The sequence below is a fragment of the Myripristis murdjan genome, chromosome 8 (genome assembly GCF_902150065.1).
Source record: "Myripristis murdjan chromosome 8, fMyrMur1.1, whole genome shotgun sequence".
Lineage (NCBI taxonomy): Eukaryota > Metazoa > Chordata > Actinopteri > Holocentriformes > Holocentridae > Myripristis > Myripristis murdjan.
The window spans coordinates 16,536,076-16,676,641 of NC_043987.1; the positions used below are offsets into that span (position 1 = coordinate 16,536,076).

Consider the following 140,566-nt stretch of genomic DNA (forward strand, 5'->3'; position numbering starts at 1 on the left):
GCCCACCTACCTTTCCCAAATCCATGTGAATCTGTCATAACTGCTCAACTGATGGACATGCATGACCCCTGTGTCCCCTGAGGGCCAGTGCTGGGTCCCATGAGGCTTGGTGATAAGATGCCCTAGAGGTGTGGGAGGATGAAGTACACAGAGACTCAGGTTGCAGCAGACTGGCCTGGGACCGGCTGAGGGAGGCTTTGATTGATCCTGAAAACAGAGAGGCCTGTGGGAGAAATGTAATTGAAGCTAGAACAGATGTTTAACACCCTTGGAAGAATGTGGTTACCATGCAGGTAGGCTGCCTTTAAGTACCACACAAGACCAGCCACAGTGACACTGGAGGAAGGAGATATTATAAATCATGTCACTTTAATGAACCTTATTGATAGGGATTGGGTAAAGTAACAAGATTTGCAGAATCCTCTTAATGGATCACACTGGTAAGAAAAAAAAAAAAAAATGAACAGAAATGAGATGGCTAGGACAGATTATGTTTTAAGCGTGAATGCCTAGAAAGCAAATTTCCATTAAAAAAAAAAAAAAAAAAAAAAGCTGTGAAAGAGCAACATGTGAAATGAAACCAGAAAAGTCCTGAGGGAGCAATAGGGCTTGCTGATAAATTACAATAACCTATCAAAGATCCTGTTCATACTGTCATATACAGAGCACACAGAGGCCATGGTGCATGAGTACAACCTGATCAAAACTTCTAAAAGAAATCCATCTCTACTAAGCCACAAGGATAAGTTTCAGACTTAAGAGGAACACAAGTTAGCCGGTGCCAAAACCTCCACTGTCCTCTAAATCCCTTCACTAATTTGTCAACTTGAACTCATCTGGGATTTTACAAACCGTATTTCATTGGGACGCTTAAGCCTCTGAAGCTTGTGCCAAAATACATTCAGCATGTAGTGATGGATGTAAGTGTAAGTAACGTCCTTTAGGTTGAAGCAGCTTTGAAGAGAAGCACACAAGCTTAAAATATATCACTATCATTCTTCTTGTATGTACACGGTGCAAATGCAAATGATGCTGCTCCTTGTAGTTTTGCGTACACATTCAAGCATGAATCTATTGCTTTTGGCTAATACATGAGCTGGAAAAATAGCTACACAGGGTGACAATCCACTTTCAATTCCATTGTTACAGTGAACAAATTACAACAGTATTCATTTTCTTTGCTGGCTGAGTTCATGAGGTTAATCGATATAATCACACAGTGATCCTGTTTCTGGCAGTGTGCACAAAAGGAGTATAAGCCTCAGGTCAACATAGTAAATATGTTGAAGTCTCTCAGTGACTGTGTGCTGCAGCACTGCCATCTGCTGATCCAAAGAGTAAGAGGCAAGAGGAGGAGATGCACCTTTCCTCTGACCTCTCCTGGACATGTACTTCTTACTTCATCCTGCTTTTTCTGCAGTCTCCATGCTGCAGTGTTTTTTAATGTGAATAATATCGGCTTTCTGACCAAATGAACACTCTGGTAACTGCTTCTTCTGCGTTAAATGTCTGACGCATGTCTCTCTTCTAGTCTTGTCTGTCTACTTTGAAAGTCATGGTGATCACGTCCTCTATCCCGGCCTCCAGTTCATCATGCTCCTGCACAGCCGAGACACCTTTCGGGGTCCCGGTCAGGATGAGGTCGCCCTCCTCCAGGGTGATGATCTCGCTGATGTAGCTGATGAGAAAAGGAATGGAGAAGATCATCTGGGAGGTGGAGCCGCTCTGCCGCAGCTGGTCGTTCACCTTCAGCCACAGCTTGACGTTTCCCGGGTCGGGGATGTGCTCTTTGGGAATGAACTCACTGATGGGGCAAGAGGTGTTGAAAGCTTTGGCCAGGGTCCACGGCAGACCCTTGGACTTGCACTCGTCCTGCACATCCCGAGCTGTCATGTCCAGGCACAGAGCGTAGCCCGCGACGTGCTCCATGGCAGCTGTCTGCGGGATGGCCGTGCCCCCCTTCCCAATCACCACCCCCAGCTCGACCTCATGGTGCAGGTTACTGCTGTACAGGGGCACCAGAATAGGAGAGCCCTCTCGCACATATGCAGAAGGTGGCTTCAAGAAGAGCACAGGCTCTGACGGAACTGCGTTCTTCAGCTCTTTTGCGTGGTCTGCGTAGTTTCGTCCCACACAGATTATCTTCCGCCCCCACTCCCAAAACCGAGACACGTTTCGCGTGGACATTGCAGAGATAATATGAAGGTTTCAGCCGCTTTGAGGCAGTCTGCACCTGGTAAAAGTTAAACAACCTTTGACCGGTGACCGCCGCTCACTTCCCTTACGCTAGGTGGCAAAACTACGGCACGCCACGAGGGACATGAACACCAACCTATCCCTGCGACGCTGGTAGTCATAACAGCTTGATTGACGTAATTGCATATGTACACCATGATGTAAACAGAAATGCGCATTAGGAGACATTAAGACATGAATGAGCTTATTTAACGACAACAGTACACCAATTATCTGTTCGCTTTAACTACCCGGTTATACGCTCCACTCCCCCACACCTGATTGGTGGAAAACACAAGGTTAAAGTTGAGAAATAGGCGGAACTGAAGGGAAAACTCAACTTTTCTGGTTTAAGCTAATGTAATAACCACGCAGCTACAGTGTTGTTATGTTATTGCGGTCTCTAATAGGGAGTGCCTGCACCCTAGGTGTATTTGGAGCAGCAGCCGCCTACAAGTCTGGTACGTCACATGCCTCCATTTTTTGCACGCATTAAATCTACATACGACGCATTTTGCCATGCAAGATTCGCCTTCTGCGTGTTATAACTAGCTCAAGATTGCTAATAGAGTTAGCTTGAGCCCTTTCTGTCGCACTTGGCTTTCTAAGTAAAGCTGTTCACTAGGCGCAGCTGGCTGAGCAAGCCTCCGTGCGCTCTTGCATCATCCTCATAATTCCGATTTTGTTGTAGCTTAAATGATTTACAATACGGTGCTGGTAGTTTTTGTTAGTTCAAAAAATACCCATTAAAGCATTGCAAAATTCATGACCTGTCATTCTCAAAAACTAAGATGATCACAGACTAACTTTTTTTTTTTTTTTTTTTTTTTTTAAATCTTATGTTGCTGGCATTAATTCGTCTCAGTGACAGTGTAATTTAATGAGCTTTCAGGAAATGGCACCTGTTGTGTTATTTGCATGAGTTGTTTTTTTCTATGTAGCACCTGTGAAAGTCCATGCCCAAGTAGCCGCTTTTCTTCACACCCCAATAAGGAAATCCGCCTTGGTGGAACAAGCAAATATGAAGATAGAGCTTCTCCCAGCACTCAGCGACAACTACATGTACCTACTGATTGATGAAGACACAAAAGAAGCAGCGATTGTTGACCCTGTTGAGCCAGTAAAGGTGTGTTGAACTGTCTCGCCCGCTGTGAGGAGTTTGTCTGTTGTAAACCTGTGGACCTGAAGTGCCCTTTGAGGCTGTAAACAGTGATTTGGGGCTCTAACTAAACGTGAACTTACACTTGATAAGCTTTTCTCAGTGTTACTGTTTGGTATCTGTGCTTCAGGTTAGACCTTTTTGTGATCAGGCAGTTTTGCTCCTAACAGGTTGTAGAGGCCATCAGAAAACATGGTGTAAGACTCACAACAGTCCTGACCACTCATCATCATTGGTAGGCCAAATGTTTGCTTATCCCCTTATTCTACCAATATGTAGAATTTCATGTTGCAGTCCTCTGTGTCATAATCCACAGTGAGCTTTCATATGGATGTCCAGTTCAAAAGAAAGGTGCAAGAACCCACAAATAGTGATTAGAGAGGACATCAGACTTTGCGGTCATAAATCTACAAGACAGGCAGGCAGCATCTTTCCACAGCCACTTCATCTAAATGGTACACGGCTACGTGTGTGAGTGCAGATTTGGTATTTGGGTTATTAGGTGCACACCTCCCCATCATAGATATTTTGCTTAATTAGGTCCTCAACACCCTGACATCATTTTCAACACCAAATACAGCTAAGGTCACTCACGCTTCCCTGTACCAAACCTGCGCTTAGGTTTATTAGTCCAGTAATTTTAGGCCAAAATTGGGGTCAACCTAGGACAAATTGCAAGAGAAGCAAACTCAACTGATTTTGTATCCTCAGTTTGTCCTGAGTGAGGGAAAAAAAAGTCCCAAGAAATCCCATTGGTGGAAAGTTTTGAAAATCACCTATTTATGACCACACATTACCAAAAAACATTGTTTTTAACACACAGGGGAAAGGGTTCAAAATTTATTTTCAGATATCACTATAAAAATTCACAAGATGATTACACACACAAAGACAAGAAAAAAAGTCAATTACAAGTTCTTTGAATTATTCTGTTTACGCATGCATATCACACATTATCTGATTTGATATGCGCTAATAAGGAATATAAGGAATAAATGCCAGAAGAGACATTTAAACAATGAATTAAAAGGTTGCTATATATATAGTAACCTTGAATTAAAAGGTTACTATGTAACAGTGAATTAAAAGGTTACTATATATATATATAGTAACCTTTTAATTCACTGTTTAAATATCTGTTCTGGCATTTATTCCTTATATTCCTTATTAGCGCATATCAAATCAGATGTGTGATATGCATGTGTAAACAGAATAATTCAAAGAACTTGTAATTGACTTTTTTTCTTGTCTTTGTGTGTGTAATCAACTTATGAATTTTTATAGTGATATCTGAAAGTAAAATTTTGAACCCTTTCCCGTGTGTGTTAAAAACAGTGTTTTTTGGTAATATGTGGTCATAAATAGGTGATTTTCAAAACTTTCCACCAATTGGATTTCCTGGGACTTTTTTTCCCTCACTCAGGACAAACTGAGGATACAAAATCAGTTGAGTTTGCTTCTCTTGCAATTTGTCCTAGGTTTTTTCATAAAATGACTGGACTATATCCCTACTTCTCAACATTCATTGACTCATCAGTCATTTTATAACTGGCTGGCCTGGATTGGTGTGCACAGCAGCACAGAAGCCAAATTATATCATTTATTATAATAACGGAAAGCTTCAAATGGCCAGTCAACCTGTAAGAGCTGTTCAGCAAAACTGATGCAATGTATGACCCTGGTCTGACTTATAAAATAGATATTGATATTTAATAGGGATGGGCCCCCCAATACCATATGATTCATGATAATTGGGTGTTGATTCAATATGATTTATGGTTCTGCAATCATTGTGATTCTGTAAGTGTTGCGGTTTGATTTTGTGATATTTTGTAATTTTGCATTACTTTTTTTTCAAACAGTGGACTGTGGAAAACAGTTTAATCATATTTCCAAAGACATTTATCATGAGAGAGCATGAGAACATTTTCTGCAGGCGTTAGAGATCCAGAAGCAAATGTTTGTTTGAATAGGTCACACCACCGTATGTTGCATTCTAATGGGTGTTTTTTCACCTTGAATGAAACACAAATATTCTAAAATAAGGACAGAATATTGATTCAGGGTCAGCATTGAAACACAAAAATCATCAAACAAAAAAAGTGTGATTTGTAACTGTATCATCTTTTTACCCCCCATTCCTAATATTGCATGTGAGGTAGTCATAAGAGCTGTTTGGACCCCAGCTGATGAGCCAGGGCAGCCATGCCTCCAGCAAACAATATATCAGCCAGCATACTATAAACAATCAACAGCTAACATTTCAGTGCTATCATTTCAGTGTACCAATAAATATTTTAGTACTGTGCAAGGGCAAGTACTGTGTCCGGTAACATTCACACATGCTAAGAAAGCAGTATACTGCTCCATACTCTGCTCCACGCTGTCTCACTGTGCATTCAAGTGCCTGATCATGAGGCACCACAGAGGTGTTACAATACACCAACCACTCTGTCTGCAGGGATCACGCTGGTGGAAATGAGAAGATGGTCAGACTAATTCCTGGGCTGAAGGTCTATGGAGGCGATGACAGAGTTGATGCCCTTACAAAGAAAGTCTCTCACTCCAGCACTTTCAAAGTAAGACCATCAATCCACATAATCTACACTCCAGATGAGATTTGAGCGGCCTTAGACATCGCTCGGTGTCTCTGTATGTTATTACAGAGACAGATGTTCACTCACTGGTGTTTTTCTCTCCTAGATTGGCACTCTCAATGTTAAATGCCTCTTTACTCCATGTCACACAACTGGTCACATCTGCTACTATGTGACAAAAGAAAGCAGCACTGACCCACCAGCTGTTTTCACAGGTATCAGTAGTGTTTCAGCTAAGCTATACTTTTAATAACTGGTAATGTCAGAGAAAATCTAGGCTCTGACAAACACTTTTATTTCTCAATTAGTGTGATTGTAACCCCCTTAACTAATCAGCAGATTGTCGTAGCTCACCTCCGTTCCCCTTCGGACTTGTATTTATTATCCATTTATTTTTTTAAACGCAGGGGACACGCTGTTTGTGGCTGGCTGTGGTAAATTCTTTGAAGGTACAGCAGAGCAGATGTACAAAGCCTTGATAGAAATTCTGGGACGGCTGCCTCCTGAAACAGTAAATATCTTGATATAGTGTGTTAATCTCTCAATCTGTGATGCCAGTGTAACCATTATAAGAATACAGGAATCATTGTCAGAGTAATTGACAGAGGGTTTCAGATAATAACTAACTGCAGGTGACAGCTGAATCTAGATAAGAGAATGCTTTCTTATAGATAATATTGTAAACCTTTTAACTACAGTGGACTGATGTTGAGTTAAAATAGGATTTCAAAGCTTATCTAAAGTCTTCAGCAAACTCTTGTAACAAAATAAAATGGTCATATTGAAATGTAATACTTTAATGAAGCATGTCTCTAAGGACTAACAACAGTATGTTTGTGTTTCAGCGTGTTTACTGTGGTCATGAGTACACTGTCAGCAATCTGAAATTTGCACGTCATGTGGAACCAGACAATGAGGTTATTCTGAAGAAGCTCGCATGGGCTAAGGTATCTGACCCACTATGCATGTCCCAAGCTCGTGATACTGTCTTTATCAAATATGTGCTGCTCACTTATGATTTTTTTCTGTATTGCTGCAGGAGAAATACAACGATGGAGAGCCTACCATCCCCTCCACAGTGGCGGATGAGTTCACATTTAACCCTTTCATGAGAGTAAAGTACGCGCAACTTGATGAATCTTGCTCTCACGCAGAAACACAAATGCTATGCATGTTGCAGCGAATTTCGATTTTCAAAACTAATTCCCAATCATTTGTTTGTTGTTTACTGCAGGGAGAAGTCGGTACAAGACCATGTAAAACAGACAGAGCCTGTTGAAACCATGAGAAGTCTTCGGAAAGAAAAAGATGGCTTCAAGGTGCCCAAAGATTGATGCCCAATGCCCTCATGCTACCACAGCTTACTGTCACAGCACTACAAGCCGTCCGTGGAAACAAAATAACTTTGGTCCATTTTAAGAGCTTAAACTTGAAACACCATATTCACTCTGTCATTACAGGGTCATGTTTTCTTCTCTCTGTGTCCAGACCTAACATGATAATAAGTTTATTTCATCCAAACAAAATCATCATCGTTTTAGCTATAGTAAGCAGTGTTGACCTAATAGAATGTATAAATGTATATGTGCACAGTCAGTGAATGCTTTTAATTTAAAAAAAAAAAAAGCTCTTTAATTTGTAAATGCACAGTTTAAGCATGGACAGCATTAAGAGTCAGTACAGTAATAATTTGCTGTAATATATTGATGTGCAAATGCTGTTTCACTGTGTTGAAATGTGTGAAGCCAGAGCTGAAAACTTTAAAGATCCAGTGCAATGACTTTAACTCAGGAAAAATTGTATTTTGATTTCTAAGTCAATGAATATATTTGTTTTGGGTTTTTCATCCAGTTTTTGATGCTTAGATGGTAGAGTTTATAGCTCTGAGGAGAGCCTAACCATCCCTTTAATTGTGCCACTTAATGGATACCTTTTTTTTTTTTCCTTTGGGGAACAACCATCCAGTGTTGGAGCATAAACACCCAGCATGAAGATTTGATTTCTGGTTATTGCTTGACAGACAAGGGGCCTAAATAGCTATGCATAATGTTGCCCGGTTAGAGCACTCACTAAACTCTGGTTGAATCTGGCAGATCATTCATGCCACGACATAGATTGGATTTCACAATATTTAATTCTGTTGACAGCCCATATAAAGAGGTTTTCAAAGGCCAGTCATATGTATGTAGTGCTGACAGTTTCACTAGATCCTCTATTAAAATGTATCCTGAAACAGAAATGCAGCTCCCTTTGCACTGGAGCTTTAACAAGGTAGGGAGATGCGTGAGCCACAGTGTAACGTGAAATTTCTGTAAATTAATGAGGTGATCCCTTTGTCACTTATTTATCATAATACAAAAACGCTTTCTTATGAAATTGTTTAATGTCTTTGATAATTGTTTCGAATCAGTTTTGTCAGCTTTCATAAAGGCCTAACTTAATTTTGCAGGAACGGTCTTGTCTTTTCATTTATCCAGTTCACCAATCATTACCTGCCCTGGTAAAAAGTTAATCGATCCTTTCTCCTCTGTATGTTAATTTCCAACTTTACATGGAGTCTTGCATGACGCTGTTTACAGTAAAGCAATAAAACACGTTCGGTGTATAAAACGATGACAGACATGAGTTTTATTACATTATTTATTTTCGATCGCACATGTAACTTTTATTTTCCAGTGTTTGATTCGCTTGTTTGATGTTTCCGGCTCGATTAAAATGCCTCAGATTTGACATTTGCTGGTTGACGATGTCGCGATAGCCTGCCTCACCAGTCCGAAAGCAGCCGAAATGTTGAATAAACATTTTCAGTGAGTTGAAGCGGTGCGAGAAAAAAAAAGACCAATCTGCAATCAGCTACATCAAGGTAAATGGTTTTAAATCTTAAATCGTGCAGACAGTTTCCGTATGCGTCAAAGTTGCAGCTTCATCAGATTACTGCAGCGTTATGGTGCTTTGGGCGGCAGTGTGACGGTACAACACGGTGGCATACTTTCATTAGCATACTTTCCACTAGCTCAGTCCGCCGATGCACACTTGACAGCGGTCGCGGATGCCAAGCTGGCTTGTGAAACATTTAATAGGCCTTGACCAACGCGAATCTTGAATAATAGAAGCTCTTCTTCCTGAGCAGCGTCGCCCACAGCAGTGCGCATGCGCGACTGGTGCCATGAAGGTAAAGGTGATCTCCATCCTGGAGGACAACTACATGTACCTTGTGATTGACGAGCAGAGTAAAGAGGCCATCGCCGTGGACCCTGCTGTGCCCCACCGGGTGAGAGAGGGATTTCCTCTAAAAAATGCAGCTAAATCCAATGTCCACCCATGTCCACTGTTTTGGTTGTGAATAATATGAATTTGAGGCTATACACTCCATATATTGGCATAATGACAAATGGTGAATGTGATGTGTTTTCTTTGACAGCTGTTAGAAATAGTGAAGAGAGAGGGCTTGTCACTTAAGGCAGTTCTTACCACACATCATCACTGGTAAGAGTTTGTTTTCTGAAAGATGTGATAGTTCAGATTCAGTGTTTTCTATATGAGCCCATGGTGATGCAATAAGCTCGTGCTCCCTCCTCAGGGATCATGCTCGAGGGAACGAGGCTCTGCTGAAGGAGGTTCCAGGGCTGAGGGTGTACGGGGGAGACGATCGCATCGGAGGGCTGACTGACAAAGTCTCCAATGCTCAGGAACTCAAGGTGCCTACACAGAGCTGATGTAACAGGAGCGTGCCGGCTTTTCTCGGCCACTGTCCCGATAATGATGTTCACATATGAAGTGCACCAAAAATTTCAGTTTGCTCTTTCTCTCGGCCATATCGTCTCTTGATATTGTGTTTTCTCCATTTGCAGTTTAACTCCATCAATGTGAGGTGCCTATTTACTCCCTGCCATACCTCTGGTCACATGTGCTACTTTGTTTGGGAGGATGAGTGCACTGACGCCCCTGCTGTGTTCACAGGTCTTTGTCTGATAACATAAAGAGCTGGTGAACCAGTTCAAATCACTGATAAATTCAACATTTTCCAGACAATTTATGTTTGCACGGTACAATAATTTGAACAAGTGCGCTGTCACTTCAAGCGACACCAATTGTGTGTCCCGAGGCAAATATGCTAAGTAACTCCATTTTGAGTGGCTAGAGATATGAATCCACATTAGGCTGCACACACACTGCTCATCGTTTCTGTGTTGTGTGGGACCACAGGGACCAACCACTGCCATCTCTGACATCCCATTGTCCTCTGTTGTGGCTGATAGGGGACACACTGTTTGTCGGTGGCTGCGGGCGATTCTTTGAGGGCACGGCCGAACAGATGTACCACAACCTGACCCAGGTGCTGGGCTCTCTACCTCAAGACACGGTCAGTGGAGAAATGGGCATTTGGTCATGGTAATGAGTGCACTAGAGGGTTAACAACAGCTAACATGACCTCAGATGGGAGCTGTTGTAATACTGACTCAGAGAATTGAGTAAACACCGAAACAATGAGGGGTTTGAGGACTGTGTGTTTCTCCCTCAGATCAGAGAAATACTCTTTAAGGCTCAGAATAACCAGGCACTTTGACTCTGCTACTGTGCATATGCATGTAACTCAGTGGTCTGTTGACTGTGTCATTTAACCATTTAACTAATATTAATGTTTCATTCATTTGTAGAAGGTGTTCTGTGGACACGAGTACACCATTAAGAACCTGAAGTTTGCCATGTTAGTGGAGCCAGAGAATGAGAAGGTGAAGGAGATGCTGAGCTGGGCCAGGGTGAGCGACATATATTAAAGTCTGAATTCAAGAAACTCGACAGAAGATATTGCATTTTGATGTTTTGCTTGACCGTCTGGTATCTCACATTCGCAGGCCAGAGACGATGATGACAAACCTACAGTGCCGTCTACATTAATGGAGGAGTTTGAGTACAATCCTTTCCTCAGGCTCTCGTAAGTTTGTGTATGCAGATAGTAGTGTATTCAGTGAGTTGTTAATATGATGGTATTGAAGGTTGAGGGCCATATTAGGTAGAAAATTGCCACCAGTCACTGAGGTCATGGCTGTTGAGTTTGTATTTTTTAGGTACTAATTGTTTTGCAGTCAGCGCACTTAACATTTGAAACAGTTTGTCTTAAGTAATAAGTTGAATTAACTCTGTATCTTCTGTTAATAGCTGAAAACTCACTTTTGCCATCTTACATTCAGTGTATTTGTTTTATGTTAGAATTTTGTTGTTTCATTTTTCATTAAAATTAGGTGGACACCATTCTGTCCACATTTGTTTCTCCGCTTCTTGTTACTTTCTTAATGTATGTCATGCATTTGTCAGTTTGTGTTTACATAAATGTGAAGTGCTTTGTACTATGAAAGAAAGATGAAATAGAAATTGTTTATTATTACTCTGTTTGACAATTTGGCAGGCAGCCTCCCAGCATTTAGAGGTTCTATTGTCCTAAAAAAAAAAAAAAAAAAAGACATAGAAAGTTAGTCCCATGCCTTGCCCTTGTTAAACTTTCTCCTTTTTTCACCTCTCCACCCTTTGCTGCAGGGAGGAAGGAGTGCAGAAGTTCACAGGGAAGACAGACCCCATAGAGGTGCTGAGAGTCCTACGGAGAGAGAAGGACAAGTTTAAGAAGCCCAAGGAGAGAGTTCCTCCCCACGCCATGTTGGCTCTGGAGTGGGGGCTGCTCAGACCCTGAGGTCCAGCCAGGTCTGGAGCTCTTAACATGGGACGTACTGGGCTACCAGTTGTTGCCAGTGAGGCCTGCAGTTTGGGTAACAGCAAGTTGTCTTTGTTGGAGTGGTGCAGTGAGACACCATGCAAGACTGGAAAGTGCAGAAACCAGCCATCTTGGATGATGCTGTATATGATACACCTGTTCAACCATGTTGCAGAGCAGATCTCATTCATTTGCAATGGGATGTAGCACAAAGCAAATCCATTTTTAACCTGGTTGCAAGCAACTAATTATATTTAAGTTGCTTTATATTATCCTAAAGGTATTTAATTTATACTGATTTGGTCCTGGGTGTGTTATTTTAGAATTTCTAAAACCATGGCTTGCACAAAAACACCAGTCAGTGTAAAGTTGCTTCCATTAACTACTTTAAAAAAATTATTTAATTTAAGGGCCAGTCTCCCAGCTCATTCTGCACAAGGCAAGGCCTGCTAGTGCCGATGGGACTTAATGTCTAATGTGTCTTACAAATTATTTATCACAGTAAATAATTGGTATAATTTTTTTCTGGCCTATCTGATTTGTACTTTCCTTGATATGCACTTATGCACTCATAATGGATGTTTGTTCCCTGCTGGGTATTGCATTTTACCTAATTTATCTGAGTCACTTTAACTAAATTCAGATTTTGTATGTATTTCCAATTGCTTACTGTCACGGTGAAACGCTGCTAAATTGGTGTACAATCGTGTATAATTTAAATAACTGATCTGCTACATAGACCACACACAGTGTGAAGGTACAGGACTGTCTGAGAAGTTGCATTTGTACACTAACCACAGGGATAGGGAAAAAAAAAGTGTTGATCACAAAAATATGAATGTAAATTGCCAAGTTTTCATCCCCAAGTTTACATCCCACAGTTTGCTCTAGCTTATAACTGTACACAGAAGTGAAAATTAATCAATAAAACATATCAGTCCGAGTCTGTATGTTATGACATATTCTTCAGATAGGCTGAAATTTTGCCACTGACAAAATGGCTTCAGTTAATTGTTTTTATTATTCAGAATAAATATAATCAATAGATTAAGGCAGGAATGATCACATATATTACTTTGTGTGAAGTACTAGTGTACATTTCCATTTGAAATGTTGTGAAAATAGATCTCACATCAGTGCATTAATCATTTGCTGTGGTATTTATAACTTGAAAGCACAATTTGCAGTACATGAAGAAAAATACTTATCAAAACATAATATGGTTTGACTTGTGCGCATCATTTATAGCCTGTGACATAAATGACAGGCTCTGGTAGTTCCTGGTATCTGCGTGCCACTTGGCCAACAGCATTCAGGACAAGGAAGGAAGACAAAAGGGGTGCCAACAGACATCACAACTTCCTGTCAGTGACTTTGCTCACACAACCACCATCCACTCTCAGAAGGACAGGCAGAGAGAGTCGTTCATTCTTTTGGACGGTTCTGAAGCCACGGTCAACAATAAGGAGATGTTAATACTCTTTTATCTCTTCAAGTTTTGAAAATGCACCCTCTCAGCTGAACTTGAGTTTTGGCTACAACAGGCGACACAATGCTCCTCTTCCTTCACCACTTCATAACGAGTCCATTAGTCATCTTCTCCACAGTGTGGTACTGGGTGTGCAGCAGCTCTCTGGCTCTCTCCTCCCCCACACTGCTGAGCCAGGACTGGTAGAGCTCGGCCACACGCGTCTCCTCCTCTGGCACTACAGTCTGCTCTGCCTTGTAGAGCTGCTCAACCTTCTGCAGCAGTTCCTTGTGGTTCTGACCAGGTAAGGGCTTCAACTGTCCTCCTCCGTTCAGACAGCCTGAAGTGGTGACAGAAGGTGGGGGAAACACTCTGTAAACGGCCCTGAAAAATAGCTCCCGACAGCTTCTGTGTGGATATATAAACTTCACCAATGTTTGACTGAAATGTGAATTTGCCTGTGATGGTGTCAACTGTGCAACACGTGCACATTTAGTACAACATTTTACGTACATTTTGGGAATCATGCAGGGGTACTAAAGATTTCACAACACAATCAAAATCACTTGATATTCAAATTTAAATTTTTGGTTGAAACATCTAGCTTGTGATTCTTATAATTGTGCTTCTGCAGCCAACAAAGTTGTCACCATTCATAAACCACAGAACTGATCATTTTCTGTGTAAAGAAAACTTTTCCTGGGGAGAGACCATTTCACTAAGCCCAATGTCAAGTCATCAAAATACAATGCTGCTGCTGCTTTTAGGTAGAAGTAATGTGGATGATTTAAGAAAGTTACATTTGTCTTGTATGAATGGATTTCAATGGCTGGATAAAAAGGTAGGAATAATGTTAAGAGTTCTAAAATATGACTGCTTGCTTTTGGAAAAAAAGATTAGCAGAAAAGTGAAGTATAAACATTTTGTGCATGCAAAGTCACTGTTATGGTCCTTTCAAATTCCCCCAGCAGAGATTAAGCAGCACATATTCAAATTTTCCCACATGTAAAGACAACCATTTGCATGTTTCTCCTCACCTGAGGGACAGGCCATGACTTCTACAAAATGGTAAGGCGATTTGCCCCTCTTGAGCTTCTGCACGAGGTTCTGGATGTTGCGGAAGCCGTAAGTGAAAGCAAAGCGCAGCAGGACAACTCCATCTTTCTCTAGCATCACCTCCTGGAAGTCATTGTTCCTGTGGAGGGTGGAGGTGAGGTGAGAAAACAGAGGGCCTTCAGTGGAACAGCTCTCAAGTTTGTTTATAAAGCCTCTAAAGCAGCACCAGTGATTCTAGGATCCCTGGTCACATGACCTAACAGCCACGGCCAAGTCTCTCTGACCTGAAGGCTTCAAGAAGGAAAGCTGTTCTAATATCATTTAACCTTTTAAGATTTTCTTCATGAGCACTGGACCTGTTCTCCATTTGTTCTGAATTCAAGCTTGACTGAGATCTAGGAAGCACATAACTCTGTGCCACAAATCACCACAGAGCATTCTGAAGCAGCACAAGTTTTATTTTTTAGTCAAATCAGGATTTGTTTTCCTCTTTGTGAGCCGTGCAGCTGAACCAGACTCACCTGAGGGTCTTGTAGATGAGGTTCTTCACCTCTTCTCCAAACAGCTGCTTGGCAGCGGAGGTGAAGACATGGTGGAGGTAGCCGCCTGAGCCGCTGCCAGAGTGACTCAGGAAGTCGTCACCACACACACTGCTGAACCTGCATGTAGAGTGACACATCAGCATTTCTGCTGGGATTTTATGATGTGGTAGAGCTTGGAGCACTTTTAAGTCAAGGGACCTATTGTGTCCATGTTGGTTAAATCCCTGTTTTTCAGATTTCATGTTTCCTCTTGAAACAGTTATTTTCTTGCTCTGATGTCACATCACTGCTGAGTAAATGCAGAGGAAACATGCACACACATAAATGTAAAGGCCTATTTGATTTGTTTTTTGCATCTCTACTAATACCTCATGACAAGGCTGTTTATCTTTTCTCAGAATAACACAAACTGGTTGTTGATACACTTTCCTGTTTTATTAGAGATTCATGAAAAAATGGACAACACTTACATTGGATCTAAAGGTGCAGGCTCCACATCACTAAGAGACACATTTTCCTCCTCCAGCATTTTCTGAACCTCGGCTGTAATGACAGAGACACTGAAGTACAGATAACAAGAGCGTGGGGATGCCTGACAGCTCGTGTGTGCAGAGAGAGAGAGAGAGAGAGAGAGAGAGAGCGCATACCTGAGGTGATGACACAGTCGACCTCTCGGGTTTCTGCTGCGTTCAGGTAGAAGTCTGACCTGGAGGCTTCAAGCTTCTTGTCAAAGCAGGGCATCACTGCCACATGGTAGACCTGCTGAGGACTCAACCCCTGATGGCAAACACAAGACATCATCATCATCATCATCATCATCATCATCATCATCATCATCATCATCATCATCTTCCTCCCATCCTTAACACACACACACACACACACACACACACACACACACACACACACACACACACACAAATACATATTCTGTTGTGTTCTACCTGTTGCTCAGCAAAATATCCTTTAACCAGGGAGCCCATCATCTGCTGTGGAGAACGAGTGGTGCTGATGTATGGAAGAATGAACTCCCCATGAGTCTTTTCTGCATAGCAGATCCACCCTGAACAAGCATACAAAACATACATACTGTACACAGTGAGAAAGGTTTCCTCTTAATACAAGAATATCAAGAAAAGTAGATGTCACTTCAACAAGTGACACTTCTTCTTATATTAAAACTTTTATATAAAACAAACATCTAGGACAGCTAAGGCAGCTGCTAAGCAGCATTACAGTCACAATATTTTGTCAGAAAACCCATTCCCCAAGGAAAACAAACACATATAAATAACACATAAAAAACATATAAGCTCTACGATAGTTTCAGTATAGTACCTGGACAGGCAGATGTCAACATGGGCAGGGCCTTGCTGTCCTGCTCCTTATTCTGGAAACGCTCTATAAACTCCCTCTGGCTCTCCAGCAGGCTGAAGGTCCGACTAAAGCTGGTGTCAAACACGTAGTGAACCCCTGCAACACCGGCATCCTGTTAACACCCCGTTCTCTCCTCACAGTGAGTTCAACAAACTGACTTTCTGTCGGGGTCTTATTTCTTAAGATCAACCATCTTGAACAACAACCTGTCTCTTCATTTATCGCATCGCTGTGGAATGTGTGATTTACATGGGACTGAAAACAAGTTTCATTTCCACTCACCAAGGCCTTTGAAGAAGGAAGTAAGCCTCCTGCCCGTCTCACTGCTGCTGAGGTCATAGTGTGCTGCCAGAGAGGCTCTGGACTGAGGCGACACTGATACCACCACTATCTTCTGCTCTGCTGCATCGTCCTGCAGGGGGACAGCACACACACACACACACACACACACACACACACACACACACACACACACACACACACACACACACACACACACACACACACACAAAATATTTTTCATCACAGCCCAGAGATTTGCTAACCAGCAGTATAACACATAAACACATGCACACACACATATAGGTCCATCCGTATGGTGTTTCTACCTTGTTGCTGTGCAGCACCTTGAAGAGCTCCTCGTGGCTCTGCTGTGTGATGAGGACGCTCTCAGCTGAGGTGATACAGCCGCTGCAGGCCAGACAGTCATTCAGTGTGATCTTTGCTTTCTCCAGCTTCTGCTTCCCACCATCCTGCAAACACAAGTCACCACGTAGGTGGGTTATTTACAGAGGTGAGGAGAACGGTGGGACAATAATTTGTCACTCACACTTGGATTACCACTTCAAATGCAAGTGCTGAATTACATTTTGATTAAATTAAAACTCCACACCCACCTTGTTGACTTGGAAATAACTGCCATCATCTTCTATCTGAATTTTGGCCACAGATTTACCTCCTTTCTTCTCTACTTTGACCGGTTTAACACATTGCTGCAAAACAGGACAGAACATACAGCTGTGAAACAAACTGCAAAACGCTTCTGCTCAAATGCACCATCAACACCAGTGCTGAGGATCTGCAGCTTCATCCAGTACAAGGAGATCTGGGTCAGCAAGGATGGAAATCAGACAGGTCTCAGTTATTAAAAGACAACATTCAATTACTGTCTTTCTTTGTAGCAGGTCTGTCTGTACTGAAGAGACCAGCTAATAGTCCAAGTACAGCTGTTCCAGCCGTTCCACCTGCTTGGTGACTTACTCTCAGGTACCCAAGAGAGAGAATATTCACTGAGTCTCTGACAAGTTAGCTGAAAAGCACATTGGTGGTTTCATATTGTAGAGAGGCCAATTCAGCAGTCCTGACAGAGAACGGCTGCGAAGTCAGATCAATATAAATGAGCTGATCAGTGTGAACCAATACAGCCAAAGCAAACAGCAAAGTGATCAGGCCAATACAGCTGACTGTAAACAACACAATAATAATGAAGTCTGAGGAGATGGAAAAGCACCAGGATGAATACATGAGCTGACCTGGTCCACATCAAAGCAATAAAACCACAAAATCTGGGTTTAGGGCTGTATTTGCTTCTTATACCTGCATGTTATTGACATTCAAGTAGAAGCTGTGGCTCATTCATCATGAAGTCGTACATTACACTTGTGTTACATCACATCTCACATTGCCATCTAACTAGCACACTATCGACTGTAGCCTGCTGTCTGAGTAACGTTACTCTTTAATGTAAAACAGTGAACTCAGAGCCTACTCTTTATATGTAGTAACATTCATTTTATTGAGTTTTCTGGCCGCTAACATCATTTTGCGTGACGTTACAACACAGTTAACATTAGCTAAGCAGCAAGCTAACTATACACTTTACACATCGACTGTATTTACGTGTGGATAGAGAGTCCGTGACATTACTTTGGATAAGACGTGAATTTATATCCAAAATAATAAACTCCTCTACCTGAGAAGGCGTAATAAAGTCATCGAGGTCTGTCAGCTGCAACACACCGCTGAACTGCGAAGCCATGTTTACTGCAGCCGCAAAGCTGACCTTTGTGTCGTGAAACCGTGGACGTTACGTATGCCTATTTTTTTTCTTTCGTATTTATCTGTAAGTAACTGATAATAATTTAATATTAACAAAATCGTATTAAAACGTTTTTTATTTAATATGTTATAATCACATTATTTTTCTAGCGGCCCTCTTGTTTTATTTGTAAAATTAAATTATTTTATTGCAGCAGTTGCTGTGATGTTGCTTCACAATAAAGTAAAAAAAAAAAAAAAATCTTCAGAGAAACCTCACAGCATTTTTGATGTTCACTTTCATGATGCAGTTTTAAAATAGCTCATTTTATATGTTAGTTTGTTATTTCAGATAAATGGGAATTTATTGTCGCTTATTTTTGCCAATATTAATTATTTTTCCTTACTGTACTTGTCCTACACATCCTGTGTGTATATCTTGTGGCATGTGGTGTTTTATGTATTTGTATATGTATCTGTATATATGTATGTAGCTTGTATTTCTACAAAATGACAGTGTGAGTCTTGTGCAGATAAAATCAAGGAGGGTCTTCAGCTGTCAGGAGGGAAATGAGCTCATTAACAGACAGGAATTAACATTTCCCCTACTCTGCATCATGCAACACTTCAGTCCAGTTAAGTTTTTTTTTATTATTATTATTATTATTTCTTATTTTTTTTTATTTTAGTGCCATTGAGATTAATAATTTATTTTTCAAGGAAGTCCTGGCAGCAGCAGTAGCACAGAAAGTTTCAGACAAAAAAATGGAGGACACAGTCCAAAATAAACATGATATATCTGTATGTAATCAATAAATCAATAAACTGGATGATGGTGCTTGTAAACTCCAAAGGGAGCCAGTTCATCCAGGTGAAAAACCTCTTGGATTTAGTTTCAAGCACCGGGAGCAGCATTTTAAAAAGCCTTTCTTCCCAAGTTCAGTGCAAACTCAAGGAACAGAAAGAAAAGAAAAGAAAAGAAAAACTCTGGGGAAAGCAAAGCTTTGGCAGCATGAATAAAAGACAGCCAGTGATTTTGTCTACAATGAATGAATGATTTATTGTTGTGTCTTTGGGATAATTCAGACAAATTGTAATGCTACAAATTGTAGTATAGCATTAACAGGAGAGAGAGAGAGAGAGAGAGAGAGAGAGAGAGAGAGAGAGAGAGAGAGAGAGAGAGAGAGAGTAGACTACAAATGTGCAGACAGAATATTATATATTATTGCATTATATTATATTAGGCCTATTTTGCTGTTGATTTATAATGGGCAAGTCAGAAAATGCTTAAGAAATTGCTGGCATGTCCATGTCACACGTCAATATAGGATCACTCATATGGACTGCTTAATTTTTTTTTTTTTAATCAAATTTTAAGGAAAAATATCTCAGATTATAATATAATCATATAACATTTACATATGGGGCACTGGTAAAAACTATGTGCACATCCCTTCCTAAAACAATGTAGGCTATGTACTAAAATATATTTTGGACACGAACATATTATTTTAATGTCATCTTAAGGTAAATAAAATACACCATGTTTTTTTTGTTTTTTTTTTAATCATCACATTTTGAATAAACATGTCTCAGATCAGATTACAGTATAATAGCGTAACATGAATCTACGGGGTGTAGATCGGTAAAATGTAAAATATAAGGGAGGTTAACTAGATATTATATTTGCTAGGTGTGTATTTGTTATTATCCCTGCCTCACACACACACACACACACACACACACACACACACACACACACACACACACACACACACACACACACACACACACACACGCCGTCTCGCTCCTCTCACACGCCCTTTTGTTGTTATGACTACGAGGTCGTAAATCCGCCATATTTCCCCAGTAGCAGCGTTGCGACAGAGACGGAGAGCTCAAACGACATGAATGTGGAGAATAATCATACGGCAGAGACGGAGAGTGAGCAAACGGAGCACGGCAACGACACCATCACCATCCAGACCACTCTCGGAGATGAAGGTCTCACCACTGTCTCGTAAAAACAGCTTTGAGTGTTTAATGTCACTGTGTTAGGGCCTAGCTAACTCCAGCGTCAAGTGTTGCTAGCGGCTAGCTCGCACTGTTGGTTAGCCTCTTCACCGTGCTAGCGCTAACTTACTGCAGCTAGTCGGTCACAGCCAGTGCTAAGGTAGGCTTGTTGTAACCTGAACAGCTTAGCGTTTGCCAGCTGGGTGTTTGTTGAGTAGAAAAACAGAGACGACCACTGTAGTCACATTGCGCTGAGGGGAGCTGTCTCTGAAACGCTGTTTGTAGATGAAGATGTGCACAAGTGCGGCCGCTGCCAGACCGAGTTCTCCACGCTGGAGGCTTTCATCCAACACAAGCTGCACCACAGCTGCAAGAGACCTCCCGAGGCACCGCCTGCGACCACCCGAGACACCAGCCTAGAGGTACGCCTTGGTGATGAAGGATTAGTCCAGTCATTTTATGAAAAAACCTAGGACAAATTGCAAAAGAAGCAAACTCAACTGATTTTGTATCCTCAGTTTGTCCTGAGTGAGGGAAAAAAAGTCCCAGGAAATCCCATTGGTGGAAAGTTTTGAAAATCACCTATTTATGACCACAAATTACCAACAAACACTGTTTTTAACACATAGGGGAAAGGGGTTCAAAATTTTACTTTCAGATATCACTATAAAAATTCACAAGTTGATTACACACACAAAGACAAGCACTAATTGGAATATAAGGAATAAATGCCAGAAGAGACATTTAAACAGTGAATTAAAAGGTTACTATATATATATAGTAACCTTGAATTAAAAGGTTACTACATAACAGTGAATTAAAAGGTTACTGTATATATAGTAGCCTTTTAATTCACTGTTTAAATATCTGTTCTGGCATTTATTCCTGATATTCCTTATTAGCGCATATCAAATCAGATAATGTGTGATATGCATGTGTAAACAGAATAATTCAAAGAACTTGTAATTGACTTTTTTTCTTGTCTTTGTGTGTGTAATCAACTTGTGAATTTTTATAGTGATATCTGAAAGTAAAATTTTGAACCCTTTCCCCTGTGTGTTAAAAACAGTGTTTTTTGGTGATATATGGTCATAAATAGGTGATTTTCAAAACTTTCCACCAATGGGATTTCTTGGGACTTTTTTTCCCTCACTCAGGACAAACTGAGGATACAAAATCTGTTGAGTTTCCTTCTCTTGCAATTTGTCCTAGGTTGACCCCAATTTTGGCCTCAAATTACTGGACTAGATAATTTGGGTATACATGCAGCAATAGTGCCGGTAGCGATGAGGATAAACACATTATGTGATTTGGCAAGTGTGTGTTTTGACAGGTTGCTGCAGCCGGTGCCAACTCCACCTCAGCGGTGAAGGTGGTCGAGGGCTCCTCCTCAGATGAACAAGCCAAAAGCAACACAAAGGGTGGGTCTGCATCGTTGCAACACGTGAAGGCAGTGCTCTCCATGGAGGAGGATTGAGTTGATTTGTCATGTCATCCTCTGATTTGTCCACAGATGAGACAAAGGGCCTGCTGGGTCGAGGTCGCAGGAGGAGAGTGGCTTCCCCGAAGGCTGTTGACCAGCCAGGTGGGACCGTGGAGCGCAGCGCAGACAGTGCGGACAGTGCAGACGGCTCCAAGCCGGTCTACAAAGTCAACCAAGAGGGGCGATACATTTGCCAGCTTTGTGAGAAGACATTCAAAACTGTGAGTCGTACTTACCGTTCATCTTCCATGATTAATACATACAGAGGCCTCAAAAGAAAAACCAACATAGCGTCTGAGGAAAGTGTCAGGCCACCACAAGCTGCCAGAACGTCGTCAGTGCAGCTTGGCATAGACCAGTGCTTTTCATGTAGTGGAGTCTGGCCCCCCAAGTTGTCTGTCACTAAGCCCTGGACCGCAGTGGTGTGATTAAAACATAATATTAAAATAATCATTTGTACATGCTTTTGTCTTGTAGCGATGACAAGTGAATTAAGCCTTGAAACCTGAGCAGATTCACTTGATTTCTTTTAAAAAACATGGGGGGAAACAAGGTGATTAGCAAATTTACCAAAAAATGACTTGAACATTCATTAATTAAATAAATGAAAAACTAACTAAATCAAGAATTACCAAAAAATTGGCACCAAAAAACTGAAACACTGAAAACTCAAACACTGAAAACTAGTAAAACAAAACAAAACAAATGAATTACAATAAAACTAAATAGCCTATGTAATTATTAAAATTATATATTTAATGGTCAGATCAGTGGGACCCATGACTCACTTTGTAAACCACTGGTACCGATTCTGCAGGTCTCTGTAACTGGATACATGTTCAGAAATGACATGACTTACGATGACATGAGTTTGGTTTTAATGAAGTGTGTATTTATGCTTCATTTTGCCAGTGTTTTCTCCATACCACTACTTCTTTGTCTTTGCATTCATCAGAGCAACATATTGAGAACTCATATGAACACTCACAGTGAGCAGAAGAACTTCACGTGCGATCTGTGTGGGACCACCTTCCGTACCAAAGGCTCCCTGATTCGTCACAACCGGCGTCACACAGGTACAGAGGGTGAATTCAGAGGCGTACAAGACCTGTTCTCACTTCAGGTGGTTTTCTTTCGTCTTAATAATGACGACCTGATGATCTACTTTTCCTGTTCTCTTACAGACGAGCGTCCGTATCGCTGCAATTTATGTGGTCAGTCCTTCCGAGAGTCAGGCGCCCTCACCAGGCACCTCAAATCTCTCACACCCTGCACAGAAAAGATCCGCTTCATTCAGTACAAGGAGATACTGGTCAGCAAGGATGGAATCCAGAAAGGTAAAGGTTATTATAAGAGAGCTAGGCCCGTCCATTAGACTTAGCTGTTAAAGTCAACCAACACTATGTGACCTATTGTCAGGTATATTCTAGGCACACAAGGAAGTAATGATTCCTCTAGTCTTTGACAAGGCTGTGTGATTTGTTCAGGAGTTGAAGAAGGTAATGCTCCATTGGCTGACCAGCAAGAGGTGATGGTTGTGGAGCAGCAGCCAGAGGAGCAGGAGGTGGTGGAGGCTCAGACTGCAGTTGTCAGTGTGGTGGAGGCTGGGTCCCAAGAGGTCATCCACCAGGTCCACTTCACCATGGAGGTGGATGGAGCACCACAAGAGCAAGTGAGTCATTAGTAATGATAATGACTGTGAGGTGATTTCATAGCTCGTTCCTACCTTGTATATCTTTTGTTGTACCAACTGGTGTACCTGTTCCTCTCATTGTGGCCAGGTGTTGGTGGAGCAGTGCGAGGCCGAGGCCCTTGCAGCAGCTGCAGCCGTAGGCGACAACCTCATCTGTCAAGCCATCATCAACTCGGGCATTGCCCTAGAGACAGGGGAAACGGGAGCAGAGGAGACTGCAGAGGCAACTGAAGATATATGCAAAGTCGTCATCGGCGGTGCTGAGGTCGAAGACCAGGTGACTGAAATCCAAGTCAAGGAGGAGTGTGTGAAGATGGAGACAGAGGTGAGAGCGAAAGGACCTGGGACTGAGCAGCATAATGACTGTATTGTATCGTAATTGCATTTTATTCAAAGACATGAATTGCAGTACGTTGAGAGGTGTAAACTGAGATTTCTGATACAACTTTATCAGCGTCAGTTCTTAAACATCCTGAAACACAAACATTATTTTACACCCTGGACTAGAGGGTAACTGAGGTGCTCAGCAGCAGAACATCAGCATCTAAGAGGACAAAACTAGACATTTTCTCAAATGTAGGCACACTCTTCTTTCAGTGCCACTTTCTGGTACCAGAAGGATGTCGCAGCAAAACAAGAGTCTCTTCATAACCTGTTGAGAACTGAACATACTCTGCTTTAAGGATTGCTGCACTTCACAGTTCCTTACAAGTAACAGACCCAGGAAGAAGAGAGGGTGAAGTATTTGGCTAAAGACTTGAATATTACACATTCTGTATTTTTTGAAATGTATGAAAACAAAAACCTGGAACTGTCAAGTCACCGTTAAGGCGAATGTTGGGTCTCAAAACATTGGAACCAGGCTCTCAATGGGACTGAGTCTGCGTTCTCAACTTAAATCTATTGTTGCAGATTAGGATTCATTTTCAAGTAATCTGTTCCTCTTGCCTTCTCCTTCAGGAGACCTGTGATGGAGGAGATGATCAGACATCTTCAAAGCTGCACAAGTGTCCACACTGTCACCGCTCCTTCAAGGGACTGAACTACTTGCGCTTTCATGTCAAAGGCCACTTGGGTGAGTCTGTATCTATTAATGTTATATTCCTCTACATTAGTCCAGCCATTGATAAAAATGTTGGAATAATAGGACGTGGAATCAAGGAATACAGATGAATGGATTAACCACTTTCAGCATAAACCTGGCTAGGTGGCCAACTTTATGGATGCATTCCTGGGCCACAGACATAACATTCCTTTCTCTCCTATGTTCTTTCCTCTTTGTGCAGGCTACAAGCCCTTCAGGTGCACACTGTGCCAAAAGGAGTTTCTGACTGGCTACCTGCTGAAGAAGCACATGGAGGTTCATGTCAGCGAGAGACGGTATAAGTGCGGTGAGTGTGGCAAGTTGTACAAGACCATCGGGCATGTACGTGAGCACATGAGGGCACACTCGGACGAAAGGCCGTACCACTGTACCAGATGCAACAAGGGATACAAGACCAAGGTGACTGAGTGCAGATTCTTAGTGTCTTAACAGGCTTGCTCTAATTTGGTTTTGATGAAATTTGACTATAATGTTGTATTTATTTTACATTCAGGTGTTTGTCCTCACCATCTTTCACTTTTCACTTCAGTGTCACACCAGCATCAACTCTGACATACTTTTTCTACATATTCAGAACGCCTTGCAGGTGCATCAGCGAACGCACGGCGAGGAGAAACCCTATGTGTGTCAGTTCTGCCTGAGAGGCTTCAGGGAGAAAGGTTCTCTGGTGCGCCACATCCGCCACCACACTGGAGAGAAGCCTTTTAAGTGCCCAAAGTGCGGACGTGGCTTTGCTGAGCACGGGACCCTAAATCGTCATTTGCGCGCTAAAGGTCAGAGTAATGGACGGATTCAAACTGAATAATTGTCAAGTTACAGTTAGTCCCAGTGTTAAGCTGTAAGACATTTTTTAGTGGTCATAGTATAGTGGGGACAGTAGAGGTTATACATCTTGTGAGGACATGCTCAGAGAAAAGCTAACGTAAAATTTGCTCTTTAACTTTCAGTATTGGGTGTAGTGATGAAACCAGCCTTAATAACCCATACTGGATTGTGTCCACAGGTGGCTGCCATAAGGAAGGCTCTAGTGAGCAGCAGGAGGTGGTAACAGAGGAGCAGGAGTCAGCGGACAACCTGACCAGGACGGCCATCATCTCAGAAGACCCGCATGCTGTCCTGGTGGAGTTCTCCTCCGTGGTGGCAGACACACAGGAGTACATTATCGGGGTGAGAGGCACTGGGGACCAGGGAAAGGGGAAAGGGTCTTTTTAATAGTATTGCTTCATAACTTCAAGATGGATTAAGTAAGATTTCACCTGTTCCATATCACCAAATGACCATAATATAATTCACCAGATGCTCAGATTCCTGGTGCTCACAATTCACTGGCCATGCTGAACTTTCTGTTTTATGCAGCGGTGGTTCTTTGAGTAATATTTGTCGCATGTCTGCCAGTGTTTTATTCTAAGCTGCGTTTCAAATTGAGGGTTCAGTGATAAAGATGTTTTAATCATAACACAATTATTATTTAACATTAACATTTGTACAGTGCATTACGTTTTAGATAATAGTAAGATTAATTGCAATGTTTATTTTAATTTAATTTAATTTAATACAATCCTAAAGATTTGCTTGAGTTTGCATGCAGCACCAAAAAGCAGAAATAGTACTGAAATAGTACTAATGCTGACTTCAACAATATTTTTCTGTTTTGCAGTATTATGTGTACAAGTGATAGTGACAGGCAAGGTTGTCAGTAGGTCAGCAGCAGTAATTTCTTTGTAACAATGTTTTTGGAGGCAGTGACAGCCAAAAGGTTAGAACCTCTGCTGAGGAAAGTTGTGACAAAGTTTTTGGACCCTTGGGAAATACCTGCGTTCCAGCATTACATGCCCCTAAAACGTGGCCTGATCTTCAGCAAGGTCATCATAATAAACACAGCCTGAATAAACCATCAAAACAAAAACAGGTAGTTCTTGAAGAAATTAAATTATTCATCAGTCTAGGTATAAAAACGGGTGGAATCTTTATTAGCAATCAGCTTGAGTCACACATTTCTTACAGCTGCTGATCAGACCTACACACACTGCATTCTTCTTTGTGTAACAGTTTTGGTTCATTTAGATTTTTAAGCTGCATCACTTCAGCATTCTTAAGTCCAAACTCACCAGTTTATAAAGCTCTCTCATAGATTTCCTTAGGACATAGTTGTCATTGTGCTATGTGGTGCTGGATTCATTGGATATGAGAATTTGCCATATTTGGACTCTCTTTTTCCATCATGCACATGTTTAATTTCCAGATTTTAATTAAGGATTCAGTGTAGACCTGTTTAAACATTGTTGGTGTAAAATGCTGCCAGTTTTGTTACTCACTTGTTCTGCTTTTCTCCTGTCCTCCAGACTCCAGCAGAGGAGGCAGTGCAGGGAGAAGAGGTTACACTCATCCAAGACAGCCAGAATCAGGTCAGTACAGGCACACACACACACACACACACACACACACACACACACACACAAATTAGAGCATCAATGTACTGTAGCTGCAGTATGAGAGCCTCACTCTTGTATCTTTAGTGCTACTGCTGTCAAAATATGCAGTTCTATAAGATGTAACCTGAATTACCCTTTGCTGTATTCGTGTTGGAAACCTCACATCAGGTTACCCTAGTTGTCCAGCCCTTAACTATAAACCTCTCCCTCCCAGATGGGAAACCACATCATGAAAGTGGTACAGCAGATTGTCAGCCAATCGCGTGGAGGCAGTGGCACGGGCGGCCACCAGATCATCGTGCGCAATATGGCGGTGGACGAGGAGGGCGCGTCCATCTCTGACTGCGGTGACACCATCACCATCGCCACGCCTGAGAGCCTGACAGAGCAGGTGGCAATGACGCTGGCCTCTGCTATCAGTGATGGCACGCTGATGGCCACAGCGGGCACCGTGGAGACGGCAGACGGAACAGTTACTATGGTTACTGCCACGGAGGAGGAAATGGAGCAGGGTATAGAGGTGGTGCAGCAGCAAGAGGAATATATCATCACCTCTCCTGAAGAGGTGGAGGTTCAGACTGTCATTGTATGAAGTTACTGCATGGGACTGTAGGGATGCAGTGGTACTGTATGAATTGATCACAGGATGTAACGCCAAAGTATTTTTAAGGTTTATAGTTACAAAGAACAACCTACAAAGAGAATATTTTTGTGTGAAACACACAGAACAGGTTTGTATAAGGACTAGTTCTGCTATCTGTGTTTGATTTATTGATTTAAAGCACTGCATTCAGTGTGCTAGCTAACAACCTTTTGGAATGATACATCAGGTTTTAGGTGCATACGGCTTAAAAAAATAGATTGTACATATTGTACATTTGTTAGGTCTTCGTTTTGAAGAACTGGACAGTTGTACATTTCTTTGAAGCAGTACAAAGTCAAGACATATTGTTTACATCACATATAGAGGCTTTTACAGCTCAAGCCTTAACCTCTTAACCATTTGTCTTAGCCCTTGTGTGTTGTAGTCATCTCCTCTTTATTATTGTCAAGACTGTGAATTTTCTTTTTTTTGTTAATCACAACTGTACTACCTACAATGGCCTCATTACATTGCAGTTTTCAGTTCTGCTAACCTGTGTCAAGATCAACCAGAATTACTTTTTGAAACATTTTACTGTTTCTGTTTTTAAAAAGAGGAAAAAAAAAACGAGTGTGAAATGTGATGTTCTTTAAACGACTGACCGATCGAAACTGTGCATGCTCTCCTGCCCATCCGGAGCAATTGAGGCACACAGTTGGCCTACAGATTTCACAGGGTACAGTGATGCTGGTTGAGCAGGTCAGTAAGATGCTTCTCCCAGCATGACAAATACACCAACACCAGTGCAGAGACATAGTAATGTGGTCTGTTTCCTAGAGTTTGCATCAAATAAATGCTATTTTCTAGTACAACTGGCTTCCTTTCCTCGTATTTGATGGCTTTCTGTTTAAGCAAGAGCGCTCTTTAGTCTCTGTGTATTAGTATTTTGGACTGTCCTTGATTGATGAAACTTGATTGTATTTGCTGGGGGCAATTCTTTGCAGACTTGTTTGAGGATTACAGATGTGGGGATTGATTCATCAGCATGGCACATTCAGGTCAAAACATGCTTTGCTTCTTTTTATTAACCTAACTTTCTCTCCAAATAGGAGAAAACAGGAGTATATATGTAACAAACCTGAGAGTGTCAGAAGAAGATATGGTTGTCATCTCCACAAGCTTGTTTGATAGGAAAGCAAATTATCTTTTCGCAAGATGATATTTGCTCCCTTTTCTCCATTACATTCTGAGTTCCTGAGTCTACAGCAGTATGACCAACATGACCGTGTCTTTTTCATGTGTGATGCTCGCTACAGTGTTTGGGAGTACTCAACTATGAGCAAGAAGGAAATACATGTGTCGGGGGAGGGAGTCTGAGATTAGATGGGTTGATTTTACCCTGGATAACTGGGGCATTACCTCATGCACTTTAATTAGTGTACCAATAACGTGTTTATATCCAAAGCAAGGCTGATTTCAGGTACTCAGTATTGAAATTAAAGTGATAATCCTTGACCCAAAAGACAAAAGCTCTCTGCTACCTTTGAACAAAAGTAGTTATTACAGCTCCTGAGAATCCCTCTAATCAGAGCAAATTCAATCCCTTCCCCACTATACAAAACACTGACTGACCAGTTTGTATCTGAGGGCAAACCATTTAATTTTGCTATTGTCCCTAGAAGCCCCCTTATGAGTTCTTCACAAGAGGTAAACACATAACATGAGTAATAGCCTAGTTTTGGGTGTAGTTATTAGATTATGCAGCAATGTTTCTCTGCTTCCACTTTATCTGCTTGGTCACATCTGTCATTTCACAAATTATATTTTTTGTCTTTTGTCGTAGTATTTGAAGAGAGAGTGAATGCAGTGCATCGTCTCACCATGGGAATGCCATTTCATTTGGAAGTGCACAGACCTGCCAGGTAAAAAAACAGCGCTCAGTGCCACATATCCCTCTGACCCCCTGTTGCATGGTGTTGCATTTCTCCATAGGTAAACAAAGTTGCAATGAAACATGATTGCCTCAGTTCTGACACCTCATGAGGTTTGTTGTGTTCCTGTTGTTGCAAACCAAACTTACTGCCTCACATTTTTTCCTATTGGAACAACTGAATTGTTTTAAGACCTTTCTTCGTTCTTCATGAAACGACGTGGTAATGAATAAACATGTCTATGTTCACCCAGTGATTTCACAGGAAGAGGAGAGATCACTTGCTTATATTGACTGAAATGCTGTGGAACCAAGTGATGCTGTCAGCTTGGTCAGTACTTGCATTCACATGCTATACTCATACAGGCAGTTTGGCTTTGCTGACGTACTGCTGTATTTTGAGCATGTAACCTTGAGCATATCTTTAGGCTGTATCTTTCTAACTGGTGCTCCAGTGCCGAGGTTAACACAGACACTATAATCAGAGAAGTGTCCCTGGCTGGTACACCACACAGTTTCTGGGTCACTCCTCAGCCCGCTGAGAGGGCCCCATCCACATGAGCAACAGAGGGAGACAGAGAGAGAGGGTGGGAGAGAGAGAGAGGGAAAGGTATTTATAGAAAAATGGGGCTTCGCAGTACCTTTTCTCGCAAAAGAATCATTTCAGGACCAAGTGAGCGTGTCCCAGTTTTCTGATCAGCACTCAGTGATAGGGCTGGGGCTGAGGCTGAGGCTGGACCACCTCACCCAGGATGGGGAGCCTGGCTTTCAGATGCTCTCCCCTCTCCTCCGGCCTCCCACTCCTCTGCTCCAGCCTGCTGGTTCTTTGATTCAAAACAGGGGGAGGCATCGGCCTACATAAACTACAGATGTGACCTCTTAGGCAGACCTGGCTTCTCTAGCTCAGTAGGAGCTTCTGAAGGTGGTCCGCTGAGGGCAGGAAGGTGAGGAGCAGCAAGAGAGTGTCAGAGGGCACTCTTTGGCTGCATCCACCCCCCGGTCCGGGGGTGTAGGGAGGCTGGCTGGAACGTGCCCTGCTGCAAGCCGGGCAAGGATGAGGCGTTTCTTGAGCAGGAAGGGCCGCTTCTCTCTACGCCAGAGCAAATCTGGGACCCGGAGTGCCGCCAAAGATTTCTGTAAGTCTCTCTCTTCCTTTTAATCCTACTTTTTTACATGATGCTCTTCAACTATTTCATCTGCTGGAGTTAAGAGAAGGAGAAGAGCTAAAAGGAGCTAAAGCTCTGAGTGTGTATCTGGGGCACAGGCTTTGCAAGTATCTCTGTGTGTGTGTGTGTGTGTATGCGTAGAGAGAGAATAGGACAAAGAAAAGTGTTAACAATCTAGTATTGTCTGAGCACTGCATGTGTCCTGGTGGGCAGACAAGACTATGATCCATGCTCTCCCAGTCTAATTTATATCAGTGATCATTTATGTTTTGATGTTTCCTGAATACTCGACTCAGTAGGCTGACACCAATTTCTGTGACTCTTTGAGTCTTTGGAATTGTTTTATCTTTTATTCACTCAGCCACATTTCACCCTGCATATTTAGCCCTATGCTGAAGTTAGATCTCTTGCTGATTTACCTTTTTTTTGCACTGAAGCAGATCTGACATTTGTCTCTTACATTTCTTTGCAAAGTCCTATACCAGATTTTCTCATTTTTCATGTGCTTATTTTTGTCACTCTTCTCACTTTGTCTCTAATTTAGTCTCTCTCCCTCTATCTGTCTTGCTCTCTCTTTGTCTCTCTATCCCTCTTTGAATGATCAATGACAAATAAGAAAAAAGGACAGTGTGACAAGGTGGCGGGTCGATGGATGACTTCATATGATTGTGCCTGTTCCTGCTCTTGCAGGATGTGTCTCTTTAAATTAGTGTACTCTGTTGGAGTATATGCCCTAATTCCAACTTTAACCTTCTGCTGTTGAGACTCGATGTGATATGTGGCCTCTAAACTTTCCACTGAACACATATCACCACAGAGCTGTGCTGTTATATGATAACGGTCTATTAAAAAGGAGGCTGGATATGGGCTGTGGAGCCTGCTAGGCTTGAGGCAAATGTGTTTTAGCAAATCATTCACTGTTTAGGTATTTAGTTGGTGTCCATATCCAGAGAAACCTGGAAATTTTAACAGGGTTATTATTTTTTTTAGCTGAGGAGGAAGGTGGACACTAAGAGAAAATGCATGTATGCAATGAGGGGACGGGGTACGGAGCTCGATTTTTGGTTTATGATGTAAGATAGAGCATGAGTTTGCAGGTCTTGTTAAGGAATATTATTAGCAGATAACACCATAAAATGTCATCCACTTGTCGATGAAATGAAATCTGCCTACTGGGACACAGCAACTCTCTGCAGCAGGAGAATGAGGCCAGTGACCAGGGGAAGGCCGGCAGTTCAACATGTGGGCTAGATACCAACGGTCAGAAATAACCTCCTTCACTCCATTTCCTGACTTCACCATCATGTTTTTCACGAGAAATCAAATTTGTCAGTGTAATGATGGTCTTTGATGTGTAGTGTGAGTTCTGTCTCTGTCTATTTGTGGTTGCATTAAGGTGGCTGTGTGTGTGTGTGTGTGTGTGTGTGTGTGTGTGTGTGTGTGTGTGTGTGTGTGTGTGTTACTGCTGCTATAGCCAGGCTGTTTCATCATCAAGGTGCCCTATTTAAACCAATGGACCATTTGACCTCCATATTGCTGCTTGAAAACTGCTAGAAGAGGCTTACAAACTAAGTAACATATCACCATACTAAAAGCTATCGGGACATTCATCCCATAAACTATACATAGTTTATGTATCGTTATGTGTTAGTATATTATTACACGGTTATAGAGAAACTTATTCAAATGTAAACATCATATACTGACCTGGCTACGCTTTTGCCCTGTATTATCCTTGGTACAGTTCTTTTTTTATTAATTATTTATTTATTTGTTCACGCATTCATTTATTTATTTAAATAGTTTAGATTAATAGGACAATGCACATTAATAAACATTTCTGTTAACCTGCTGGTGTAGCCATCTTGGCTGATGTTCAGCGGCAGTCCCTGGGCTGCTTCCAAAGCTTCAAAGGACACATAAAATATGTAATTGTGCTTTCCAGTTTACATACTGTTGCTATTATTGTTGTTGTTTTTAATCGGAATTGCTCTGTTTGATTTGAATTTCGTCGTCTTGTGCGTCCTCCAGACCTCGGCCTTCCAGCCACCAACCAGAACTGGCCAGAGGAGTTTGGCTTCCGGCTGGGCGGCACTGGTCCCAGCTACATCCTGTCTGTGGTGGAGGGCAGCAGTGCCTACCTGGCAGGCCTGCAGCCCGGGGACCAGGTCGTGGACATCGAGGGTCAGGATGTTACCAACCTCAGCACACCGGCCCTGATCGCTCTGGCTCAGACCCTCAAGACGGTGCCACCCAGCATTGGAGTCGTGTCACGTATCGAACAGGTCAGATTAAACCCAGTAAACTAATAACTCTGGACCTTTCTATAATTTTATATTTCAGTGTCAGCTAAACTTCAGCCCATTCAAAACCTTGTCCTTTGCTCCTCCTCAGATTGACATCTCTCCTGGCCCAGATGGCCGTTTTGGCTTCACCATTGTGGGAGACAGCCCCCTGATGGTGGAGGACTGCGTGCCCAATGCTACAGCGGGACGCAGCGGCCTCAAAGCTGGAGACTACGTCATGGAGGTCAATGGCATCCCTGTCAAGCACCACGAGACAGCAGCAGCCATGATCAAAGCGGCTCAGGGGCGGCCACTGCGTTTGGGCGTACTCAGTATGGCGCGGCGGCCCAAGCGGCTGAGCAGCAGCATGAGGGTGCTGTCACAGAGCGGGGACAGCGTCAGGGAGAGTCGCGCACATAAAGCCATGGAATTCAATAAGAAGGTGTGTGCGCTGGGCTGTACTTCAAAATGTGAATGTATCCGTTTGCAGTATCTTTCTATGCCGTATGTGATTGTGTGTCTCATTATGTTTGTGTCTGTGCATGCATGTGTCCGTCAGGTGGAGGAGGTGCTCGGGGAGGAGCCGGATGTGAAGGAAAAACTATTCGAGGTGCTGAAGCAGTATGCTGCTGAGAGGAATGTGGATAACCTGGCTGAAGCTCTCCCTGAAATCCTGATCACAGAGGATCATCAACAGCTGATCGACAATGTCAGGTAGCCAGTCATTTGAGGAGATATGTAATCACCGGCAGACACGCTCATGTACATACAAACATGCATACAGACAAATAGGAAGACAGGCAGACAGACAGGAGGTGGGGCAGAAAGTCAGACCACAGTGCACAGCTGACCACATGACATGTTCTTGAGGTATGTAAAACGTCTGTGTGTCCTCCCTCTGCCACTATAAACCGGAGTGTGAATTGAATAACTCTTGCCAAATTCAATGGAATCCAGTAAACCTTCAGTAATTTATAAGCTCTATCTCACCACTTTTAAACTCGCTCTTCTACATCAGAGGAGACTCCGTATGTGACAAACTACCATATTGTTACAAAGTTTGGCCATCGTGTTGGCTTTACATCTGGTGACAGCATCTGTCCCTCTCAGTGATGTAATCAGGACAGTGCATTAATATTTCAGCAAGTGGTGGTGTTTCCAGTCCAAACTCTAGGGGTGTGTGTATGTGTGTGTGTGTGTGTATGTGTGCATGTGTGTGTGTGAGACAGTGTGAGTGTTACTGACGCAGATGAATTTTGAGTTACATTAATGTCCTCTCATGCAGTACTTTTTAATGGTGGTAGCCTAATTAGACATACGGATGTCTTCAAAAATGCATAACTTTTTTTTTTTTGAAATACTGAGAATCCAAGCACAGAAATCCATACTGTCTCCATGACTGCTCATGCCCCCTTTATAGATCAATCAGTTTTATTCAGCAGATAAATTGATATTCAGCAAGAGTTACTGAAACACCCATGCAGTTGAGGTCCTGACTTTGCTGTACATCTCCAACCGCTTTCTTTTTTTTTTTTTTTTTTTTTTTTTGAGAATGCTTGTACACTAGTGCTCTTGTATCAATAGGGCATTGTGCGTTTTGGACAATTCAGCTGTAGGGTTCACTATGTTGCATAGACGTACACAACAGTTGAGCCACAGTGGAGCAACTTGAGCACCTTAATTGCCCCATGAAATCAATTTTTCACAACCCCCCCTTTCAGCGTTTCTCTATGAAAGGTGGGGGAGGTGTGCGTGAAGAGCAGATGTGGATAACTTTGATCAGATGTCAAGTGCTGACTCCTGCCCTTTTGAAGTACTTGGGTGAATAGATGTCACTTTGCATATTCTATTTCTCCGCTCTCAGGTACACAAAGGCATGGTCAGAGATCCAGCAGAGAATATTGCATTTCTTCATTCTCAGCATTGACTGGAAAAACAATACCGAATACACAGCCCTTCTGCACAATCTTGCATTTTTTTTTTTGTCAATGTCCCGTTTATTTTTTCCTCTTGCTTCATTTTTCTTTGAGTTTCTCTCTCTCTCTCTTTCTCCTCCTCTCTTCCTTCCTATCTGTTCTGATACTCTCTTTGTCACACACTCCTGTTTTATGTGTATCTCATCACTGAATCCTCTGTTTTCCCTCCTCTTTATTCGGCTCTAAGCTGATACAGCCAGTTTGCTGCTGCCGGTTGAGAGATGCACATGCACGAGCACACAAAACCACGTAGATGCTTTCACTGCATACACTGCAGCTGCACACAGCAGTCACTCTCTTTCTTTCTTTCACAATCACAATCACAACCACAATCACACACTCAGGCACACACATGCACTCACTTGCACATACACACACATGCAGTCCTTGCTTTGAAGTTCTATGCAGGAAGCAATTATGAGTTGCTGCTTAAGGTGAGTACTGCCTCTACGCAAAACTGTTTGGTGTGGACACTGCTTGTGTTGTACTAATTTTTCACATTTTTTAATAGTTATGGTGTCTAAACTGATCATCAGGTTTGATGTTAATTTGTTTCCTGGTTTCTCTGTCCTGTAGTCATCTACAGCTGGTCATTAAGAAAACACTGTAGTAGCATTTTTGTAGTAGCAATTTCGTAACAAGCAATTAGCTCTCACTATTTAAAATGACTCATTTTCAGTGAGTAATGTGTTCTCCCTTCAGCTAAAAACAAGGCTGTTGTCCAACCAACTCACCTCCCTGCAGCACAGCTGTCTTTTACACAGTTATGGTGTCACGTCGCCTCCTTAGAAAGCCGCCTGTAAAAAATGTATTATAATGTTTGCTTTGAACAATGCGGGCCATTAATTATGCATGATTCATGTCCATTGGAGAGTAAGAACAGTTTTAGATGTTTTCCTCACCTTTAGGGGCTGAAAAGGGCATAGCAGCAGAGAAAATCTAATAATTATCCCAGTGAGAGTCTGAATATGCCTTTGGATAAATCGAAGTTCATATACTATGCCATTGTTGTTACCCACAATTCCATTGTGGCATGTTTAATTCAAATATGCTGTGACTTTGTTGGGCTACAACAGATAAAGTTTTCCTTCTTTTCTCTGTAACCCTGCCTGCTGTGTGACTCTATTATTATCATTATCTGTGCTGCCTGTGCTGTGATATCTGGCAACAATGTGTTTATTTATCCTAATTAAATTGTACAAATGTCACAGGTCACTGTTTGGTGTAAGTAATCGAGAAAGGGCAAAGAAAACCTTCCACATTTTGAATAGCTCTGGAAGTGACATGTTTTCAGCAGAATGCAATGGTGATTTTCCCCAAGCGTGACTATTGGTGTAGCTCTGCTCCCATGTATCCACGAGCCGTGTCTCAGGGTGGTGCTGTTGTAAGTGGCTGTTGCTGATGAGTTGTCTGGGACATCGGAGAATACATTTTTGCAATGTGGAAATAGCCTCTCCTCTTTGGGAAATGTGTTGCTGACTACATTTATAACAGGGTTGCCTGGAGGCTGCTTTCTTAGCTTTCAAAGTTGGGAAATGTTAAGATAAAGAATTTGAGCTTGTCTGAATGTGACAGATATTTGTTGTCCTTTTGGCTGATTTGCTGGCTGAACCTCATTAACTCAAGCGAGTGCCAATCATGCAATTGTAATGAAGATTGCCCCTGTAGCTCTGGTAACAGTGACCTGTGCTAATGGGATGAATTTCACTAACAGCTGTGCCTCCAGCCTCACAAATGAAATACCTGTCAGTGACTGACAAATGAATAAACCTCAGGCCAGAGAGTATTGTATCAGAGATCTGAATCGGTGTGCTCCGTCATGGGACTCGTGCCGGTGCTTTGTCATCATGGATTCATATGATATTTGTGGTGTGGAGAATCGATGTGTCTGCCACTGGAGTTCTCTCTCCCTCTCTCGCTCTGCCTGTCTGCCTCCTCCCCTATTTTTTCCTCCCAATCTGTCAGTCTCTCCCCTTTTACCTCAATCACTGTCACTTCCTGTGACAGTCGCCTTGTCAACACTCCCTCAAACACATACATGCACACGCACAAAGTCTTTATCCACCTTTCTCCTGACACACACCCATCATTAGAGCTAATGTGTGACAGTGTGTGAGATGTTTTTGACAGTAAATGAAGTTTTTTTTCCCCCCTCCTCTTCGGGCCATGTAAAACTTGACCAGCTCACTCCTGCTCTCCTTAGTCTGCCTCTGTCCCCTCACAGATTTGCCTAGCCCTCCCACTGGACATGTTCTATTTTTAAGCAGCCTACTTCTTTTAATAAATTCTCTCTTAGGTTTCTGACACACTTGCCAGCATTGCATCTTAAACGACTCAAAAACCCATGGGTTAGTTAGCGCTGGAACATTTGGAAGTTACGCAAGAGATTGTGTATCTGGGGTGTCATTAGAGGCAATCTTGGAACACCTAATCCACTATTAGCTCTTTTGTTAATTTGGCACTGTAATGTTATGGTAATTTATTGTAATTATACAGAGTGTAGGCCTGTATCTGTACATAGGCTTGAAAGCTATGAATTAATTAGAGTGCTATACACTCACCCCAGGAATTTAGATCTGAGGTGTCTTTTTCTGCAGTTTTTGAGTACCAAAATAGCTCTGCCTTACACAAATAAATTATGTTTCTTAATAAATAAACTAGTCAAGTTATTGTTTGCCTGGAGAATTTCAGATGGATATGAGAGCTTGAGTGTGATGAAGATGAAGGTTTTACACAGGCATGGTTTTGTTAGTTCTATTGTTCACATTATTAGTTCCCGCACACACACAGTCACTGTGCTGACCTGCCTATGCAATTCCACTGGGGCTCTCCTCTCCTCTCCACTTCTCTCCTCTCTCCCTCCTTACCTACTCCTCTGTTCATCTCATTTTTTCCTTCCTCCTCTACCGAGGGAGGAGAAGATTTGTCACTCACTATCTCTTACTATCGAATGGTGGATGACTGAGTGACAAGGATTATCCTCCAGCTGAAGCCCTGATGACAACCCTTTGGTGACCTTCTCCTGGCTTTTCTGACAGCAGGGCAAGAATGGGCTGAAGGATGGGAGCAAGAGAAGAGTGTTGCCAAAAAGATGGAGATGGAGATGGAGATGGAGATGCACAGCAGGATGCTTTGGAGGTGTGGAGGGATGTGAGCCACAGCCGCTCTTTTATTTTCCTCCCTTCCTCTCTCTCACTCCCCCTCTCTCTTCTTCTTCTGGCTGCTTTCCGAGCCTGCAGCAAGCTGTTTTGAGATCCAGGACACTTCCCTATTTCTTGTCTTTCTCTTCTATTCCTTATGTCCGGGAGAGTTGTTTGTTCAGACTAGATGAGGACTCAGCGAGGTAGAGGGGAGGCATTTGCATTGCTGAACTGAGCTCAGGCACTTCCTCAAAGCCCCGAAGAGCCATGGGAAGGGATAGGAGCCTTTCCAGACACTTTCGGTATGGCACTTTTCCTTTGATCTCAGTGGCGTTCACGATGCTTTGTATTGTTTGTGCTGAGCTGTAGCTGAAGTTGATGTGTAAAATATTGCTGTGCATCTGTTTTTCTGCATTTTTTTTCTATTGAGGTTTGTGTTGATGTTTTTGTAATTTCTCAGTGTATAAAAAAGGAAACTTTGATTTTGACTATCTGTTTTGTCACTGCCAGAAATTCTTCACACTTTGATTCCAACTCAGTGTTAAAGCTGAACCCTGTATGTGAAACCAACTAGATTCTAACAAAACTTAGAGTTTGACTTCTACTATCTACTGATAATAAAGTTTCTTTCTGATATTAGTCTCTAAGGCCTACTAACTCATTTAAAAACGTCCATTCTGCACTTTACCATCCATGCCTTTTGCTATGCTTTCTTTGTTATGGCACATGTTAGCAAATCCATATTTATTTTAGCTGTCAATTTGGCTGATCAGAAGTGGGTCTGATAATAATTGTTCTCGCAATTAGTTTCCCAGCTGATTGCCGTTGTCATTCATCCCTCTGTGTGTTCTGTCCTTGATCCACCCCTCCTTCAGACCTAATTATAGGTTCCTCTCGTCCTCCTTTTTAATTGAGGGCATTCCAAGGCCTACATCCAACTTCATTGGTGGAAGCTTTGAAGTTTCTGTACACTTGCTCTGGTTGAGGAACATGTTGTGATGAGCAGATTTTTTTTTAAATTTCACGGAGATTGATGCAAGGATGGCATGGTGATGTTGAGATGGTGGAGGTGTCGGAGTTGATGAAGGAGAGGAAAAATGATCGAAACAGAGCTAGGCCCCATGATTGTCCTATCCTGCGTTTGTGTGATGAATGGCCCTGTTCTTTTTAATTTTTCCTCCTCCTCTGCTTGTCCAAGGGAACGCAGTGATGTATGGGTTCTCTATGAGAAAGAAGTTCTGTGGCCTACATAGCCTTTTAACACAGATTACCCAGCTATCTTCCCCAAAGGTACATGACCCTGGCCTAGAAAGAGTTCTATTTCTCAGGTCTCTCTCTCTCTCCTTCCTTGTCTCTGTGGCTCTGCCTTCTTTCTCTGTGTAGATCTTTGTTCCTGCCACTTGCTCTGGTTTCTTTCTCCCTCTCAGTTAACAGACTGTACTTTTGTTTATGCCTCTATGTCACTGGACTCATCTTAGCCCTCCTGTTGCTATACAAAGCTTACCCTCAGGATGGCAGTACAGAGCAGTAAGATCCCTTGGTCTAGCACATTTCTGCCCCCAGGGAAAGTGTTGTCTGTGTGAATGCACTATGCAGTTAATCATTGTCACCCGCATACTCCCCTTGGTTTTAATTTAGACTGAGGTCGCCATAGTAACTGCATAAAATGGGTTCTGCGCACGAGGTTGCCATTTCAAAGATTGCAAGTAATGACAATTTGATAGGACTGCGCTGATGAACTTCCCAGTATTCTTATACCAACAAGTGTGAACACCAGTTCCAGTCACAATCAGCATCTCCATCCCTCCAGTTTAGATTGCACACTGTCCAGTACAGCCTGTTGTGGTGTGTGTGACTGTAACGTTGTAGTTATGTAGTAGCTTATGACGCAGGCAGTGCTTCCCCTGATCGGAAAGCCCATGAGAAACATCAAGAGATAATGTGGTGGTCCCATCTTCCCCCTCGCCAGTGAATCAGCAATTAGCCCAGAAATCCCATTAGGATCAGTCATTAAGATTAGTATTTAGTGTGTGTGTGTGTGTGTGTGTGTGTGTGTGTGTGTGTGTGTGTGTGTGTGTGTGTGTGTGTGCGTGTGTGTGTCAGACGGCCCCAGTGTTGGTGTGTGCCATGAGGGATTATGAGAGGGAGACACCGTATTGACACCACACTGTACAATGAAACAATTAAACTCTCACTTTCTAATTAACCCTCTTAATCATCACCAAGATTTAAGTGTGTTACAATATACTTAGACACCATATTGTGGTTTCTGCGATTGCAAAGGAAAAATTTACTGATATATATATATATATGTATATATATCTATATCTATATATCTCTATATATATATGTATATATATATGTATATGTATATATATATATATGTATATGTATATATATATATATATGTATATACATATATATATGTATATATATATATGTATATGTATATATATATATATGATTATACTGCAGCTGGGCATAACAATGAGGAATCAATAATAGTTTCACACCAAAGAAGCAAATCACCGTCCACTCCACTGATCTCTAAAACTGAGAGAGAAAGAAATGCCTTTACAAAAATATGCAATAAAAGGCAAATTAAATTTAATTTCATTACTGATGTGGTGGCATATTTTGAATTTAGCACCATATACTGACTTAAATCATTAGCTGAACATAATGATAGATACTTTAAGGTACCAAAAATTGAGATGTGACTAGTTTCAGTTATAGTCATCACCTCTGAGTTTAGGTCTGATTTAGAAAAGGAATATTATACAGGAGCTCAACAATACTTATTGACATTTAATCATACGACAATGTTACACAGGTTCCTGTTATTCCTATAAACACATTGGCTTTGGAAGCTTTCTCAGTCTTCAAGTAACTAAATCAGTGAGAGAAGATTTGTGATTATCTGTAATTGTTTTGTGTCTGTGTGGTTGTGTGCTTGCATATGCTTGTAAGCTTTAAATGGGCCAAATAATCCATATTTATATCACAATACTCTAAGTGGAAACCTCTCACAGGAGAAATATCTCTGAGTTTTCTTAAACGTTACCTTTACTTCAAGTCCAAAGACTGCTGTTTTTTCCATACACTCAAACGAACTATACAGAGCCATCTAACAGTGTTCTCAAATGTACCTGCAAAGGGACTGTGAGATCTTTGAAAACAGAACTGCGCCATGGTGTTTTATTCCCAGTGGGTGGCATTTGAGTAAGGAGATGTATACCTGGACTGTGCTTGAGTGACAGTGGAGCTGCCCAGGAGACAGCTTCATGTGGCACACGGGATTCAGACAAAGAGAGATGAAGAGAGAACTGAGGGTTTATCTAGAGGATGGAGGCTCCATCCTTTTGTAGGAGAAGTGGGAGATGCACAAGAGAGGACAAGGAAGAACGAGATTGAAGGAGTATGTGCGTAAAAGTGACTCGCTTGTGTGTATGCGTGCATGTCTGTGAGAAGCGGAGCCAGAAACAGAGCCAGAGAGAAATGAGAAGAAAGTGCCCTATATATTTAAAGGGAACGTCCACCCTAAACCACTTTTAAAAATAGCTAGGCGATGTAACTTCCTTTTATATTGACCCATTTTGTTGTTTAGAGGTGTGTTTCTCTTATTTCCACAGATAATTAAGGTTGGCATCACTATCTTATGTGCACTGGAGGCTTAGAGGAGAGAAAAAAAATCCAGCTTTGTAAAGCAGCAGTGGTAAATGTGAGGTTATTGCATCAGTCTTTAAGAGTAAAAGAACAAGGGATTCTTCCTCTAATTTTGCATTATTGTTAAAAAACAAAGAAAAGAAAAAAGAAACAACTATACACAGAGAAATACATTGTGGAAGAGGACAATTTCTTCAATAGACTATAATGTAAGGCAGCTTGTGTCTCTGTGAGTCTGACTTTTTGGTAGCATTAGTGTTTTCTCCCCACTCTCACTTTGTGTTGCCCAGAAAAACTGAAATTGCCATCGCTATTACTCTCTCCACCTACACGTGTGCATCACAGAGAATTCTGGGAAACAGTTTGAGGGAAAGAATGTTCTCTCTAAAAGTGAATTAAACTTTATAGTACTCACAGAATATTTTCTGGAATTAACTGAACATCACAAATTGATATCTACCTGTCTTATAGTATCCATGGGTGGATTTTTCCTTTAAGAGGGAACCAGCAAAAATCCAGTGGCTGACTAAGAGGGAAGGGGAGGGTGTGGGAGTTGATTATGGGAGAGAAAAATGCGAAGAGTAAGGGGGAGTGAGGCATTTTCTCCCAGAGGTACCAATAGGAATGTGCTCGCTTGTCGCGCATTAGTTGTGAGCTGTCACTTATACCGAGCACTTTCACCTGCAGCTGTGACAGGCACGTGAAAAAAAAACAAAGCTTTACTCATTTCACACCCTCTCTCACTCTCTCTCCTTCACACACACACTGTGTACACAAACAAACGTTGGACTAATCTCTACCTGCCGTGGTCCTCCCATGGGATGCAATGCATTGGACTATTTTTGAACCAGTTATGTGGATCTTGCCTCTGAAACAATACATAATCAGAACAAGAGTCCTTCATTTTTCATCAGCGTACTTTGGACGATGCTTTGAGAGACCTATTCTAAAGGATATTGGATTTATGTGGAATTTGTGCTGAAATACTTTTCCTTCTGCTTAGATGCATTTTCTTCTATCCTGGTCTGAGTGTAGATTTTGACTTGATGTTAAGTTTGACAAGATTATCTTTTGTGGACAGTTTTGATGTCAAACCTCATTGCTGCTAGTAAAATATCAGTGGCCTCTTCACTGACAGCTCACAGCAGGAACTGTGCCCTGCCATTAAAAACCACCTCTATTTTCCCCTCCAGAGCTGTTCTGTTCTGCTTGAGCTTGTGTCTGCTTCCGTTATGTTTGTCAGGATCTTCATTCCCAAGAAGCATCGGGAGCGCTTTGACGAGGTGGTCTCCCAGAGCCTGATGAGCCGGCTCAAGGGGCGGAGCTTCAGTGACCCTAGCCGTAACCGCCTTCGCCGCAGCCGGAGTGAGGATCACCCCGAACGCCTCCTGGTCTCAACCCGTGCCAGCTCAGTGCCACGCACCCACGCAGAGGAAAGCATGGTCCCTCCTGCCCGTGGCATGCGCAAAACCACCTCACTCATAGCTGGGCACTCCAGCGGCTCCACAACCAACTGCAGGTCAGTATTTAAAGGTCAATATTCTGACTATAACTAGTGACAACAGTCAAAATTTGATTGGTTATGATGCAGCAGAGATTTTGATGGGACAGTATTTGAGTATCTTGCTTTGTTTGTGTCCTCCTCAGTTGCTGTGTGTTTTGGCCTATCATCCCCTGTAGTCATGCATATTTAGCTTTAGTTTTCCTCAGCTGCACAGTGTGTCTCATTTCTAGTCTTCAAAGAAATCTCCTCTTTAAATAACAATTTCTCTCTCCTTCACTCTGATCAATTATATAACCACGCTTGCAAAAGCACAACCATTGTGACAGTCAATATAAGCATGGTATTTATGTGAATTACAATGTGTAGGAGTTCAGTGAAAAATAGAGCCGTCAGGGGCAAAGCCAGTATGAGCGTAAACCGATTCCACCCAGTCATGCCCGCTTTCCTGCTCTTTTTTCTGCTGCAGTTGTGAATAAATTCCTACCCTTGCAACGTTGTTTCTTATTGTGTCTTTTTGAATTGATGAGAGTTGTTTGGCCTTTGATCTCAATCTTTGCTTTCTGCCTGGATGGTAACATCCTGAATACCTTTATATGGCGTAAAACTGTTCAAAAAGAATGAAAACATAATCAAAAGATATTCTTTCAACATTATTTGGAACTGCAGTGACTAAAGTGGCCCAAAGAACTGATGTCTTTTTCATGGTTCCAGCTTACTTTGGTAAATAATGAGGATAGTATACGGCTCCCTGGGGATACACTGTCCATATTTAAGTAGGATTATTCATGCAGGCTGTGAATTTAAAGTAGCCTGCTGAATTGGGAAGTATGTAGGTGGTCCACAAATTGGGCTCCTGTTGTTTCTGGATGGGCAAAAGAACATATTAACTGAGTTGCATTATTTGTCTCTTTAAACCTTGTGGCCAACTTTTTGAACAGAGCACAGACACAACATAGTGTGCCGTGAACTACACTAATTACTTGAGATGTAAAATGGATCCAGCCATTAGAATACCTGCTATATATGGAACCACTCCTACTTCCAATGGCCTCTGCTAATTCCTCAATACAGCCATTAATCACAAGCCCTGTTTCTGTCCTTAGGACGGTGAGAGTGTGCAAAGGCAACATGAGTTTTGGCTTCACTCTGAGAGGCCATGCACCAGTGTGGATCGACTCTGTAATCCCTGGTAAGTTAAAAATACATGCGCATGTAAATCCAGGCGTGCATTTGTGTATGTGCCAATGTGTGAGCGTTTGTGCTATAGTTGTATGTGATTATGATTCAGTGTGATTTTGGGATGATATGATGGGAAAGAGGGATTTGCAGTGCTGTTCAGAAAGGGGTATCTGTAGTGCAGCACAGAGGAGAGTATCAAATCAATATTGGATTTCACTTTTCTTTGCTATGTTGTTAATGATAACTGTTTCTGTAATCACTGTTATAAAAGCTTATTCTCAAAGTTTTCAGAAAGGATACGCAATATATAGTGACAGATGATTAAAGACAGCTTGTAATCAGTCCAAATGTGAGCAGCACATTCTATTTCTGGTGTTGTTAATAATAAACCTGGAAAAATCTCTTGCTGTGCCATCTCACCGGGCTCTCTGTCTGTCTCCATCTCTCTGCCTTTCTGCATCCACCTCTTCTTTATCAGGCTGCACCTTCTCACCCTCCACTCTCATCTCTTTTCTGTCACAATGACATCTTAAATAGAATTAATGAAAACATTGCACTGTCTTCTCATTAAATTTACTGTTAATTACAACCATCATGATCAATGTTAGGCATTAACAGCTGTGTTATGAAGTGGTAAATCTGGTCTAGATCTTAAATAAATGTTTTTTTTTTTCATAGTTATTTTTCTGTTAAATCTTGGTTATCTCTCATTTTTATCATTAGTGTTTATATTGTTGTCAGTGTTTTTTTTTTTTTTTTTTTTTTTTTTTTGATTTCTGGAAATTGCTTGTCACACTGTCTGAGCTGATTTGTTTTGAAGGCAGCACTTCCCTTTTTTGAGTCTCTCGAATGTGGTTGGTCAAAAGCAGCATAATAACACATAATTTTATATCATAGCAAAGGGGCACTTAGCCAAGGTGGCCAAAAAGGCAGTGGCTCATGCCCTTGTCCCCCCTGCATATCCCCATGAATCAGAACATGATTAAGTGCCTGATCTGAATTTAATCAGGATACAGACAAATTTTTCTTTTTCTCTCAGCATCTGTCTATCTCTCTCTTTTCTTCCCCTGCCCTGTTTTTGCTCTCATTCTGCAGGAAGCCCAGCAGACAAAGCAGGTCTAAAGCCAGGGGACCGCATCCTTTTTCTCAATGGACTTGACATGAGGTTGAGCTCAATAGTTCTCTCCCTTAACAACTTTAAACCTCAGAACTCAGAGAACTTTTTTCTTTGAATGCAGTCATGGAGTTATAAAGTCAAACCCATTCAGTAAAATTATGAAGTGTTTAAAAATATCTTGTTATTTGTGCAAGTAAACATAAATATGGTAATGCAGCTCTTCAGCTGACCTTGTTTTGTTTTTTGGAGAGTGAAAACAGTTGTTTAGGCGGGGGGTTGGGGAAGCGGGTCAGAAATCTCATATCAGCCTTTTTGAATAGAAAACAACAGTTACCTGAAAATAGCTCCGCTTACATTCCCTAGAGAATGGGGGAAAAATGTTTGCACTCTATTATACAGTATGTAATGTCTTCTGCAGAGCACACAGAGTATATTGTAGTTGTTTGTATAATTTTGCATAAATTAAGGGAAGTAATGACATTGTTTTTGGAAAACAGATGAAAATGAGCCTAGGAAGAGGTAGCCCCCTTCTAAAAATATCAGTTTAGCTAAATCCAGTAATTATCATATGCAACAATACAGTGTGTGTATGTTCTCCATGCATACATGCATGTGTGCGTGTATGTGTGAATGTATCCATGTCTTTGTCTGTAGGACCTGCTCCCATGAGAAGGTGGTGTCCATGCTCCAGGGCAGCGGTGCCATGCCCACCCTGGTAGTGGAGGACGGCCCGCCAACATTCACTCTGGCAGAGCAGGACCTGGCAGGGGGCAGCATTCCCACAGAACGTGCCCGCTCCCCCGTGCTCAGCTCCCTGCAGTGGGTGGCAGAAATTCTGCCCCCTAGTATCAGGGTCCAGGGCCGCACCTTCGGACAGCAGCTGGAACACCTGCTGACCATCCAGGAGAGGTACACCATCTGTAAGGCCCTGGAGAACTTCTTCCAACACAGGTAAGAAATGGGAAGAGCAGGAAATGTGGAAAGAAGGAGTTTGAGCAGCATGTAGTGATATAAAAACAAGGTGGAAGACAGGGGAGTGATTATACAGACAGAGTGACAGAAAGTATTTCTCTCTTTATTCTTTGTTCACTGAGCAGTAAGTAGGGGAGAACAGGGTAGGCTGAGCTACTTAATGCATTTTGTGCAAAACAAAAAATTCCCCAGAGAAGTGCCAAATTGAGCAGAAGGATGGAGTATGAACCCCAGGCCATAGGGCCTTTTACAGTTAACCCAAATTAATTTCTATGCATTTATTTTAAATTTTAACACCAAAATTTTAAATCACCATTCCTGCATTTGGATGCACTTTCTGTATTGCACTTCCAGTGTATTAAAATGCATATACAGTGTACTGTAGGCACGGTTCAGTGAAATTAAGGTCTGTAAGGTTTTTTTGTTTTTAAATATGTGGATTTTTTTTTTCTCTCCTTTTTACTTTTAAATAACCTATTGCCCACAAGTATTTTAATGGCTATCATTGTGGTCCTTGCTATCAAAAAGGTTCCCCACCCATGTCCTAAAATGAAACACAAAACCTTTCATGTCAACCACAAATGCACACAAATGACCTGCTCTACCTAAATCTGTGATGAGGTGATTAATTTTGTGAACTGTTGCCTAGATACAAAGGGTGGAACATTTTGTCCAACGGCTAAACTTGCCTCATTTTCCCCTAATTCCCATGACCTCATATTGGATAGCCATGTGACCCCTATCATGTGTATTTCTGTAACAACAGGAATGTTGACACTCTGATCGTGGATGTGTTCCCGGTGCTGGACACTCCAGCCAAACAGGTGATCTGGCAGTTTGTTTACCAGCTGCTGACTTATGAGGAGCAGGAGCACTGCCAGAGCAAGATCTCACGCTTCCTTGGATTCAAAACTTCTCCAGGTGCGTGCGTGCGTGCGTGTGTGTGTGTGTGTGTGTGTGTGTGTGTGTGTGTGCATACAACAACTGTATTTGTGTTGCATTGTGTAAGTGCGTGGTGGGAGGTATGCACGTTATTTCTGCTCGTACATGTTTTAGTGTAATCTGCCCCTTACGTGAAAAGAAACATTAATGGTATGAGGCTTTGTCATGACCTACTTTCTGTACTTTCTGGCTAATGAGAGCTGTTTGGCTTGTTCTGCTATACTAGTACAAACTGTAACAGCAGAAAACAGAGAAAATGTACATCTGTTGTGCATATGCTTAAATGAAAACCAGTGTATGTGGACAGTGTTTGGTGCAGCGTGGTGTGTCTTGATGGAAGGGAGGGCTGCGTGTGTGAATCCAAGTGTGTATGTAGCTGTATGCTAATAAGAGAAAAGGATGTGTGTGAGAATATATGTAAAGCAGGTGAATAAAGGGAATGATATGAGAATGCTGAGTCAACATGGGGATCTCTGATCAAATGATCGGTTCGGCGGAGTGCTGTCAGGTCAGGTAGTGCGTACACCTCTTCTACGTCACTGACATGTGTGTCTTCCAGTTCCACTACCACCACCGCCACCTCCCCCACCTCCGGAGCCTGAGATTGTCCCTGAGCCTCATCGTCGTAGCAGCTCCATGAGAGTGACAGGGACCACGTACAGGAGCAGTGTGAGGGGGCGTAGTTCTGATGACCTGGTCATAGGCACACACTTGGGCATGGGTAACTTATCACCATCACTGCTGTTGATAATCAGCAGCAGCAGCGACACCACCACTACCACAAACCTTTTGACATTGCCATCATTATTTTTCATATCAACCTGATTGTGACCTTATATGTTGTCCCAGATAGATATTTTGGCAGCATTTAGAATCTTGTAGCCTTTTTGTTCCTAGCTTCCAACTTACTTTAAGGTAGTGAAGCTCATGTAGCCAACATCAGCTCAGACTGTATCTAAGTGTGATTGTCTATAGAGAGCAATGGATATTAGACACTATTCTATAATGTTTTATATATTGAGTAATAGTTCAGCATATTGTATCTGAGTAATTCTAATGGGTATGTGTTGTAGGCGTCCGTGCAGAGACAGTGGTGGACATGGGGATGAGGCTGGCTCCAGGAGAGAGACAGTCGGGAGATGGTACCTCCCTTCCTGAGACGCCTAACAACCTCACCAATGTACGTACCACGGCCCGTCACCATGGAAATAAATACCACACTACAGATTAATCACCTTAATAACACATATCCATATAAATGAAATTAGGGCAAGACATCTTACTTTGGTCTCTGTACTTTTCCACTCTATAAGCTGTCAGCAGTGTATGCTGAACTGGAGAACATGTACTCGGCCAAAAGGTCCAAGTCTCTGAAGAGTCGGCCTCCTCCTGCCCCAGAGAGTTTGCTGGATCTGGAACCTCTCTCACGTACACCTTCTCCTACCATGCACGCCAGCACAGGTAGCCAAAAATATGAATTTATGCTAAACTCAGAGCCACTGAGATGAAATTTAAATTGTATGAAAGATGGCATTAGCTAATTGATCAAGTGTGTGCATGTGCATAACATAATGTAAGATTGACAAATACTGTAATGCAGGAATGGTGGATCACTTGGTTGCAAGCCCATTTTTGTCAGAGGTGATTTTCCTTGAATTATGTATTTTGACACTGATTTTTGTGATGTGGTGCTGTACATTAATATAAAGCATAGCAGAGTCTTGAGACAATCCTCTGCTCCCAATTGTTTGTTTTTCATCCTGGACCTCATACAATAGGGCTCAGACGGAGAATGTGGTGGTGTTGGTGGAAGTGATTGAAATTCAATACATGTATCATAAAGTTAGGTGTGCACATCACACATAGGGTTGCAGGACCTGACTACACTTCACTGAATAAATAAAGGAGTCAGAGACAGCCATGTTGACAAATGTAGGCACAGCCTTTTTATGAAGTTCCCTTTATTCACAGACCTCAGGCAATCAATACAGAAGCATTACTAAGATGTTGAGAGATGCTTGAGAGATTTAGCATTACATTCCTGATATCCTTTCTTTGCTTCAGGTAGCCGTAAAGGCCCCCCACCTCCCACAACCTGGCCAGAGCCCCTTCCCAGCCCCCCTCCTCCCCAGTTCTATCCCTCGGGGCTGACAAGCCAGACCAGTGGGGAGTCCAACCCCTACATCAGCCTGGACAGCCCCCCTCCCTCGCCCCCAGAGCCCCCTGACTACCCACCTAGTCCCCCGGCCCACCGCAGCAGCAAGCGGCGTTACACATTCTCCAAACCACCCCGCTCCGAAGACACAGATCGCTTTCTGGATGCACTGAGTGAGCAACTGGGACAGAGGGTGGCCATTGTTGATGACTTCCTGACTCCTGAGAATGACTATGAGGAGGTAGGGTGAGATGCCACTGTCACACCCTATCAGAATTCGGCTATGGATATTTGTCTTTGCTAAATGTTAGATGAGATAGCCACTAATCCTAGTCATTAAGTCATATTGAATAAATTAACTAATAACATAACTATAGTAATGTTTGTTCAGTTTCACAGGTAACTACAATGTTGATTGTTCAGTTATGTGTTATTAGTGTAAAAATCTGAAAATAGTTATGCACATACATTACATACAGTACACTGATTATTATGTCATCACCCAGTCAAATTGTACACATTCCAACAAATTATGCCATTGAACATTTAAGGCACTGGAATAATTAAGGTTGACACAGACCGTTAATGAAGTTTACTTGGTGGTAATGCCAGGATGTTGTCCAGATGAGCTTCCCAGATGAGGAGGATGAGGAGGATGAAGAGGAGATGGGGGTGGATGAAGAAGAAAATGGGGGATTTGTGGCCCCTGAGCTCAGTAGCCCAAGTGATGTCCAAAGCAGCAGCGGAGAGGAGAACGCTTCCTCCCTCACCTACTCTTCCTCCTCTGACCACATTCCCCCACCACCAATGACCCCTCCTCCACCCCCACCTGTTCAGTTCAATGACCCGCCTCCTCCCCCTCCACCGCCTGCACAGCCTCAGCAGCAGCAACAACAGCAGACACAGATTAGCTATACACCTGAACACTCCCCCAGAACATATGTGCCCATCCGCCGTAAATCTGGCCCCCCTCCTCCCCCTCCACCCCGCAGCAATCCACCACCCAAACGCCACTCACTTCATAAAGTGATGCCCGCCAAAGAGGACCTAGCAACCCATGCTACTATACAAGAGCTGAAAGCCTACCAAGAACAACAAGCTTACCAAGAAAGACAGGCCTACGAGGAGCAACAAGCATATAAGGAAAGGCAAGCATATGAGGAGCAGAAAGCCTATGAAGAGCAACAGTTGTACCAAGAACAGCAGGCCTACCAGGAGCAACAAGCCTATCAGGAGAAAGTCTACAAAGAGAGACAGGCTTATGAAGAACAAAAGGCCTATGAGGAGCAAAAAGCTTATCAAGAGCAACAAATGTATCAGGAGCAACAGGCCTACCAGGAACGGCAAGCCTATGAACAGCAGAAAGCCTACCAGGAGCAAAAAGCTTTTGAGGAACGTCAAGCCTACCAGGAGCAAAAAGCATATGAGGAGCGTCAAGCCTACCAGGAGCAACAAGCCTATCAAGAACAACAGATGCAACAGATCTACCAGAGCCACCAGTCGGTGTCTGGCCAGTCTTCACAGCAGACAGCCCACTCACCACTCTCTTTCCAACAGATGCATCAGTCCCTGCCCCCACTCCCTTCTCCAGACTCTGCCCACCACCACGCTAATCACCCTCTCTATAAGATGCGCCAAGCACAACAGCAACAGACGCACCAACAGAGTCATCACCACCGGCGTCAGTCCCGTTCAGCTCCATCTCCACACCAGCCCTCACCCCAACAGAACGCTCATTCGATCCAGAAGGGGCAGTACTCTGAGGGCATCTACCAAAGCCACCAGAGCCTCAAAGCCCAGCCACACCACTCCTCAGCAGAGATGCTACACCAGATACACCAAGCCCAGGCCCACCACTCATCTGCTGAGATGCTTCAGCAGATACACCAAGCCCAGGCACACCACTCTTCAGCTGAGATGCTTCACCAAATGCACCAAGCCCAGGCCCACTCATCATCTGAGATGCTCCACCAAATGCACAAGAAGCAGGCCCACCATTCTTCTACAGAGCTTCTGCACCAAGCCCACCAGATGCACCAAAGGCAGCCTCACCACTCCTCCAATGAGCTCCTCCATCAGGCTCACCAAATGCATCGTGGACAACCCCACCATTCCTCCTCAGAGCTACTTCATCAAATACACAAAGCCCAAGCCCACTACTCCTCAACCGAGCTGCTCCATCAAGCCCATCAGATGCACCAAGGTAAGCCCCACCACTCCTCCACAGAGCTTCTACACCAAGCCCTCCAAGAGCCGGCCTCTCTCCCGGCTCAACCAGTTCCGTTCACCCGGGAGTCCCAGTCATTACATCAGACCCGGAGAAGTCTCAAAAGTCATCATCAGACCCAAGTATCACCTCAAGGGAGACAAGAGCAACACATGCACCAAGCCCACCAACCCCAGCCAACCAAACCCTCTCCCCAGAGACCCCACTCAATCCATCAGACGCACCACCACTCCAGCACACCTCAGATCCATCACATCCACCACATGACCCCACAGCCACCTCCACAGGACTTCCAGCACCATATCCACCTCATCCACCCTCCTCAGCAGCCCCATAGGCCGCAGCCCCTTCTCTCCACTTTTCAGCCCCTCCAGCCCCAACAGCCCACCCTCTCCACTTTCCAGCCCCTTCCTCAACACCACCAATCCCAGCACCAGCACCAGGTGCAGCCCTCTACCCAAGCTACCCGTCCACAGTCCCAGCCCTCCCACCACCTGCTCCAGTCTCAACATCAGCCCCAGTCCCACCATAAGCAATCCCACAGTCCAAGTCAACCCCAGTCCCTCCCCCACTCTTTATCAGACCCCACAGAGCACCTGGAGCTCCCACCTCCACCACCTCCCTTGCCCCCACCCTGTTCCCCTCCACCATTGCCCAGGCCTTCCCTCCCCAGGATGGACTCCAACCACATGAGTGTGAAGAGGTTACGCTGGGAACAGGTGGAGAACTCTGAAGGCACTATCTGGGGGCAGGTGAGTTCAGCTGGGGTTTGGACATAGGGACTTTGTGAACTTTGGGATTCAGAATTTCACATGACATTTGAAGAATGTAAATTTTGCTCCTGAATTGTGAAATGGTGTTGCTTTTGTAATTCTTTGGTAGTTGGGGGCAAATTCTGACTATGAAAAACTGAATGACATGGTGAAGTATCTGGATCTAGAGCTACACTTTGGGACACAGAAGACCCCTGGTGAGTACAAGTGGGTGTGTGTGCATCGGCAGTTCTCTGAACACCAGCAATGCAAGTAACTAAAGGCCAATGTGTAAGAAACCACTTCCATGGATGAATCAGTGAATAAGCTCCCATTTATACAGCCAAGGTAAGTTTGCTTCCTGTGTGGAGCAACATCATTGGTTTTAAATGTTTTAAGCAGTGGTCGATTTGACAAAATGACAGATGCATCACAGCCACTTCATTGACCCACTTAAGTCTGTAGCCAATGTTTTTCTTAGTATACTGTCATTTTGGATCTTGGATCCCTGCATTCCCGGGTTTTGATGATCTGTTAGTCATCATATTAAATAAGTACCTTTGTACCTCACATCCCATTCTCAATAGTGAATCATATTCCCTATATGCTCTCAAACTGACCTAAAAAAAATCATGTAGAAAAAAAATGTCTCTCCTTAGCTCTCATATTATTTCTTGCCCTATATTCTTTTTCTCTCTCCTTACAATTGGTTGATTGTAATTCCAGTTATTGCAGTTTATTGTTCTATTGCACTCCCGTAAGTTGCCCTGAAGAAACCTATGCTCGTAAAAATAAGTGTATATCTCACTGTATCTTGCTGCCCTCTACTATCTACCTGCTTCACATCTGACACAGTTACCTAATGCAGTGCTCTCATATGTTAGTATCTGTTCCAGAGCCATCCCCTCAGCCAGAGACATTCAAAAAGAAGGACGTGATTGAAATCCTGTCTCATAAGAAAGCTTACAATGCCTGTGAGTAATAAGAAGACTGTCCTACACTGCACACACATATGACTCTGCTTTTACCATTAGGACCTTGACAGGAAGGATTAGAGCTTGAGGGGAAGCCAGAACACACAGCCATCCTTCTTTTGGTGGGTGACAACATTTCTTTCTCTCAGACATCATGGACGTCCCCAGGCTTCTCTTCTTTGGAGGCTTTCTGACGCTTCATGTCAGAGTTAGAGCACAAGTAAACCTCAGTGCCTGATGTGAGGCTGTGGGTGACAAAATGTTGGAGTGGTAACAGCATGAGCACCAATCCATTTCCTTGCCATCATCATTATCAACATTGTTCACCATGGCTTGATGAAAGGCAGTTGGACAGGTGCTAACACCCTCCTTCAGGACAAACTGAGCACTGCTGTTTGTTCCAACATCATTACATCAACGGACGCTGGAGTATAAAGCCAGTAGCAGTGGGGAGGGACTAAGCACAGCATCTCTAAGAGCCTCTATCAGATGCTGTCTGATTTGTTTGTCATTTGCCAGAGGGATGTGCACCATTTCATCTGAATCATCAACGTTACACTAAAAAATAGGTCAACATTTTCTGTACTGTGGTCATTTGAGTGGTTCTTTTGATGCTGAAAAACATCTTTTATCTAAGGTAATCAGATATTGTTGAAAAAGTGCCATTGTTTCATTACCAGGGGCCTGTACCATAAAGCTGGATTAACATATCCGGGGTTTCTCTTACTTATCTGGCTTCACTTAACCAGACATCCGCAATCCTGATTTTCGGTACCACTGGTTATCAACTCGCTAATTGAACCTAGGGTTTCCCAATCTAGATATGTGCGCACTCACATAAAAAGGGTGGTGTTTGCTGCATATGACCAATCGTAGACATGGAAAAGTCCACCTGAGCCGCATACTTTACGACGGAGGAGCAGACAATAATCTTAAATAAATACGAGGAATATAAATCCATCATCCAGGCAAAAAGCAACACAGTTGCAGCTGCCAAAAGCCACAAGGAATGCTGGCAAAAAATCACAGACTGTGTCAATGCGTAAGTTAGTGGGATTATAATATTGCTTCCCCACCATGACGGCACGAGTAGATCTGACTATAGTAACATTTGTGTGTTCCATAAATGTATGTGTTTATGAAATTTGTCGTTATGGCATGTGATTTTAGCCTTATTATTTCAGATGCAACCCCAGTGGAGCCAAAAGAACGTGGGAACAAATAAAAAAAGTATAAAAACATACTTCAAAGTGGTCAGTACGCTTACTGACCACTTTGCTCTCATCAAATGGGCAGGCCATTTTCCAAGAGAATTGATTGGTCAGTAGGTGGGGCTTTTATACCTGCTGAGCTCTTATCCTGAACTTAACCTGCTCCGGAGCAGGTTAGGTGTTCAGCGTATGTTACCATGGCAGCGGACCCCGATAAAAAGTAAACCACCTTCGTGGTACAGAAAACCCAGGGTTAACCCTGAAGTTACCTTGCTAAGCCCAAATCCAGCTTTATGGTACAGGCCTCAGAGCTGTTTCATCACAAGCTCATGTGAGAAATGGCTGTCGTCTTTATATCCTGTACAATTCTGAAACGATCACCCAACACTTCCAAAGCAATGACATAATAAACTCAGAATAAAACCTTCATGTGACTTTCATGTTTATTTCTCACTACAGTGTCCTGTTTGACCTAACAGTATATATTATAACACCTCCATTTCTGGCTTGTTTGTTGTTTTTACTTGTGACTGTAGACTTTGAAGTTTCACTATGCTAGTTATGCTATTACCTTTGTTTTGTGTCACTGAGGGTCATTCTCCATTCTCCATTTTGTGGCTATGGCCTTGTTATTATTTATCAAGGCACAGAGGCCTGCTGAAAATCTCTAGATTATTTTGATCTGACAAATCTTCATCATAGATCTATGATGCAATTTTGAATTTTGAATACATTTATGGTTCAGAATCAGGGATTGTTTCCACTTCACAAGCTCCTGACTCAAAATATAGTACTGTATCTTTGACCCACCCTCATCCCTTTGACCCTTTGACCCTGCAGCCATCCTGATAGCCCACCTGAAGCTGTCTCCTGGGGAGCTGCGTCAGGTGCTGATGACCATGGCTACTGATAGACTGGAGCCATCTCATATCAAACAGCTGCTGCTATACGCCCCTGATGCAGAGGAGGTCAAACAGTATGAAGAGTACAGACAAGACCCCAGCAAACTCAGCGAAGTTGACCAGTTTGTATTGCAGGTATCAGGGAATGCATGGGTGATGTGGGACACTGTGTCACTGCTCAGTCTGCCTCCTCCCTACATAACAGGCCTTTTAACCCCTTATAAGCTACAGTTCTGCCTAAGATCCTCTGGCTGTCCTGAGGTTTAGATTAAAGACAAAAAGCAATCTGTTGAACAATGCTAGAACAACCTTCCTGGGGATATTACTCAAGCAAAATCAGTATCCTCTTTTAAACCACCTCTTAAAATTCACTTTCAAAGACTTGCTTTTACCAACTGCCTTTTTGTTTATTCAATGAATTTTTTACTACTATTTTTATCTTATGTATATGTACTTTTTATCTCCACTGTTTTTGTCTCATTTTACTTTTTCACATTTTATTACCTGCCTCTTACTCTGATGTCAAGCACTTTGTAACTCTGTTTATTATTATATTATTGTGTTCTACAGATGTTGTCAGTGCCAGAGTACAAGACCCGTCTTCAGAGCCTTCACTTCAAGTGTTCTCTACAGGAGAAAACAGAGGAGTTGAGGGGAGGGTATGACTGTATCTACAAAGCCTCCTTGGAGCTGAAGACCAGCAAGAAGCTGGCGAAGATACTAGAGGTACTCTGCTGATCATTGTAGTGCAGTACAGTACATTAACATAATTATTACTGTACATAGTATAGAAGAACGGTGCTAGTTTCCATTTGACCAGAGGGCTAGTTTTACAGGCGTGTGTGATTCTGATAAGAAAACACCCACAACAAACCAACTCCCACCTACAACAAAGGAAAATGTAGTCAGTTATCAGATAGGGGGGAATCTTAAGTGGATTTCACATGACCTCTTGTATCCTTGACCTGTACCTGTGTCTTATTTACGTGGACTTTGGTCTTTAATGGAGGTTAAATGGGACGCAAGAACACCGATAAACAAGAGATCTAAGTTTAGTCAAAGAAGTGCATTATTTACTTAACATGATTTCAGAGTTACAGTTTTGTCTCCCACATCCTCTCTTCATTAGTTTGTTTTGGCAATGGGGAACTATTTGAATAATGGCCAGCCGAAAACTAATAAGACAACAGGCTTCAAGATCAACTTCCTTACTGAGGTACATTATGAACAGTAGATATTTAAAAGACGTCGTAAATAAATGTACTCGATTTTCAGATAATTCAATCATTCATCAACCATTGTGTTATTCTGTGGTATGTATAGATTAAATAACTGTTGTGTGCTCTGCAGCTCAGCACTACTAAAACAGTGGATGGGAAGTCGACGTTTCTGCATATTCTGGTCAAGTCATTATGCCAACACTTTCCTGATGTCTTGGATTTTTCCAGAGATCTAACCATGGTTCCCCTTGCAGCCAAAGGTACTTGGTTATTTTATTGCATTTCATTTCATTTATCTATTGTCCCCATTAGTGTATTTCAAGGGAATGCACATTAAAAAAGGACCTCCCCTTTGTCTTTCTGTTACCTGCCTCACAAATGCACATCTAATTGCCTTTAGTGAACCAAAGGACTATCACGTCAGATCTGAACGACCTCCACACAACCATCCAGGAGATTAGGTCAGCCTGTCAGAAGATGCCTGCTACTGCTGAGGACCGTTTTGCGGCTGTCATGAGTGTATCCTTCATAAGGATTTTTGCCAAGAAAAATGCTCAGTATTGAGAAAACAAAAATAGAGTTCAGGTCAGCACTGTAATAATTATATTTGCCACTCAGATGTTTTGGGCAAGATGCCTATCTTCACCTGTGACAAACACACAAAGCAAGCAAGACTATTGAGAGATACCTTTGACTTTAACAACATGAAAAGGAAAATGGAGTGAGTAATTTAGACAATGAAACTTTTGTGCTCTTTGACTCGAGTGTGTGTAGAACTTCCTGGAAAATAGCCACCCGGCAATCCAGTCTCTGGAGTCCCTCCAACAGAGGGCCATGGAAGAATTCAACAAGACTGCCTCTTACTTTGGAGAGGACAGCAAAGCTACCAACACAGAGGCCTTCTTTGGCATCTTCGCTGAGTTCATGAGCAAGTTTGAGGTGAGCATTAGGAAAGATTGACCAGTTCATGTAAGAAATGGCTTGTGTTCTTAAAAGAATGTTTTCAGAGTCGCTCGCCAAACTTGCAAAAGTAAATCAGTCATTATCTAGTTGGCCATGTTGGTAAAAACCCCCTTAAACTTCGTAGCATCACTAAGACAGGGCGACTTAGTCCCCATAGTCCCATTTCAGCATCCCAAACTATTGAGGTCAAGACAGCTGTCTTTTTACTGCTCCACTGAAAACAGAACGTGTACCGCATATTCCTCCTGACAGCTTGTGCAGCATAATCAAAGTGTAATGTAACCAAATGACTGCACTGTGGGGCCAAGAGTCCAATATTAACATTATTACCTCCTTTATTTTCCTCACTGCCTATCCTTTGGTGTAGAATGCACCAAAAACAATGTAGGGCACTTGTATGCTGGTCATTAAACACAGCCTGCCTTACATCAAAACTGTAGAGGAAACAGTCTGCCAGGCTGTCTGGAGTCTACTGACCAGTACTGAGCTATGTAGAAGGTTCATTATATATATATATATATATATATATATATATATATATATATATATATATATATATATATATATATATATATATATATATATATAGTTTTCAAACTTATGGACAGCTGTATTTATTAAAAGCATTCTGTTGCAGCCTGGCAGACCTATAGTTGTTTGAAAGATTGTTGTAAGAGAGTAATTTGCAATGGTTGGGAAAATAGCCCTAATCAGTTAGGCTACAGGGAATTATACAAAATGGGAATGTCTGGAGAAAATCATCAAAATCAAAATAATAATACTTTGGAGAAAGTCAGAATAATAATCATCACCATAGTACACTTTTATTTATTAAATTGTTTACTTTTTTTTTTTTTTTTTTAACTTTTTGCAAACATGTAGCAGCCCAGCAACCTGTTTTCCATTATCCACTGCCAAACTATATTACATGATTTTATGTTAACATGTTCACAATTTTGGGCGTGATCTATCAAGTTGATAAAGTGCTCCCTGACACAGTTCAGTGACTGACATAAAGCAAATCATCCTAAACTCTTTCGACTGGGGAGAGCAAGGCTTGATCACTGGCTGAGAAGATGAAGAAAGCAGAGTGCCACGTGGTTTGTGGTTGGCTAAGTGTGAGGAATGTCAGCCCGCTGCCTTCCAGCTGATATTCAAGGAGCAAAGTCCCTTGTACCCAGATATGTGTAATAGGAAGCTAAATCAGAATTAAAAAACAAAAACAAAAAAACAAAAACAAAAACAGAATCTGAATTTAGCAGAAATTGAAATTACAGTTAAATGCACAGTTAAATTCTATAATACTGCTCGATATAAGCATGGCAAATTCAAATTCATGCAATTCAAATTATTTCTGCATCTGTGTAAGTTTCATTATTAAAAGTAACTAGAAATTTTGATCGTTTCAATTGTTTGTGTATTTTTTTATTCCTCACTTTGTTTTTTTCGTAGAGAGCTCTCAGTGAGCAACAGGCTGCAGATATCCCCAAGAGTCCCAGGAGTCCACGAATGTCCTCCCCACTGGCCTGGTAACACACACATACACACAAAGGTGACTTTACACATGTACACAGACTCATATATGTATGCATATGCATGCACATGCACAAGAACGTGCATGCATGCACACACGCATAGATACACCACACAATGCACAATTTTAAGCAAAAAAAAATGTTTTTATGTATTAATGTATTTTTTAATAAAGTTAAGAAATGGGAAATTCTTTGCAAAGAGGCAGAAATCAGTGTCTTTTAGAACAGATGTGTAAAAAATTCACAGGGATCAGTGACTGATAAATATGCTTTATACTAATGGTGTGCTGTCTATGTCTTTCAAAATAACATAGAGCTTTGGTTGAAGACTAAAACTTTAATGGCTAAAGCCAGTAAATTGAGCATAACCTTGTTTGACTATGAAGTTGTATTGTTTGAGAGAAGGTTAAAAGTAACATCTTATAGTTTAAAGGACGTCACTGCTCCTATTTTGACTTCTCGTCAACAGCTGTGAACATATCTGTGGGTCACAAATACTGGTTGTATAAATGTTTATAATAAAGGCTTTCAAAGTCAGACACTATGGGCCTCTACTTCATTAAAGCTAGGAACTCGCCTACACAAACCCTCTTTAGCTTAGCTGAACGCCTGGATGTCTGTGGGATCAAGTGGCCCCTATTTGTTTCTGTAGACATTCAAAATTTACTTAATTCTGCTGTTTGACATAAAGGGTCTAATTCCAAAGGCATCTATTAGTTTGTCTAACTCTGGGTAAGCAGGAAAAATACTAAAATTAGAACAATTTCTCTCTTTACCCAAATTACAGATGTTAAGGCTATTCTGCAGCACCTTCTCCTTTTGATATCTAATTAAAAAGCAGTTTATTCTAAAGCCTTCATAAAAATCTTTTGCACGGTCAGCCTCCCCTGAAACTGTTTGGTACCCCCCTCAGAGACCCATGTTCCCACTTTGAAAACCTCTGCATATTCTGAAAGCATAACCTAGTGTTCAAAATCTGCTTTTGTCGCTTAGAAGCTCAGGCTAATTTACCCCTGTGCTGTTCCATTCATGTTCAAAACATAAGACAAATTGCTCTGTGAAACTTAAGAGTCACTAGTCATATGTAATCCTAACTTGTGAATACTTGACCAGCACATTCTCTAATGAAATTACTGTTATTACTGTAAATTGTTATGACTTAAAATTTGCATTTTAACTCTGAGTGTTCCATGTTCAAAGCACAAAGAGTTTTTTGGTCTACCTGTTGGTAACTCTTGAGCGCTCCGGTGAGACGTAAGTGGCCTAGCTGGACCTCACTGCCTGGTTTAGGTGTTTGCTGGACTGGCTGAAGGGCAAGCACTCCCTCGTTTCTCATTTACATGTAAGGAACGTGTTTCCTTGTTCAGTGGTGCAACTTTCAGCCAATCGTTGACCTCCGCTAAACTTGAGATTTGCCCTCCGAGCTGTCAGTCAGAAGAGTGCAATTGAGCAGAATTTGAATGCACTAAGAAAAACGAGTGTGCAAATTTTTATGGATTTACATTGATTTGAGCTGAAGTGCATGCCAGTCAAGTGTTCCCAAGATGGAGCTGCCTACTTTTAAATTTCACTTAGTGGTTTGTTTACATTTTGAACAGGAATCAGTGTGAAGTGGCATAAGTTAACGTTGATGTCTAAGCTGCCAAAGTATATTTTGTGTGCACTTATGCAACTGATAATTGTAACAGACAGATATGATAGCAACTGATGACGAAAAGCCAAAATAAGACTGGTGCCGTCCTTTATGTTGTTTGTTTTATAAGCCTGAGTTTAAGTCGGTGAATGTTTCAGAAAGTGTGGTATGATGACTGTACAATAAAATCCTTATGTTATATCCATGAATAAGAATAAGGTTTATGACATATATTATTATCCTGAAATAGATATTTAATTTGAGTAAGCAGAGGTACAGTTGGTGGTTTGGAAGAAACCACAAATGGCCATTTTCTTAATAGTTTACATGTTCTGTATTTTTGTAAGCCACCCACCACACTGAATGTAATATAAGTTCTTTACCGATTGACAAAACTTATTTTCTTCAGTGAAAATTCATAGAGCGCCTACAATGTTGCTGGTTGCTGATTATTTCATGCTGCAGTGTGTGTATGCCTTCATTTCAGTTCCAGCCACTTTTTTTCTTACTGCTTCTGGCATCTTTTAAACTTGTATGCTGCTTTACCTCCTGAAGCTCCTGACTTGTATATATGAAGCAGTGTTAGCTGGAGTTCCACAATTATTCAAATTTTTTGACAAAAAAAAAAATTAAAGACAGTTCTTATTGTACCAAGGATTCCTTCTTTTTTGATTTGTTTTAATTCATTAACACAAGGAGCGGAATTATTTAGAGCATAAATCGGGCATTGTGCAATGTTCAGTGGGAGGTTTAGCTGTGTTCCACACGTAGATATTGTGTTTACACACTGTAACAGAGATAACTTGTGACTGTACAGACTGACAGAGAATATCAAGAAATGTCTAGCTACATAAAAGAACATTCTTGTGCTGCAGGTCTTAACACTAATGATTAAGGACTTTAATGTGTTGCCAATCAAATGTCCGTGCATTGCACTGTATTCCTTTTTGTTATCATTTTATTTGGACTGACCAGGGAGTTCCTGTACCCATCAGTGAGACAGGAATGTCTTTGCGTTCAACTTGATAAATTCAGTATTTCACATAATCAAGTAATTAAAAATACATATCAGCCTCTCAGATATATCAGTGCTTTGTGAAACATCAAGCTTTATTTTCATTTTAAGTAATCTTTTTAATTGATAAGGCAAATGTCTTGCTTATATGGTTACTGATAAAGTATGCTGTTAGTAAATATTTTTGTTTTTCAACAATATAAGTCAATTTTTTCTGTTCTTTTGATAGTTAATACAAGATCGAATCCTCTAAATCATTGCTGTCTGTTAAAGGCCTATAAAGAGTTAAGTCTGTATTTTGTATTGTATCCTACTAATGCTGACAAATATAAAGAGTGGTATGAAATCAACTATTGCCTGAATGACTGTATTTTTCAGATTTCAGGTGGAAAAAACAGTCTAATATTTTTTTTTGTTATTCATGAAAATGTGATGTAGAATTGTGATTATTATGCAGATAATACAAAAAAAGACATAATGCATCGATGAACAATAGTATTTACAGAGAGAGTTATGTGAAAGTTTCATTCCTTGCTTATTCTATAACTTAAGTCAAATATTTCTCAGAAGGCCACTGGATCCTACTGACCATACCTTAGTGTAATGAGTTTAGTTTAATGTGCTGATGCAGCACTCAGACTGATATGAGCTATCCACAGAAAACTTCCAGGAGCTAAGTTATCTATGTGTGTTTTTGTTCTTGAGATATTCACACACACACACACACACACACACACACACACGCGTTGTGGCCCTCCCCTCACTTTGCTTTGAAATCACTGCCAACTTCTGCACAATAACTGGGATGTGTTAAAACTCATTCATGTTCATGTTTCCATTCATTCAACATGAATGCTCCCAAGGGAACGGGGTGTGTGGTGTAAACAGGTCTCCAAGAGGAGTAATAAACCTCTTACATTTTAACCATACTGTTGTGCTGCATGAGGTGAGACTGGAGTTTGATCTTCCAGAGAGTGAGGGAACTTTCCACACAAACAGGAAAACACTCAGATTGCCCTGAGATAATAAATCAGTGACAAATTGTAGTAGTCAGGCTCTGCGAATGAGCTCAAGACAGTCCAGCTGGAGTTAGACACTGTGATTACCTACTGAGAGGTGAGTGTATTAAGCACATACTGCTAACCTTTGCACTTCTACACGTTTATAAGGTAATGTATGACACTGAGTTTGGATTGATATGTGGTATATGGGTTTGTTGCCATTGCAAATGTTTTACAGATTGTTGTTTTCATTTCTTCTGGCAAGAATGTACTACGGAGCAAAGTTTCTGTTCGTTTCAGCTTTGCTTCTTTATTTGTCTGGGACCATGTGCAACACAGTCTTGACACTCCTCGAATGTTCAGTTATTGTCTAAACTTGTTCTCAGCCTGTCTGCAGTTGACTACATGCACTGTAACAGTAAATGTTATGACAAAGTGGCCAATAACTAACAAGGGTTTTACATAATATTATGTATAAGTAATCAGGCGATTGCTCTCTCCTGTTTTTGTAGATTACATAAATGTTTTGCCAGACTTAAGAAAACGTGTACGAGCTACTAATCATTTAAAGTCAGCAAATGTATTTAGGTGTTTAATCACCTTAACTCTGTCGTTGGAGCATCCAAGCTTTGTGCAAACCCACAGAACTTTATTTTAAGTTCTAGTGGAGATCCCAAGGTTTCCAAATATACCAGCCATGTCCTGTTGAATTGCAGGGAAATGTGTATAAAATGATGGACAAGACATCTAGATATTTATGATTTGATGTGCTGGTGCTATCTCATATTTGTATATTTCACTCAAAATAAGCGTGATGTTGCTTCAAATGAATTGATGCAACCAGCAGACAGAGAATATATTTGAAAAAACAAAACAAAAAACTAACTTCTAGCTTCGAAGCTACTTAAGAGGAAATTTCAGGGAAAATTGGAGTTCAGAGGGGTTTAATGTGATATTAGGCTTGCACATTTTATCACATTGCTACTGCAAATCCACTTAGGAATCCTTTTATTGATGCACATTTTAATCTTTTTCTCTGAGTTGGCAATGATTCTCTACTGTATGCATTTTAGCACAACAAGAGACACAATTTGATCATTACCAGGAAGTCAAGTGACCTTTGGCCTTACAGCAGGCAGCCAAGGGACCAGTATGCTCCCTTCTTCGTCCCCTTCCCCAGGGGTCCAAACCACCCTGGGCACTGTGGACATTGTGGTGCTGGTAGTCTACTTTGTATTAGTGCTGGCTGTGGGCCTCTGGGTGAGTGCAGGGACAAACTGTCCCAAATCTACTCCAACACTTTAACAAGCATTTCTCAGGTGTTTGCATTATGAAGTAACCATTATTTCCTGAGCAACAGAGTAGGTATATGCAATCCTAGAGCATCTATAAATTTCCACCTTTAGGTCAACTATATTTCAGATATATTCTTTTTATTTTAATTACCATGCAATAAAAATACTATTGCACTGACTCATTTACTATGGATGCATTTTGTTTTGAATAATCGAAAGTAGGGCTGTATACATGCTGAAAAACACAAACCAAACCATAAAATCTGTCAGTAATAGCAGGTATCATTCATTAAGAGGATTGCCCACATTCTCCTTATTTCTGCCAGTCTATGTGGAGGACCAAGCGCAGCACGGTGGATGGATACTTCCTGGCAGGGAAGAACATGACCTGGTGGCCAGTGAGTCAGACACCATAAAGATTCCTGTGTAAAACATGCAGACAGGTTCAATAATCATACTGGAAGATCCAGTGGTTTAATGACTGCTATAGTCTCAAAGTAGCAAGGGTGAACTGGATCCTATATTTCTAGGAAGATGCTGGAATAATATTTAGTAGCATTAAAGTTAATTAAAGGGTACTGACATGATTCTCGTTCTCTTGCCTACCTGTAGGTGGGTGCCTCTCTGTTTGCCAGTAATATTGGCAGTGGACATTTCATCGGCTTGGCAGGTTCAGGAGCTGCAGCTGGCATTGGAGCCATCTCATATGAATGGAATGTAAAAGATAGCACATAAACTCATACAGCTTGTTAATATCAAATCAGTGCACAGTTGATAGGAGATATTGATCATTGTTGCATAAGTGTTGGTATTTGGTGATTGACAGGGCATGCTGATGGTGTTGCTGCTGGGATGGCTCTTTGTGCCCATCTATATTGCCTCTGGGGTGAGAGGTCTACACATACAGCAGACACACACATGGATGTTCACACACTGCCTCACTATTCTCTTATATTCATCCTATGTCCTATATTCTTCTCTAGGTGACCACCATGCCCGAATATTTGCAAAAGCGATTTGGTGGGAGGAGAATACCATTATTTATAGCGGTCTTGTACTTATTTATTTACATCTTCACTAAGATATCAGTAAGTGGATTTCATTCATTTTAGCCAAATCTGAAATAATCCACTTGTGCTTTCTGTACTTTATTGGGAAAAATAATTTGTATGTTTTGAAGTAGCTACTACATCTTGTTTTGCTGTCTATTTTCATATCCATTTTATCGTCTAGTGTATTAATAGTAATGCACAAGTCTGGATACGTATCTCCATACAGGGCTATGTTCCATGTCGACTTGTTTATGCGTATGTATCTATGTGGGCAGGTTGACATGTATGCCGGGGCAGTGTTCATACAACAGGCGTTACAATGGAATATCTACCTTGCAGTGATACTGCTGTTGTTTATCACTGCTCTCTACACTGTAGCAGGTAGCCACTCTCTCCCTCTCCATTTTGCAAACTTTCTATCTTAGAGTACTGTATGTTACTCTGCCACATGTCCATGTCCTTGTAACACTCACTGATTTCTCTCAATATAAATAGACAGATAGAAAGAAAGACAAGCAGCATCAAGCGACAAGTTCTCTGTGGTCTGTTCTGTCCTTGAAAATCACAGAATGTTTTGTGAGTTGCATGTCCTGTGTTGTACCCTAGGTGGCTTGGCTGCAGTCATTTACACTGATGCTGTACAAACTGGCATCATGCTGGCAGGAGCTCTCACCCTCATGGTCTTCAGTAAGTCAGATTTGACTGTGTATGACATCTTCCCATGCTTAGTGCTTTATGTTCCACTATACCAGATTCTTCTATCCCCCTGTTGAGGCTTTGTGGAGGTTGGGGGCTGGAACGCTATGCTGGAGGGTTATTTCACCGCTATCCCGTCAGTGCGTGTCCCCAACTCCACTTGTGGCATCCCACGAGATGATGCCTTCCGTTTATTCAGAGACCCAGTGAACTCTGACCTGCCCTGGCCTGGGATCATCATTGGCATGTCCCTCCCCTCCATGTGGTACTGGTGCTCTGATCAGGTACTGAAAGAGAATTTTGCATAAAGTCTTAATCTTGAGAATTCACCCTGTTTTGCACCGTCTCAAGCTTGCAGTTAGAACCGTGTTAAATCAGACAATGTTTTGGTTCAATCAGGATGTTCACCAGGTCACTTCAGGATTTTTACATGTCTTCTCTCCGATGCACTTGCTCAAAAAACCTTTGTGTACAAGAATGTTGAAGTATTTTCTCAGATCTTATAGACCCGTTTGCACCTAAAACTGGATACAAATCTTATGTCTAACAAAAAATCTGAGTAGGTGTGATTAGGTTGGCAATTTTGCAAAATCTACTTTTCAACTACTACTTTTTTCATAATGAGACATTGCAACAATACCTATTGTGACAGCAAGTATATGTTTTCCTTTTTCATTAGGAATTCTGTATATGCTGAATTTACAGTACATAAAGTACTGTATTTCTAAATTACTCATTAAATGAAAGGTCATTTTACTTAACTGAGGAGGGATGGTGATGACTGTGTGCAGGTGATTGTGCAGCGCTCCCTGGCTGCCAAGAACCTGACCCATGCTAAAGGTGGCTCCCTGCTGGCCTCCTACCTTAAGATTCTGCCTTTCTTCATCATATTGCTGCCTGGCATGATCAGCAGGATACTATACACAGGTATTAAATGCTTATTAAGAAGTCGGCAGCTGAACAAAAGCTACGCTTAAAATATTTGCATTGTTCTGCAACAAATAGACTAACTTGTCACCATAGGACAGAAAAATGGGAACTGATGGTAATTAATGTAAAATATTTGGTTAATTTCCAGTTCTCCATTATGTCACTATTGAGAGTATTGACTTTTTAGTACTGATACTACAAATTTTGTGAAAAATTGATGATATACTGTGGATATTAGAATGTGGGGTGCATGTTGATGTTTTAATTTTAATATGTAGATGAGGTGGCATGTGGAGACCCAGAGTTGTGTACAGAGATTTGTGGTAACCCAGTGGGCTGTTCCGATATTGCCTATGCTAAACTTGTCATGGAGCTGCTGCCTGCAGGTGAGAGAGTCTCCCCTCTTACACCTCCTGTCCTGTCTTTGTCTCTTTTCCCACCCCTCTCTGTTTCTTTCACATAACTTCCTCATACCAATACTTAAAAGAACATTTTTCACTCCATTCTGCTTGCATGTCTACGTGTGTGTTTTTCCTCTCAGGTCTGCGGGGTCTGATGATGGCAGTGATGATTGCTGCCCTTATGTCCTCTCTGACTTCCATCTTCAACAGCTCCAGCACCATTTTCACCATGGACCTGTGGAGGTGCATGCGGCCCCGCTCCACCGAGTGGGAGCTTATGATCGTGGGAAGGTGCATACTCAGTAGGCAATTTGAGGGGGGATAAGGGGGCATTCCATCCTCAAAATACATCCCCCTTATTAACCTGCAATTCAGCCCCCTCTCCATCCCCTAGTAGCAGAGAGAGTGCAGGGGCAGAGGGATTGTTTAGTAGCAACGTGAAGTCTCAGAAGAGCAAGGGGATCATAGAGACATATTGCTGCCTGTAGTAATTCAATAATATTCCTTTAATATTTCTGGGATCATTCAGTAGCGTCTGTGCTGCTGAAAATACACCCAAGACCAAGCCATCTCTATATCAAAATATTTTAGTCCAGTTAATATATCCAGTAAAAGATGATCAAGGCGTCTTGCAATGGTGTCCTTTTGGAGGTATACTCGGGTGTGTGTTGGTGGTGTGGGAGTAGGGAGATACTCCCACTGGACCATTCCCTGTGTTAAAAAAAATAACAAATCACCTACTGGACACACTCATAAATAGAGTTGTTTCCAACATATACATATATTGCTTAGTGGCTCGAGCCTGGAAACACAATTACATTTTTGGCATTTGGTTGACATTCAAACAAATTTAGAAAGTGAGCAGGTGATTTCTTAAGGACACTCAGACAGAAATCAGGACTCATCCAGGCTGCTGATGGCCACATTGGTTTTTGGGAGAGGATGAAGCTGTGACTTTGCAGTTATGCGACAGCTTCTCTGCGTAATTGGCCACCTTGCCACCTGATGTTTCCCCCAAGGTCTTATCTTTATAAAACCTAAGCAAATTCTGGGCAATTTTTTTGTTACCTTCACTGTTACTCACTGGAGTAAGTTCTGTTTACCTATGGATTCAGCATCAGCATAGCAAAGAGTGGGAAGACATTCAAGCATGTTTTTGTAGCTGTATAACACAGCTATAATGCCATAAATCCTAAACACACACACACACACACACACACACACACACACACACACACACACACACACACACACACACACACACATACACACACAGGAATCATCAACTCTCAAAATTTAAGCATGAAAAGGCCTCCAGGGGTCTTTGGATAAAATCAGTGACCAAACTGCATTTTAAATGATTACATCTTTGCGTCATGCCAACCCAAATCCCAACTCCAATTTTCCCCCCTATTCCTGACTGATGACTTTTCCAGGATCTCTTCTCCAGCCTGCTCACACACACAACCACAACCTAAGCACCAAAAATACCAGGTCATTCAGATGATATACACCCGGATATTTGCCGTTTCCCATTCTCAGCAGTCTTCCTGTGATCATCAGTGGGCCTTGACCTAGATGTCTTTCCAGAGCTGTCCTGCACCATCGCAGCTCCAAAACAGGCACAGTTTCTCAGGTCTCCATAACATGTGTGTGCTGCAGGGTGTTTGTGCTTGTGCTGGTGGTGGTGTCAGTGCTGTGGATTCCAGTGGTCCAGGCCAGTCAGGGCGGACAGCTGTTTATCTACATCCAGTCCATAAGCACCTATCTCCAACCTCCCGTCTCTATAGTCTTCCTCATGGGCTGCTTTTGGAAGAGGACCAATGAGAAGGTAATACCATGTCGCCTCAAACTCTGCCCTAAATCAAGTTCAGACAGATTTTTTTATTTATTGATACTGTGAAAAGGACAAAAATAAGGTACCAAAGAAGGTAGCTGTGACAGGTGATCCTCTGTAGGATCAGGTCATTTGAGGCATATGTGGTATATGCAAGAGTCTTGCAAACTAAGGCCCATTATATTCTGTTGAGAGACAGTGATAGAATTAATTTAGATCACTCCTAAGAAATACACACACACCAAATAATACACTGTTGGAGTAGACGATAGGCTATCTAAGTGTCTTTATCAATCTATTTAATGCATTAACATCTGCAACTACATCATTTGTTTCTATCACAATAATTACACTTCATGTGGTTCAAATGGTTTTCTATCAGCGTGTCACTGTCATATGTCTTCTGTTCCTGTATTTATTTGAATCACTATCTGCATCATGCCCGTTTGTCTCCCTCAATGTCTTTACATTCCTTATATGTGCACTGTAGCTAGATTACATCAAAATGTCTTATTTCATTTATAATGTAAATGGTATTCTACTACTCCTATATCTGGTTTGAGGATCAGATGGCACTGTGAGGAAAACCTAATTTTTTGCAAATCCAGACTTGTCACTTAATGTGTCCAATCATGATTGGATGCTGAACGTTGCACTGAAAAAAGTAAGTGTGACTGGGAATTTATTCATGTTTCTGGGTCTGTATGCCAGTCAGTCTGCTTATCTTCCTCTTCCTCCTTCCCACTTGCAGGGTGCATTCTGTGGCTTGGCTCTTGGTCTTTTGGTGGGCTGCTGCCGAATGGTGTTAGATTTCATCTACCCTTCTCCCCCATGCAACGAAGAAGATGATAGGCCTGGGGTGGTGAAGCACGTCCACTATCTCTACTTCTCCACCATGCTGTCCGTCTTGACCCTGTTGGTGGTGGTAATCGTCAGCCTGGCAACAGAGAAGCCCAGGCCAGAGCAGGTGATTGCAATGGGCAGCAGGCAGAAGCCAATAAATCAGACCATGAAGTCTATAATAATTTATGGGGTAGTAGTCTGTTTGTTGTTTTTTAAATTGATATATTCTCATCTTGGCAGTGGCAACTTAGATAGGAAGCTTTTTGTTTGGGTCAGTGATTCAAATGTACTTGTGAAAGTGATTTGATTATCATTGAAAGTTGACCCTGAACTCAATCAACCAAATAATGTATCCAGCTGAAAACTATAACCTTTTCTTCATAGTAATTGACATCTGACACGATTGTGGCCCGGGAGCAAGCCATACACATTGTGCATTGTAGCATGACAAAAATTGTCAACATCTGTGGGAAAATAACTCTGAATTTCTAAATTCTTGATAACTTTTTGGAGAACACCACGTCATGTTTTGTTGGAGCAGATTAGCCGCCTGACCTGGTTCACAAGGCTTGACCTGGTGGAGATGCCCAAAGAGCAGCAGGAGCAGGTGTTCACCATGGAAAGACATGGGAAAGCATCAGAGATGATAACCACAGGGACCAAGGAGCCAGCAGATGTGGAAAGAGTACAGGAAAGCAATAGAGAATCATGCCATCAGGAGAGAGGTGGGTTTCTGTTCACCCTTTCAGAAACAATGAAAACGTATGTCTTGTAGATATGCACACTTTCCTCTTGACATTTTCTCTCTCCCTCCTCCCTGCAGCCTCAGAGTCCAGTGTCCAGAGCCAGTCCAGACTGGTGTCTGCCATCTACTGGCTGTGCGGGATGGAGAGACGGACAGAGACAGAAAACAGTCCTACACCTCCTCCTTCACCCGAGGAGGCAATTTGTTCCCTAGAAGAAGAGCCCTGTCTGCGACATGTTGTTAACACCAACCTTATCATCTGCCTCGCTGTAGCATTTTTCTTGATTGGCTACTGGGCTTGACAAGTGATTCTGCACAATCAAGTGAGTGACATTAATGAGGGTGGCAGAGTTTGGCACTCTTATAGCGGACATTTGGTTTTTAGGTTTTCTAAAAGATTATGTATAGATCTGAATGTTTTGTTCTCACGGTATATAAGAGAGCAGTGCTGCTCATTTCTGTCACAAAGCTGACACTGTAAATTGAGATGCCACCAAACAGAGACATTATTTATTATCCTAGAATCAATGTTAAGTGATACTTTTCTTTTTTTGTGAAATATTTTGAAAAACCACCAGTCAGATTTACTTAAAACACAAACACAACATTGATAATGCGTAAAATTAGGTTTTTCACCTAAGAAAATGTTGGGAAATGTAGTTTGTTATATTTGAGCCGTATCCAAATATTGAATGACCACTGATTACAGGAGAGAAAACAAAGCAAAACATTAAAAACAAGTGTTGAAGCCTTTTTCAACTTCTGAACTTCTGTTGTATGATGGAATGCAAATTTAACAAAATGACAAAAGAATAAGATATTGAACTGATAGAAATAAACACTGCAGATGTGTTCACAAATTTCTGCTCTTTAATTGTTAATATCAAGAGTAATGACGCCAAAACCATTCTCCTTTGATATGAACAAAGTATGCGCATATAAAAAAAAGAAAAAAAATGCTCACTCTTTGGTTTATAAAGCATGTGCAGGAAAAACAAGGTAAAAGTGCTGTAAAGAAATAAGAAGCAAAAATCAAAGTGATGAAAATTACCCCAATAGAGCACAGATTGTCAATATCATTACTTTGGTAAAATATATCACAAAAAGGAATTTTATTATTTGGGGATGTTTGGTTGTAGATTTGAGCCTGAGCAGGAATGATCAGCTATAAAGAATGTATTGAAAATATTATCATCATCACAATTTATTTCTTAAAAAAATTAACAACAAATCCTTTTCATTAATAGAAGATATTCTTTGAGCATCACTGCTACTTTCAGCTTGGCAAATCAGGTCACTGGGAACTGAATAAATTGCAGATGGAAAATAAACCCGTGCTGACAGATTACTTCATATACAGTGAAATAAGGGGGAAACTGTCAGAAATAACAACAAATACAACTGGGTATATGCTGTGGAGAGGGAACATCATAAGATGGATTTTTACTATATTGCACTTTTGTCAAATCATGTGGTCACTAGCAGCCATCGTATAAATCTCAAACTGAACTGCTTTACAAAAAAAAAAAAAAAAAAATCTCTTCTTTGGCCAATGCTAGTTATTTCTTTGGTCCTTTGATCATAATTGGTAAGCACAGTATGGTCATAAAGCTATGGCAATTACACAAAAGCCCTTTTAAGCTGATCATTACATTAAACCATATGAAACTATCAAGCTGTTTCAAATGTAAAATGCCTCTCATTCTGCCTCAAGATAAATACATCTACTATTTCTATTAAAAGGCAGGCTGACACCTTAATACCTCCACACAAGTGTGCTGAATACAAAAATACTAGTTATCAGGTCTACATGGCGCCAAGATTTGTATAGACTAGATTCACAGTGAAATCTGCAGTATCCAGATTTCTGTTTTGACAGACATTCATAACGTTACATCTGTTGTGCTGATGCAGGAGGCAGCTTGCCCCTTGAGAGCTTCACCAGCACTCGAGTTTAGTGGCTATATTGTTCATGTTAAATGGTTCAGTCCTATTAGGCCGAGTGTCTACCAAGGCTCTGCAGTCCAAACTCAACATGTCCAGCGAGGATATACAGCATATTGAGCAAAGGCGGTTAGATGATGAGTCTAATATGGAATGTAATGGCGGCACTGGGTTTCTGTGGTTTAATACCACCACTGTCTGATGAGGGTCCAGGGTTGATTCCCAGCATTACTGAGGAGAAGACGGGGAGATTTCCAAACAGCGCTGGCACCCAAAGCAGATGGAGCGTGAAGGGCTGGTGTTTGAGCTTCATGCTTGATCTTTGAGTCTGAACGATAAAATCTGTTGCATGGACCAACAGAGTGAAGGAGAGCAGTTTTTGACGGCAGCTACAGTGATCCCTCCTTCCTCACAGAACGGTGCTCTCTGACTGGATGCCAGGGTCTGTGGGCGGGGCCGGAGCAGGGGCGGGCTCATGACCAGCAGAGCTCTCCCCTTGTTGGTCCAAGACAATTTCAGGGACGAGGGCTCGTCCAATCCCCTTAATGATCACGCTTCCATCTAAAAGGGGGGATTACGGTGGCAAGTGAGCAATGAAATCTCAAAAGCTCAAAGATACCTCAAGCCATCAAACAGACCCAACCAGTCACACACACCACACCTCAAACCAACAAAAGGAGCAAACACACACACACACACACACACACACACACACACACACACACACACACACACACAAATGCCATCTCTCCACACTTGATAAAAGACACAAAGGATTGCTCTCTCTGTTAATCTAGCCATTATTATCTATTTATGTTTACTGTGCTATCTGAGCAGCACATTTGGAGTCCAATTAAAATATATTTCTTCAATGTAGTGTTGAGAGTATCCTTGGTGTGTTAATTTTGAGATGCTACAAGTCCTATTTTCTTTCTAAATAGAGCTAAAGAATGTACATAGAGAATAAAAGTGCACTGTCTATAACAGGTAAGTTAGGTTTGGAGCGTGTTAGTTGGCACAGACTGGTATTAGGAGCCAAAAGCCACCCAACCTCAGCATAATGGACAGAATGGGAGATACATGTATGTTAGTTCTGTTGGAAAGTGGTGTTAAAGTGTAGGACAAATGCACAAATCCATCCATCCACCCATCTAACCATACATACATACATATATATATATATGTATATTGTATGCATACAGTAGCGCATACCAGCAACGCATACCAGCACACAGCACTCCTGCATTTTTTCCAGACACACATGCAGCAGACAGGGAAGCAAGGGCAATGCATCAGCCAGTCAGTCAGATCCTTACCATTACCTGCCTCTCATATCTCATCTTACAGGCAGGCCGGCAGCTCAGACATCTGCAATATTTACATATTTCCCATCATGCTTTAGATCACCACAATTACATTTAGTGTGTGAGGCACTAGAGGAGGCAGCGGAACCATAAGCCAGAATGATACATGTTGCCTTGAGAGAAAGTGACTGAAATCACCCAATACTGTCAGACAGTATCAGCAGGCGTTCATAAGCATGTAACTTCAACCACTGTAATGCTTACATACAGACACCATGACAAACTTCGATGAAAGGTTTGTTCTTACTGATGTTTGAGCAATCTTATAACAGACTTGAATGAAATATAGATAATTCCACCTGGAATTATCATTGGATTGTATTGAGGACTCAAAATGGGTTCTCTTTCATTAAAATAACCTGCAAGAAAAGTGCTTACTACGTAGACAGAGCGCGTTATTCTTGTGCTACAACACTACTGTAGTGGCAAAGCCAAAGTGGAGAGAAACTCTATCATACACATGCTTGCCGTGCACATGCGCGCACACTCACACATACAGTATACACAAATTAGGGCTTCTTGTTCCAATATTTATGGCTTTTAAGGAGAAAACACATTAATAGACTGAAATTTAATCATCCTTCCTTCCTCCTGCTGAATGCATTTTCCTTTCCTCAGATCTCCTTTTATACTACAGTGTTTCTTTTTAAGCATTGTTGGTATTTTTATTATTTAAAGACTAACATTTTCCCTGAGGGTCTACATAATCAGCAATTTACCTCAATGACCATTGCGCACTATGGTGTATTATTACCCCTAACACATACCCATTATTTTTGAAGAAAGGCCAGTTGAGGCAGAAAGGACAAAAACTATACCTGTTATGATCTTGGAGGCGGAGTTGCAGATGTCATTACCATTATCATTTGTCATTGGCTGTGGGGGCGGTGGCATGCTGGGTCTGGGTCGCGGCCTGGGAGCTGGCCTAGATGGGCGAGGGAGAGATCCAGAGTGGTAGGAAGAGAGAGGGTTGGAGTGTGGTCCATCGTGAGGAGGAGTGTCAGGCGGGGTGGGAGTGCTGGGGGGAGAGGCCTCTGACTCTCCCTGGGCCTGGTGGGCTTGAGGAGGTTGAGGGGGCGGATGACTGGGGGCATGAATGGGGCTCTCTTTACCAGGATGCCGTCGAGGGGTTATGGGTGGGTGGTGAGGGGAACCAGGTGTCTGGTTGCTGGGCTGGGATGCGTACGGGCTGGCTTGTTTAGGTGGGGCTGGGGCTTGTTTCTTGGTGCCTGCAGGAAACAATAAAACAAAAAGTTGTGTAAGTAAATAAGTAAATTTTATTTATAGAGCACTTTTCCTAGATACAATCACAAAGTGCTTTACAGCATAAACAAAATGCAATAAAATACAGAGATAAACAACAGAAAACATACAACGGCACAACAGCAAGTAGCTTCACAGAGGCCCCAGAGACGTCAACAGTGAAAAGCCTGTCTAAAAAGATAAGTTTTAAGTTCTCTCTTAAAACCTTCAGTGGACTCTATGCTACGTAAGGTCACTGGGAGTGCATTGCAGAGGCGAGGGGCACTGGCCTGGAAAGAGTGATTGCCTCACGTTTTAAAATTGGTGCGGGGGACCATCAAGAGTTTCTGATCTGATGACCTTAGGGAACGTGAGGGAGAGTAGGGTCTCAGTAACTCAGTTATGTACAAAGGAGCTTGATCATGGAGGGCTCTGAAAGTAAGAACTAAAATCTTAAAATGGATCCTAAAAGTAACTGGTAACCAATGTAAAGAATATAAAATTGGGGTGATATGATCCCTTTTTCTAGAACCAGTTATGAGCCTTACTGCTGCGTTCTGCACAGTCTGAAGACGATATACAGCCTTTTTGTTAAAACACATAAAAAGAGTGTTACAATAATCAATACGAGATGAAACAAAGGCATGAATTATCATCTCCATTTCAGGTTTTGAGATCATGGACCTCAGTTTAGCGATATTCCGCAGGTGATAAAAGCAGTTTTTCCACCAACTGTTTACAGTGGTGGTCCAATGACATGTCCTTGTCAAACACAACTCCTAAGTTTCGTAGGCTAGGTTGGACAGAGAGACCTAATTGACCTAAGTGCTGCTTTATGAGGGGAATGGCAGTGTCTGGGGCGATAATCAGTGTTTCAGTTTTGGCAGAGTTCAGTTGGAGGAGATTGTTATTTAGCCATTTTTTGATGGCAGTCAAGCAGGCAATTAAGTTATCTAATTTATGTAGCTCAGTCTGCTTGAAGGAGCAGTAGAGCTGTACATCATCAGCATATAGATGATAAGTGACATCACTGAACTCACTGATTATCTGTCCAAGAGGGGTCATGTAGAGCAAGAAAAGAAAAGGGCCAAGGACTGATCCCTGTGGGACCCCACAGGCTAGAACTGTCGGGTTAGATAAAAACTGATTGACATGGAGTCAGATAAGACCTGAACCAATCAAAGACAGTACCAGTAATCCCAAAAGTGTCTCTCAGTCCATTTAATAAGATTTTACGATCCACCGTGTCAAATGCAGCGGTGAGATCTAGCAGTACCAGGACTGTAAATTGACCAGAGTCTGCTGCCATCAGGACATCACTAGAAACTCTCGTTAAGGCAGTCTCAGTGGAGTGTTTTTTACGGAAGCCTGATTGGAAGGTGTCGAAAAAAGAATTTTCATCCATAAAGGCATTTAATTGTTCGGCTACTACCTTTTCCAGAATTTTAGCTAGAAAAGGGAGCTTTGAAATGGGCCTACAATTTTTTAAATCAACAGGATCCAAGTTTGATTTCTTTAATTTAGGTTCCACTGCTGCCTTTTTAAAGAAAACTGGGACAACACCAGTTTGAAGAGATTGATTTATAATCTCTACAATGCAGGGGCCAATAGAGCCAACTTTTTACTTGATGAAATAATGTTGATGAGTGACCCTATTAATATTAGAGCTTCAAAAGGAATGCCTCAGACGCTGGTTGTTGAATGCATTCTCTCACCTCTGCGCAGCATGTGTGGACTGGGCCCTCTGGACCCGCCCTGAGAGTGGGGGGTTCCTACTGCAAGATGGACTGAACCATTCCTCTGGGGAGGGGGGGTGGAGGTGAGCTCACGGGCCGGGCTGTGGAAATACAGTGGACCCAAATGTTAATCCATCAACACCTCACCTGTGCTTCACATTCCAACAAATCAGTCCACCATCAATACAGGAAAAACTCATGCACAACATTAAAAAAAATTACATCATAATTTCATTCAAGGGCTAATTTCATGGCAACTGCATTAAATGATGGTTATTACATATGGAATGATGAATGATTTATTACAAAATTGTTTAAATTAAATTGTTTTTAAATTAGTTTCAGATAGACACTGGGATGCAAAAACAGAACAAGAAACGGTTTGTTTAAAACTTTGCAATTATGTTACATGCAAGATCAGATGACACCACAAAGTAGTCATACAGACAGACAGACGTCAGACAGACGCATTGACAGGCAGGCAGGAAGGAAGGAAGGCAGGAATTCGGGTACACGATCCAAATAAATTGATTTTGGACAATCACCCCATCAAGAAGGGGGGTGGATAAAAGTTGCCTGTAAACAAAGCAACACATGATTTCCTCTGCATGACATTCTTAATTCATTAGCATGGTGCATTAGTTTAATCATTTCCAATATGAGAATATCACGATTGCCTGCACTTGTAAAATCAAAGACCAGTCAAACACAGGACAAAGTAAAGACAAACATAAAGGGCAGGTGAGCTCCAGATTGCTGATTGGCTGTGAGCAGGCGGTGGAGTAGGGATGCCATCTCAGCTCGCTCCCCCTTACCTGCTCTCCTCAGTGCTGAGCTGGGTTACAACCTGAGGCTGCACTGTGGCTACCTGGACCCCACCACCTAGACCACCACCACCACTACTACCAGCACTGCTTAGGCTGGGCTGCTCAGCCTCTGTAGCCGGGGACAGAGCCGGGGACAGAGCCTGGGGCTGCGGCTCAGGCTGGGCGGGACCCCAGGCTTCCAGAGGGGGCAGTGGGGGTTGGAAGGTGGGTGAGGTTAGCTGCGGCTGCTTTCTATTTACAGAGGTTCTACGCGGGGCGGGCTCCGGCTGTTTGTTAACAGTGCTAGGGAGGGGGGGAAAGGGGAGAGAGTTCAGGAGAACAAACCACACACCATCACATCAGAGTCCACCACGCCATCAAGAGTGAGAGAATGAGAGAGGGGGGGAGAGCGAGGGGGAGAAAGACAGAGATGGCGGGAGAGAGACACACACCACTTCCCCAAGTTAAATGAAACCAGTTGAACCAAAAGACGACATAAAACCAAAGCACTACATGACAAAGACCTTTGAACTAGAAGAGCTTTGAACTTCTACTTCATTGCAGGGGACAGAGGAGACAGATGCCACACCATACAAACAAAATGCAACAGAGGAAACCCACACAACACATAAAGGCAGCAACCTACAGTATGGCCTAAGCTTTAATGGGAAATAAAAGAGACAACATAAAAGTACAATAAATCCAAAGGCAGAAACATAATTGAAGACAAAAATGGTGTCCTATTGCAACAATTTCAAAATGGTTTCCCTTGCAGCAAAAATCCTAGAGGAGAAGTGCTCATTCATTGTGTTCATCACCAACCTTAAGAAACACACATAATTGATTAGCTTATGCTGACATAATCTACACATAACAATACTGTGGTGTAAAAATGACAGAAAATTCTTCAATTATTTTACTCATTGGCAAGTGGATTCATAGGAGCTACATTGGACTACTGCACGGCTTTAAAGTTTGGACACGGCAGCTCTTCAGTGGGTGTCTCAGAGACTGTGATGGACTCATCGGCCACTACATAGAGGGCTGACACAGCTGCGCCCCGCGACTCCTGCCTGCTCAGTGTCTTGGGACGGGACGGGAGGGTGAGGGGCAGGCTGAGGCTGAGGTTGGGGCGGGACAGGTACCTGTCTTTACGGGGGCTGTGACTATCCCCCTCCTGCCCCACCAGGCTGCCAGGGCGTCTCCTCTCTAGGTTGGGTTCAGGGTCCGGGGTGGCTGGGTGGGTGGGCATGGCGAACATGCCTGACACGTTGAAGTCCAACTCTGGAAGGACACAGAGGGGGAGGTTGAGAAGGGAGCAAAGAGGGAGAGAAATTGTGACATAATGATAACAAATGGGGATCTTCTAATATTCATTTAAAGAAAAAAATCCACCCTCGCACACTTTTACTCTTGTTGAAATTTCTCTCTCTGTTGTACCCACTTTCCCTCAACCATCAATTTCTACTTATATTAGTGATTTCCTCCATTTCCCATTATGACTTTCAACAATGCCCAGAGAACAGGCATGAGCAAATGCTGTTTTTTTTTTAAACAGTGTTAAAATGTTTTAGGGGTTACCTTTCTTTTATCGCCCGTACTTGCATGAATTTAAATTTATTCTGTTCTATTTTATTCTATTCCAGTAAAATAAAATTATCTTTAATACAGTTAGAGATGTCTACTCAGTACCAACCAAGCATTTCTAGCATTATAGTGTCACAACTACCTTTGCTTTTATATAGAGAAACTTACTGACACAAGAGTAGAGAAGCCTGAAAGACAAGAACAATTGGATGGTGAAATGATCAAAGAGAGAAAGAGGTAGTACCTTCAGGGAAGAACCAATCAGCATGCTGAATAATAGGCTCTATGATGGCAACCACATGGACTGACGTAGCTGCTGCCATCTCTGCCAGCGTCCTAAATACAACCACACAGACAGGTGAGGACAGAAAGACGGGCAATCAGCTCCCTCAACGCAACAACACACAAGTGTATCAATGCCATTTTCTACCTAAGAAAAATCATGCAACTTGAAGGAACAAGAGATTCATCTGAAGTTCTCACCCCTCAGTCTTGGCCCAGAGAAGGTTGGGCCCCAGCACTATGGCGATGTTACTGGGAGTCATCTTATTAACCTCACTGTCCTGAGCCAGCTTAGCCAGGAACTTCACCAGGTACCTGCAACAAAGGCTTTGCATTTGCTTCACAACTCTACTAGCAACCACAGCTGCTGCCATCATGGAGGTCCAAAACATGGCGCGGTAGCTTGAAAGGAATCAGCTCAGTTAACCTCAACACAGGGTTCCCACACTCATGTGGTCATCAGTTTCAAAGACTTCAATTACTTACAAGGTCTTGCTTGGTAAAATTTGAGGACTCAAAACTGGCATGCTTTGGGATAAGACATGACATTGGTCAATTTTAGACATCAAAGAGGCCTTATTTTCTACTTGTGATCTTGTCAAGTCAAGAAACCACGGTGAAATCATTAATTTTAAAACTGCAGCAAACAAACAACAGCAAACCTCCATCACAGGGCTTTCCTCAGGATGTGAAGTGCTGAACCCAAGACAGAGAAAGGTCTACAGAGTATACTGAAGGCATACTGATGAATTTGGGTGTTATATTTTAATTAAATTTAAATTGAAATTCATTTTCAAAAACATTAAAGGCCTAATTTTAATTTTCCCGAAGAAAAATAAGCGTTCAAAGGTGTTTTTGTAGGAACTCAAGGAAGCTAATTTAGCAAAGACACCAATGCTGATGCAGCTACTAAAATCACTATTAACCCTACAGCTTCTCTTCAATAGTTAATGTTACCTTGTGTTCCAATCACATGTATTTACAACAAGACAGTGGTTGTGCTTGTAAGCTCATTAGCTGGCATTATCTAAACATAAAAATAGTAAGATGTACTGATGGAAGAATGATCCATTCGTTGTCTCAAACAGCACAAAAATGATATAAAATCAAGTTTTATTGTGATGATCAAGTTTACAAACACAGCTGAGGACCTCCATTATGGCTACCAAACAGTAGTATGTCCACTGAGAGCCACAACACAAAACGTCTACTCTTCTGTTAAAATTGACAGAATAGAATAGCTCCATCTGAGACCCTCGTCACTACATAGATTTGGGACACATGCCATTCCAGTTGGGAGTTAATGGTCATGTTTAAAGTTCCTGTCTGGGCCCTAACTAATAATACAAATCAATATTTATCTATCTGATTTCTGACCAGAGGTGACAGCACTGCTACAAATAAGCTCTGCATGTGTATCAGAGGTGCAGCAAAGAAGAAGTGCAGCACCATCTTTGAAATCAGCTTATATGTGTTGATGGTCACAGATGGGGCTACGAATAGAATAGAATAGAATAGAATAGAATGTTACCTGAAGTTGGCTTTGTGAGTCTTTGGCAAACTGTCACATGTCACCCACAAGGCTTGAAGTCTCTTGTCACTATCAGTGACACTGAAATCACAAACACGCACACACACACACACACACACACACATATAAAAATAACTAAAATTGCTTTTGTGCATACATCACATTTACTGAGCTATTATGAGCACCTAGTGTGAGAATGTTTTTAGGAAGTGGATATCACTGAAAGATATGTGTGTGTGTGTGTGTGTGCGCGTGTGTGTGTGCGCGTGCGCGTGCGAGTGTGTGTCTTCTCACTTGGAGGCTTGTATCCACTCGTCATAAAGGCCAAAAGTCATGAGGGGTTCAGGAAGTTCCCTGAGGTAGGACTTCAGGGCTCCTGTACGACAAACACACAACAGAAACACACTTTGAGAAATAAGATCTGGAACATATGGTTTTGTCCTGTGAGGATTTCTGAGATGGGGTGTACCGGCTACGGCGTGGGGATCAGAGTAAAACTCCTCTAGCTGTGAGGTGGAACAGTCCAACGCTGCCTTCAGCTTTTTCAGTTTTGATGCGCCGGCAGCTATTCTGAAGAGACCCTGGAAGGACAATACACAGAAATCGACTTAGCATTGCTTTTTCAGTGGGGCTCGGCGTCTGGTTTCCATTCTAATATTAGACAAGGGTGTCTGGTTTGGCACAACGAAAAGGAGAAGTAATGAAAAGAAAGCAAACCGTCCACCAAAACACCAAGAGGGTCGAAAGAGGAATTGTTTTTGTTACCAATATGAGTCTTTCAGGTTGAGCCACAGACAGACGCACAGCAAGAGTTTTGTTTCCATTTCTCAAAATGTCTCAAACTGTACCCCTTTGGGAGTCTCATGATATGGTTACTTTTAAAAAGAATATCAGTGAGCATTATAATGGCTAACACATGCACACACGCAGAAACTACACACACACACAGTTTTTGTTCCTACTGTCCCAAAGCTAACTGACCACAAGTTGGCCGCAGATGATTCCAAACTGTACATAATATCACTCGGCACACTAAAGAGGCAGCCGACATGACCCACATTTCCCTCCAACTCCAGCAGAGTGGAGGAGGACAGTTTTATGGGTACAATCATATAAATTCAGCTCGAGTAACATCTCACCTCTGGCCTGTTTTTACCAAACTTTCTCTCTCCCATTGCTCCATTCATCCATACCTCCTCCTTCATGCCAGTCTCCAGCAGCATCATGACACAGGCCTCTATAGGCAGGGCGATCTCACGGTTACTCCTCTTCAGGTGCTCCTCCAGGGCTGTCCCAAACGCCGGCTTTTCCATCCATGAGTCTAGACAAGACACACATCAGCAGCGCCGAGGTTAAAATCTACTACGGCAGCACTGATGGAGTTTAAACTGCAAATAGGTGTCAATTCATGTGCATGTCAACTACTCATCCCAGGACAAAACTTAATTATTTTGGCGTCTGAATTGACTGCACTTCTCCTTTTCAGCGTCAATCAATTGTATATTTAGCTCGCAGCAGTTAGTAATTTCACGTTTCACAGCCAGAGAAACAGGATGTGGCATTACATGAGACTAAGACAAAGGAACTCTTTTTACTCCGATCTACTTCGCCCTGCTTCAGTCTCATCCAGGTCCAGGAAAAACTGAGCCCTGTGCTGCTGGCTCTCATGAAAGAAATAAAACATCAATACTTCATACAGCTATTCCACTTGACATTCAAGAGTTTAAAGCTATTTTGGGTTTGATGTTTCAGGTAAGGGAATGCCATAGAGAGTAAAAGGGCAGATGGTGAATCGATCTGAGATGAAAAGGCTAGGTTTTCTGAAAATCTTGTTTTTGCACATTTCCATCTTTTTTGTGCATCGCTTACCTTGCTGTGCCTGAATGGTGGGTATAGCTGCCTCTAGAGCTGCCAGAGACCTCCTGTGGTAGTCTGCCTGGGCCTCCAACAACTGGTACACACACACACACACACACACACACACACACACAAGCATAAATGCAGGTCACCGTAACTTGCTCTTTCATTCAAATCCAGTCCATTCTGAGCTGACAAGGCACACTTTGACAAAACCTTGGCATACTGTGAACCAGGCATTCATATTAATGAATAATGATGGCATAACAGAAAGTACCAGATTTGCATTTGCATTTCCTGTTCACACTGCAGGTCATTTATTTTTAAAATAAGGTGCACCCACCATGACATAGTAGCGTGCATAGTCCCCCTCTTTGGAAGCAAAGTTGTACATGTCTGCAGAGAGCTGGTCCTGTGGAATGAGAAAATATATCTGTATTCACCGCAAACATACAGGCAATTCAAAATCTTCTACTTTATTAGGTAACTTTTCCTAAAAATTTTAATCAACTCCAGATGACAAAGCAATCACCATTTAATTATGCGGTCTTATAATAATCTATACAGAATGTTTGGTCCTGTCCTGCGCCTCTGACAAAGCTTCCTCTGTTCAGCCAGTTCATCAGATATAACCCCAACTTGATGAAGAGGCCCTGGCTGGAATGTACAACCATTAGTTTTAAACATGTTGCCATTATAGCAAGCTACATGCTACAGGGGAGTAGCTGTAATAGGCCACAGTTTTAACATGAAGATTACAATGAAGATTATCTACCTTGCATATTTCTACTTTATTGAGAGCTTCATCCATCTCGTCCTTGAGACAATCCACCTTAGCTGCCATAGCCTGGTTATTGGACTTGGTCGCCTGGTACCACCTGCAGTCCAACACATGATGTAGACAGTTTGGCAGCAGTAAGCAAAGCAAAGGATATTTGTTATTTCCTCTTTCCTCTTTCCCCTAGATCCGTTTGATGGATATAAACTTTTATACATCTAACAGCTCAGGCCAAAAATAGGAAAACAAAAAAGCTAAAAATAAAGACACACAACACTGCCATCTGAAGGCCATCAAGTCTTTACAAACTAGAAGACATTATAGAATTATGCTGGTGAGTGTGTACCTGGCCTTGGCTGAGTCATAGTCCAGAACCAGTTTGGCCAGTTGCTTCCTCTGTTTTAATATATTCGGAATATCCACCTATGAGAGGAAGAGACACAATCACTCCCACATCAGTTCCCGAGCACTTTATAGTCAAATCACTGCTGGCAAATCTACTCCTGTGATGAATTTGAATGAACGGACACTTTAACTCCAAGTACAAGTTGCTTTGCATTTTGATATTGTTTTGTGTGTATGACAAACATTTATGAACATTTATATTACTACATTTATGAAACATTCTTGTAATAGATCAAGGAGCAGCCAGGTCCAAACAAATAAAGACCTTTAGCCTAGAATGGAGACACACATATATGACATGAAATTATATATATTATATAGGCCTATATTATATCATGAACCCACTACTCTCTCCTCTCTGCTCCTTTCCTTTTCCATTGCTCTCTTTGCTCCAGAATGCACAAATTAAATGAATTTTAAAAAACCTTGATAAATGTAACAGTAACTAGCTACGCCAATGTGACACTTATTTCAATATGCTTGTGTAGGTCTCAAGAGGAGTTTTCAAAACGGTGATGTTTTTCACAGACACAGCAAGCACAGCAAGTGAGTTACATAATTTTCTTCGATTCTGGTATCCAGGTATGGCCACTGGCCAGGAATTTTTGCTGGAAACTGAAACTTGTGGGTTTTCTCACTATATTTTCCCTACTTTCTATGCAGTTGGCATCTTGGCATTTGCTGTAAGGTGTTTCTCCACATTTAGAACAGGTAAGAGACTTGTAACAGAGGTAAAAATGGCAAATAAAACATGTAAAGTGCTCCATTACGACAGACTAACTGGGCTCATATTTTTTTCCCTTAATTTGCATTGGTAGCGCCTGCAGGACGTCTAGAAAAAACAAACTAAAACCCAGACACAGGGAGACCTGACATGACTTGAAAATTTATTTTAATGGTAACTATCCTATTGTAACTATTGTAGCTTTTATTGTTGTAAAGGTGGAAACTGTTGTGTGAATTAGGCTGGGTCAGTAACTATGGTTTCTATTGAGAGACGAAGAAAAAAAAAGATTTTGACATTAGGAAAGCTCAGGATGTGTTGCATTCAGGGACCCACAGAAAGTGTTGGAAATACACTGATTCTCCAGCACCTACAGCACCCCTTCTTCCTGTATCCAAGCTTAGAATGTATTTTCCTGCAGTGCTTTGGCCTGTGAGGGGGGCAAGTTAGGTCTGCTGGCCCGCCGGGCTTGTAATGCATGGGGGGAAACCCTGTGTTTATATTATCCAGCCTGGGTCACACCATGAGAATGTGATTTTAAAACAACCTCTGACACATAGTATACAGTAGATACATGTACGTCATACATTACTCAGTGTGAAGTGTTGGTCTGTTTGTCACATGTGCGTCATGTGTGTGTTTTTACCTCGGCTAACTGGTTGAGGGGTTCAATTATGTCTCTCTCAATCTGAACCTCATGCTGCATCAGTTCAGAGGCCAGCCTGTTTTCTGTCTCCCCACACACATCCATCATCTTGCTGCTCACACACACACACACACACACACACACCAAGAAGAGAGGGAGTGAGTGTGACAGTGAACCTGTTATCACCACATTCCTCACATTGAGAGTAATGTTTAGAGCTGCAACTAACGATTATTTTCATTATCGATTAATCTGATGATTAGCTTCTTGATTAATCAATTAGTTGTTTGGTCCATTAAATGCCCTCAAATGTCTTGTTTTGTCCCAACCAACAGTCCACAACCCAAAGATATTTAGTTTACTACCACAGAGAACTAAAGAAACCACAGAATACACACATTTGAGAAGGTGGAATCAGAATTTGTAAATTTTCTTCTTAAAAATGAGTCACAACATTCAATCAATTATTAGAATAGTTGGTGACTAATTTAATAGTTGCCAACAAAATGATTATTTATATTAATCATTGTGCTCTAGTAATGTACATATAAAAGAAGCCAAACACACACAAATGCCGGCCCCTTGTCAGACCCCTAACATTCCTTTCATTCAAAAAACATATTTTCATGCATGTACGCTAAATGATTACTATCAATGACATTTACTCTAATTTCAACACAAACAGTCCTGTCCAATCAATGAGTTGTGCACCAGTGTCAAACTATTAATCTCTCCACTGCTGCATGCTGTGAAGCTTTACTGAAGACTCCCAGCTCACCCGATAAGACTTTCATCTCCCAGCTGACTGCCTCCATCCTGCATGGCCTGGGACAGCGCTGTCAGGGGCAGCTTTTTCTGCGGTGGGAAAAACACAAGCATTCTGGGAAATCAATTTGACTCAAAAATGAACAAAAAGGTTGCTGACCTTAAGGCATTTTCTGGGACTAAGCTGTTGAGTTATCTCTCTTGTGTTTTCTCCCCTGTTGGTTCCCCTGTTAGCAAGTTATGTCAAAAACGTCACAAATAGATTTGGCTGAAACTTGGTAGACAGACGATCCTCGGTCCAAAGAGCTGTTGCTTAGATTTTGGCAGGTTTTATGTCTAATAACAATTTTCATTTTTGAGCCGTAACTATTACACTATCACACTAAGCTTTGTTTATTTGCTGGTGGGAAGCTCTGGCATTCTGGATTTCCATGACTTCCATTCACATGCCATTTTGTCAGAAAAATAAAACCTGGAGTAAAAATGATAAACAAACACAAACCCTTGCTGGGGCTACAGGGTTACAAGGTCAGCACTGTAGGAGATTAGTGTTCTACCAAATGCCTTTTACTTTAGTTATGCATTGTGTCATAGCTACAAGTGTATCAAAACATACTGATGGGACACAAGATAAAGATAAGCAGATGATTTAAGAGACAAAGTAATACAAGTGAATTCTCCTAGAGTTTATCAGCTGTTATTGTGTGTGTGTGTGTGTGTGTGTGTGTGTGTGTCTTTGGGGTGGGTCTGGTGAGCAGTGATAGAGAGAGGTTGGCAGGAGGCCAATCCTGAATATTTTTCTCCTGAGTCCCTGTCTTCTGTTATGTAAGGAGGAGAGATGCTGTGTAGTCACAGCACAACACAGCAGGGACTCTGATAATTCTGACAATGGTGGCCTACTTGTCTATTCTTACCATGCTGTCTCTCTAAGAGCTATGTGCTAAGCTGATATCTTTCTGAGTACCGCAGTTTTAGTGTGAAGTTGGTGTGAAGTTTTGCTTTAAGATTTGGACTTTGTGGTGTGCTGTTATGATACTATGTTAAGCTCCATCAAGGTGAAATGGTGGGAGTACAAAGTTATCAAGGCGAAGATGTGAAGACGTCCTCTGCGTGTTTAAGTCCGCTGCTGGAGAGAAAGCTAGAGACTGGATGATAAGAGGGGTAAAGCACTTCTTACATGTCTCTTCTCTGTGTCTGTACCCAGCTGACCCTGCAGGTAGGACACCAGCCGCTTGTGCGCGTTGTGCGACACCGAACGTACCAACTCCATCCGCCTCTCGATCTGTGCACAAACACACACACACAAAGCACTGCCATGAAAACGTGATCACAACAGAGTAGTCTGTGGAAAAACCTGGCTGTAGAATTAGTATGCACTCGTTACTATCAAGATAAAACTCCCTCTCGACATGACAAGTGCAATGAATTGATTTAGAGTGGAATGAAGGACATTTGTCTCCCTGTGTTAATGCACGTTCATCTCATCCCTTGCACATTTTCCTTTTTCAACAGAAACAAAACCAGGTGAGGGCCACAAATCACAACAAAGATGATCCATCTTTAATATTTCCATCCTGCTGTTGTTATTGAAATATGATGGAGCATAAAAGGGAGCGCTATTTGTCTAACCCCTGCTGCCATCTGGTCTGTGTGGCGCAGCGTGGAGTGTTATAACAGGCAGATTTGACAAGCACATGGAAGAGGTGTCATGGCAAACAAGCAGGACAGACTGATGGATTATGGTCTATACAGGAAGAGCGGGAAAGTTTTTTTGTTTCAACCAGTGATGGCACCCTGCAGAGATATGACTGTGGGAAACAGATAAATCAGTCTGGCTGGGGGCCTGATAACAGCATGGGCTTTAAAACACCCTGATCTACTGATTATACCTCATGTAGGCAGACACTGTAAACAAAATATAGCAAATTAGGACTGGGCGAGTTATCAGTTTTACATCAATATTTTGATATGAGAATAAATTTTGTCTGGGGTTTTGGATATCATAATAATGTGATATCGCAAGTGTTCTTCCCTGGTTTAAAGGCTGCATTTAAGTACCTGTTGCAGCTGTTCTGTTATTTCCCTCTACCTACTTGATAATCATATCTATATTACTAATTATTGTTTAACAAAAATATATTCTGTGTGAATAAATGAAAGCACAAACAGTCATTCCAACAGTTATGTCACAATATTGATTTTAAGGTGTCTGGTCAAAGATACCGTGGTATTTGATCTTTTCCATACAGTCCGGTAGCAGATAAGAATACAAGTAACATCATACATATATCAAACTGCCTGCACTGCCTGCACTTTACACTACTGCGGTATTTCACAGTACCATCACATATATTGTATTTCTCAGAAAGGTATCTATATTTGTGACATGCAGTGCAAACCTCACATATTGAGTTACAATTATTATTTTGAACTTAGGTCATAGATGTGGCTGTGGTTGTAGATCTTGAGGCGAGGCCTTACAAGAATAAAACAAACACAAACACACACATACACACATTTTGCGTCCGACTAGCTGTCTGTGACTAAGTATTCACTTCCTCTTCCTGTTTCACTGTAAACATCCAGCTGTGGACCTTTCATTTACTGTCAGACCTTCATCTTGCTCTCATTCATCTTCCTTGACTTTCATCATTACTAATTCACCATTTTCTCTATACTTTGGCCCTGTCTCATTGGATGTGAGTTTCTCCCTCTCTTACATGCACAGAGACACTCCTCCTCCTCCTGCCTCTCTGTACACTCTCTGCTCCCTCTCTCCTCCTCCCCCTCGTCCTGCAGCTGTTGCTCCGTGCCAGACCACAGCTGGACTTGGCTTCCTTGCCTGGATCCAATTGATTCGCTCACCGTCCAGCTGATCCCCAGCTTTGATTAATGCATGGAAGTCTAGCTCTATCTGATGATGGCTCTATTGGATCCAGACCTCCCAACGCTTGATGCCAAGACAGAGAGATACAGAGAGTCTTGAGTTATTGCAGCGCAGGCTGTATGGCAGACTGGATACAGCGGGCGATCACACCACCTCCCTTGATGGAAAATGTTTTCAGTGTACCTCAAAAGACACAGGGGCACACACTGAATGTACAAAATATTATCGTGCTGATGTGGAGATGGAGATGCTTTGGCACAATTCACATCTCAGTTATCTAAAACCTTAAAATCCCTATCTAACTCGTCTAGATTTGATATGGGAAATAAATAAGGGATAATGAATTGTACCAGGATTCACCTCATCATGGTACTTCACTAAAAAGTTTAAGTGTCCCTTGACTGAGTCGAGGGTGTGTGTGAACTGCAAAAATACACAAAAAACACAAAACCCTAATGAGAAAATGGTTAACATTCAGAAGAAAATCTAGTGTATTACAAGAGGAAAAAACTGGCTTTGTGCATGTCAGGAGATTGAAAGTATTTGCAGAATGTGGTTTGTGCATTCTGGCCAGAGGGTGGCGCTACAGGAAGGGTAATGAGCCATGAGAAAGTCATGACATCAGTAAAACTGACAAGGTTCATCCTCTGTGGAGCATGAATGTGCTCACCTTAACGTAACGGCAATTTGTCCAATAGTTTTTGAGATATCAAGGCTGGCATTTTGGTGCTAGATGACAGGTAATGGTTACACAAAAACTGACAAGGTTCTTTTCCTAGGGAGATTTAGTGATATGTTGTGTACAGGTCAAATTATTGGCCTGAGGATGGCACTAGAGCACATATATCAAACTCGAGGCCCGCAGCACAATTACATCTGACCCACAAGATGACCTTTAATTTTCTATTAATACTGGCTCAGTTCCATATTTTGCACAATATGGACACAACAAACATCAACATGCACTGCAACATCCGGTGCTATAAGCAGCTCAGCAGATCGCTTCCATCAAGACAGTTAGTAGCTGTCAGTCAAAAGCAACATCAAAATGAAAAGTGGACAGTGAAAACAGGTTTTTCAAGACAGGTGGGAGATTGAGTACCTGTTTGCTTGCAATAAGGACAAACCTGTTACCTGTCTGTCTCATATGTGGAGCTGATATGGCCATTATGAAAAAATATAACCGCAGGATACATTATGAGGCAGTTACTGTGATTTTTTTTTCTGCTTTTGCATTTGTTTTTGTATCACAAGTCAACCTGCCTATATTTTGATGTTTGACTTATGAAATACATCTGGTTTAACATGGAAATACTAGTTTTATTCCTAGTTGTATTTGTGCATGTATGAGTAACAAACACGAAACCGTCCAGATGCATTGTGCATCTGCGCGTCCTACTAAAGCCGTTTTTCCACTACATGGTACCAGCTCTGCTTGACTCTATTCGCTTTACTTTTCTGGATTTTGTTTTCCACTGCAGATGTTTGCTTGTGGGTGTGTTGAGAAGTTTTTCCTCCCTTCTCTATGAGCCCTGTACATGAGGGTTTTATTTTCCAAAAATCAATAACACCAACTTGAAATGGCTGCTTCACAGTAACAACATTAGTGTAACTCAAGAATTCACAGAAATATTTTTTACATGGATAGATTGCAACTACATTACAACTTTGTGGAGTGTCGCTTTAGCATTTCCTGGTTCTACACAGACAGCGTCTACCTTGACAGGCTGCAGTCTGAACAACTGCGCCACCTTTACGTCCCATTAAATGTTCTTTGCAAAATGTCTGTCCCAGGTCGTCAATCAGTGAGTGACTGAGTGGTCACAAATTTGCCACACATAGCCCATGGCAGCAGTATTGTGTGTGCAGTGGGAGAAAAAAAGCTTGACTATAGATTTGTCTTCAGCAAAATATCAGTTATCTGGTTATTTCTGATTCCACGTGATGAAACTATTAGTCATCTGAAACGATTCAGGGTAGGCTTGCAGATGCAATATGCCAGAAAAGGGAAAGATGCAGAGGACTCTTTTCATGTCATTTTCCACTCTAATAGGTTTGGTTTCATATTTTCCTGTTTTATTTTATAGAAAGACATTTTTTGGGGAGGAATATCTCATGTTGAGTTCATACTTGTTTATGAATAATTATTTTTACACAGGAAATATTCTAATCAAAAGAATGACCACTTTGGATCAAAAGCATTCAGGGCCCTGTTTGACACTCAAATTGGTTCTGATTTTTTTTTTTTATTTATTTTTTTTAAATACAGCCCCTTAGTGATTGCTTTTGACACCCCTGCACTAGAGGAAGGGCAACAGGGTCGACACAAGGAAGAGGAATCTTCCTTTGGAGAGTAAAAATACACTCACCAAAAATGAGGACAATGGAGGGTTTGTATTTCATTTTCAATCCATGTAGAGACACATTTTATTATTTGCTGTTGTACAGGCAGTTGTGAGAGAAAGCAGGCAGTAAAAAAAGACATGAAAGCGAGAAAGCAAGCACCTGATTCACACTTGTGCAGACAGGAAGGAAGACGAACCTAAAGTAACTCTGATCCAGACTGTCCGGCAGTTAGCCTGTCTGACAACCAGTCTGCCTCAAACAGTAGACTGTGCTCACTCACTCAAAGAGATTTGTCCCTAGGGGGTGAGGGGACTTAATTGAGGAAACAGACACAAGCATGCACACACACCCACACACACCCACACCCACACCCACACACACACACAAACGTAGACAGTCAGTCAAAGCATGGGTCTTCAGTCGAAGAGAGAAAACAAGAAAACACCCTGATGGTAGGCACAGACAAGCACACTCATTCTCAGACGATTAACTGAGCAGACAATCCCTTCCGCCCGCCTCTCCAGTTACTGAGCTGTCCAAAGGTTTTCCAGACAGCCAAGTAACCAATGAAAACAGCGAACAGAGCAAGCTGACAACCTCTGACCTCCCACAATAGAAAATGTGGAACATTGAGTGAGTCACAGAGGAACTGGGTGGATACAGCTTTGTCCTGCGGCTTATTGCTGCTGGGCAGCTAGTTGAGGGGCTGGCTCTCGGGCCTGGTGACAGATTACTAGCTGGCTGACCTTGTTGGCATGCTGGCTGGTTGTCTGGTTAGCTGATTACAGTGCAGAAAATGATTCAAAAGTAGTTATCATACAGTCATACAGTTTGCTTGCTTCATAGCCTGAGCCAATTTTATCATGTGTCATGGTTCACACCGGCAATTAAATTTGTACAGTAGATTTTTCCTTTTGGCCTACCAAATGATTAACTAACTGATTAAGGGCCACTCCATATATCTACTATGAGTATGTTCCAGCATCCACAACAATAACAGTGCACTGTGTAGCCTCAGTAGTGTGTTAGCACTGAGATGAAACCCCATCCATAGTCTGACTGCAGCATTTCTCCTGCTGAGGCGGGACATGTCCAAACACGATAAATGCCTCAGCCAGTGCTTTAAGTCGATGGAAAATAAAAAACAGAGAATACTACAGCACCATGGAAATAAAAGTGTCAAATTTCAACCAGTTGGCCAGTTGAGAGTAGGGGTTGTGGGGGTGCTTTAGGGGGTGAAGGGACAGGAAAGGAAAAAATACTCTTTTTCTGCTTGTGTTTGGAAAGAGTGAAAAACTTCTCCTCTGAATTTATTTATTTGATTTTTTCCAGTCAGAGTGTGATCAAATCAAAAAGCATTCATCTACTGGCTTATGTAAACCAGCATACTGATTCAATGGACTCAAGTGTGGACTATAAATAACAGAGCAAACTTTGTGAGTAGGTGGCACATTTGTGGCTACCTGTCAGATTGTTAATAACTCACATTATAGATACGTCATATGTGGCCCAATCATGTACAACCTATGTCCTACTCAAATACCTTATGTCTAGCTTTCCAAAAATATGTTTTGGATAACTGGCCCATGTTCACAAAGATTCAGGCGGTAAACTGAGCAGTCATGTTATGCTTGCATCTATCCAAGTCTCTTCCACCATGCTTATTGTCTGACAGTTGCATTCCTCACTGTGAACTGGTGCTAAAGGAATGTCTAACACAGCACAAAGCTCCTGTCTTTCAGGACAAGGACCAAAGAGAGAGTGAGAGTGAGAGAGAGAGAGAGAGAGAGAGAGAGGGGGAGAGAGAGAGAGAGAGAGAGAGAGAGAGAGAGAGAGAGAGAGAGAGGAATATATTCTGCATTTTCTAGAAGGGTTGGGTCAGTTCGTGCTCTATGCTTTTGGGACAAAGGTATGTAACTCAGGATTACACTACTAGCGGTTTCTATGATAGGAACTAAACAGAAAACAGAAAAGCACACAAGCTCTGGCCATGTGTCTCCACCACTGTCTGCATTTATTTGTACATATTCAGTAATGATAAATCGCTTTCAGCATGAGTGTTTCTGGTGTGTGTGTGTGTGTGTGTGCTTGAGCCACATGGGGTTCATAGTTCAGTGCTGCCTCGCATGTCATAAAAGTGTGATTCTAGTGATATAAGGGCCTGTTAAAAGAGGTATGCAGAAGGCTGGTACATTCACCCACACACTTTTACTTTACCTTTACTTTCTCATTGCCAACTGAAGCACAACACACACTTGCCCATAAGCTCCATTTTTTTCTTATAAACATGCTCTCTCTCTTTCTCAGTCACTGTCTTGCATATTTATTCACACTCTTTTCCTAGCTGTGATCTGACACATCTGCTAGCCAGGATCTCCCCACCCCCACCCCACAACACACACACACACACACACACACACACACACACACACACACACACACACACACACGCATACACAAACACACACACATGCATAACAGCTCACATTTAGTATGCCTTTAAGATCACAGCGAGAAAGCAAGGGTTTGCTGTGATTGGAAAACCATTGAGGCACTTTCCCACAGTGGCAAACCCATGAGTTTAGCGAGGTATTACTGAATGAAAGCCTCCCAAGTAGCGCTTTAATGCCAACAAGTTGTACTCCAAGACTGCAGGGAGACTTGGCGTCAACATGCTGGTGAGGCATGATGTCTTTAACAGAGACTTAGGAGAGCTTGTTGAAGTAAGTCTTGTGATTACTTCCGGATTTCTCTCTTCCAGGAATGGACTTGTAAAAGTAGCAACTCCTGGACTCATATTATATGTGCTCTCTTGCTGCGCTGCGCTGTTACAGAGTGCACAAAGAGATAGCACCCATCTTTGATGACAGATACTAAATTGTACAATTATGTAATCCAGTTATACAAATTCTGTCAAACCTTGTTGGACAAGTTGAAGCAACTACAGTGAATCCATCACCCACTTAACCAGAGAATATTGTCAACAGTGTGACACCAGACACAATACCGTCTGAAGCTCCCACACTGACAATATAGGAGAAAATCATATTCACCTGGAGGAGGTCATCGCTCAGCACCTCAGTCTTCTCGGCCCTGTTGAGACAAAAACACATCAGAGGTCAAACATGCAGTAAAAATTCAAATGTAAACAAGCAAGGACAAAACACATCAATTCAACTGGTGGTTTTATAGGTAGAAATAATTATAGGAAGCAGATTTATTTTACTTTGTCAATGCTGTTGGGTGAAAAGTTTGCATATCGATTATCACGTTTTATTTCACTTGATGGATTACATGGTCCTTAATGGCCTGAGAAAACTGTGTTGTCTTCTTTGGCATATGAAACACTCTTGAAAGACACACTTGTTTGAAATGTCATGAAGACAAGAAGAAAACACATTGGTTTGGATTGACTATGCCTCAGAAATAAAAAAACAAAACAAAACAAAACAAACAAAAAAAAACAATCTTTTTCAAAAGATTGTTTTCTTAATTGACTTTTTCCTCAAAATATAGTCAGAATATTGAATTGTGAACTGTACTGAGAATGAAAATGAATTATGAATTGAGTGAATTGTTACACCCCTACAATAAACTGAACTGTATCAAAAGTAACAAAATAATTGTTAATTGTTCTTGACAGAGCACCTGCTGAACAGCAAGAGACTTGCAACTGCATGTAAAATGCATGACTGCACATGAGACAATCTTGTCATGGAACAAATGCAGTTCCATGGCATTTTGTCAGAATAGTGCGGGAGCTGTTCTCTTACGGAACAAGTAAAACTGAGCAAGAGGCAACTTGCAGGAGAACTATAAAGCTGAAAGCCTGCCATACTGATGACTGAGGAGCAGGAAACCTTGTCAAGTCTCGGCCAAAAACACAGCCTATCCAGCCCAACCTGTCCCCAATTTGCAATTTCACCTACAGCAAAGTGCACTGCATGCTTAAATCCACAGTAACATGTTGACACATCATGTTAGAAAACTGGTTAAATGTATGTGTAATGAATGGACTACACAGAATATCCCTTCATGAATGTGTCAGCAAACCTATAACAGACACACATTCATGCACACAAACACACACACACACACACACACATACATTCAGATGCACACACATACTCAGAAGCCCACCACTTGTGCCTGTGGCTGTTTTCCATGATGGTCCTGACAGATCCTCCATGCCATCAGAACACACACTTCCTGTTGTGTCATGTCCGCCCTGTTTGTTATGGCAACAGGGAGAGAGGTGTGTGTATGTGTATGTGTGTGTGTGTCTGTGTGGGTGCTGGAGGCTTGGGAGGTGGGGGTGAGGGGAGATGATGAGAGGTTTGTTGATGTCAGAAACACATTACACACACACACCATTCAAGGGAACAGAGTCTAGCAGGTACAGTTGGATAATTACATCATTCTGAAACTCTAGGATACACAACATGAGGCAAAACATCCCCTGCATGTTTCCAAACACATTTCAGTGATGCCTGTCGATATCAGGGCCGTGTGCTCATTTCAACTCTTTCTGCGCTTTCAATGTTTATGAGAGGAAAACGCAAATATCTGCTGTCATAACATTATGGGAAGCAACCATAAGTTCGAAAATTGCTATTGGACCACTGAGGATGTCAAGTGTCTCTGTTTGACAAAGGGTTGCACATAATTCCACAGTATGTGCAAATCTGGCTTGGAAGCACACTGTGGCTCTTGTCATATGTTCAGTGTGTGTTTTTCATTTTATATCCAAGGAACAGTAACTGTACACAGTCACAATGCAGTGCAACCTATTACAGAGTACAGAGTGTACACATAAAACTTCAAAACATTAACTTTTGTATATGAGGCATCACTAATGATGAAAGAAATTATACTTGTCACCAATGCTAGTAACAAAAGACTTACAGGAAGGAGACTAATCATTATTCCCTCTTTCCTGGTTTAAATACTGCTGAGCTAGTGAGACCGGCAGGTGAGCTCATCAGTCAACCTATCAATAGGTAAACAGATACACACACACACACACACACACACATGCACTCTCTCTCTCTCACACACTCACACAAACAACTCCCTATGGACCTCTTCCCTCCCTGTACCAGAGCATGCCAATAATATAGCCGTAAATCTCACAGGGATCAATTAACCCCATCCCACACAAGAGTTATTACCTAATACTACCTCTGGAAGTCTGAGAAATAAGATACTCAAAAGTTACACCCTACACACACCACACTTACCTCACTAATGCTTGAAACTTCCTCCCTATTATGAAAAATGCAAGTTGGCTGCACTGTGCTTCCTTTATCCTGTTGGTTTAGTTGGTCAAATTCAAATGGTGGGCCAGTAAAGATTTTTAGAAATGTTTTACGGGAGGCAAGAACAAAGACAAATCCTAGAAAATGTAATAAAACATTTCACTCAGGGCTGCAATGTGCAAGGCTCTTGTTTTTCCTGGTTTTGGCAACACCTTTGCTGATGAGTGTTTATTGCTTTCACTCAGTATATCCCAACATACTGTAATAATTACAACACTCAGGATGGCTGTGGCTTCTTGGATTTCTGCTGTCTTCTAATATTTATTCCAAACATACTTTTGCCGCATCCATAAATGTAAAAAATGCATGATTTCCTGTATAGCAGAGCCATTGCATAATTTGTGTATACACCAGCAAACCTAAATGGACATAGCTTGATTAATACTGTAGAGTGTCAATGGAGATAGAAAGGAGCAAAAGAGACATTTATTTATATAAAAAGTAACACATTCAAGACTGTGTGATGGCATCTTCTGCAGCCAGAATACCTGCACACTGATCCGCATATTCTCATTACAGAAAAGCTATGCTGGCTCAACTCTGGAGATAAAAGCTACATGGGAAACTTCTAGATTGTTCAATATTGAATTAGCGTGGATTTGAGTGAAGTGGAGCTTTTCCAAGGCCAGCAGCAATGGCTCTAAGAACAGGCTTCCTCCAGTGCTGAGGCAAAACAACACGGACAGCTTGTTTTGAATTCTAGCTATACAATGTAAACAGAGACTATGGATGTGCATGGGTCGATCGATGAGCCACAATGAAAATACTCATCCAAAAAATGTCTCAATATCTCATGCTGTGAGAACACTGCAGCATAATCAATCAGTTTATTATGTGACTTTACAATGCGTATTATGACTGCGCTGTTACTGTACTGTTTATTATCATCACAATATGAGGGTTCAAGATGAATATATTGCAAAGATGCAATAAGTGACTTTGAATTTAACAACACAAATATTATGTTATTCACTCTCTTCAAACAGATTCTGGCCAATCACACAGCAATTAGCAATCTGAGTGATCAGACTGTGGAAACTGACATACTTTTGTTTGTTTGTTTTAGTAGGTATAGGCCTGTTATTGACTGGGTCTATTTCAGCAAAATACTGGACCAGAGACATTTGAACACTGTTATCTATTTACCACTATGGCATATTTTCCTCACATCGTGCAGCCCTAATGCCTATGTTTTTAAACCAACTCAAAGACTTGTTGAAAGACGAGGACGAAAGAAAGGAGGTCTCTTAAGGAGGTGCCACAGAGGTATGCGGCCATTCATAAACACAGTACAGTGCTCGTGGTGGAACGGTTTAGACCATGCATATATTGTATAACACTGAAGTGAAACTAAATGTGCATCATACACACTTCCTCCATTTTAAAATATATTGCTGCAGCTCTGTAATGTCCACAGCCCACCGCTGTGTCCCTGTCAACAACCATGGAAATGCTTACTCCACAAAACTCCCCCTGCCTGGTGTTTCCTGAGCCAAATAGAGAACCACATAGTGCCATGGAGGCTGACAAATTCAAATCAGAGATTTGGCTGGTGTGTGAATCAGATACAAGTCATCCTGCTTTATAAATCTGTCACAGAAATGGTATTCAGCTTAAGACTGATGTTCTTGGAGGACAGAATTAAAACATTCAAGCTTATTTCTAGGCCTGGATGGTAAGTAAAATGTATATATTGAAACAAGATCATCAATGGCATTTTGTATTTAAATGATTTTTAAATGGAAGATTTAGGAATAATAAAAGTGCAATATATCTGCATTAAAAAGGCATAACAATTGAGAATGGGAGTTCCATACATATTCTCAGTGATCGATCGATAGATCAATAGATTGTAAAAACATATATAAGCAGCACAAGACAATAAATTGCACATAAAGGAATTTAGAAGTCTAATGGAGGAAGATTAGGAAGTTTCGGTTAATCCTGCACCTGGCACCTTTGTAAATTCTTCAGTCATGCAGGGTACTGGGATACTATGTACTTTTGATGAGCGCATAGCTAATATGTCAAATCAGCGCTGAGGAGGGCATGACAGGGTAAAGACCAAAACAGTGAAAGAGCTGTTCTGATTGATTTGTCTGACGTTGGTGAGCTTGAGCGCACCGTAGTAGGTGTCATGGGAAGATATGTGTCTGACAAAAACATTAAAATCTTCAAGATAGACTGAAACATTCACAATCACTGATGATAGCAACCACATGATGCTTGCTTCACTTGCAGAAGATAATGAGCCAACTTGATTCAGACTGGCTGTAATCAACAACTGCATGTTGGGCAACTGATGAGGGTGTGTATGAGGGTGTATCAAAATCACAAGTTGTAATTCAGCAGTCCTCGCTTCACTGAACTGCACATTTGTGGTGACCTGTGTTTATTTATGTATTTATTTATTTATTTATTTATTTTGAAAACACAATATGAAACTAGAGTGAACACATTCATCATTTAGGACATTGAACACTGCTAATTAAGCCTAGAAACTGACTTTTCCACAAGCTGCACATACAGTGAGGTATTTTGTTGTTGTGCTGCACAGCCCTCACAGGAAACTGGCAAAAGTCCATTCAACTTTTTGATTTGTTTCAAAAATTGATGTTTTTCAAACCAAACTGTTTCTTGGTCAAAAACTGAGGTGCAAACCAAAACTGTTACACCCCTCATAGATAATAGTGAAGAAGTCACATAACCACCACACCGCAGGACTAGCCCTACACTGCTGGCTGTTGAGGATGGTCCGCGACTGGGGGTGAGAATTTATTTACCACTATTATTCAGCCTTGCCAACTATTTTGTGACCCCCTCTTTGTTTTGGGCCTGCAGAGCCACAGGCAGGACCGCAAGCATTTCAGCTTGCTGATCTCTTCCGAGAGCGGGTGTGTGCTTGCATACACAGATGCCTATCTGCTGTCAGTCTGCTCTGTCAGTGGAGTTTTACTGCTCTTACACAATGTATGGAAAAAACTCTCAGGAATCTGCGGCCAGCTGTTGAACGCTATTGGTTGGAAAGAGGGCAGAGGCATTATGAAGTAAAATGAAGAGAAAACATGTAGGATTAGCTGCAGACTCTATTAATGTGAGACGTCAGCTCAGTTGTGGTTGTTGATAGAGAGCAGTGCTGCTGAGAGCCTGAGGGAAGCCCCTGTGGAGATGAAGGAGAGGGAGATAGTATGGTGTGTGTGTGACTGTGTGTGTGACTGTGTGTGTGTGTGTGTGTGTGTGTGTGTGTATGACTGTGAGTGTGTGAGAGTGTGTGTATGGGGGGTGGGGTGGGGTTAAGGGTTCCTTTCCCTTTGGCTTTAAGTGCCATTATCAATCACCACCCTACACAAATGTCTTTTTCAGTTCATGTCAGATTTTTATCATTTGCATTAGAATATACAACCACAGAAACATGACACTATATGAAAACTACATTGTGATGACTTGAAGGCCTTAAATGTGCGTTTCTATGACATTATAGGACTTTTAATACCATCAACTATGACTACACGCCCTTTTGAGTTCTGCAGACACTATTTCCATAGACTATATCAATACTGTAGAAGTCTTCAAGGGGAATAGTAACTGGAGATTGAAAATGAATATGAAACATGTCTACAGCCGGCATCTGGCTATTTTTTTTTTTTTTTTTTTAAATCAAGCCCCGTTTCCAAAATGTCATCTTTCTTAAGTCCTAATAAAGTTTTAAGTGTAGAAAAAAGCGTGGCCCAGCCCTTCCGACACCGCCCACAATAACTCTACAGAACTAATAACATGTTGAAGGAAAACTGATAAAGTGACATTAACTCTTATGTCAAACTGCAGCAGTCAAATTGCATCTCATCAGATTTTTGGCATCACCTTGCAAAGCATTGCAGACTATTACAAGCACCGAGACCCACCTTCCCACAGTTTGGTTGGCCAGTTGCCTCATGCGATTGAATTGTTTCTTCATTTTCTTGGCCTCCTCGGTGTCTCCAGCAAGTCGCTAAAAGTTAGTAGACCCTCCGAGCGCTGTCGTTCGTCCACCGTGGCTCCACAAGTTGCGCTTACGTCGCAGCCATTGTACAGAAACGGGCTGCGCTCCGACGACTTTTTCGCACTGCTACTTAATCTGGTTTCCCTAATTTAACCCAGTGACATTACCCAGCGTTCGGAAACGCTGAAAAACCACTGACGATTCAGTCGAAACCACTGTTTTTCTGCCTCTGGCTCCCCATTTCCACCCTCCAGATGTCCTGTAAGAAGCGGTTTGAGCGCAGCCAGCGGGGAGTGTAGAAGAAGGAAGTGCCTTTTACTTCCCTACTGTTTGCTGCATGGCCCAATGGTGACATGTGATACCTTTGTCCAAAAAAAAAAAAAAAAAAAAAAAAAAAAAAAAAGACAAAAGGCTCGGAATTAACTATTGGGCTGTCATAATCATGGCAAAGTCATACATCTGTTCAAAAATAAATCTTTAAATACATAAACATGAGTCCTCTTTAAAAGTCAATTCTATACGCGCTGACTGGGCACTTTTTGAATGAGTTTATGATTTGCGTGACCAAATTTTTGACCACGCACTGGCAGTATTTACCACGAATATTTCACCATAGAAATATATTGTAAAATCAGTGCCGAGTGGTTTACCGGGTTCAGCTGTGGCTGGAATGTACTGCGATTTTTTTTTTTTTTTTTTTTTTTTTTTGGTACATAATCCCACAATAATAATATCCGCCTTTAGGTAATGTGGCCCTCAGCCTGAGTGGAGAGCAGGTCCACATGAAGCGCCTGTTTCTCCGCAGAGGTCTGCTGCTATCTTGTGGTCACTGCTCTGTCATGACATGCACACCTCCACTGCAGCATCAGCCGGTGGTTTTTGTGTGCCTGGCTTTATCATAATACACATTACTGTGAAGGTGTGTTTGGCTTATTGATGAGGACACAAACGGACAGCAAAACAAACAAACAAACAAACATGCTGTTACACAATAGTCTAGGCAGTGTGGAAAATATTTCACTGATTTATGTTGTAATTCAGATAACACTCACAATATGCAATCAGATGTAATAATTTCCTTAAATATCACAGTTACTTTTTTCTTTAGGAGTGTCAATCCTAGACACCATTATGTTGTTCAAAGGGTTTGCTGTAAATCAAAGCTTGAATGGGAAAGTTTTAATGGTGTAAAAACCTTGAGCTGTCTGGAAAAATAAAAAGGTCACGAGGGATTACATTTTTACCAATAAGAGGAGCTATGAAAAGGCATAATAGGCTAAGCTAAATTTAGTGCACTTGTTGATCCATGGACCAGCTTGGTTTATTGTTCTCTCGCTGAGGTGAATAAACCTGCACACTGCATCAGATTTTGGGCCTGCATTTAGTCATTACTGGTAAATACTGGACCTGACAAGTGTGGAGGCAGACCCCCACCCATGTGGCCCTGGTGGCTGGTTTTCCACACCACAGCAGCCACACAGGAGGACACACTTACAATCCCTCACATGCAGTGCACATAAAATGAATAGAAATCTACACAGGTAATAGTGTATAATGCAGTACAATTAAAAACTGTTTCTATTTCTATGATCAGAGACAATCATTAATAACCAGTGATGGTGAAGGCAATATGCCACTGAGGTGGTAAATATAAATTACAGTCACTATATCAGCAATGTGGTAGACAAGGAAAGCTTAGCTGTTCATTATGAGGACAAAAAATAAATAAATAAATAAAAAGGAAAATGGAGGAGAAAATGAAATTTATTATTGTTAAATGATGTTTTCTAACCTTCTGAAGGACTTTACACAAACCAGACTGCATGACCTGGACAAGTTATTTTTTGCTGTATAATTATTATTATTTTCAATAAATGTATTTTATCATGCAGGAAGCTCTGACATCCTCAATGTATTTATTTATTTATTTTTCATGATTAAATACATTGATTTACATGCGTAGCTGAGGGTCTCTTTCTTACCTCTTCTTAAATAGAGTAATTAATCTACTTATTTGATAATCAAAGTAATCATTAATTATTGTTTTTGAAAATAAAAAAAAAATCAACACATTTATTTTTACTTTCTTACGTTTTGCATACAAATCTAATTGCACTGACGTACTACCCCAAATTTTGATTGAATCTTATTAATTTACAGGGTTATTTGATACATAGCTGAGGGATTCTTTGCTAAATAAATGTATTTGATAATTTATAGACCTCCTACCATCTTGTTTTTGACCATCACACGTCATTATTTGAATAATTTCAACGGTGCTTCTTTTCATTCTCTTTGGCTGCAAATCAGAACATTGGAACCTTTGACCTCTGAATCGTTTTGCCGTCAGGAACGAATTTGTTACGCTCACGTGCCAAGTTTAAACTGCCGACCGGTGGCCTACATCTCTTCGCTGTAACGGACTGTCGCTACAACTGCTGTAAGTAAAAATTTACACAATAATTCACATATTACACATATATAAACGTGTATTTCTTGTGACAGCCAGAGTTACATACTATGAACTCATCCCTGTCCCGTTATCTGGCTAGCTAGAGTCAACCGTCAACAACCCTGTGACATCCATAGAAACTGAATGGGTTTAGCTGCCGGTTTCTATGGTGACGACCTTGACAGAACCTAGTCACAACATGTATAACACACACACACACACACACACACACACACACACACACACACACACACACACACACAAACCCTCTCTCTCTCTCTCTCTCTCTCTCTCTCTCTCTCTCTCTCTCTCTCTCTCTCACACACACACACACACACACACACACCCTCACACAGACTCAGCTATACATACTGGAAATTAAATTCTGTGAATCTGGGGTAGTAGCCTACAAATAGGATTTTTATGTCAAAATAAATGTGATGATTTGTGGTAATCAAAAACAAGATAATTAAGGATTACCTTGAACATCAAATTGTAGATGAATGAATTAAAAAAGGTAACAAAGAGACCCTCAGCTATGCATCAAATTTCATAGGAAATGAACATGTTGTGCTGTTTAGGTGTGTTCAGTGTCCAGGTGTGTTCAGTGTGTTGTGCGTCAGGTCCCCGGTGGTCTCAGTGCGTCCATGTGTCGATGTGGCCTCTCTGTTGTTCAATGCTGCCGCCCGTTCTCCTCTAAGTGACTCCAGCTTGTGTCATTGTCTCTGACAGTAGAAACAGTTTCCAGCAACTGAGAAGCCATGCTGGGAGAATCAGTGATTTAGCTTTTAGTTTGAATTTTCTTATCATCTGTGACTCACCACCCACTAAAAGGACAAATGTGTTTCATACAGTGTGCTTCAAGTTACAAAAGGGGAGGGCAGGTTTTTTGGGACTAGTTGTGAATGAAGATGTCCTTGGATTGAGGCCAGCAGGATGGGATTTTGCTGCCTAAATGTGCAGAATGTGAAACTTCTTGCATAGGACCACTTCAGACAGGGAGGGTTTGTCTTGTAAGGGCAGACTAAACCTTTTTTTTTTTTTTTTTTTTTTTTTTTTTTTTTTTTTTGCTGCTTCCCCCGGCTGCTGCTCTTTGAGCACATTCTTTAACCTTTCTCCATGTTAGACTGAGAGCTTCAGAGTGAGTCACGTTGTATCCAATCTGCTTATTATCTTTAAGTGCGAAGCCAAGTGTGTACTGTTCACAAGTGGAGTGCAGTGTTATTGTGTTGGTGGCAAACTGTGGAGTTAATCACATGCAAAGAGAAAGCCTACCCAGTTGATTACAATGTAAAGAATCCAGAGCCAGTCTCATTGAGTGTGGATTGTAATTATGTTCAATATTGTGTATTTTGCAATAAAAACTTGGCAGAAAATTTTCAAAGTTGTAACACAGATTGTTGCAAATGAATAGACCACAGATGTTATCCCTCAAGTCATAAATTGTTGGTTGTGCACAAAAACTGAAAGTGACACAGCAATGTTAGTCTTTGTATTGAATTTTCTGTTGCTTTCTGCCAAGCTAGCCTTTCTAGTCTTTTTGCATTGTCCTTCTATTCCCTTACTCCCACCCCCCCACCCCCTGATGCCGTTTTAATAGCAATTTCCTTTGTAGGCCATGTCAAAGAGTTCATGACACTCAGGCTTTTTATATAGCCACAACTGATCCAGCATGCCCATATCTCAGACAGTCCTGTTTTATTGGTGAGGTGCATGTCTTCACTTCTATCTTATCTATAGTATGGGGACTGATGATGCGGACATTTCTAAGGCAATCCACAGATAACCAATAATCTATCCAAGCACCAGCGTCTTTTATGTTTGTTTGAAGGACATATGGACCATGTTTGTCATGGGTTTAGTTTAGTGTGGTTGGTATCACAGGACTGAAGACAGTGACCATTATTGCAGCATCATGTGATGCTTGTCTCAAATGAAGGGAGGTGTGTATGGGGGGGACCAAACAGTCATCTTAAATTACACTTTGACCCAGGTTTGTTGTAGTGCCCCACCCATGGTATATCAGTAAGTTGATGCTTTGGGTAGAAATAATATTTGAACCTTTTTAGAGTTTAATTTTATATATGCAAAATAGGTGCACAATCCACATACAAAATATTTTCACTCCAGCTCAAAAATTCACTATATCAGCTGCCTTATCGATAATTGGTTAATTTTCCTCCTGTAAAATCGGTATCAGTCTCAAAAAATCGCTTTTTGGTTGGGCATGAGTTATACGGCAACTAGCTGCATGTGTAGTAAGTTGGTACTCAATATTAGACACAAATCAGTCAGGGCTCATGAAGAGTACAGGGACTTTTTGCGAATATTCAGGAGATTGGTGGAAGTTCCTCTATGTAAACTATCAACTTCTCGCTATAAGGGAGCCCTGCAAAGATGACAGCCTTGTCTTTGCAGAGCTGCCATCAAAACCCTGTCACCTCCACAGGTGTCCCAGGTCTGCAGTACAACTGGGTTTTCTACAGGATGGAGTCAGTCTTCCCGACTCTTGAAGGTTAAAGCCGATATGTGCTGAAATACCTCTACAACACTGCGATAAATGCAGGAAATGCCCCACTGATTAGTACATTGCTTTCAGGCACCAGGTTGTCCCAATTAAAGGTCATTAGAGGTCATCTTCCATGTCAACCTGTGCTCTTGTGTGTAAATAACATAATATTTGTGTAGCACTTTTCAGGGTAATCAAGGACTCTTCACAGCAAAGGACAAGCTAATCATAGTTATGTTGGGAGACAATTTAAAATTTCATAACTCTTTGGCCTCTTGTCCTTCTTGTTCTCTGTTGGTCATGTTTATCTTTATGGTCTGTGCATCTGAGTTCCCCAAGACCCTTAAACTGCAAAGATAACCTTCCACACTCTGATATAACATTCCTCTGGAGCAAACAAGCTGTACTGAACAGTTATCACTAAAGATGACCGACCACATAAAATGTATGCTGATGGCTTCCCAATGTCATCGCCAAAGCATTTTTGCTTTTCTGGAAATATTTTACATATTAAGATCATTCTGCACTGTATTTTCTTTAATGTAAGGATATTGTAGTTATCTTAAACATGTAAATAAAGGAAAGTTTTCATTCTTGATTTATTTTCAGACACTGATATTCAGACAGAATGATGAGCTGTCAGGTGGCTGTTATTTGAACAACTAATGCTCCTGCAAGTGCACAGTCATTCTTAGTATTCTAAGATCGTATGTATGTGTATATCCTGTAATACAACACAACCTATAGTTTTAACTATGAGCCCACCCAGCAGCTGGACTTTCTGAGATAGAGATAACTGACTGGAAAAAGAAAAGAACATGTTTGGATTATATGGTCCCACTTTAGATAAGGAATAAAATATTTTCCAACCACCTCCTCCTTCTCCTTTCTCTTCGTCCTCCAGTTCGCCCTGCAGTTCCAGTTCCACCCTCCCATCTCCCAACCCCCCTTCTCTACTCAGCCCCTTATCACCACACATACGCACAGCATCAGAGCTTTTCCAACTTACCCACTCTTTAGATCTCAAGCAGCTTTCCAGGTATGGGGTCTAAGCTGAGGATGGAGGTGGGCAACATGCCCACCACTAACACAGGTGTGATCCAGGCAGAGAAAGGAGAGACTGACAGAGCCACTAACAACATGCAGACAGATGTGTTTGAGCGGGATATCCAGCCCTGCCTTGCCGAGGTGCTAGGCTCAGCTCTGTTCATTTTCGTGGGGTGCCTGTCGGTCATTGAGAACACGGAGGGCACGGGGAGGCTACAGCCTGCCCTGGCACATGGTCTTGCACTTGGCATTGTGATTGCCATCCTGGGAGAGATCAGGTATGGGAACATAGAGAGAGAAGAGGAGAAGAGATTACTGATACTGAAACGTCAACAGTAATTAGGCTAACTATTAAAATATTATTAACAAATAAATCAAGCTTTCCTTAACCTTCCTTGATTTTAGAAGAAACTGTAATGTGTTTGTCTGTGTACATTAAAACATTTCTAATATTGTTATAGCACTGTGATCTCACATAATATTAAAAGCAACAGTTGTGGTAGCAGCAATTGTATGTCTGTATGTCATTAAGTTTAATAACTTTGAGAAAACAACTTCTTTCACTCTCTCTACAGTGGGGGTCACTTCAATCCTGCTGTTTCTATGTCTGTGTTCCTGATTGGGGGTCTTAACGTCTTTCAGCTTGTAGCCTACATCCTGGCTCAGCTTTGTGGTGGAATGATAGGAGCAGGCCTGGCCAAGGTTGATTTTTCTTACATTGTAAAACTCACTGCTGTAAAGCTAGATTTAAGCCATTATGCCGTTGTGATCCAGTCAAAGGCAAAGACACTTTTTCAAACTTGTAATGTTTCCTTTGTCCAGTATGCAAGTTTCTTTGAATTGGAACATTGAATGGAGAGGAAGGTTTCAATGCTTTGATAATTTACCACTATTTGCCCTCTATCGATAAAGACACTATAGGTAAATTCTTACTTTCATTGCAAATCTACTACCATATGACTTTTGCACTGGGCATTAGATGTTTAGATGATACATGATTTGTTAGGTTATAGCTACTTTGTTGAGTATAAGTACCAAATATAGTATAGGATTCAGGCAACAGCCAGAACCAGTGTCTTTTGTAGTGGTGCAATAAAACACAGTATTGAACGAGGAAGCCTGTCTATAAATGTCTTTTGTGAAGTAAAAATATTTCATTGCCCTTTTTGGGCTATGAAATAGGATTACATGGTATCTACATCAGTCTGGTTTGTTAAACTTAGTCAATAAATGCTGTATTTTCTTCTCCTCTATTTTTCTTTTCTTGCCAGGTTATCACTCCAGAAGAGAACTACGCTAACTCTACAGGGGCATCATTCAGCACAGTGAAGCAGGACGCCCAGATCGGCCCAGCCACACTGGCAGAGATGGTGATGACCTTTTTCCTCACCATTGTCGTGTGTATGGGAGCAGTCAACAGACACACCCGTAGCCTGCTCGCACCTCTGTGCATAGGGCTGACTGTGACTGCCGACATCCTGGCTGGGTGAGCATCCATCTTAGTGATATGGACAAAAGAATGGTTTATAGAAAAGAGACTCATGTTGCAGCCATGTGAAATCAGAATGAGGGATGATTAAGATGCCGTTAGAGAATATTCGAATGATTCCACCAAAAGTTAGTATGAAAAAAGGTTTTTTAAAAGTCAGTATTAGAGAAACTAAGCGTGTTGCCTAAATGGTCAAATTTACTATATGACATGTTGTTATCGTCCATCTTGTGTGATCTTGTCCCCTCTATAGCGGAGCAATATCCGGAGCATGTATGAACCCTGCCCGGGCGTTTGGCCCCGCTGTGGTGGCTAACTATTGGAGCTACCACTGGATCTACTGGGTTGGTCCAATGTTGGGGGCGATGCTCACTGGGAGCATTGTAAGGTACAGCACATAATTTTAGTCACCACTTTCCTACCTTGTGATAGAAATTAGGCTGGCAAAGGTTGAAAACAGTTGAACATTGGAATATACTGCCTCGTCTTTTCAAATTTGGCTGAGAATTATCATGCAGTTCACCATATTATTGTAAATAGTTGATACGATTTATGGTTATAAACAAAAAGGAAAACAACCAGTTGGGGCAGTAGGCCAACTCCTCACAGCTATTAACTATTTCACTGAAGTGTCTGGAAGCATTATGGGAACGTACCTATTACCCAGGTGCCCTGCTATTATAGTTTGTTGTAAGCTCGTTAACCTCATTTTTTACACCTTTTTATCTTTACAATGGCATACTATAATACCTGTGCCTCCCCATAAATATATTATGATGGGAATAACACGCCACCTCTGAAAATGTGAGAAACTGGCTCATTTGCAGCCACATGCAACATGTCCAGCCAGCTTCATATTATAGCATGCTGAGCCTTCCATCTTAAAAAAGACCACTTGACTCTTCCCCAAACGTGAGGTTTCTCACAAAGAAAACCGATCTCGTTTGGAAGGGATATGATTTTACTTGAGAGCTACCTCCCCAGAAATGTCTGTGCTTGGTCCTGGACTGGTTTTCCTTTACACATTGTTCATGTTTCTCTACGACTTCTGATGGTTTCTTATTTTCTTTTATTCCTTTTCAGACTGGTGCTGGGTGACAGGAGAATCCGTGTTCTGTTCAAATGACAAAAATATCCAATTTATGTTCATTTTTCCATTGTTCACTATGTACTTTTGTAAATTTTCATGTATTCTCACGTATTTCTACACATGCCATAATTAGCATATGTAGCTACTTGGCATCATCTCTGTAATGTTGAATGATTTACTTATGTTACTGTTAATATTAAATCACATATGCACTTACTGATTTTTAGATAAAAAATGTAATATAGCATTCACATCAACACTTTGCTTTTATATGGGTTACACTTGAGAAATAAAGAAATCATATGACAAAACTGTAAGGACTCTCTCTTCCTCTATCTCTCTGTCGTCTGGCATAAGTGTAATGGATAAATTTACATACTAAACCAGAGGTCTTCAACAGGGGGTCCATGACCCCTAGGGGGTCTGCGTAGGTACTGCAGGGGAGATGTGAAATTTTTGGCTGATTAGACGATTTATATATATATTAAAAAATATATATATATAGCCGATTTTTTCCCCCTGAGGCTGATGTGAACCTCTGCCTGACAACCTCCATCCCTCCAAGGTTAGATAAGTTGTGTCCCACTCATCAGGGTCAGACATTTCACAAATGCGGGAGTTTGTGTGCCATCCATAGATGGCTTGAGGATGTCCCTACTACATGTTTGTTTGAATAAAAACATGAATCTCTAAATTATTTTAATAGTTCAGTATTGTTTGATATGTTACAGATATGTTTATTCATGGCAGTGGCAGTAATAGGCCATCAGTTATTTTTGTTTCCACTTTACCGTTTGCTGTCACTTTACCTTGCACATTTAAAATAAAAACTTGAAAAAAAAACCCTGTGTATTATTTGAATAGCTTAGTATTAAATGTACAATAACAAGGTACATTTACACATGTCACTAGGCCCAGTTTAATATAAAACAGTTTTATACAATATACACTACCAGTCAAAAGTTTGGACACACCTTCTCATTCAATGTTTTTTATTTATTTTTACTGTTTTCTACACTGTAGATACATACTGAAGACATCAAATATATGAAGCAAGATATATGGAATTATGTAGCAAAGAAAAAATTGTTAAATAACTTATTACATACTGAAGACATCAAATATATGAAGCAAGATATATGGAATTATATAGCAAAGAAAAAATTGTTAAGTAACTCTAAATATGACAGTCCATCATTACTTTAAGAACTGAAGGTCAGTCAGTCCGGAAAATTGCAAAAACTTTGAATGTGTCCCCAAGTGCAGTCGCAAAAGCCATCAAGCGCTACGACAAAACTGGCTCACATGAGGACCGACCCAGGAAAGGAAAACCAAGAGTCACCTCTGCTGCTGAGGATAAGTTCATCCGAGTCACCAGCCTCAGAAATCGCAAGTTAACAGCAGCTCAGATCAGAGACCAGATAAATGCCACACAGAGTTCTAGTGGCAGACACATCTCTACATCAACTGTGCAGAGGAGACTGCACGAATCTGGCCTTTATGGTCAAATAGCTGCTAGGAAACCACTGCTAAGGAGAGGCAACAAGCAGAAGAGATTTGTTTGGGCCAAGAAACACAAGGAATGGACATTAGACCAGCGAAAATATGTGCTTTGGTCTGATGAGTGCCAAATTTGAGATCTTTGGTTCCACCCGTCATGTCTTTGTGCGACGCAGAACAGGTGAACAGATGGTCTCTACATGCCTGGTTCCCACCGTGAAGCATGGAGAAGGAGGTGTGATGGTGTGGGAATGCTTTGCTGGTGACACTATCGGGGATTTATTCAAAATTGAAGGCACACTGAACCAGCATGGCTACCGCAGCATCCGGCAGCGACATGCCATCCCATCCGGTTTGCGTTTAGATGGACCATCATTTATTTTTCAACAGGACAATGACCCCAAACACACCTCCAGGCTGTGTAAGGGCTATTTGACCAAGAGGGAGAGTGATGGAGTGCTGCGGCAGATGACCTGGCCTCCACAGTCACCGGACCTGAACCCAGTCGAGATGGTTTGGGATGAGATGGACTGCAGAGTGAAGGCAAAAGGGCCAACAAGTGCTCAGCATCTCTGGGAACTCCTTCAAGACTGTTGGAAAACCATTTCAGGTGACTACCTCATGAAGCTCATCGAGAGAATGCCAAGAGTGTGCAAAGCAGTAATCAAACCAAAGGGTTGCTATTTTGAAGAATCTAAAATATAAAACATGTTTTGAGTTATTTCACACTTCTGTGTTTACTACATAATTCAAGTGTGTGCAGCACTCAAACTAAAAGCAGCTTTCCTAAACTCTCACAGAATACATGACCCCTGGATTTCGGCAAGCCAGGACAGTTTGGAAATTGTTTGATAATTATTAAGATTGTCTTGGTAAAAAACAAAACTGCAAAGTACCCAAACAATGAATCTCATTGTGACTACTAATTGTAGAAACAGTAGAAAGCATTTCATAAGGCTTTTTGCCACTCGTGCATCTCACGGAACAGATAGGCCTTCATTTTATTCAATGTATCAATCAACACTGACTCGTGCGTGTCAGGGGGACCCCTGTGCACTTTATTATGCAAGTCCATCTCTGTAACAAAAAGTAAAGCATACTCTGCACATAAAGCTGTTAAAATCACACAAATATCCCCTGTATCTGCATTGGATTTAAAGTGAATTTACATTGTGTAAAAAAAAAACTGAGTACAGTGTTGTACAGTATGATTCAAAAGTTAAATGATTCAAATTATGTGTAATATATTTATTTATTTAAAAATGTACATTTTACAGTTCAAAGATAACTGTTTCCATTTGATGCACTGTACCAGATCATAGCCTCAAGCTAATTCGAATGTAAAGTCTCTTGGCAAGTCACAACCAAAACACCACCACCACCACCACAATACTCACTGCAGTATGGCTAAACATTTAATTAAAATGCCACCAAGACTTTAACATGGCTAAATGCAACATCCAAATCACATCAGGACATCTGCCAAAATAATAGCAACATCAGCTTGTGGGAATCCCACATAAACAATAAAAAAGGAATGGGAAACCCATTTTTGTGATCAGATTTTAAATATCTAATTGTTAAATGGGTTAAAATTATATTTTACCATATTTGATAGCGCCCCCACTTGGTAACTTTACCCACATGGATATAGTCACATAGCAGAGGTCAAGAGCTGTCTGTAACAGTTGGTCCCATGTCTGTAGCCCCTTCTCTTACTAAATGACAAGCTCTCAAACACACACTGACTTCAAGGTTCAAAGGTCAATATATCACTGCAGGAGCCATTTACAGTCTTCAGACTGACATACACTACTCACAAAAAGTTAGGGATATTCGGCTTTCGGGTGAAATTTCAGGATGAACCTAAAATGCATTATAACCTTTACAGGTGAACTTAATGTGACCTTCTGTAAACTTTTGAATGCACATGTCCAACTGTTCAGTGTTTCAGTACTTTTTGCACAAGTTGCTGTTCTCTAACAAGGAGTTTAACAGCAAAATTCACATCAGGTGTTTGATGCTCCATCTCATCGAGGTCCTATCATTAGGGAATGGCTGCTGGAGACTGGGGTACCTCAGATGGAGTGGCCTGCACTTTCTCCAGACCTGCATCCCATAGAAAACCTATGGGATCAGCTGAGTCGCCGTGTAGAGGCTCGGAGCTCTGTACCCCAGAACCTCAATGTCCTGAGGATGCCATGCCTCAGCAGACAATAAGTCGACTTGCATGAGACGTTGTTGTCAAGCTGTAATTGATGCTCAAAGGTACATGACAAGTTATTGACACTGACATTTTTTTGTTGTGGTATATCCACCACTGTTGTTGGCTTTTGTTTCAAGAAATTGTTTGAGATGAGGAAATCACCAGTGTATGCTTCTACTTAAATGCCCTACTTTCATGATATAATATCACTGTAGTGTGAACTTTTTATATTTTCCATAAATTTCACCCAAAAGCCAAATATTTTGCTTTTGTGAGTAGTGTATATTGAAGGGGGTCCCTGCTCCATCACTCGATCAGTTTGGGGGTCCTTGGCTTGAAAAATGTTGAAGACCCCTGTACTAAACAACTATGCAAATTTATAGGAAAGATAAAAGAAAACAGTAAAACAACTTGACAGTGCTTAGTTAAGGGAGCTGTTTCATCTACCCTAATTTAACTGATTGATCACCCCACATCCTTGCGACTCTTCGCTCTGAGATCCTCATTTTTTTTTATAACAAGCTGATAACAAACTATTTTCTGTGAAATTGAACTGTTTAGGGCTTGTTGATGGACCCAAAGACGTTTTCTTTGTCTTTGGAAAACTGGAAATAAATTAAAATAAAGTGGTGCCTCCCATAGGCAAAGTATAAAAACAAAATCAACATCATTATGAGCCCTTGGTGACAGGGTAGGGTATTAGGTCCTCAAGGTTGTTGCACCAAGTAGTGGAGGAGGTCACTGCATGTACAGTCGCTGACAAGTTGCATGACAAATGCATGTATTTTATAAAGATGGTTTCAGGAAGTTGGGAATAGGGTTTAAATTGTTGGTTTTCACTCCCAAGATGTAGCCAGAGCAGGAGGTTAGTGCAGGTCCTGGTAGACCTCCTACAAGCTAAATGCTGTTTGTAACTTGTGCTGGATTCTGAATAGATTAAGAAGATAAAAAGGTCAATAAACAATGACATTTTAAATTTAGCTCCCTCTGGTTGCCTGTTTTCACAACCATGTTCCTGTCACCTTTGAAAGCTGTCCAGGCTGTTGAAGCTATTTACAATCTGTGGAGCCCTAGTATCAAATGCTGCTTACCCTCTCTCCAAACCTAAAGGGAACAAAAGGATCTTCAGTTCCTTATCAAATGGAGATCCTGAGGATTCTCTGCTCCATATCGCCACCCACTGGTAGAAGGTGCAAACAACAATGCTCTGTTTCTGTTATCGGAACGTGTGAGTTTTGCATTGCAGCCTACCTGGAGTTAAGACAGCTTTGTTACTGCATACAAATCCTGTAGTCCTAGCTTAAAATAAAGTGTTGATTGATAAATCTCAAAAATACATTTATTTTATTTAATGAGTTGTCACACTCTGGGAAACTGATGGTCAGTAAGTTGCTATATCATGAAATGAGTGCAGTACATGGATGATGTTTACTGAAGTAATCTTTTTCCCAATTTAAAACAGATTCTGCACCAGGGTAACCATTTGGAGGGTGTTCTGTATCTTAAGACACAGAATAATGATAATACAATAATGCCGACCAGAATGATCATATTCCTATGTTATGGCTACTGGTTTGCATTGTTGTCCAGGATGATACTGATTCCACTATTTAATCATCTTATTTGTCTAAGAAATGTTGATCAACGATACTGAGCTGATACTATCAATCTCATTACATGGGAATTGTTTCACCAAGTGAATCCAGCCAACATGAATCCCTGTTGACTTTTTTCACTTATTGTTAGGCTTCCAGTCCAAGAATGAAAACAGGGTTGTTTAACTTCAGAGTAAATAAAGTCTCAATCATTGACAGCAAACTGGCAGATTTATAAACTGTTCATGGCACACTTCATGGTGTTGTCAGCAAATCCACAAGATATTGGCCTGAGCCAGTGAACTTATGAAATAAGGTCATGTGATGATCAAACTATCTTGGATTAATAAGAAAGAGAGTCAGCAGAAACACAACTGGTCAGTGGAACAATACCTCCTGATGCCCTGCCTCCAGATTTGTTCCTCATTAACCTACCAAAGTCCACGTGATAAGCCAACACAAGCATGGAGATATGTGGACACACGCTTCAGGACAACATTGTCAGTGTTGCATCGTGAGCTCTCACAGCAGCACCTCTCTGAAAACTTTTCAGCATGGCAGAGGAGAAGCTGGAGATGGGTCAAGTTGGGGCACCTCTTATGTCTTCAGACTCTACTAGTAATAGGTCTCCAACCAGACCTCCCAACAAATTTGAACGGGTGATCCAGCCCTGTGTGGGTGAGCTGGTGGGCACTACATTCTTTGTATTCATCGGATGTGTCTCGGTCATAGAGAATGTGGAAACTGCCGGGAGGCTACAGCCAGCTCTGGTGCATGGCCTGGCTGTGGCCATTATGGTGGCTTGCATGGCTGAGATCAGGTGAGCATCATATCCTATCCTTCAATATATTTTTAATAGCCTGCTTGTTTTTTACACATCATGCTGAAGTGTGCCATAAAATCTGTGTTGTTCCATAGTGCTGGGAGAATTATCACCTGCATGTTAGATGGTAATGTGTAGAAATATTATATTTCTCTGAAATCTTTGAGGTGCATGCAAAGTTAAAGCGCTCCTTGTTTAAATAAGGTAATAAAACAGCAGGCTGTAAAATCAGTCTCATTCCATAAGATGACATTTCTCATTCAGTGCTGTTATGAATTGCATAATCTTCCACATGCTACTGTCCATCACATAATGTCACATTTGACATTCTGAGGATTATGACATTACTACAATAGCCATCTGAACAAATTAATGCAGATTACTTGGTTATTAGGTCAACTCATTAGCAAGCCTGTCTCGCCCTATACAAGTACTGCCACTTAAAGTGGGCCTCTTTACTGATATGAGGGTGAAAAACTCACAAACAGCACTCCATAAAACTAAACCTTTGGAACTGAACTTTTCTATTTATACATGTCTCTCTCCCTCTCTATCCCTAGTGGCTCCCATTTCAACCCCCCATTCACTCTGGCCATATATCTGTGTGGCGGCATGGAATTAAATATGGTGATCCCGTACCTTGCATGTCAGTTGCTCGGAGGAGTAACTGGAGCTGCTATGGCAAGGGTGAGACGTGCTCAAATGAACTGCTTTATCAATCTAAAATGTCAAAGAGAGACTTCCAATATCTTGTCTATCCTATTTTTCATCAACCAACTTAGGCAGGAGTTACATTTGTGCACCAGTTTCTTTAAACCCTTAGATTTATTTATTTATTTATTTTTAAATCATAAAGTGACTTCTTCACAACTAAATCACTGCCTACCAATGCCTACAGGCCATGACCACAAGAGAGAACTATGCCAAGGCCCAGGGAGCTGCATTCGCCCTGCTGCAGTCAGATGATCAGCTGGGGAGAGCTCTGTTTGGAGAAGTGGCCATGACTTGCCTGGTCACCATGGTGGTGCTGCTGGGAGCCGTCAACGCCAAGAGCAAAAGCCCGTTGGTGCCATTCATGGTGGGCTGCACTGTTATTATCAATGTCCTGGCTGGGTGAGTGACAGAAGGATTATTCTGATGGGGAATAATGGATCTTACAGAGGAGGTCATTTCCAAAACCATTCTTGAATTTCACAGTACTTTTCACTTTCTCAAATGGTGGATATCTTTTTTGGTGATAAAAAAAAAAAAAAATCTTTATGTGTAGGACAATGCTGAATCCAGTAGTGCATTCCATTGCATTGGTAAAATCTCCCTGCCTTTACGCGAGAAAAAGAATTTAAATCTCATTTGCATTTTGTAGATAAATAATAGAAATGCACAGTGAGAGATGATCACATAGGAATTACAGACACCAGTGGTTTGATTATTCCTGTTTGTACAGCCATAAAGGTTAAAAAGTTGTATATTAAGATGATCATGCAGAATCTGGAAATGTATCCTTTATGGTTCCTAATTGAGTGTTTGTCAAAAATTAGGAGCTGGAATGTTAGGGTCATGTAGCTAGTTGTTGGAAATATTTCAGATGCAGCAGAATTTGAAATCATGCACACTATGATATTGTGTCAAAGTGGATACAGTTCAATATGTAACCAGCCGATCTCTTTTTCATGTAATTGGCAAAATTAATGTTTAATCACCGATGAGAACGGCAGAACTTTTTGCACTAATTAGTGTAGAAAATGGGTACAGTCTTAAAGAGCTCTTGACCATTCATTTTTTTTTATTATTATTTTTTAAACATTATGTAAAATAAGGCAGGATTACATTTGTGCTTTGTGTATAGTTGCTAAAATTTGGAGTTTTGTTCTTGGTCCATGCGTCAGTGAATTACAAATGCCCATTTAAGACTGGCGACGATTGCAATGGAATGAAATGGATGTAAAAGATCGCTAGAACACGGCTCACAAGATCATGTTGGCTGCGTTATCTGCACATAAATCGGTCAAAAAGCTGAATTTCTCACTTCTCTTGATTACATGTCTTTCTTCCAGCGGCGATGTGTCCGGCACTTGTCTGAACCCAGCCAGAGCCTTTGGCCCGGCACTAGTGAGCAACTACTGGACCTACCACTGGGTCTACTGGGTGGGACCCATCGGAGGGGGGCTGATCGCGGCTGCGCTGGTTCGGTAAGTGCAGCAGAACCTAAAAGTAGAATTTAGATGATTTTGACCATGTAACAACAGCACCACTAACTATGAGTTCAATGCCAAACATAGAACTGAATAAACTCCTCTATTACTGTGACAAAAAGAAAACCTGAGCATTATAGGAAGCAGAAAAGTAAACTTTATGGCAGATCAGTTGTATTGGATTGTATTAGAATATGCAGGTGGACCTAATAAAGTGAATACTGAATACTGAATGAACAAATAAAACCTGTGCAATGTTCTTTTTTCTGTTTTCCAGACTCCTCCTTGGAGACAGGAAGACTCGACTTATCCTGAAATGAGACCATACTTGAACTTGACTGAGATCAATCATGAGATAGCCTTATCTCCACTTAAATTCCTCTCTTTTGTTCACTGAGTTTTTGTATACTCACTTTTTGAGTTATTTTTTTACACAATAAAAAGTGAAAATTTATCCTCTTTTTTTGGTTTTGAAGTATGCCATTTAATATAGTCTGGCAAAGTGACGATGCTGTAAAAACATGCAGCTAGTGCAGAATTGGATGTAACCATGGATGTAAGTTTAATTCAGCATGTTAGGGTTAGGGCTGGTTACCAGAGGTTAAAATTAAACAAAGCTGTGGCTGATGATTAAACTGAGGAAGGTTTACTTGTCTTTCCCAAAATTATGGATTAAAAAGAAATGGAAGACCAGGTCTTTGAACTTTAGCAGGATGTTTGTCATACTGATTTGTGAATGAAGTTGCTGCTGCGCATATCAGAGAATTATTGCAACACAAAATACATTTTCCAACTCCGTGTTGCACACTTTTCAGTACTGCTAGACTGTGTGCTATAAAACTCATCCACAACTCAGTGTTTTGTTGTAAGACCAAAAGGATTTAATAGCAAACTGGATTTCAACCAGGTGTATCATGTGGACTTTGGACTAACTCTCAAACTCATTACCCTCTGAATCGACAAAACTCAATTACCACCACAGATTTTCAACCACAAATACTGACCACCAGTAAAAAGAGACCAAATGGCAACCTTTTCACAGCCAAGAGGCATCTCCGCTCTGGCTTTGTGCTCCTGGTGCCCGGCTCCTGGTCTGTATAGCACAAGTAGTGAATGCATATGCAGCACTGGAGGGCTTCATGCTGTTTCCATATTATACCCCTGGGCCTCCCCACAGCAGTGGCCCACATGGGAAAGCAGGCCAGGCGGTGGGATAAACCAATTACCCCCCTGTCTGGGTGGACTCCTGCCGGTGCACCATCCAAGAGGCCTGGGCTGAGGCCTCCTGGGCTCGTTCCCCATGAGAGCCTGCTGGAATTCCCAGAGATGAGAATTGTGTGGTTTCAAAAGCCTGCAAAGAGGTTATATTTTGCTTGGAAATTTGACAAGGTGGCCTCTCTCACTGGGAGTATTTGAGGCACCAAAAAGGGCTTTTAGAGGACAAAGAAAACAAAAAGATTCTGCAAAGCTTGATTTTTGCAAAACATTTTGTGCTACCCAGACATAAAAATGTTGCCCATTTTTATGTTGCCCTTCATGGGGGTTTTGACACCCTGATGTTGTTGAAACACATTGGTTGTCCCTTCTGAATAAAACATTTTTACTTTTTGACAGTCAGAGTAACTCAGATTTTTGACTGATTGTTACATTATGGCAGCTTGACAGTCATTTTTATTATCATGTATTATCTTCCCTCATCCTGCAGGAGCCCCTGATTGTTCTCACATTTCCCTCTACTGCCATCACCTTTTCTTTATTTTGGACCCGGTACAGCAGCCCCAGCCCCTCACTCTTTTTATGTTGCTGTTCCTCCAGATAACCTTTTTGCAATACCTTTAATCCTGTAATGTACAGATATTTACAGCACTATGTGCATACAGAAAATATAAATGATCTTGTGATTGCATATTATCGGTGATCTCTAACCTCTGTGTGCTGAAACTACCACTTGTCTAGCATCAGTGTAAATTTGGCTTTGAAACTGAAAGATGGGGAATCCCATTTTTGATGAAAAATTAAAGTAAAACTATGCTCTTTTTTTTGCTTGTGAGAGCTTAAATTCATATATTGCTTGTCTGAGACCTTATTTTTGCTGAGACTGGACCAGGACACATGCAAGCGAAGAAGAAAATAGAGAAATGTAAGACTGATAATAAAAATATAAGAGCTAGCTTGTAGATGAAGAATGATACATGGTGACAAGATAGGTATCATTTCTAAACCTCTAACAGGTTAATAAATTTGAAACACAAAGTAAAGAAGCAGAAATATCTGAGGAATGAGAGAAAGTAGATGAGGTAAAAGCAAAAGTCTGGGATTACCCCTCCTCTGGCTCCTTGGATTCATGGGCCTGACGGTTTCTAGATGACAGCAGCCGTGACAATAGTCATTATGTCTGGCAGAAGCCTTGTCACTGCAGGGCCATTGTGTGGGCCCCATTCACCACACAGTCATTTACACTTTCATTGGCAGCTATTTAGTCCTAATAAAAAGTTCAACACACCAATTTGTGAGTCCTGCTCAGCCAGGGAGAAGTGTGGAATAGGCTAAGAAAGCAGTTGCTTTAAAAGTCAATTAATTGTTCCCCTCTTCTGGGAGGGACAGAGGGGAGGTACCCCAGGCTTTGGGCCTCACATCTGTCCATTCATCTTCCTGAGCTGTGATGCAGGGGCTGCACAACTCAAAAGAAAAGTCTTTTTCAGCCTGCTCATTGCTTTGGCCAGCTAAAGCACATTTGTATATCATTTTATGGTAGGGCTATCCTATTACAATATGACACTGATTAGAGGGAAATAGATGGGATGCAGAAGGAAAAAGGCCAAAGTAAGCTTGTAGGACACTTTGCTCTAAATCCCATTCTCCCATAAACCAGAGATTATGCAGTATATGATGGGGATGGGGGTGTAAGTTCCATTTAAGCCTTTTACCATACCACGTACCAAAAGGAGTGCAGGGCCATACACAGCCAGTGTATTCAGGCGCTTGTGAATTGGAGAGCCTCATGAAATTCAGATTTTTATCCACTGTTCATGAGCTCAATTCAGTTCTAAACACTTCATCACACACAGCCAGATGAACTGGCTCGATTCTGTGTTTAAATACAGAACTATCAGATGCTATTTTACACAGAACATAAAATAGTCTTGTTTTGAACTATAAATGCATTTGACAATAATAACCTCCAGATCTGACTGGTCATCATATTATATGTCATATTGATCTTATTAAAAACAAAAAAAAAAAACAAAAAAAAACAATTGGTGACATTTTAAAATTAGGTTTGCTCCCTGTTCTCGCAACATATTAAATCTGGGTGTTATAGGAAACAGAGAACTGAAACCTGTCTAATTTATTCTACACAGTCTTTATTTGCTTTCCTAGCACCTAAATTTCAGCTCTGGCAGCTTTTTTGCACAATACAACAGGAAGATGAGCCACACCCAGCAGGGCTGAGGGAGAGGAGGTGGCACACCACCCTCCAAGTCCTCATGCCACAGCTCTCAGCAGCAGTCAGGATCATCTGTCTTCTTGGTTTCAAGATTTCTTATAATCCTTTGATAAAACATGATCAGGTTCATGAATCATTACGAAACAATAAATTGCAACAAAATATTTGGTTGTATAAATTCTTTGTGCCATAAGACGTAAAATAGTGAAACAGTAAAGCAAAATAACAGCATGTCTAAAAAGAACAAAACCAAGATATTTTTTTAATCAGTTTTAACATGTTCTCTATTGTTCACTATAATGCCTAGTTTTTTAAGCAAACTGAACTGTAAAGCAAAGTATTGAATAAATGCTAAAAACATGTTAACAGTATTATAGTGAGTATTTCAGTAATCAAGTAATATATTTTGTCTCATAGACAATTTACAGAACAATACAACTTTTAATTATATCTGCATACATGGAAAAAAAAAACTATTATTGTTTTTTTATTTATTTATTTTTATTTTACATAGGAAAAGAGCATATGCATATGTAGTCTACTGTAGTATAAACAGGCCAAAAAAGAGATTTGTTGAAACTTAAGCATTGTCCATACACTTTAGTGGACCTATATGTGATACAAAACAAAACAGAAATGACTCACAATAAAAAAAAAAATAAAAAAAAAATCTTTGCAATCAAACGCTGCATGTAAAAGACTTCTTTCTAGCACAAGTTGACTCCAAAACTGTCCACAGTGACAAACTGGAATGTTTAAATGTAGCCTCTTGATTCCCTCCTGCCACAGTTCAGAGGGCAACTGTCAAACAGAGCCAGCAAAGTGAACAGTGGCTGGTGTGGAGAGAAGCACAAAGAGAAAGCAGCAACCCAACCCCTTTTCAGTCTCCCAGGACTATGGCAGTGATGGGAGAGAAACAAAGGACAGCCCCCTCTAAGCCTCTTGCCACTGGGGAGGCTGTGGTGCAGGAGGCCCTGCTTGCTCAGCTGGGCCCCTGTACTGCTCCTTATAATGTGTGTTTCACCAGTGCCTCAACAGCTTTATCCCAGCTGGTTCCTGATGCTGGGTGCCACCTTGATAGCACAGTCTCATCTCCATGACAACCCACCCCACCTCACCCCCCACCCCCAACAGAAACTTATCTCTGTAGATAAAATTACTTCCCAGAACAGAGGATAGAGTTGCATAAGGCTAAAACTAGGCTAACACAAAACACTTCCTTAGTCTAAAGGGAAGTCACAGGAATTCCGACGTGCCGCCCGGGCAGTCCGGTAGACAGACAGGAAGTCTTTGAATCGTGGGGCACACCCTAACCAAGCTTCCCCAAAGTGCTCTGACCCTGTGAAAAGAAACTCTCCACCCCCAGGCTTCACATGGCACTGCAGGAGTGTGTGGATGTGTCCGTGCCAAGATGAGACAGACCTGGATGTGCCCACAGTGCCCACTTCTTGCTCAAACACCCTGCTGCGCTGCCAGTACAGCCTCCCTCTGGACACCTCCACCAGTGATGTCTTCCGCACGGGGTCATGAGACACATTCTTGATGAAGCCACGAACCACTGGAAGGAGCAAATGGCAGAATTTCTATTAGCCCAGTTATACATTCAACCTGTCGTGGAAATAAAATGGAAAATGAACACACAGCTATTCTGTGAGACATAATCATTATACCAATGGATGGATCTTATGGATCTTATTTGTCTATAGAGATTCAAACTTCCCTCTAAAAGTTTATTCCACATCCTTCACTATCTCTTTTCTTCCTGGCAAAAAGAACCGTGCATGTCTCTTATTTTGCCTGTTTAGATGTTAACACTTTAACTGGTCAGCTCCTTTCCCATCAAAAAAATTAACTTGTGAGTTTAATGCAGGGGACTCAAGCTCTAAATGGGGCTTGGCTCAATGGACGTATTGCTTCTGCTCTGTTGCCATCTAAAGAACATGCTCCTCCCATTATGCAGCCTCAGACCTTCACATCTGTTGAGCCCCTCTCTGCCCACCGAACAGAGCTGCTTTCTGGGATTAGATTAGACCATACATATTTTTTAATCATTACTTACACAGGAGAGGATTTGTTGTGCATGCATCCTTTTTCCAGCATCACACATCTTCATTTGGAAACTTAAACACGCAGGAACATGTATAACCTGTTACAGCCACAGTCTCCTACTGTTTGCCACTAACCAGCTCCACTAGAGAAGCTGGGGACTAAGCGCAGAGCAAGGGTAACTCAGCAGTGGTTGTTAGATGTTGGTTTCAAATAGCAATTGATATATGGTTTTCAATTGTCATCATGAACACTCACCAAAGTCACTGCTGCAGATGGCCATGAGGAGTTCAGTGTCATTGCAGGGCCGGCACGAAGCTTTAGGCAGAAAAAAAATTAGCAAAGAAAATTAGAAAGTACTTTACCACCAGTGAGACAAAACTTGTTAAAACCTTTGTGGATGAAAATCACAATCGAATCCTTTGCCCAGCCTACTGACCTACAGAGATGCTGTATCTAGAATAGGTGATGGTCATTTTTATTGCCCATGTATTTCAATTCTCACAAAATCATTTCTCTATCAGTCATGACTGTCAGCATTTTCTGACCACACACATTGTCTAACCGTAACCCAAAGCATTATCTGGACAGACAATGCTAGATAGATGAGTGTCACTTCTCTACCCCTTTATTGAATTATATTTAATCTGACACACATACCAGCTCCATTCATCTTGTCTCCTCAGATCAAAAACCAAGGGATGGGGAAACCAAGGGTCAGATGAAGGAATGCTGGCCATGTGCTCTTGCTTCTTTCAGTGTGCTGGCCAACACACCAGCCTGGCATCTCCAGACCAAAAGCTATAGTCTTGACCCCTGGGTTTGACTCCTATTGTACTGACCTAATTGAATGACAGCATTGCCAATGCTGAGACTTCAAAAGTCAACCCTTCATATTCTCCTCCACAACCCCGCCAGTCAGGTCAATATTGAGAGCCAGACAGAAAGAAAGCGCCCCAGGCTGTTAGAGAATGACATCACCGCATTGAGACAGGCCCCACCACAACACATACTCAAATCTAACAAACACACATGCACAATGACAAGGCATTTGTGGAATCTGCAAAATATTTGCCGACTCAATTGAGGCCCCCGTGGGTCGGTGCCCCTCAGCCGCCCTGCAGTCTGCTCTCTGCTCCCTGCTTTGTCCCCCACCGGACAGCAGACACACAGCACACAAGGCCGGCCAGCAGCTGGCTGCTCCACTCTGCATGACTGGGGTTTGTCTTAAATTAGATAAGTAAGTATCTCTCGGGGACCAACAGTACCGCGGGATAGAGTCGGTTATGAAAAATCTTGGATTAGGCTATCTCACATTCTGATTAATCAGTAACATGAATGGCCTACAGTTTGTATGAATACAAATTCCATTCTGTGATAGCAAATATGCATCAAAGCATATAGCTACAATTAAGTTTAGTTTTCCTTCTCTAGGCTTAATTTAAAGTTTTTCATTTTCCAAAACAGATTTAGCACACTCACTCTGCACCCCACTGTGTCCTAAAGTGGAGGCGGTCATGTTCCCCATCAGCTCGTATCTGAAGCCCACCGTGGGTCGGCTGATGCCACTCTGTGGACTGACTTGGAGGTAGATTGCGGGTCTCTGCGGCCCATCTGCCCAGAAACAGAACACCTGCTCCGGCCGCGCACCATCCGCCATCAGCAGCTCCAGCTCTCCGGCCCGTTCAAGATACACACTGGCCCCGCGGAAGGTGCGGGACGGTTTGATGCACACGGTGGTGCTCCGGGCGTGAGACAGGTTGGGTTCCAGGACCACCCTGAGGGCCTGGCCCGGGTAAACCCATTGCACTGAGCCCTGTGTGCAGCGCAACCGCACCTGCAGCACCGTCCTGGAGTCTCCTTCAGCACCCACACCGCTGCACCCAACGGGAAAGAACCATTGATTAATAATTAAGACGCTTCAGCCTACACTACCTTCAAATAAATACGCTATATGCATGCTCATAAACATGAAATATAAATATAGAAGCCGTGCAATGTAAAAGGGTGCAAAGCTTTTTTATGTTTAATTATTAATTTTATTCATATGCTAAAATGTAGCCGAATGAAAAGATGGTCCCTCAAAAATGTTATTGTAGTTTCATTTGCCAACCACTATGCAAAATCACATTGCATTGAATTTAAGTCATAATTCCGTTACTTACCTTCCATTCCAGTTGCACCGATCAGCCGCACAGTGCCATGAGAGAAAAACCAGAATCGAAATCGAAATAATCCCATTTGGTGACATCTCAGCCACAAAAAGATAATAACCTAAAATCAAACTGACGGCAATACATGACTTGGAAACTAGACTAAAATTTGTCAGTAAGTTAATGAGAAGCTCTCTGCAGCACTAAGCTTTAAGAATAAAGGCGGCGACGCGCTTCATCTGGTGTACACCTCTCTCTCTCTCTCTCTCTCTCTCTCTCTCTCTCTCTCTCTCTCTCTCTCTCTCTCTCTGCTAATTAGGACTGATCCAGCTGTTGAGAACTGATGGTCTCAACAGCTCTTTGTCTTGCTCTCTAAAGAGACAATCCGTTTGAAAGTCTTCATCTGTTAACATCAGTGCACCAGATCCGAACCTTCGCCTTTTTCTTCTTTATAGGATGCAACATAGTTTATTTTACTTAAATTCTCAGTGGGCATAATTTGTGTTTGTGTTTGATGTTTATGAGATATTTAAGCTTTCAGAAATGTTAGTAGGTATTTGGTTCCTAAATATGGAATAAGATGGAGTTTATTCAAGTCGAGATTGAGAAAAATATTCAAATTTTAGCCGCAAAGGCCGATGCAAATATGCCAGATATTTGGATGCTGCTTCATAGTTTTCCACTATATAAGTTTGTCCAAGTACACTGCATTTGTGACAAAATTATTTCAAATAAATTTAAATACATTTTCAAAAACAAAACAGGAAAATTGTTTATATGTGTGAGTGTGGGAGGGGCTGCATAGGACAGAATAAGAAGGGGACACACCCGCACAGTTGAATTGCCTCGTGAACATGATGTAATTCATTCATTAACCAAAACCATCCTACTACTCTCTGTGCTTGAGCTTCATCTAGCGGCAGGATGACGCAACGCACAATGCACTCGCATCTGGAAGCTCACATGTGAGCTGGGGGCTATGAGGCGGCAGGAATATAAACCATCGGCAACCAATAGCAAGACTAGAGAGCAGGAATGCGTTAGATGGCTTTCAGCAATTATTCATCTTCTGTGGATGAGTAGTCTACAGTCTTACTCAAATGTGACGAGGGACCCAGTGCAAAATAATTTGGCATTAATTCAAGGTCATGTTGGTGGCGACATCTTGTGGAGATGTGCTAAGTGTTGCGCCCTGCTCAGCTCTGTGGGTCCTAACCAGCCGAAGCCACTGTGAGCTTCGACGGGCTGGCTTTCAAGGCCTGCACAGCCCCTCAGGCAGATTCAGATCAAAGGACTGAGGTTTCTGATGCGTACGCCGTTTAGTAAATTACACTCATATGGAGAATTTGGCCAGATGTTTTCTCAGCTGCATGAGAAGCCCGTGCTGCTCTGCAGGGGCGTCATTTCACTTAATCCTGCAAGGTAGACCCATCATTCGCCAGCGAAACGTCGGAAATCCGCGTGTTTCAGTTCTGGGGACGTGCGGAGCAGAGATGAATAGAATAGTATTATTACATAGTCTAAGTGATAAGATATTGGAATTGAAGTTAGGCTATTGGTCACCAGAATACCCTTCACAGAGGAGCGGCTGAGAGGGAGCATTAGCTCTTAATGTTCACAAATGTGATTTTAAACCTTTTCCTCCATACATGTCTGAGGCTTTTTGCCTGACATTCATATTGCATTATGTTGAGAAAAACAACATGATCTAATTTGGACGCAGACTAAAGAGCCGAAACCTTTGCTATATTCAGCTGAGGTTCATTGCGTTTAACTGAGTTTCACTACATTTGGCCAGTTTTAAAGCTTTGACGTTTTAGTTCAAGTAATATTACAGTGGCCCAAGTCATTTGTCGCACGTTTAAAAAGTCCGCCGTAGGCTGCAATGATAGGAACGCAAATGGGGCACCTCTATACAGAGGTACTGGTTGGAATGACTGAGCCATGTGTCCCAGAGGGGAAGGAAAGCAAAATGGCTCCGTGCAGGACATGAGCCGCCGTTTACTGACACACTGCGCCATGAATGCTTCATCTGGCGAATCAAGGTGATGTAGACTGCACCATGATTAGAAAACACTTGGAAAAAATTATATGTCATGCTGTAGGTCATGCAAACCTATACGTAACCTCGACATGGTCTTACACAAAAGCCTTATATTGTGTGAACCCATTAAGCTGTGTAAAAAGATAGGGGACACAGTCAGGCCTACCTCTCAAATCACTTAGGCCTGCATTAGTTTTATTTTAGACTTTCAAGACAGTGGACCCCTTAACCCATAACTGAATGGTGTTACAATTTAGGGCCCACTGCCTGTCCTGGTTCAGCCTCAACATCTTTGCATGTTGCTCTACTAAAAATAATTAACAGTCTGATGGCTCGATAAAATTAAAGTTGCCAGACTTGACTCTCTCCAAGCTGCTTAGTTTAGCAATAAAGCTGCCGTCCCGGATTCGGCTTTAGGCCTCATTCTGACTTGGGACTTTTTACAACTCAAGTAAATTAATTTGACAATATCATGTCATGGTATCATTGTACTTATGATGATGGCGAAGAAAAGAAAAGTAGGCCAAAGTTACACTCCAGCTCAATAGTTCTGACTCATAAGTTTAATGAGGGATGATTAAGCCATAAAATTAGAGGAAAATATGTAAAAAAAAAAAAAAAAAAAAAAAAAAAAAATCTAATTCATTTCCTCCACCTCTGTAACTTTAGAAAACGATTAGGCTACATTATCAGAGGGGAGATGGTGAGGTCACGGAATCACACCTTTTGTTTGTGAAATCCCCTGCTGTAGCTGTTGCGGTAAAAACCCAGATCAGTCACTGTGTAAACACGGGCTGTGTCCATGTGCAGTAAATTCTCTCTTTAAAGCAAACATGGATGAATTAAATAAGGTCATCTTTGCTCGCCAAATAGGTGAACATGCCCATTGGAATTCAGGGTCCCAAATCACTGCTACACTGAGTCCGGGTGAACCAGACTAACATACACACACTCGCAGGCCTATGGAGAGCTAACACATCGCAATAGTCAGTGTGTCAGTTCAGTTAATCAATACCTGCGCTAAAATCGATCCCAAATAGGTTAGAGCTCTTATGTCCTAATTTGATTAATAAAACATTTTAGGGCTATATTGTAATTCTTTAGAGTGAATACTGCTGAAACCCATTCATATATTTCTGTTAAAATGTCAATTAAAGATATAATTTGAAGAAAGAAAATACACCAATAATAAAGGATCATTAACATTGAGCCCGCGGTTAGTCCTAATTGATGATTTCGATCAAGCGGCATCATCCTGCCAGCTAATAAAAATGACTAGCCTAATAATTAAACTGGAAAGCTGTACACTAATGATTTTTCAATAATGAAAAAATAAATCCAATAATTGAAATAACCTCTCACACAAACCTTAACTTCATCACAGTCGTTTGGCTTTTTGGTTACAAATATAAAGTCTAAACGAAATGATGGAAGGAGCAGAAAGATTACTTGAAATTTCACAAGTAAGTGGTGAGTGTTTTTTATATGAGACTCAGTAAATAGTGGCACCAAAATAAATGTCAGTCATCTCATCTAGATCTAACCACAGTTTTTCTTCTAACTGGCATCACCGCGTTGACTGCATTAGCTCACTTATTCAGACTAGGATTATTCCGCTGAACGACAGATCAGATAAGCACAGGATATAACGTTTTGACCACAGTGGAAACTATTCATAGTGATAGGCCTGTGTCAACTGTGTCAGACAGTGACACAAAGAGTTACAGTGGATACGTGTGCAAAATAAGATATGAACGTCTAGAGGATGGCAGCACAATTAAAAGATTTGGAGTGAAAAGAATCAGTGCAGATATCAGAAACAAAATACTCACTAGAACCAGAAACTGTAATGTCTGATTTTTTTTAATTTGCTCAACAGGGTATTAAATATTTCGTATACACAATGGAGAGTGACATAGAAAAAATATAGTAATACAGTAGGCTTGTTAGTTCGCTTCTTAAACAATTATTCATAGATGTATAGTCATATATTAAGTATTTTGACCCACATCAAAAGCATATACTCATCTTTTATCTTTGAAAAAGCCTTTGTCCGTGGTGCTCTCTCTGATTGTGACTGTCAAGAAGTTCGTCGTGATATCTGTCACAGTCACATTATTGAAGTTGCTGAGACATGGAGTCCAGGATGCGTCTGATCTCTTGGATGAATCACTGGACTCAGACTGTTTGGAGATGGCAGCAGGTTGGAGAGAAAACTCCTCAGCCCGATATTTGTGCTTTTCCGCCAAGTGCTTCAGCTTGGGCTGAGCTATAGACACCCTAGTCAAGCAATTAGTCCTATGCCCTCCGTGATGAGCCTGGCGCACATCCGGGTTGAGCGCGCAAGTTTGGGACAAGCCTGCGCTCATCATGTGTCTCTGCTCGTGGCTTGACTTGGGCGTAATCGTGGTCTCTTCCTCAAACCTTTTAGTCAGCTGCATCAGGCTGTGATCAGACGTCTCTCCGTGGTGATGCAAGCGTCGGGACATTTTGGACAGGCCGTGTGGTATCGCCTCCTCCATTAGCCTGCTCCGTTTATGGTCAGGCTCTACCTGGCTGCTCCTGTGATCTTTGTTATAAGGTAAATTCAGCTTAGGTTTACGCCCTCTCTTTTTGGGGACACTGGCGGATTCCTGGAGCGTGAATGAGGCTGGTGGAGCCGGCCTGGGCCTCCTCTCTGGTTCTGGAGGTCGCACATGGACACTTTCCCCTCTGTTGACTGCACTCGGAGGGAAGATTGTGGGGACAACTGTGCGTAAACCCTCCCGGGCCCTCGGTGTTATGACAGGCTCTGGAATGGGATAGGAAACCTGGATCCCCCTCGGAGTTTCTCTTCTGAATTCATATGTCTTGGCTTTGTCTTTGGCTTTGGCCTAGAGACAGAGAAAATAACAATTATGGAGGGTTCCCCACAGATGACAATTTCACGTCTCTTGAGGAAATTTAATAGCTTAAGAGAGGCATCTGGAGATCTGTTGGATATTCAAGGCTTCAATAACAATCTTCTTTGTTTGATCAGTAATGCAATCATTTTGAAGAGAAACAATGGGGAAAATTGAGGCTTAAGCCAAAGGCATGATGTGGATGGTTTTAAAATGTACTGATCAACATTTTGAATTAACCAACATTATTTTAAAAAGAAGTAGAAATGATCAAACGTCGAGAAAACCAAATGTCACTTTGATACAATAAACTACACTTTGTAAAATAACTATTATGATAAAAACAATTTCATATTTTATTTTGAGTTATATTTTATCACCATTATTATTATCAAACGACTCCGAAGAGTTTTGAGACCTGAAAAAATGTGTAGTGTGGAACTGAACAGTTGTCATACATTCACCCACCTTCAAAAGAAATGTCTCCGGTTTAGGACCCCTCTTCTTCGGCCCAAAAAGCTCTCGTTCGCGTTCCCTGACGAAGCACATCATTAAGAGATTCACCACAACACTCATGTGAATAGACACGCCCATGTTTAATATGTATTTCTCATTTAATCCTATCTAGTCAAGCAATCTCGTTTTTTTAAGCAAGTGAGAAAATTGTTCCATGTGGGTGAGATAATACCCGCTCGCAATTTCCAATGTATATATATCCCGATATAAAACAACGGTCAATATATTGAGAAACAAGACACAATGACTCTTCTAAAAGCAAGACTTCAGTCAGAAAAGTTGTTGAGATAAGTTGCATGGGAAGCAAATGAAATTATTTCACTCAACTGGCATTTTACTCTCATTCTGAGAAAACTGTGACTCAGAACTAGAGTGAATGATTGGTGGAGATTAATATTTTTGCAGAGCAGCATGCTTGGTGCCATCTCATTTCTGCACAGAGGCCTACTGCTGCTCTGTCAAAACCTCACCTCTCCTCGAAGGCAGCAAACAGACGTGCATCCAGAATGTTTTCCTCCGGCTCCCAAGTGCTGTACCTATATTAAAATAACAAAGAGGAAATGTGTTCGGGGCCATAAGGAGAGCGCAGCGCATGCCAACGCAGACAAACGGCACACTTTTATCAAAGCAATCTATAGCTGCGTTCACTGCAATTATAGGCTACGTAGCGGACTGTGACGCATGGTGAACTCAGCCATTGCTAAAGCTAGTGTGGACTTTAATACATCCAAGCGGACTGATACGCATACATTTTCGAAACCGTGCAGTTGCGCACATTCGTCCAGGCTTAAAATAGTCTCCGATATGAAACAGTGCACACGGAGTATATGATATGTACACAAATATTCACGAGCTGTATAACGACAGACTCTGAGCTGCTGCAGTTGTACAAGTGGCCAGACAGGAGCGCTGTCCTTTACTGCCTCGGCTATTATACTCACTTCTGAGACCAGCCCTTCCATTTCACAAGATATTCCCAGCGACCCTGCAAAAAAGATCCGTATTATATTAGGATTATCATCGGATTGCCTGTCGGCGCTGTACAAATAAAATGTTGCGTAATACGTGAAGCACAGCCTGTGGAGAAAAACGCAGCGAATACCCGTCTTATACGCCGTTTAATGATGGACTCGGCTGCGAAGACGCTCTCACCAACAGCCGAGAGCTCCATGGTTTACATGAACCTCGTTTATTCTGCCTCTATTATTTTTTGTGCTTTGCCGTGTCCTCTTCGGGTTGTTTAATTCCGCACATCCCATAATACGCGATCTGGGGAGGACGTCATCACGTCTTTTTCTGTTGCCAGGCACCGCAGTCGGTAGGACGGATCGCGGTAGAGCACATTGGCTCAGCTGTTGCTACGTGCTCCGGGTTGCTGAGTGAAGGGGAGGAGTCCCGCTGTTCTGGCTGCTGTACAGGAATGTCTGGCAAAGTGTAAGAGTCAAAGTCAGAGGCTCTTGAAGGGGGGCCCGGGGACCCCCCAGAGCTCACTCGGGGGAGTCCAGGTGGTCCCCACCAATGTAGGAATAGTGAAATTCTATGTTTTAATTTATTAGGAATTAACCCAGTTAAATAATATATGAGAATGAGAGCTGTAATCACAGATTTCACCTTCACCAGTACCTACCACGCCCAGTTATAAAACACACACTATTAAAAATGATAAAGTAATCAACAACATCAAAAGCAACAATAATTGAGTAGGTTCTTGAATGGAGATGATTTTAGGGATCATCCCTGGTGCTAAATCTTATAAAATGAATCGGGGGTATAATACGTGACTACTCTAGGATATGTGGTATAAAAACGTTTGAGAGCAGCTGGCCTGAGTAACGTCAGCTTCATCATTAGATGAGTTATTAAACATAACCTAGATTTGCAATCGCTTATTTAAAGAGATCTTCCATACCACACAACGATGCACTTTCATTAAACCTTAACATATTGCATGCTATCAAGCAACAAAAGACATTTTCATCATGCGTGACGGCAAAATGTGGCGCGTAATTCGACTTTTACGCATTATGGCTAAAGTTACAGTTTTACGCATGGCATGTCTGCCCATGAAACAGCGCAAATGTTTCTTTGAATGTGCAAATAATTTAGCCCGTGGCACAAAGTTATACTGTACGACAGTGACACAGAAATTTGATCAAATAAATCTTCCATCTTCCAAACTTTCGATCATATTTGTATTATACGTTTGATATGTTCTATATACATTTCAATTGTGTTTATTTGAGTAAACAAATAAAGTCCAGCACGCCGTAGTCTGATAAAGCTTCATGGATACTGAAATATCCCTGTGGAGAAATAGGTGATTGCTTGACAGGAGCATTGAGCGTGAGTTAATTTATCGCTGAAGTCACGACCAAATCTCCAGCGCACGTGCGCAAAGACTCGGGATGTGCGTGTGACATTCCCGCACCGCTGCATTAGACTAATAATGAAATGTGCCATGCTGAATAAGACATGATAGAACTTTTCATCCCCTGGTGGAACTATTTAGAAACTCTTAAATCTTGCCAAAAATCAAATGTTATAATTAAAATGAAAAAGTATACGAGAGCAAACGAGAGATATAATATTAATTGATTCAGTCGTAAACGGCCAGGCTGCTTCAAATCACAGCCTGAAGACGAGAGGAAACAATTAAAAGTTGTTGAGATCTAAAAAAGCAAAGTTTCGAAAACAACAAGTAAAATGGAACTGGTTATTTCTAGATTTGAATTTGAATTTAGGGTGTGGAGTGTATTTTTCCCACAATATCGATGTTAAATGATGCTCTCTGGCTTATGTAGATACAAAAATATATTTTTGCAAGCTGAGAAAAAATCTCAAGCCCATATTATCCTATGACAGAGCTAGAGGCTATAAAATGTTTTGCGCCCGCAGAGCGTAAATTTGATTTAACGCTGTCTCAATTTATTTACTCCTTTTGATGACAAATTTCGTCTCCCTTTGCGTACATGAAGACAGGGACATGAAGGCCTGCCATGGCTCAGTTATCAGAGATTTAGAAAAAAAAGCGCTCAGCCGTTCTTTGTGGAAGCAGAAAATACACAGTAACCACAACGGTTTTGAATACTGACAAGGTATTTAGTCAACAAAAGTTTGACACTAACAGTAGTACTATTACTAGTACTAGTACTAGTAATATTATTATAATTATTGTTGTTATTATTATTTATAATTAAAAATAATAATTATAATAAATTATTTACTTAATTGCAAAAAGCTTAAAATATATTTGTCTGTTATTGTTAATATTAATAGGCCTATTATTATTTATTTCTGTTATCGATGTTGTCGTTGTAATTTATTTATTTATTTATTGTGCCCGTTTTTTCCCTCTTTTCTCAAGGAATCATTGGCATTTGGCCCAAGGTGACCTTTTCTTGAATATATTGGCCACCATTGTCATGTATCAACAATAATAACACTTTTACACAATAAATAAATAAACCAAAATTAAATATAATAATAAAGAATAAAATAAAATAAAAATAATAAAAAAACAGTACTACTAAATAAAAACGAAAAATGGTAACTCTCTCTCTCTCTCTCTCTCTCTCTCTCTCTCTCTGTGTGTGTGTGTGTGTGTGTGTGTGTGTGTAGGCTTCAGGTGCAGGTTTCTGCATGGACCAGCCCGTCATTCATCCAGGTAGACATGAAGATGCGGGCTCAGATAAACTTCCAGCCGCATCTGATGTCTTTATTTGCCTGATAGTCTCAATGAGGAAGCCGACAAAATTGCAAATCAAATCAAAGACGCAAAGACGTCATTCTGAAAACGAATGACCACAAAGATGCAAAGGATCTTTTAACAACTGACATGCCATCAAAACAACAAAACACTGGCTTTTTTTCCGCAGTTGGGCTGTTTCCAGTATAACTAGTTACATGCACCCCAAAAAAAAAAAAAAAAAAAAAAAAAAAAAAGGTGTGGCAAAATCCCTGTTAATATCACCTGCCATCAAACTTTTGAAACCCATTGATGTCGACTAATTTCCTGTGAATAAGAATGGTAATTAAGGCCAACAAGTTATTATTATTTAATGTAATGAATTAATAGGATCAGTCGGCCATCAAGGTTTCTAGACAAGAAAGGGTTGGCCCCGACTGCTCGTTAATATTCCCTCTTTTTTCTATTTTTTCATATATCTCCCAAGTACATTTCTGCCTTTTCTGCTTGTTCTTTGCTTTATAGGCTACAGGCTATATTGATTAAAAATACAATATCTAATCTGGACCTATTAAGCAGCAGTGCACACCGTCATACCTCGACATATCTAAGCTTAATGACCTCCGTGTGCCATGCCAACAGCCCACTTTTTGGCTCAGGCATTCAGAAAGACTATCAGATAATATCAGATGTGGACGAAGCTTTTTGCAGAAATGGAGAGGAGTCGCAACAAGGATTTTATTTTCTCCGCAACGTCGCAAACAGGGGGGGGCATCAGCCTACTCCCCGCAGAGGTGCAGCTAGGTTTGCCCGGTTCTTTATTCCTGTAAAAGTATAGAGACATAAGTCTAATATCTGCGATAAGTGCGCGAGCAGTCTGTTAATTCCCCCGCCACGGAGCAGACAAAGGCGGGCGCGCCACGGACAAAAGATGCGTTGTAGCTGCCGTCGAAATGTGAACCACCATTTTGATACAGAGCCTCCAGACCGACATTTCCTGTCGGTACTAATAGGCTATAGCCCATGCTGTCTTTTCATAGTGAAAAACGACGAGTGCTTGTTCAGGGGAGGTAACAGAGACAGCACGCTGCTGATCTCCATATTTGGCAGTGTGTGTGTGTGTGTGTGTTTGCGTGTATGTGTGTGTGTCTGTATGTATGTGTGTGTGGAGGAGAAGTGAGTCTACAAGCTTGACTGCAGAGCCGCAATGGCGACAGCCGTACATGAATAAACAGTGCTGGCTCTGTGGGAACATTATTGGCTCTCTGGTTTCTGGGCAACTGCTGCACACAGCTCGCTGTTCACTGTCCTACTTACCGGGCGACATTTTCTACTGAAGGTGGCTCGCAGAGTTTCAGATGGGAAACCACAAGTGCAAGACACACGGAGCTGTGCGGGTCTGACTTGCGTTTTATTTCAGTGCAAGTGAGCCCATGATGTTAACTGGAATGCGTCCTTTTTATTACGCCCCCTCCCTTCCTGTCTCTCGTTTCTCATAAGTAATTTATGTATGTAGGTTAGATCTATTTATCTTTAAGTGTCTTGTCAATTTAAAACAAAATGCGCGTCCTCATAACATTAACCTCAACAATAAAGAAGCTAAAGGCCGAGGCTATTTACATACATAAATAGGATCATAGAATAGACTTCTGCATAGGCAATTAAAAGCCATTTAATTGACTCATGAATGGCTGCCCCTTCACCGAGTTTCCTTTACGGAACTTTGTGATTGCTGTTTTTCCTGGTTGCACAGGCCTCCGCATGGTTCACAAGCTTTGATTTAAATTAGTCAAATGATCTTTCACGTTGGCACGGTCCCCTGAAACCATACGGAGATGTAACCGAGTGAGTGCACGGTGAGTGGCCCGTGATGATAAAAGGGGAATGTGAAACATCACACTTGGGCTATAAATATGCTCCCCTGCATGCGCCAGTGTGTTTCAGTTTCCTACACACATGCATGACTGAGTCAGAGTCAGGCATGACAGGCCTGCCGAGAGGCAGAGAGGTGCAGGCTGTGTTAAGGCTCTGAACGACAGGCCTACATGTAGCCGGATGATGCGGCTGTGTACAAATTTTAGCCAAATGTTTAGTTTCGGCTGTTGAATCAGCACACTGTAGTGGCCGAGCTTTAAAATGTGTTTTCTAACTGTGTTTATGTATTTTTTTTTCTATCACAGCAACATCCCTTACATTGTGCTATATGGATGAATTGATTAATTGTGATTTTTTATTTTTTTCTGACTATTTTTACCGCATTACTTCTTTGTCATTCAATAACCCCTCAGCTTGCACAGCCTAAAATTAATCTAAACCGTCTCCCTTATTCCTCAGTTCAGAAATTCATCTTGTTTTCCTATTGCCAGCAGCACCAGCGTTCTCGGATCTGAAGTTTATTTAAGTCTTCCCACTTCATCGCATTATTTATTCTAAGCAACCATTTCCTCCGCAGGACCCTCGTAGAAGTAGAGGAGAGAAAATGGCTGTCTCTCTTTCGGCGTTACAGGCTCAATAGTTGAAAAATCAGAGGAGATGTGAGCCCAGTGTGAAGGTGAGGTAATCACTGAAGATTTTGTGCACAACCGTATGAGAAGACCTTATACCGATTACTGCTATGCAAAAGTGGGACAATCCTTTACTGATTGCCTTTTGGATCAGCTGTTGCCTTATTTATTTGTGTTTTTATAGAAATACCTTTCCATTACATGATTTAAAATATTTTTATTCGGAAGTCTGATGTAGAATTTCCTGATAGAATCTACGTTTTTTTTCCAAGTTAGGAATGAATAGCCATTATTTTCCACTGAGAAATGACCAAATGGCAGTAAAATAACAGCAAAATCCATGCTGCGTCTGTGAGGAGATTAAATTAACCCAGATTGAAAATAAGACGAAGAAAATGCTTGCAGACTATGGCATCGCGGACCTTGATCCTTCTTTTCACCGCAGTCTTGGGCTGCTTTCAAATTTGGTATGAATTCACTGTTACTGGGGTTATTTAAATGATAACACAAAATTATGTGTGGATTTCTCAAAAGTCTGGCGAGTGGAAACTTAAGTTATATAGAAAGAAGGATTTGTTTTCTTTCTTTCTTTCTTTCTTTCTTTCTTTCTTTCTTTCTTTCTTTCTTTCTTTCCTTTTCCACGAACATGGCTACAGTGTTGCTTTTTTCCTTAATCCTCCTCAAGGTCACCGTGTTTCTCACATTCTTTGATAGGCAACTCCCATGGGAAACCTAAAAACGACAACACTCATTCCTGGGCGTTTCTATTATTCATAACATCAGAGTGTCTCAGTGCTTCCACCACGTCCACTCCGAGATCAGGGGCCTTTATAATGAGCCATCTAAAACAAGAGGAAACAAACAAAGGTCCGTCACGTTTTGCATTAAGAAACATCATAATCGAAATTTCATTAATTAAGGTTACTACATGTCATCAAGTAGGCTTGCGTGCATCTGATCACTTCGCAGGTCTTAAAAGGGCAAATTATAAAATGTAATGCAATAATTCACCGCTTGCTGTATAGTGACCAACTATGTCCGACTGCAAGAAAACACACCACCCGCAAAGAACTCTCCTTAAAGCTGGTGTAAATATCAAAAGACATTCTTGTGGACTTATCGTGTTTAAATTTCATGTAATCTACAGCCCACCCCACCACATTTTACTGGACTGCCCACGGCTCTGTGAGCAAAGCGCTGGCCAAATTCCTACCACCATGAAAGTCTTTCTTCTCCACAGAATCCCAGAAAGAATTACACAATACCCCGGCCTTTTCCAGTTGTGTTGTGTTTACATTCTTGCTTAGGGTGAGCTGCAATAGAAAAATAATGAATGAGTAAAGTTTTAATAACACGAGCGACCAGCGCAGTTATGTAATACAGAGGGCCCTTTGTGCAGGGTTGTTTGTGATTATGCAACATGATCTGTTGTTCTATTCAGGGTTCACATTCAAGCAAGTGTTTTCCAGTGTGTTTAATGTTCCACTCTCCAGGTGTAAAAGGTTTCAGATAGGAGTAGGTTACAGTGTTACCCAAGCAAATTTCAAATGTGCTGGCCCGCTGCAGGAAACTATGAAAAGTTTACCTGTAAATGTCAGAACTATGCAACTAAAGAAATATCTCCCATGTGTAGAGTTTTTTGAGTGCCACCTGAGACACTTTCAGCATGTCCCCACTGTTAATGTCAATACTACAAAACATCAATAAAAGGTCATTTCACTTTCTTTATTGTGAAAACATACGATCCAGTAAGCTGTGCCAACAGCATTAAATCCACCAGCTCCTTACAGAACATACTTAATAACAATCATTCAGACTGTGAACCAAGTGCAAGAAAGAATGAACAAAGCATATCCAAAAAAAAAAAAAAAAAAAAAAAAAAAACAGACAAACAGTAGCAAACAGCCTCAAAAACATCTTTCAAAGGACAAACTGTTCATCGGAATCATTTGCAGCTTCTGATGCAGAGGACATATTGTAATTGTTTTGAACAACAAATTAAATGTCAATAAATATGCACTTTTCATCTTCAGTATTATAGATGCTTATCGTAGCATTCTTACTGGCTTTTGCATTAAGTGTGCGTAGAAGGCAATTTAGACTCAAATGTAGTTTACATCCAACAGGTTTTCTAAGACAAAAGTACTATCACATTTGAATGTTCAGCAGCATAATCAAAATAGCTTGCACTCATTGGATTGCATTTAACAGGATACAAAAGCCAGCCTTACAACTACTCTGTACAACATACTAGTTAATGACTAGTAACCCTGGTAGCTTGGTCTAGAACATGTAGCGGTCACATATATTATTCAGATCATACAATAAACTTCAATAGTAAAATGAGATGAATATTGCTAATCTGTGTGACATTAAGACACTCAAAAAAGACTAGCATAGATACTTAAAATAAGATGAGGTCCACGGAAACGTAATAAATCACAACGTAATGATGGCAAGAATCAATAAGTCGTCTCACAGGAAAGTGGCATGGTTGATAGATGAAACTCTGTCTATGTTACACTTTATTCCTTAAATGTTTACTAAAGGTAAAAAGTGCAATATAGTAATAGGTAGGGGTGCTATAGCATATTCACTGAGGGCTTTGTTGCATCTCAAGGACAAAAAGTTGACAAACAGAGAAATTATTTATAGGTTGTTTGCACAGCCAAGTGTTATGATCAGGTGTTTGTATCATGTTCTGTTGCCTCTGGTGCCAGACGCACCTATTTTTCAAATTTGCATTTCATGGCCATTCTCTTCAATAAAGCCACAAACAAAACATCAAATGAAATATGCCAGTTCAGACTGAGGGGACCGGGACTGGAATAAACTGTGAAGCAGTGAAATAAAATCTATGAAGAACATCTGTTTCTCCATGAGAAACTGAATACATGACACAAATCAACTTGCACAGGCAACTGCAATTAAGTGCTTTCAAATTGATCTTTGATCACCGTACACTCAACAAGTTCTTTTCTACCTTCTATTAGGATCAAAAATAACCAATATTATTAAATACAAAATATGTATAAACCTTCATACATCTCAGGCTATAAGTTTGGTACTGGCATGAAACAACAGCAAAAGTTATTCCATGAAGTTCCATATGACAAATAAATGGATATTTTTCTAGTGGTATACATCCACCTGAATGCAGTCACTCAAATCCTCGAGGGCACTTTCTTGGCTACAATAGCACAGAGGAGTTACAGTATAAAACATCGTAAGAAACATATTGAATTTGGATGATAAATTATAAATTTCCATATGTACAAAATTCTCATATGTTTTTACATATACACATATTGACAGGGTCATCCAATCTGCCACTAGTACTCCAACTTTACAAAACAAGGGTTTGTTAGAAAGAAACGTATTCCTTGAAGGTGACGGTGAGACTGTTTGTTGTAATATCAGTGATTATAATATTTCCC

The 140,566-nt window shown here is 41.4% G+C and overlaps 13 protein-coding genes across 18 annotated transcripts in view; 7 read left to right on the forward strand and 6 right to left on the reverse strand.

The window, feature by feature from the left end:
• Positions 1-350: 350 nt before the first annotated feature.
• Positions 351-2,294, reverse strand: fahd1 (fumarylacetoacetate hydrolase domain containing 1). Its single transcript, XM_030058057.1, has one exon. The coding sequence runs from the start codon at positions 2,185-2,187 to the stop codon at positions 1,528-1,530; it is 660 nt and encodes a 219-aa protein (XP_029913917.1). The 5' UTR covers positions 2,188-2,294; the 3' UTR covers positions 351-1,527.
• Positions 2,295-2,387: 93 nt separating this feature from the next.
• On the forward strand, positions 2,388-8,609 carry LOC115363764 (hydroxyacylglutathione hydrolase, mitochondrial). Of its 2 annotated transcripts, none has more exons than XM_030058055.1 (9): positions 2,388-2,696; positions 3,177-3,361; positions 3,565-3,629; positions 5,856-5,973; positions 6,098-6,206; positions 6,399-6,502; positions 6,837-6,938; positions 7,031-7,110; positions 7,226-8,609. In XM_030058055.1, the coding sequence occupies exons 1-9, from the start codon at positions 2,624-2,626 to the stop codon at positions 7,323-7,325; spliced, it is 936 nt and encodes a 311-aa protein (XP_029913915.1). In that variant the 5' UTR covers positions 2,388-2,623; the 3' UTR covers positions 7,326-8,609. The 2 variants fall into 2 exon arrangements, with proteins under 2 accessions (XP_029913915.1, XP_029913916.1); XM_030058056.1 differs by having other exon boundaries at positions 3,229-3,361.
• Positions 8,610-8,701: 92 nt separating this feature from the next.
• LOC115364170 (hydroxyacylglutathione hydrolase-like protein) lies at positions 8,702-12,578 on the forward strand. The gene is made up of 9 exons (XM_030058626.1): positions 8,702-8,854; positions 9,122-9,262; positions 9,413-9,477; positions 9,572-9,689; positions 9,843-9,951; positions 10,251-10,354; positions 10,650-10,751; positions 10,848-10,927; positions 11,527-12,578. The coding sequence occupies exons 2-9, from the start codon at positions 9,158-9,160 to the stop codon at positions 11,675-11,677; spliced, it is 834 nt and encodes a 277-aa protein (XP_029914486.1). The 5' UTR covers positions 8,702-8,854; positions 9,122-9,157; the 3' UTR covers positions 11,678-12,578.
• A 122-nt stretch (positions 12,579-12,700) lies between these two features.
• On the reverse strand, positions 12,701-18,217 carry narfl (nuclear prelamin A recognition factor-like). The gene is made up of 11 exons (XM_030058625.1): positions 18,114-18,217; positions 17,038-17,133; positions 16,750-16,893; positions 16,424-16,553; positions 16,103-16,237; positions 15,709-15,827; positions 15,412-15,541; positions 15,235-15,307; positions 14,744-14,881; positions 14,204-14,361; positions 12,701-13,506 (listed from the first exon to the last, which is right to left on the reverse strand). The coding sequence occupies exons 1-11, from the start codon at positions 18,177-18,179 to the stop codon at positions 13,265-13,267; spliced, it is 1,431 nt and encodes a 476-aa protein (XP_029914485.1). The 5' UTR covers positions 18,180-18,217; the 3' UTR covers positions 12,701-13,264.
• A 1,808-nt stretch (positions 18,218-20,025) lies between these two features.
• e4f1 (E4F transcription factor 1) lies at positions 20,026-28,359 on the forward strand. Its single transcript, XM_030058734.1, has 14 exons — positions 20,026-20,182; positions 20,477-20,613; positions 21,525-21,612; positions 21,705-21,895; positions 22,630-22,750; positions 22,859-23,011; positions 23,162-23,346; positions 23,456-23,692; positions 24,328-24,442; positions 24,654-24,871; positions 25,047-25,245; positions 25,476-25,639; positions 26,815-26,877; positions 27,119-28,359. Exons 1-14 carry the CDS (start codon positions 20,086-20,088, stop codon positions 27,494-27,496), a joined length of 2,346 nt encoding a protein of 781 aa, XP_029914594.1. The 5' UTR covers positions 20,026-20,085; the 3' UTR covers positions 27,497-28,359.
• Positions 28,360-30,471: 2,112 nt separating this feature from the next.
• grid2ipa (glutamate receptor, ionotropic, delta 2 (Grid2) interacting protein, a) lies at positions 30,472-59,390 on the forward strand. The gene is made up of 23 exons (XM_030057209.1): positions 30,472-30,553; positions 32,615-32,868; positions 32,978-33,310; positions 33,428-33,582; positions 42,894-43,169; positions 44,258-44,343; positions 45,429-45,498; positions 46,105-46,401; positions 47,189-47,343; positions 47,924-48,085; positions 48,438-48,544; positions 48,678-48,825; positions 49,429-49,760; positions 50,132-52,498; positions 52,629-52,716; positions 53,383-53,472; positions 55,524-55,720; positions 56,156-56,311; positions 56,715-56,801; positions 56,936-57,065; positions 57,206-57,324; positions 57,580-57,744; positions 59,221-59,390. Exons 1-23 carry the CDS (start codon positions 30,472-30,474, stop codon positions 59,299-59,301), a joined length of 5,937 nt encoding a protein of 1,978 aa, XP_029913069.1. The 3' UTR covers positions 59,302-59,390.
• Positions 59,391-64,573: 5,183 nt separating this feature from the next.
• slc5a11 (solute carrier family 5 member 11) lies at positions 64,574-71,553 on the forward strand. Of its 2 annotated transcripts, none has more exons than XM_030058012.1 (14): positions 64,574-64,645; positions 64,860-64,964; positions 65,074-65,133; positions 65,231-65,335; positions 65,575-65,680; positions 65,906-65,986; positions 66,074-66,279; positions 66,787-66,922; positions 67,204-67,311; positions 67,467-67,617; positions 68,989-69,157; positions 69,915-70,130; positions 70,548-70,731; positions 70,830-71,553. In XM_030058012.1, the coding sequence occupies exons 1-14, from the start codon at positions 64,577-64,579 to the stop codon at positions 71,051-71,053; spliced, it is 1,920 nt and encodes a 639-aa protein (XP_029913872.1). In that variant the 5' UTR covers positions 64,574-64,576; the 3' UTR covers positions 71,054-71,553. The 2 variants fall into 2 exon arrangements, with proteins under 2 accessions (XP_029913872.1, XP_029913873.1); XM_030058013.1 differs by having other exon boundaries at positions 70,548-70,682; positions 70,856-71,553.
• A 46-nt stretch (positions 71,554-71,599) lies between these two features.
• Positions 71,600-101,259, reverse strand: arhgap17b (Rho GTPase activating protein 17b). Of its 4 annotated transcripts, none has more exons than XM_030058008.1 (21): positions 100,872-101,259; positions 94,705-94,744; positions 87,596-87,700; positions 86,432-86,508; positions 85,654-85,765; positions 84,225-84,301; positions 83,876-83,978; positions 83,444-83,512; positions 83,113-83,194; positions 82,437-82,564; positions 81,713-81,824; positions 81,538-81,619; positions 81,244-81,324; positions 79,914-80,027; positions 79,675-79,766; positions 78,989-79,127; positions 77,853-78,146; positions 77,017-77,138; positions 74,878-75,288; positions 74,012-74,063; positions 73,169-73,256 (listed from the first exon to the last, which is right to left on the reverse strand). In XM_030058008.1, exons 1-20 carry the CDS (start codon positions 100,922-100,924, stop codon positions 74,056-74,058), a joined length of 2,301 nt encoding a protein of 766 aa, XP_029913868.1. In that variant the 5' UTR covers positions 100,925-101,259; the 3' UTR covers positions 73,169-73,256; positions 74,012-74,055. The 4 variants fall into 4 exon arrangements, with proteins under 4 accessions (XP_029913867.1, XP_029913870.1, XP_029913868.1 ...); XM_030058009.1 differs by having other exon boundaries at positions 73,222-73,256; positions 74,018-74,063; XM_030058007.1 differs by lacking the exon at positions 74,012-74,063 and having other exon boundaries at positions 71,600-73,256.
• Positions 101,260-103,327: 2,068 nt separating this feature from the next.
• On the forward strand, positions 103,328-109,658 carry LOC115364040 (aquaporin-8-like). The gene is made up of 6 exons (XM_030058449.1): positions 103,328-103,388; positions 106,814-107,234; positions 107,532-107,658; positions 108,228-108,442; positions 108,699-108,833; positions 109,529-109,658. The coding sequence occupies exons 2-6, from the start codon at positions 106,951-106,953 to the stop codon at positions 109,569-109,571; spliced, it is 804 nt and encodes a 267-aa protein (XP_029914309.1). The 5' UTR covers positions 103,328-103,388; positions 106,814-106,950; the 3' UTR covers positions 109,572-109,658.
• A 5,732-nt stretch (positions 109,659-115,390) lies between these two features.
• On the forward strand, positions 115,391-118,171 carry aqp8b (aquaporin 8b). Its single transcript, XM_030058445.1, has 5 exons — positions 115,391-115,656; positions 116,220-116,346; positions 116,558-116,772; positions 117,714-117,848; positions 118,129-118,171. The coding sequence occupies exons 1-5, from the start codon at positions 115,391-115,393 to the stop codon at positions 118,169-118,171; spliced, it is 786 nt and encodes a 261-aa protein (XP_029914305.1).
• A 3,567-nt stretch (positions 118,172-121,738) lies between these two features.
• Positions 121,739-126,274, reverse strand: LOC115364105 (meteorin-like protein). Its single transcript, XM_030058531.1, has 4 exons — positions 125,511-126,274; positions 124,828-125,222; positions 123,604-123,663; positions 121,739-122,857 (listed from the first exon to the last, which is right to left on the reverse strand). Exons 1-4 carry the CDS (start codon positions 125,594-125,596, stop codon positions 122,520-122,522), a joined length of 879 nt encoding a protein of 292 aa, XP_029914391.1. The 5' UTR covers positions 125,597-126,274; the 3' UTR covers positions 121,739-122,519.
• Positions 126,275-129,387: 3,113 nt separating this feature from the next.
• On the reverse strand, positions 129,388-132,299 carry cbx8a (chromobox homolog 8a (Pc class homolog, Drosophila)). The gene is made up of 5 exons (XM_030058530.1): positions 132,043-132,299; positions 131,882-131,925; positions 131,411-131,476; positions 130,893-130,959; positions 129,388-130,415 (listed from the first exon to the last, which is right to left on the reverse strand). Exons 1-5 carry the CDS (start codon positions 132,109-132,111, stop codon positions 129,567-129,569), a joined length of 1,095 nt encoding a protein of 364 aa, XP_029914390.1. The 5' UTR covers positions 132,112-132,299; the 3' UTR covers positions 129,388-129,566.
• A 6,536-nt stretch (positions 132,300-138,835) lies between these two features.
• cbx4 (chromobox homolog 4 (Pc class homolog, Drosophila)) overlaps positions 138,836-140,566 on the reverse strand; it is an 8,989-nt gene continuing 7,258 nt past the window's right edge. Inside the window, exon 5 of the mRNA XM_030058588.1 lies at positions 138,836-140,566. This exon is cut by the window's right edge and continues 1,349 nt beyond it. Coding sequence (XP_029914448.1) covers positions 140,494-140,566 — 73 coding nt within the window. The 3' untranslated portion in view covers positions 138,836-140,493.

Coding starts and splice junctions, on each gene's coding strand:
- fahd1 (XM_030058057.1), bottom strand. CDS start 2,187: ATGTCCACGCGAAACGTGTCTCGGTTTTGGGAGTGGGGGCGGAAGATA.
- LOC115363764 (XM_030058055.1), top strand. CDS start 2,624: ATGTTATTGCGGTCTCTAATAGGGAGTGCCTGCACCCTAGGTGTATTT. Junction 6,939..7,030: donor AGAAGCTCGCATGGGCTAAG/GTATCTGACCCA, acceptor GTATTGCTGCAG/GAGAAATACAACGATGGAGA. Junction 7,111..7,225: donor AACCCTTTCATGAGAGTAAA/GTACGCGCAACT, acceptor TGTTTACTGCAG/GGAGAAGTCGGTACAAGACC.
- LOC115364170 (XM_030058626.1), top strand. CDS start 9,158: ATGAAGGTAAAGGTGATCTCCATCCTGGAGGACAACTACATGTACCTT. Junction 9,952..10,250: donor CGCCCCTGCTGTGTTCACAG/GTCTTTGTCTGA, acceptor TGTGGCTGATAG/GGGACACACTGTTTGTCGGT. Junction 10,355..10,649: donor GCTCTCTACCTCAAGACACG/GTCAGTGGAGAA, acceptor ATTCATTTGTAG/AAGGTGTTCTGTGGACACGA.
- narfl (XM_030058625.1), bottom strand. CDS start 18,179: ATGGCTTCGCAGTTCAGCGGTGTGTTGCAGCTGACAGACCTCGATGAC. Junction 15,828..16,102: donor GTTGACATCTGCCTGTCCAG/GTACTATACTGA, acceptor ATGCTTGTTCAG/GGTGGATCTGCTATGCAGAA. Junction 14,882..15,234: donor CCTGCACCTTTAGATCCAAT/GTAAGTGTTGTC, acceptor CTCTACATGCAG/GTTCAGCAGTGTGTGTGGTG.
- e4f1 (XM_030058734.1), top strand. CDS start 20,086: ATGAATGTGGAGAATAATCATACGGCAGAGACGGAGAGTGAGCAAACG. Junction 23,347..23,455: donor ATGGAGCACCACAAGAGCAA/GTGAGTCATTAG, acceptor CATTGTGGCCAG/GTGTTGGTGGAGCAGTGCGA. Junction 24,872..25,046: donor ACAAGGGATACAAGACCAAG/GTGACTGAGTGC, acceptor CTACATATTCAG/AACGCCTTGCAGGTGCATCA.
- grid2ipa (XM_030057209.1), top strand. CDS start 30,472: ATGAGGCGTTTCTTGAGCAGGAAGGGCCGCTTCTCTCTACGCCAGAGC. Junction 48,086..48,437: donor AGGCACACACTTGGGCATGG/GTAACTTATCAC, acceptor TATGTGTTGTAG/GCGTCCGTGCAGAGACAGTG. Junction 56,802..56,935: donor AGATCAACTTCCTTACTGAG/GTACATTATGAA, acceptor TGTGCTCTGCAG/CTCAGCACTACTAAAACAGT.
- slc5a11 (XM_030058012.1), top strand. CDS start 64,577: ATGTGGAGGACCAAGCGCAGCACGGTGGATGGATACTTCCTGGCAGGG. Junction 65,134..65,230: donor CCATCTATATTGCCTCTGGG/GTGAGAGGTCTA, acceptor ATTCTTCTCTAG/GTGACCACCATGCCCGAATA. Junction 65,336..65,574: donor ACATCTTCACTAAGATATCA/GTAAGTGGATTT, acceptor CTATGTGGGCAG/GTTGACATGTATGCCGGGGC.
- arhgap17b (XM_030058007.1), bottom strand. CDS start 100,924: ATGAAGAAACAATTCAATCGCATGAGGCAACTGGCCAACCAAACTGTG. Junction 86,509..87,595: donor CAGACACAGAGAAGAGACAT/GTAAGAAGTGCT, acceptor TTCCCACCGCAG/AAAAAGCTGCCCCTGACAGC. Junction 79,128..79,674: donor TGATTGGTTCTTCCCTGAAG/GTACTACCTCTT, acceptor GTGTCCTTCCAG/AGTTGGACTTCAACGTGTCA.
- LOC115364040 (XM_030058449.1), top strand. CDS start 106,951: ATGGGGTCTAAGCTGAGGATGGAGGTGGGCAACATGCCCACCACTAAC. Junction 107,659..108,227: donor TAGGAGCAGGCCTGGCCAAG/GTTGATTTTTCT, acceptor TTTTCTTGCCAG/GTTATCACTCCAGAAGAGAA. Junction 108,834..109,528: donor CTCACTGGGAGCATTGTAAG/GTACAGCACATA, acceptor ATTCCTTTTCAG/ACTGGTGCTGGGTGACAGGA.
- aqp8b (XM_030058445.1), top strand. CDS start 115,391: ATGGCAGAGGAGAAGCTGGAGATGGGTCAAGTTGGGGCACCTCTTATG. Junction 116,347..116,557: donor CTGGAGCTGCTATGGCAAGG/GTGAGACGTGCT, acceptor CAATGCCTACAG/GCCATGACCACAAGAGAGAA. Junction 117,849..118,128: donor ATCGCGGCTGCGCTGGTTCG/GTAAGTGCAGCA, acceptor TCTGTTTTCCAG/ACTCCTCCTTGGAGACAGGA.
- LOC115364105 (XM_030058531.1), bottom strand. CDS start 125,596: ATGTCACCAAATGGGATTATTTCGATTTCGATTCTGGTTTTTCTCTCA. Junction 125,223..125,510: donor CGGTGCAACTGGAATGGAAG/GTAAGTAACGGA, acceptor CGTTGGGTGCAG/CGGTGTGGGTGCTGAAGGAG. Junction 122,858..123,603: donor CATCTGCAGCAGTGACTTTG/GTGAGTGTTCAT, acceptor TGCTCCTTCCAG/TGGTTCGTGGCTTCATCAAG.
- cbx8a (XM_030058530.1), bottom strand. CDS start 132,111: ATGGAGCTCTCGGCTGTTGGTGAGAGCGTCTTCGCAGCCGAGTCCATC. Junction 130,960..131,410: donor TTTGCTGCCTTCGAGGAGAG/GTGAGGTTTTGA, acceptor GTGCTTCGTCAG/GGAACGCGAACGAGAGCTTT. Junction 130,416..130,892: donor CGGAGACATTTCTTTTGAAG/GTGGGTGAATGT, acceptor CTCTGTCTCTAG/GCCAAAGCCAAAGACAAAGC.